This window comes from Dicentrarchus labrax, unplaced genomic scaffold (genome assembly GCF_905237075.1).
Source record: "Dicentrarchus labrax unplaced genomic scaffold, dlabrax2021, whole genome shotgun sequence".
In the NCBI taxonomy this organism is placed as follows: Eukaryota; Metazoa; Chordata; class Actinopteri; family Moronidae; genus Dicentrarchus; species Dicentrarchus labrax.
In genome coordinates, this window is record NW_026136713.1 from 17195612 (window position 1) to 17319033 (window position 123422).

General features: G+C 41.4%; 3 protein-coding genes and 2 long non-coding RNA genes across 8 annotated transcripts in view; 3 read left to right on the forward strand and 2 right to left on the reverse strand.

Moving 5' to 3' along the window:
* The window catches only part of phf6 (PHD finger protein 6), an 8132-nt gene extending 7675 nt beyond the window's left edge, over positions 1-457 (reverse strand). Inside the window, exon 1 of one of the 2 annotated variants that reach the window (XM_051420895.1) lies at positions 285-457. The gene's annotated coding sequence lies outside the window, so the exon portion shown is untranslated. Of the gene's footprint in view, positions 119-284 lie in introns of those variants that run through there. The other variant, XM_051420896.1, reaches the window with a different exon arrangement.
* Positions 458-2637: 2180 nt separating this feature from the next.
* cab39l1 (calcium binding protein 39, like 1) lies at positions 2638-9690 on the forward strand. 2 transcript variants are annotated; one of them, XM_051420898.1, is made up of 9 exons: positions 2638-2991; positions 3574-3724; positions 3818-3982; positions 4266-4384; positions 5341-5509; positions 5598-5657; positions 5740-5805; positions 5935-6078; positions 6250-9690. In XM_051420898.1, the coding sequence occupies exons 2-9, from the start codon at positions 3608-3610 to the stop codon at positions 6439-6441; spliced, it is 1032 nt and encodes a 343-aa protein (XP_051276858.1). In that variant the 5' UTR covers positions 2638-2991; positions 3574-3607; the 3' UTR covers positions 6442-9690. The 2 variants fall into 2 exon arrangements, with proteins under 2 accessions (XP_051276858.1, XP_051276857.1); XM_051420897.1 differs by having other exon boundaries at positions 2639-2991; positions 3571-3724.
* Positions 9691-14368: 4678 nt separating this feature from the next.
* gpc3 (glypican 3) lies at positions 14369-118243 on the forward strand. 2 transcript variants are annotated; one of them, XM_051419242.1, is made up of 8 exons: positions 14372-14958; positions 24745-24906; positions 71820-72505; positions 82620-82762; positions 83301-83426; positions 87810-87921; positions 102739-102925; positions 116115-118243. In XM_051419242.1, exons 1-8 carry the CDS (start codon positions 14802-14804, stop codon positions 116288-116290), a joined length of 1749 nt encoding a protein of 582 aa, XP_051275202.1. In that variant the 5' UTR covers positions 14372-14801; the 3' UTR covers positions 116291-118243. The 2 variants fall into 2 exon arrangements, with proteins under 2 accessions (XP_051275203.1, XP_051275202.1); XM_051419243.1 differs by lacking the exons at positions 102739-102925; positions 116115-118243 and adding an exon at positions 88094-88267 and having other exon boundaries at positions 14369-14958.
* On the reverse strand, positions 36486-40745 carry LOC127374185 (uncharacterized). The gene is made up of 3 exons (XR_007887006.1): positions 40604-40745; positions 39276-39412; positions 36486-36697 (listed from the first exon to the last, which is right to left on the reverse strand). It is a non-coding gene; the product is annotated as an uncharacterized LOC127374185 (long non-coding RNA).
* LOC127374184 (uncharacterized) lies at positions 47671-53479 on the forward strand. The gene is made up of 2 exons (XR_007887005.1): positions 47671-47848; positions 50682-53479. It is a non-coding gene; the product is annotated as an uncharacterized LOC127374184 (long non-coding RNA).
* Positions 118244-123422: the final 5179 nt, after the last annotated feature.

Genomic DNA, 123422 nt, shown 5'->3' on the forward strand with positions numbered 1-123422 from the left:
TTTGGTGAAAAGGTTTTTTTTGGTGCTCGAACCAGAAACAAAAAAAAACAGCGAATATTTCCCTTTAAATGACTGGGAGGGGGGGAAATTAACATGACAGGCGCGGGTCTTCGCAAACCGTTTCGAAGTAAAGAGCGCCATACGTGATGTCTTGTTGCCCTGGCGGGGGAAAAGAGCGAGCAACCTCGGCTTGTACGCCAACTAACACGGCCCCCCCCCATCGGAGCGGCTACAGGCCGTAAAACACCGAGCACCCGGCCGCTGACACACAGCTAACATCTTACCTGCTAATATAATCTTATCGCGCCAGAGACGGTTCACAAAGATGGAGGGGGGGAAAGTGGTCCGAGCAGTGACTGTGTTTTCTTTCCGTCCTTCAGAAGTGATCGTGAGCTTTTCTCTCTCTCTCTCTCTCTCTCTCTCATCCCCTCCTTTCGTTTCCCTCGCTTAGCATCGAGCTAGCGGGACTTCCGGGTGCGGTTTTCAAAATAAAGGTCGTTGTTGACGAACGCGTGTTGGGGAGGTTTCACACGTGGAGAGATCCAGGAAGGTCAAGAGTGTGAAGGAAACTAAAGTGCTTTACCACAAAAAAGTACTTGGAAATTACTTTGATTTTTTAAGTATAAGTGTTTCTCACAAACGCAGATGTTGCCTGTGTTTTCAATCCAAAATAGATTTGACAAATACTAGCATGTGAGAGTATTTTTAATTAAAAATGGAATTATAAAACTAATTCGAGGTCTGTTTGTCACAAACGCAGAAGTATTAAGTGCTCTCCCATGTCAGCTGCAGTTTCAGTGTGTGGCAAGTAGTTTGGGGTAATTTCTTTAACTGCAGATTTGTTATATAATGTTACAAATGTGTTATATAATGTTACAAATGCACCACTTTTGTACAATATCAGCCAGTGCAGGCCTAGATACCTAATGTTGAGACCCTGTCTCTGAGGGGCCCTTATTATTTTTGTTTTTAGCATCTCAAAATATAATATAATACATTAAGAAAAAAGTTTCTCAATATTTTTAATTAGTTTCTCAATATTTTAATAAAAATTAATGAATTAAATGAATATTATAGTTATTATTGAGTTACTAAGTCAAAATATTGAGAATGTTTCTCATTATATTGAGATATTAAGTAATTATTTTGAGATGCTAAGTCATAATTTTGAGATGCTTAATCAATATTTTGAGAGTTTCTCATTATAATGACTTACAGAATATTTATATTATATATAATATATATATTTTTCCAACATATTGGTGGAAATGCTGTGTGGTGCATATTCATAAAATGAATGGGGTGTATAATTGAGCCTCAATGTATAGTCTTCTGTGTGATCTGTATCTTGGAAGGTACAAAGGCACAATAGACATTGCAGCACTAAGTTGGAAAATAAATATAATTTTATTATGGTATTTTGTATATATAGTAATTACCAGGGGGGCTAAGATTGATCCCTGTGGAACACCTAATATATTATATATAATATATGAATAATTTTGGACTTGAGTTGAAGCAACAACAGTTTACTACCAGAAATATATGATTTGAACCAGGAGTGAAAAGATTGATTATAATTAATGAAAAACATCTACAACAACTACTTTAACAGTGTTGTGATTTTACTCTGTCTGCAGCACAATGTTGCTTTTTATCAAGTGAGTCAACAATAACGTCCACAATGTCGGTGACAGCTGTTATTGTTCTGTAAGGAGGTCTAAAGCTTCACTGCTTTATTGCTGAAGGACATTATTATCCTTTAGAGTTGATCAGAAAGTCTCAGATAGACAGACAGGACATTCAGAGCAGGAGAGCCATCGCCTTTGTGTATATTCCTCCATGGAAACACCACAAACCACATCTGATACAGTTTCAATCAAACTGGTTAAATGAGCTAAAAATAACACAGAGCATTTATTAGCCAAGTCTCCATTCAGAAACCTTTTGTATAAATAACAATCGAGAGATATGCTTAATGTGATGTAACAAGTACACACCTGCTGATTTTCTCATCAAGACTTTTCTCAGAATTATGAGACAATAACACAATAATTCTGGAAAATATAGCAGATTAAATGTAATAAAAACTTACAATACAGCTTCAATCAAACTTGAAATGAACTAAAAAATAACACAGAGCATTTTAATAGCAAGGTTTCCATTCAGAAACCTTTTGTATAAATAACAATCGAGAGATATGCTTAATGTGAAGTAACAAGTACACACCTGCTGATTTTCTCATCAAAGTTTATCTCACAATTATGAGACCATAACTCAATAACTCATAAAGAAACAGAGCAGATTGTATTGAATAAATAACTGAGTAAGTCAGAACAGTTTCCAGGTGAAAGCAGCAGCCTGTGTTTCCAGAGAAAGGGGCTGTCTCACACACAAACAGTCTCACACCTCAAACTTGTTCGCCTTATCTTTTTCTCTAGAAGTCAGCTGCACTCGATTACAACCACAGGGGCGGTCCGGCGGCGCAGGCTTCCCGCGGAGTCAACACCGCGCCAGCCCCCGCACGACCTTAGCGACAACCTAAAAACACGCGCACCCGCAGCCGAGCGAGGGCGGTGCGGGGGGGCGAAAAACGATTGGCCACCACCGCTGGCAGTCATTTTGTAAAAGCAAAACATATCCGCCCAGGGATGCGGAGAGGACGGGAGGTGCAACAGAAGCGAACAGGGAAATGAAGTTGTCAGACGGGCCGGGCCAGCGACTCTCTCCCCACAACTAGACAGCTAGCAGGAGACACTTACATGAACCACAACCGCGATGAAGGTCGTCCGTTTGACTAACCTGTAGCTACATAACGTTAGACATTTTGTTTTGTTTCCCCCTTCCCCTTTCTTTTTTTTTTTCTCCCAAAAGTTAGCGAGAGAGAGAGAGAGAGAGAGAAAGAGAGAGAGAGAGGGGAGGAAAAAGAAGACAACTTGCTAGCCTGCTAACCTTTTAGCCTCCTTCAGCTTCAAAACTCGAGTTCACCCGGTGAGTCTTGACAACCTGAGCTTAATATTTCAGTCTATATATACACACGTGTGTGTGTTAATGTGTTGTTTTTCGCGGTACTCGGTTGTTTGTTTGTTGTTTTTTTTTGTTGTTTTTTCTTGCTATCTTGCAGCTAACTAGGTCACAGGCTAGCTCAACTTTTGTCGGCGCGATAGTTTAACACCTTCCCTCCCTCCGTTCAGGGGGCAGAGGGAGTCTTTTAGGGTTTGTATTCGTGTTAAGATGAAGAGAAACTAAATAATCCCGAGCAGAAGGTGAAAGTGTCCCCCCCCCCACGCATTGTCTGTGGAAACTGATTAAATGTAAGGTTAGCAGCGTTAGCTCGCTGTTCGTGCTGTTTGTGGCCTTTATAAAGTCAGTCAGTGTAACTCAATAGTCTAGTTTTCAGTGTCGACAGTGTAACTAACTTGGTGTCCTTGCTGTCTTCAGGTGAGAGCTTTTTCAGCCGTTTCCTGATGCAAGCAGGGTTTGCAGGAAGTCGAGTAGCTTTTTTTTTTTTTTAAATGCAACTCATTATCGTTATTGTTTTGCAAAGCAGTGTTTTTGTTTTTATTTCAGCAGAGACCCGAGGGCTTTGGATTAACAGTCTTCAGCCATGCCTTTTCCTTTTGGGAAGTCTCAGAAGAGTCCAGCTGAAATAGTGAGGAGCCTGAAGGAGAATGTGGCATACATGGAAAAGCTGGATGCTGGAGACAGCAAAAAGTGCGAAAAGGTCAGCGATTATTTCTTCTTCGGTCTGATCTGTGGCTCTTATTCTTAACTCCAACTTAAGGTCTTAAACGTTTATTGTTTTTCCACCATTAAGGTTGCAGAGGAGGCGTCCAAAAACCTGGCTACGCTGAAGGAGATACTGAGTGGAACGGGCGACAAGGAGCCTCAAACTGAAGCGGTGGCTCAGCTTGCACAAGAGCTGTACAACACCAACCTTCTCATTTCTCTCATTGCAAACCTGCAGAGGATTGATTTTGAGGTGTGTGTGTGTGTGTGTGTGTGTGTGTGTGTGTGTGTGTGTGTGTGTGTGTGTAAGGGGGAGGAAATGCACTTATTCCTGCAATGAATTGCGTGTGTAAAAAAAAAAAAAAAAAGTATTGATCACTTTGTGCAGACACCAAATTGTCAGTGGGGAGTGTCTGTGTATGCATGATTTGAACCATCTATGCCCAAAGCAAAAAAATGTCTCTGCATATCATCAGCACCCAGTCAGCCGTGCATCTGTCTGAGTGCTTTTTTTTTTTTTTTTTTTAAACACACAGGGGAAGAAGGATGTGGTTCATTTGTTCAGCAATATTGTGAGACGTCAGATTGGCACCCGTACGCCCACAGTAGAATACATCTCTACACACCCAGAGATCCTCTTCATGCTTCTGAAAGGGTAAGTTCATCTTTTCGTGCAGGAACTCAGTGTTTGAAACATGTTTTGATATGAGGGTAATAGGTAAAGTTACATAAAGGCGATTCAATCCTCTTAAACTGTAGCCACATTAACTTATTGTTGTCACATTTAAAAAAATAAATAAATAAAAAGGTTGGTGAAATCACCCTCCTCCATCTTGCCCCGTGATTTTCTACATTACCAAGTATGTGTTTCAACAACTCCCAGAGGAACGAGCGTGAACTTGTTGCATTTACCTGTGGCGCTACACATGTAGAGAGCGATTATAGATAATAGACCAGATTTTTAAGTTCTAAAAAAAAAAAAACTGAGTCATCCTGTGTATTCAAATAGCAACATGTCTTACGGCTGTTCTTCATCATGGTCGATTGAGGCTGCTGTTTTTTATCTTTCCACTTCTAGGATTGGATTTGTCCTGCTATGTTTTTGAACTTTGTTTCTAAATGTCATGCCTGTAAAGAGGAGGTTCAGTTTGTGCAGAGACAGACGTCAAAACCTGACATTTAACGTCGACGTGTTAAATGAATCTCGTAGCTGCGTGGCGAATTGTCTACACTTGGGCAGCTATCTTCAGGCACAGCAAAAAAAAAGAAAAAGATACTTCATCGTGGAATATAAGGCCTTGAAATGTAATGTTCCTCAGTATAAATACAAATTAAAGTAAAGTTTAAGTTATCCTTTATTGATCCCCGTAGAGAAATTCTCTGCATGTGACCCCTCCAAAGTATTAGGAGCAGTAGGCAGCCACTGTGTGGTGCAGATTAACAGTATTTGGAATGTATTCTCCTTTTTAAATCACTTTATTTGCTGTTTTTTGTTTGTGTTACATCCACAGTGTGTCTGTAATAAACAAATTTCCCCCCGGGCATCAATAAAAAAATTTCTGATTCTGATTATAATAGGCTATAAATGACCTGCTGTGTTAACCTGTACAGATATGAGAGTATAGAAGTGGCTCTGAACTGTGGGATGATGCTGAGAGAGTGCCTGCGTCACGAGCCTTTAGCACGGACGGTGCTCTTCTCTGAGGACTTCTACAGCTTCTTCCGTTACGTGGAGCTCTCAACCTTTGACATCGCCTCAGACGCTTTCGCCTCATTCAAGGTACACTGCCATATTTTTCGTTCTATTTCCAGCATCTTCCTGCTAACACTTCTTATCTAATATCTTGGTCTCTTCGGTTCCCTCTCAGGATCTTCTCACAAGACACAAGATTATGTGTGCAGATTTCCTGGAGAACAATTACGACAGGGTGAGCTTTCTCGTGTCGATTTTAATCTGTAATTGTAAGAATGTGCATGCTGTGCCTAACATGCTTTTAAAATGTCTATCAGGTGTTTACAGAATACGAGAAGCTCCTGCATTCTGACAACTACGTCACCAAACGCCAGTCTTTGAAGGTAATAGCTCCGCTGCGCTCAAAATTACTGTTAGACTTTTCTTTGAGCAACAGCTTCAAGTGTAACATTCATCCTCACTTACTTCAGTTGATTGTGCTTTCATTCATTTAATTATACACTATTTTTCAGCTCCTTGGAGAACTTCTCCTGGATAGACACAACTTCACTGTCATGACAAAATACATCAGTCGGGCAGAGAACCTGAAGCTGATGATGAACATGCTAAGAGACAACAGCCGAAACATCCAGTTTGAAGCCTTCCATGTCTTCAAGGTGTGCACATAAATCATCAGTGCAACAATTTACTGTTCAGTAATTCTAGCTGTACTGTGAATTGCTACGTGTCTTGTAGAAAGTGGTCTTTTTAAGAAGTCCGGGGTGATGTATCCATCTGTTTTCAGGATAAATTCTCAGTTCACATAATCTCTCTTTTTTTAAAAAAAGGTATTCGTTGCAAACCCCAACAAGACTCAGCCCGTGCTGGACATACTGCTGAAGAACCAGGCCAAACTCGTGGAGTTCCTGAGCCACTTCCAGACCGACAGATCAGAGGATGAGCAGTTCTGCGATGAGAAGAACTATCTGGTTAAGCAGATCCGGGACCTGAAGAGGCCCACTGCGCCGGAGGAAGCTTAAGGCGGTTGCTCCATCAGGTGGTAGATGTGTGGCTGGAGCTGCACAGGGCTAAGAGAGAGTCTAAAAGACATGCTTCATTAAGACTTAATATTAACTTCAAAATATAGGAAAAAAAGTAAAGATTACTTCCTTCACTTTCTGTTTTTTAGTGTGGATGTGGAGGTGATTTCCATCCAGCAACCTGAGTGGGCCAAGAACTGTTATTTAAACCATAGTGCTTCTTCTTTAGTGATGATGAAATGCATTTAGTCCGTTCTTGTAATGTTGGACCTTAAACTGTTACCCTTCCGCATACTTTGTTGCTAGCAGAGAACCGTAGAATGACAGAAACGTCACCCCAATCACAGCCAACCTGAGCTCTGAGGTGTTCTTGAAAGTCTGTCTCAGAAACATGTCTATATTTTAGAGATTGAAAAGCTGAGGAGAAGTAAATATATTATTTTTCTAATGTATCTTCATGGTAAACAGTTTAAAGCATACAGTAACTCTTCTCTCTGGACATTGTTTAGTCTAACTAATTGCATAGCTTTGGTTTTTTGCCTTATTGTAAGCTGTTGTGTTGTACAGGGACTTAAATGAACTTTAGAAATACGGCTTGGGCTGAGTGACGTGTGTATCGGCCAGGTCAGCACATAGTAATTTTTTTGGTGATTTAATGTGTAGGTATTAGGCCTTTTGGTTGCATGTGTGGGGTTACAGAGGTCAGAAATGATCCTGCAGTGCTGTACTTGCCAATGCATTAGCTGGCACAGGAAGAGAAAATCAAAACCATAGAGGAATCAATTAATTGTGCTGTGATTTTGAGGCTGCGCTCAGCGAGGCTTACATGACTGAAATAGAAACAAGGCATCAGATAATGCTGCAGGGTACCAGCCATCCATTCACCGCTAACATAGACAGCCCGGATATACCAATTGATCTCACTAGGAGCACTCCCATTTCATCCTCACATACTGAGCACAGATAGCAATGACTCATTTAAAACAACGATTTAACTAATAATTAATTCATGAGGGTTTTAAACTACTTGATGTATGCCGTCTTAGGCATTTCTCCTTTACAGCATACGCACTGCATAACACAAGAAATAATATTGCAGTTTACATGAGGGGTGTTGCCCATAAAGATGCATCACAAGTATTTCACACTGTAAATCTATTAAATATAAGAGCATGATGTGTTTCAAATTGGTTGACTTGTGGAAGAGACTTGAACTATAATTAGGGATTGATTTTTTTTTTTTTTTCTTGAATCATTTTCCTCATTTAGTTTACTTCATTTGACACATATTGAACATCTGCTCCTCTGGATCAGAGACTCGGGCAGTTTTTATTTGACTGGAATATTTAGCTACAGCTAACGGGATCACCTTTAAGCTCATGTAAACAACAACCCATCCATACAGTTAAAAATAAAACGGGGTGACAGATGCCAAAACACACACTCTCTTTTAAATGCCGTTGTTTCTTTCTGAGAAACTGATATGATTGTAATAACACACTTTAATAGAATACACTGTAACATGCCTGTGATGCGTCTGAAGCACATCCCAACAGATAATAACCACATGCACTGTTAAAACAAGAATGACTTTAGTTTTTAGCACTGAATTTATTGAATTCCTCACATGCATCACTTGATCAGTTATACTTCTTCAAAATATTTGCCTTACTTCTGCCATTTTCACTAAAATGGCATATATGGGGTTTTCCAAAAATATGTTGTCTGTTCGCACAGTCTTCTAGTATATACCTCATGGGATTTGAGTTTGCAAATGCTGTGTTCTCTTTCCTTTTCCTTCCTAGACAAGATATTTTATTTGACAGTTTAAAATACACAACAGTGGTTTGTATGCATGCCTAAACTATATATATATATATATATATATATATATGTTCAAACTTGAACAGGGACTGCATCCTGGTTTTCACAATGGAAAACTAGATTTTTAAACTGAAATATTTCATTGGGTGGTGCCACACAAACGTTAATTCATAATGAATTGCAGTGTGGTACCTTGTAATGAACGTTGCCTTATTTAAAGACATTTAATGGATTGTAATGATTATGTGGAGAAAAAAAAAATAATTCCAGACCTCTTTAATTTGTTTTTAAACCAAAGTCAATATGAAAAGGTTCAAAAATGTACATTTCAAGTCCCAGATGCATTACTAGTTAATTTCTCATACCCAGATCTAGTGTATTGTAGGTTTTATCACCAACTGCATTATGCTCCAATGTGATCCTGTGAGTGTAAATATATTTTAATAGAGATCAATAGACTACATTCAGAGTAGTTTTTCAGTTGTGGTTAATTGGCTTTTCTTTTTTCTTTTTTTGTTTAATGACTATTTGGTACTCTCCACCAGATAGCCACAAGGTCAAAATCAGGCCTTTATGTATCCATAGAATAATAATGGGGGAAATCTGCTGTGAATGTGGTTAAATTATGCATTAATAGACTGAAGTCCTGCACACAGGGCACTGTCATGTACTCCAGTTTATGAAAGGAAGTTTGTCTGAAAGTGTGTTTGAGTTTCTTCAAAAAATCCTGATGGTAATCAAGTTTTCAACTCCTTTTTGTTATTATTTACTGTGAAACATAATTTTCCAAAACTATAGGAATGCATTGGACTTAAATCACATGGATAGTGGTCATTATTAATATCTCCATGAGCACAAACTGAGGTTTCTTAATAGACTGTGCTCGGTAATAATATCCAACGTTATAGTACTGTTGTGTAACAACATGACACACATTTTTAAAAAAGAAATGGTCCAAAAAGATTCTTAACATTTGGTGTCTTAGATGTGCATTCAAGCTTTTCTTGAAATTTGAGTCCATGACGTGCACTTTGGGAAGGACATGCTTTACACAGTCATCCCATCAGAGGGAGCTGTTGGCAACAATTGGCACCTTGTATTAGTTGTACAAACAAAGCATTTCATGTTTCTATAACCCTACCTCTAATTATGACTATATGAATCACTGGCAATATTATGTAGACATCAACACAAATTCCTTAAGATCAATATATTTCATGATTTAGAGATTTATGTTTAAATATTTGTTGTGCTTTACTTTCTTTTTTTTTTTTTTTTTTTTTTTACTCTGTTGCCTTTTTTCCCTTCTCTTTCCACTCTCTGGATATTTTCTTTATTTTCCATGGGGGCAAATTATGTGTACATAACTTTATAAAGGATAAAAGTGTGAAAGCATTCATGAAAATAAAACTTTATGGCAATTTATTTTTGTGTGGCTTCAACAGTTGTTAGTTTTGTTGCGTCTGCTGGGGAAAGACAACCTAATCGTTCTAATTGATGACATTTAATTGCCAGCTGATGATGGTTACTCAGAGGATTTGCTGCTGTTTTATATGCTTGCAATCTGAATATTGTTGAGCACTGAAGGTCATTCTTGACCTTTGGGAACAGTACATGTAACAGAATCTAAGTTTACTTCTGGGTTAGTTGGATACAGAACAATTTGAATATAGCACCTTAGGATTCGGCTAATTCTGTTGGGCATTTTTTGTAGTGTTTCTGACCTTTTTATAATCAAAATAATAATCGAAAGATAAACTTAGTAAGTTGCTGCTGTACTTTGGGCTGTAGTTTCTCTGCAAAATGTTGAGTATTCAATAAACCATTGAAATAGCCCTGCAGTCAGTAATATAGTGTATATAGTCCTTTTTTTCCCCTGATGATAAACAACTTATAACCAAGGCTCAAATATAATAAATATATGGTGATTGTAATGCAATACATTGAAATGTTGTTTTATCTCCAGAACATCATTCTGGACAAGGTCAGTCACTGCTTACATCTTGTCAAACTCATTTATCCAGTGGCGCAGATGAGTATTGCTAAAAATAACCCCCTCCTCCCAGTAGTAACTGAGTGTGGAGCAGCAGTGTCAGCTCAGTTCAAAACACTAGGACACATTCCACCCTACCAGGAGGTATCCAACAAGAGGCCTGTTCAATAGACTGGCAGGCCTATTGTCTGTGTGGAGGTCAATTATAATGCCTGCAAAATTACTAAAACCCCCCAAAAAAACCATCATTATGACTCCACCAGACCCAGCTTTTTTTAATTTAACAACTGAATTCATAATGCAAAATGATCTTCCACCCATGAACTAACCCGTTCTCTTTAAATGAGCTCAAAATGTCCCCTGACCATAATTAACCCTCTTCCTCTATCGCTGGCAGGCTTCACGAGACCAAACATATTGAAGGACGTGAAAGAATAAAGCCAAAAAAAAAAAGAGCGAGGGGTTCAGCTGCAATTTTCTTTCCCCTTAAACTCCACCAATCGCAGCCTATAGAAGCGGTATGGGAAAGTAGGTTAAAGTTCAATCGGGGAAGAAGGCATGTAAGGCAACGCTGCAGCCCGTTCCCACAGTGGAGGAAGTGCCACCATGCTCTGGAAAGCCTCTGCGCCTCTCAGCCTCGCTGGTTAGGCTCTGCGCAAACTTCACTGGTGCACAAAAAACAATGTTACTGAGTGATATTTGTCCGCATATGAGGCGTGGAGGGACGTGGTCCTGTAGACAGAGCAGAAGACAATGTGGGGGCAGGGTTTACACGGGTTAAAGGTCACAAGCCTCCTGCGTTTCTTTGACCAGCAAAAAGCGCTGGATGGATGAGCGAGGTGGGTTAATAAAGCTATCCGCACTGCACTGTGCACATTTGCAGAGTTTGCAGGAGGTTTTTAAGGTGAGGAGGGATGCCACAGAAGAAGAAAAGTCCCCATTTGATGCCCAAAGAAAAACCTCCGAGGAATCCCATGTTTGTGAGAGGATTTCAAGGACGACATCCGCAAAAGATTGCCTCGCCTGCGCCCCTCTCCCCACCCCCACAAAGAGAAAAACAACAAAAAAGATGCTCTCACAATTTCATGCATGACAGAACTTTTTGTTTGTGCAAAGGGGTGGCAAAGGGGGCTGCAGAGGGGACAACATCTGCGGGCTAAGGTACGTATAGCGATATTGGGAGTTTGTTTTCTGCATGATGGGTAGCAAATCGTTCAGTTGAACAAACCTCAACACAAACCAAAGGTAGGCTTGTCTGCAGCTCTCCCCTCTTTATTCAATGGCAGATTAACGCATGTGGTCATTATAGTGCTTAAGGAGTGTTTGTTTCTGTTTCTAAAAGTTTGAATTATGTGAAGAAATGTTGTTGTTTTGGGGTTATTTCGCTTTATCGTAGCGCGGAGGAGTTAAAGGAGAACAGGGCGCATGTGCAACACGTCTTGTGCGCTAATCTTAATGCATATTCTGCAGTTTTTTCTTTTTAATTTGTAATAGTTAAACTAAATGTCGACCTAATCTGTACCCTTAAGAGTTGCAATAGCTTAAATTGTTTGTTTACTTATATTAGATTTATTCAGGTCTTTGTTGGGTGTATTGGCACATTGCGCTCATCCAGGATCTATTTTAATAATCCGCAAAGAGTGGCAAACTCACCCACCCACTGTTGACCAGCTGCCACGGTTTGTATTAGTTACGTAATTGAATAAACGCGGATGTGATTACCATTGAGATCCATTATTTAATTGACGGGAGTTGACACGCGCATCGTCACATCACAAGACTCCGTTGGCGCCACTTTATTAAAGCTGCACACGAGCTCTTTATAACTCAGTAAATACGGCCTCCACTTACAGATAGAAGCTTATAGACAACAATATAAAACTATTTGTAATGTTGTAACTTTGTGTTGGTGTTTTTGAAGATGGAGCCTCGAAGTTAAAACTCGGACCTCGTGTGTGCTTTGCGTGGACAACCAGTGAAACCTGTGGAGAATGAACGAAGCACAATTAGTCATTTATTAGTACAGTCAGGTTCTTGTACTTAACTATTTAACAGTTTATGTTACTTTATACTTTTATTTCAGTGGGAATATTGTACTTTTAACTCCACTACATGTATCTGAAAATAATAATGCTCAGTTATAACTCTCCTTTTTATGTTTTAGATACATTTTGCCAACAATAAAATGTACTTTTACTTAAGTACCAATGTGACTGCAGGAGTTTTTTTAAAGAATATTTCTACATTGTGGTATTACTACTTAAGAAAGGGTTTGTCTTCCATCACTGTCAGCTTTAAGTTGAATATAGGTCAATTTGTGTACTGCACGTCTGCATGGTCCTACAAAAGTCAATTTCTATTTTTTTTGGAACATTTTTGAAGACTTTGTTGGTCTATGATCATTGCATCTTTTCAAATGATTTTTTAATGTTTGTCATGTATGTGTAAGTAGAAGTTTGGTTTATCTTGGAGTAGCTACATCCCTGATTGTAACACAGCTGCAGCTTGGAAAGCATCTATTCATTCTCCAGTAATGAAGTATAGAATGAGTTTAAATGTTTCTCTTTATTTCTCCCAATTTTGTTCTGTTTCAGATGGTGCGGACCAGAAGTGTCCTGCCCGGAGGAGTTGGAAGTACTTGGTCGGTCTCCTCTAACATCCCCGGCCTCTCTTATGGTCCTCCAGCTAAGGTGCATCTAGTGTAGTTAGTGAAGTAGTTCATATCTACTGCCCTAGTTGCTCCTTCTGGCTGGAGGGCTTGTTCTTCATCAGGGTCGCAAATATTTTTCACAACGTTTGCCCCAAAAACGACTTTATCTCTGTGATGAAATACCTCATGTCTTTCTTAGAATACTAATATGGTTTAGTTATGTAAGTTACGCTTGTATATTCATCATTTGAATATCTTGTTACATAATCAGGAAGGTGAATAAATTGCCATCCAGCATTTATCAGCTTGTTTGTGCACAGATCTTTTCCTCCATACATCTTCAGTGACTCATGACTTTCTGACTCTCAAGCCGAATGTGTTGTCGACTTTGCAGTTCCAAAGTGCTCACAGTGCAGGTAGTGCAGGCTGATCTACTGCAGTTTGTGCACTTCAGGTACTGCTGGTCACCTTACCTCATTCATCAGCCTGTTTACACTTGAAGGTGGAGCTCTGGTGGGTTTTACAGCGAGTTTTGTTGGTTTGCTCTCAGCTTCTGCCAGTCTCTGCTGTGCAAATCCATGCAAAGCTCTCTGTTTCTCAGACATGCAGCCAAAGGAAGAGATATGGGTTTTGCTTTCTGTTGTTCCAAGCTTTGAAAGCTTTCTAAAACACAAAAAATTGTATTTACCGCAGGCACAAGAGAGCAGATGCTGTTTTTTTCCCCCCTCTCTGTTGCAGTCATGTTAAGGTATCTCAACAGTAAGTTTATTTGACGTTGCGGTTTGTCTCGCTGTTTTCAGATGGATGACTTCACAATTTCAATACTTGACAAAATAAAAAGAAATTGCACAGTATCCATCTGCAATCCGCCAGATGTTGTGAGCAGCTACACACTTGATTAGATTGCACTAATCTGTGTGGAAACATAGTAGACACATCGTTTTGATGTATGTGCTTTTGCGTGACTTTGTTCAGCCTGCAGAGAGGATGACTTATAAATGTTGCCCTCTCTGGTGTCTGACATGCACACTGAACACTAGGTGGCACCATTTCAACTTTATTGCCTCTTTGGAGCTGAATGCAAGAGAAATAAATGTCCACTCAAGATAAGAAGAAGATGAAATAAGCATTGTAAAATAAAATGCCGTTATGTTTTTGAATTAGATCTATGTAATTATTGAAGAATGTTAACTTTTGTTGTGTTTTTAGTGATTTCTGAGTGTTTCACTTGCTCTCTGTACAGTTTCCTCTATATGGTTGAATAATAAAAGCTAGTTTTCACATTCGTTGCCTATGGGTCATTTAAATTGTAATATATGTGCATCTCCTGGCCACATTACGCGCCTCTGTTGTGCGAATACTAAACTACACAGGTACTGTGCCCTAATTGCATCCCATAACATATAGCGCCATTCATCTAACACGACAACAGCTCGTGCCCTGCATTAATCCCCTCCTTATATCTCCACTCCTGCAGCCGCACAGAGCCAGTGTATCAGCTCACATCACTGTACTATAACACGAGCGGGGAGAGGATCTTTTTACGCGCAGGTTCACGCCGTGGCGCGCTTTTGTTGGGGAGCGCGCGCATGTATCTGGGGCTCGTTCGTCTGTGCAGAGAGCTGAGAGTCAGTGCCGCAAGTGGAGAGGGACTCATAAGTTATCAGCAACGGAGTAGCTTCACCAAGAGGCTTAACCGAGCAGCTTTCCAGGCGGGCGGAGTGTTGTTGAGCGAGCAGGAGGAGGGGTGGAAGCGGAAGGATGCTGATCCGAGCTGAGCCGGGAGCTGCAGCTTCACTTCATCAGCGCAAACACGGGATCCTCCTGTAACTTTGAATGTGTTGAAGTTTATCTTTTATTCTCTCCGGTTTGGCTCAGTGCTGCTCGCCTGCCATGGTCGGTCCATCAGTCCACAGTGCGCTCTTTCTGTGCGCCTTCCTCCAGCTGTTCTCCCTGCTCGGCGGACAGGTGCCAAACTGCCAGGAGGTGCGCACAGTGTTTCACTCTCTGCATCCGGGATCCAAGTGGGTCCCCGAAAACCCGGTGTCAGGTAAACTGTCATTAACTTGTACATTTAGCTCCACGTTTTACCCACAATATGTCTGGTAGCTGCATCCTTAGATTGTCTGCACTTCTGCAGGATAGAATAGATTTGTACCATTTCACCTTTGACTGCAAGCTCTCAGATTCAGTTTCAGAAAGCATTGTGGTTACAACAGTTCTCTAACGCCATCAAGCCTTTTTCCTCCCTATTTCAAGGCTGCTGACTCCTTCAGTATGAGCAGCGAGAGCCAACCCACACACACTCTCCATCCCTCTGGCTGAGCACTTACTAACCTGCCCTGAAAAAAAAAAGAAAGAAAAATCGATTGGCCACGTTAAGCATATCGTTAAATATGCAGGTTGAATGATATAAACCATCAGTTAACTGGTAAATAACAAGCTTACTGAATTGATTTGCTCCACTATTGATCCAAACACGGAGTAACCTTTCCTGAATAACTTTAATTTGGTTAGTGAAAGCAGATATGAGCATCTTTCTGCAGGTGTTTGTGTATGTGGGTTTGAATCTTCTGTTGAGTTTTGTTCTGTAAATGAAGATGGACTGCACACAACTTAATAGATCAGCACTCTTCCTTTATGAGATTGATAGTCGCATTCAGGCTGGTCTCTTGGCAGCTTTTCCTTAACCACATTGTCACAGAATATAGATCAGTGGTGTGATATGAATTGTGACTGCACTGAAAGCATATTTGTAAAAGATGCAATTATCCAAACAGGATAATTATTGTTCCCCGGAGCCCAAATGTCACCGACACTGCCAGGGATGAGGAAGCAACGTGTCTTAAGAAAAGTGCCTTTTAGAGACGTGAGGAAAAACACCCTGAGCCAATGGTGAAATAGTTCAGGTCTCTGTGGGATAGAGGAACAACCAGAATCCACCATCCTATTTTGCAGAACACAGCATGTTGTTGTACCGCTGGAGCCTGTTGCATGCATTCTGATTCAGTATGTAAATGTAGATCCCTCTCATGTGGCTGAATCACAGCCAGCTGCAAATGTTAATTGGGTGTTTTAGTGTCATGTCAGCACCCGCAAGTGCTCCAGGTTAACAGTTTTCTCTCTCCATTCTCAGCATGCAATTCTCACACACCTCACTCCCGCCTGATTCAAAGCGGTTTACCAAATAATACTAAATGTTCTGCGAACATGAAAGAGCGTTACAAATCACAAAATGCTTCAAATCAAACAGCAGGAGAGATCTGCGATGCACTTTGAAGCATATTTTGTCAAGCTTCCTCTGTGGGTGCACGCAGCTCCAACCACTGAGTCCTATATATCCCTATGCATCCATCTTTAATCACACACCCTCCACCTAGGCCATCAAACATTTTATCTGCACACCAAAGGGGGGATCATGGTAGCAGGCCAAGAGAAATATTCAACCTCCCCCTGAATCTGAGGCAGAGCAGCCCAGCTGTCTGTGCACCTTCGCTGAGGAATCAGTCTGAGCTGGACACTCTGCACACCAGGCAGCTCAGAACCATTACACTGGAAATCAATTCACCAGTCAGCCAAAGGACAATTCATTCTGGCCAGTTAAGAGGTAGTTTGGTTTACACATGAGGCCCATGGCTACTCTGTAGCAGATTTATTTGCTGGTTTTATTAAGTGATGGTTGTTCAGTAAGTGACTGATGATAAAGCACCAGATTCATGCATTTACCCTGAATACTCGTCCTCTTAAACAGTTCACAAAACACCCAATCATTGTTTTATCATTCGGATGATAATTGCTAATTTTATGGGCTTATAAACATGATTTAGAAATTACGTCTGCTAAATAAAACGATGCACTATTTCTGTTTTGGGTCTCAGAGACCCCAGATGTAAAATCTAGTTAGAAACACTTCATTTTCATATTATATAGATATAGATTGGTGTTCACTCACAAATTAGTCCATTTGGATTTCTGTTTTATTAAGGTTTTCTAAAAGCTTTCCATCTGAAGTCTAACAGGGAATTACATCTCTCTGGGTTTTAATTGACTCTAAACATTTCCTTCAGGAGTTACACTGTATGTGGATAAACTGCCTACAGATTATTACCTGAGATTCAACAATCGTTTTTTGATTTTACAAGACTGTGGTTAAGGTTTGGTGAAGTTTAGGCTCAAATAACATCTTGGTTAGGGTATGTTCATGAGGTTGGGACCCCCACTAGGGGTCACCAAAGCTTCACAGGGGGTGGCGAGGCCATCTTAACAGCTGATAAACAGCTATTTTTACTTTAATTTAGTTTTAGTTTTAAGTTTAGATTACTATTTAAGATCTAAACTTTGAAGAATAAGCTGAATTAATAGAGCCTTCACTGTCAACTATACAACCTTGGCCTGCACTAGAGTTACACAGTTAAAACAATCAAAAAACTGACTGAACAATGAGAACAAAAGATGCCTATTTGATTTTTTTTTTTAAATAAAAAAAATAACACAGATAGAGAATTTAATAAAAAGTTCCTAAAAATATCAGGAAAACTCATCTCTGATAGAATATTTACAGGAAATAATCTGTTCAAAATTCATCCAAATTCAGCTTGTTTTACACAAAATTAACTATTTGAATGTAATACACTGAATGAACATTACACTGAATGTAATATGAAATATCAATAAAATACAAAACATAGTCAGTGGTCATCAGTTTACTCAATGACAATGATTCCCTTAAGAATAAAAAGGTTGGGAACCATCGTGCTAGACAGCTTCATACATCGCACATAACATATAAAAAAGATTAACTATTTTCCTTACTCGGTGTAATGAAAAGTTGCCTGTTCATTTCAGTCTTTTCTTCATCAAATTAGTTTGTATCAAAGAGGAAGGTTATCACTTTTATTTTCTACATACTGGGTTTTAATGAGAAAAAATATTTTCAAGGAAAAACCAACCATTGAACCATTGTTAGTTTTATTACACATACAGTCGCGCAACGGTGAGGAAGAAAAGCCAATGTCAACGAAACACATGGGTTAAATATAAAGCAGTGTTCCTCAACCTGTGGTCTGGAGACCCCCAGGGGTCCTTTAAGGGGTTCAAGTGGATCCCCGGAGAAATGTGGAATATTTAAATTTGACCATTATTTAATTAAGTGATATAGTGTGTGATAATGACTATTTTATTCATAGGTTTCACACTTTTCACTGTTAAACTGCCCGTCTAGACAGTTATGGATTAACTAAATCTTATCATACAGGGATCCCTGAGACTACATCTGATCAAAGATGGGTCTGAGGCCTAATGTGTATCAATTTATGGGTCCTTAATGCCCAAAAAAGTTCAAAACCACTGATAAGATTCCCAATGTAACAACAAATTTTATTAGGTTTCAACACTTGTGCCTTTGAGCCACATGTGAGGAAGAGTTTTGTAGTTAGATATAAATCAGTCCCTGCAGGATTTCACAGGCTTTTTTTGGATTGTTAAAATTCTGATGCATGTTGTAATGTTTTTTGCAGGAGAAAGTGAAAATTGCAACACTAGTTCCAACTTGTTTGAGTGAGAATAAAATCACACTGAAACAATACAGTGAGTTTGGTGACTTATGGCTCAGCGGGTTTTTGCACAGGAAACTACAATGATTGGACAACATTGCACGGTTGCGCAGAATTTGCAGGGATTGGTTGAATTTGTGTTAATTGTTGCTATCACAACATCACATAAAGGATCAGTGTGGCGGTGAAACCTGCTACTGTAGAAATATGGTGGACTATATGGAAGGCGTCCCACTGAGTCTGTAGATAAAAAAACAGCTCATTCTAACAGTTCCTATATTCAACTGATTATACACTAATGAAAACATATCTATGAATATTATATTACATTTCTGCCAACAGATCCTCCTAAATGTTACACACTTAAACACACCTTTAAACCTTGGAGAAAGAAATGCTCTTTACATTCCTAACATGTGTTAACTGCAGATTTCTAAACAATTAAACAGTCCTGATTTTCTGCAGACTTTCTGCAGACTTTCCAAAGACCCCACTTTAGGAACAACTGTAGCAAAATATAATGTGATTTCAGGAGTCACAGCCAAAACAAAGTGAGTGAGAAATGGCTTGCAACAGATTAAATTGAAAAATATTTCTATCGTGTTTAGATTTGCGAAGGAAAAGACTTTTTTTTTAAAAACATATCCCCAAATCACTTGAATTAATTTAGCAAGGCCTGCAGCGAGGATGTCACATGGCCTTGGCTGTTCCACAGGAAGTCTTTCATACAGTAAATTAGAGAAGTCTCTTCACATTAGCGCCAACATTTAACGATTAACGATAAGGCACGAATCCAGAGAGAAGTGATGTTAACCTTGTAAAATTCATTTTAGCAGTTCCCAACCTTTTTGGCTCGTAGCTCCATTAAACAAAGAGCCGTCTACTCGTGGTTGCATATTCCTACTGGTTGTAACCAAAGAGTGTTAAATGGATCATTTTCAAGGGTAAAATTAAACAGTAATTCACAGGAAAATAAGCACAAATTAGAGGAAAGTCTGAGAAAATAAACACAGTTTAATGGAGCGTAAGTGTGCATTTTCTGCTTTCTCTTGTGTCTGTGTGTGAGGGTCCCGAACCACCGGAATAATCTAATATGATTTACTGTTTTGCATAAATAGTTACCAAATATTACATCATCAACAATGATCACATTCACTGCTTTCACTCATTCTTATACACAATAATATATGCAGGTTTTGTGGAGGATTTCTGTGTAGATCCACATACAGAAAATATTTCATTATTTTCAAAAGCCTTTAAAATCTCATTCTATTGCTAAATAAATAATATTTTTCTTTCACTGGAAAAATGTGCTTTCTTTTACAAAAGAAGGTGACATTAAATTTCCAGGCATGTTATCCAGTGTTGACATTGACATGCCTATCATCATTCTGGACAATATTTAAGCAATACATCAAACTTTCAAAAGTAATATCCAGGATGAGACAGAGTTATGGCCCAAGGCTTGTACTTTAGGTAGGATCTCCATAAATCCTAGCTCTTCCACGTTTGTCTTAATGAGCTGACTTTTTTCAAAAGCATGAAATATGCAGCCACTTCTCATATATTTATTACATTTTTGGTCCTATCCTTTTTTTTTCTTGTCATGCCTCATCCATTATACATCCTTGTCGTTAATTTATACAGAATAAGTTGAAGGTTTTCAGTCACAGTTACATCTTCTGTAATTATTCTGAACTTTGCTTGCTCAAAAAATTTGGCGAATACATGCAAAACAGCGGGCTTGTTGTGTAACACAAGTTCTTCATTGAGGCATACAGCAAATGAAAGATTGATGAAATTAAATGTTGAGGGTGGCTTAGCTGTGAATTGACGGGGAAGTATCACTTTCTTTGTGTGTGATGGGGAGACGTGAAGTAGCCTGTATTGATACTGTGTGGGGGAGGCTGCTGATTCAGAGAGATGTCCGCAGGAAGGCAGAGCAGAATTCTAATAATGCTGCATGTGGTGCCAGGGGGCAAAACACCAAAAAAACTAAAGTTTTTCTTTCCACCAACATGATTCAAAAAGGAGTGAGTGCAGAGAAACAACATTAAAAAACAAAAAATTGTGCTGTAGGAGTACCACTCTTGTCTTTGTTGTGGCTGTTGCTGTGGGTGGTTGTAGTGTCTGAAGGTGAAATGGAGGCTTGGTGTCAGTCCACTCCATCGTTTCGTATGTGCAGGAGGCGCATGAGCAGCGCTGAGCACTTACCCCGGGACATGAGTGTGAAAGCTGCTCGATCAGTGTCAGCGGTGGTTGTGAGCGGAGGATGTGGTGGTGGATCTCTGACGGCAGCGGCTGACCTGATTCATGAGCGGAGCATCAGATTCTCACTAAGTGGAAGAGTAATACTAGTTTGCTGGAGGCAGGGTTGACAGCTGCCACTTATTTCAACAGGAACCACAGCAACAGTGGTCCAGCAAAGGAAGAGTTGTTTTTTCTCTCTGAGCTGAAACAATTATAATTTCATGTTGTTTAGCAGGATGCAAAAAAAAAAAAAAAAAAAATCCAGGAGACTTCCCAGTAATTAGCTGTCGGGACAGGTCATCAGGGCTTGTTGTTTATCATGAAAATCTGAGCAACAGAGAACAAACGCTGTTGCTGTTTAAATGCCAGCAGACAGCGGCTAATAGGTGGGATCAACTTAACCTGAAGCGAGAGGTCTTTGTGTCTTACTAAGCACTGTTTTGTGTTTTGTTTATTCTGTTCTTTAATGAAGGGCACTCGTGTTTGCTACCTCATTGTTTTGTGTGAAAAAAAGGCTCTTTCACATTCATGCTTCCAGCTTTCAAATTATTGCTTCATCAAACGATTTAAAGTAGAGCAGTGAGCAAAGCACTAAAAATACTTAAAACAATTGTCATCCCCAGTAGCTAATGATATTATTATTCCTTAGGTTGGTTGTAAATCTTTATTTCATTTATTGTCTCTACAAAGTGACACTGGCTTATTTTGCCCTGGAGAGGAAGCCAAGGAGTCCCACATGCTTTGACTCAACTCTGGTAGTTGATGTATAATTTATGCTCATAATGAACAGCTTTTAACATATTCTATATCTTAATACAACTTGTTTTTCCCCCATGGTCTCCATCATTAAACTTGCATAGTGATAGCTTTCTAATTGGTACTGGGAAAGTAAGAGAAACGTACTGTATTTGTGGCTGTCCCCGTTCCCTCGGCTTGGAGTCCCCGAGCTTGTTAAAGAAGAGAGAGGAGGGGGACACCTCTCGTCTTTGTGTACACAGGACTGTTTGAGCCCCTGCTGGAGTTTTCACCCTTGGCATTTCAACAGAAACTTTCTGTCATGAGAGAATCAGCGAAGGACTGTCACATAAAGCTGAAGGGCGATCAATGTGTTTCTAAAAAGGCATTCAAAGACCTTGACGCTCTTGAAAACAGCAGCTGTTCTGCATGTCGAATTGTCTGGCCCACCAATTCAAAGTATTGATTGAAAGTACGTAATAATTTAAAGGCGTCACCTTGGACTGAGATTGTATGTTGGGGAAATTTACATCTAAATTGCTCCTAGCCCACCACCTTGTCTTTCTTCATTTTCTTTGAGAGAATTGGCCATCAGGACACAAAATCGACTAATTAACCAATAATAGACTGATAGAAAGGTGCTCTCTGTGCCCGATAGCTATTAAGCTCAAGGTAGGTGAAGTGAAACAAGCTCAGAACAAAACTGTGCAGGGATGACAAGGAATAAAAAAACGATGGGGGAGGAGAAAGAGAGCTGAGCCTAAAGCAAAGAGGAGACTCAGGAAGCTTATTCCCAAGTGATCTGTCAGTCAGAAAGAAGGCTTTATTTAGACGGTGTGATTTTATTATTTGTGAAACTCTACGGGGAATCATTTTCTTGCCGAAGCCTTCACTTATTCCGCACCGCTGTGGAACTTCTGTAATGAAACGCATTTATCATCTGCAAAACGACAAACGTGCAGATGAAAGTGTCTGTTTTGGCAGAGATAATTGCTAAATCCTCGTCTCTTTTCTGCACCGGCCGCGCTCACCTCACCTATGGTGCTATTGACAGCTTAATAATTTTGCCCCTGCAGTCTGAAATTAACTTGATCTTATCTGTCAGGAGTCCTTTGTCGGTATTGATTTAAGATATTAAGCCTGTCAGTATGCATACAAAAGGTGCGGCGTGACAGTTTTATTGCCTGTTTCACTCATTAGACTTAAACCGCCATGGGAGTCAGAAGGGAGTTAGCCGAAGCTGTTCTCCGTTTGACTCCTCACTACTTATTAATTATCAAGACTGTCACTCTGCTGCATCTCCTACTAGTTTAACTTCCCTCCATGCCTGCTGTTTTCATTGTTACAGTCTGAGCTCTGTTTCTGAAGATCGATTGTTTGAAGATCTCAAAGAGACAAAGACTCAAACCAATAGAGATATTCACATTTCATATTAAGATAAAGCCTTCGCCTCGACAAAAGCCTTTCCTCTGTCTTCTGACACACTTTTTATCAAGACTTTTCTAAAATATAAATATATATATATATGTATATTCACACTCGGCACCCTCCCTCCAAATTAATCTCTATGCTTCCGCCTCCTTATCCTCGCTCCCCAAACAATGGCAGCTAAAGCTGGCAGACTCCCCTGACATTTGTTTACCACACCATCAATCAGGCCCTTGTCACTGACGCCTCTCAGGCAGCAGATCCTGCAGACAACTCCTCGACGCAGCTTGGCACGTTACAACTGCAGCCTTGGCTGAAGCTTTCAACAGCCACATGGGACAGAGAGAGAGGGGGAAGCACTAAGGAGAGGAAACTCCTCTTTGTATTTAAACATCAGATGGTTGTGCCCTATTTATGTCTGTGTGATGTCTTGCGTGTGCATCGTTTTAGAGCAATGATTTGGGAATATGCTTGTTTATAGAAAGCGTTTATTCCACTGGACCTTTCTTTTTCATTAGAGGTGTTTTGACACTGAATGGTGATAACTGCAACATAAATGTGTGTGCTTCCCTTTTTAATTAAAAACCCCATTAGTTTTAACTGCAGTATAGTGCTTGGCAGTATACCATATTTACCGGTATACTGGTTTTAATTTCCCCATATGATGTGAATTTTCCATATACCGCCATACTGGTAGGTGCACTGGTAACTCACTTAGTAGTGCTGGAGTCCGTGTATCAAGGCTAAGTTCTTGCTGCAGCGGTCATGGGTTTGAGTCTAACCTGTGGTCCTTTTCTGCTTGTCGTCCCCTCTCTCTTTCTCCCCCCCTTTTCTGTCCCCAACAAAACAAAATGTGACAATACAAATAGTGTATACAAAGTCATACTGCAGATCACTACTTCAATATACTCTCTTTTTTAAACTTTTATAATGTTTTTTTTCTTTACTTTTTGCAGCATTTATGTGATATTGTGAGAAAATACATGTTCACATAACAAACAAGGAAGAAAGGCTCTTTGTCAAAGATGTCCTTCAGAGTATCTTCACACAAAGCTGCGGTACATTCACCATCACTGTTTCAGCAGCCGAGGCACCTTTGCTATCCTTGATCTGACTGAATTCCAACTTCATAGTCGTTATCTCACTCTTTTCTGGGATTCTTTCCAATGGAAATAACTTCTTCTGGGCGTTTGTTCTTTGATCCAGTGTGTATAGCTACATGGCCCCAATGACACATTCGCGTAACCTTAATTTCGCTTTTGCAAAGCTTACATCTACACCTTTCAAAAGAGCTCTGGGAATCCAATTAATTGTGTAAACAACTTGTAGTGTCAGTGGCCAGATGCAGAAATGTTATTTCATCACCTTCGATCCTTCTCATGGCTGTTTTTTTAATTTCATATATAGTGAAAGCATGCTGAAACCTGGGTATGTTTGTCTGCACGCTGAACTGCTCCTGGCTCTCATGTTTGCGCCAAGAAAATACTTTTTTTGATCCTCTGTGTGAAAAGTGTAGCCTGGAGTGGTGGGAAAGTTTCTGTTGACCAAATTGATCTCTGAGGAGAACAACATAGCCTTGGTGTACTGCTTGAATGTGCATCAAAATGACTCATTTTTAGGCGCAATTTATTTTTGACTTCAGCCCTGCTAAATAACGCAGCCTCTACATAATGATCACATGCTCATTAAGGCTGCAGAATCTGCTATAGATAGTGTTTCCCTGTGTTTAGCATGCAGATGATACAGCTGAATCTTTTTTTGTGTGTTAAGGAAGAGGCATCTGTTCTATGAAAGTGAAACAAAAGTAGCTTTGCGGCTCCTTCCCTCTGCTCATCCAGACTCTTGTCCTGTCTCTGTTGATTTCCTGCCAGGTGCGGATCTGCAGGTTTGCCAACCCAAAGGCCCGACCTGCTGTTCCAAGAAGATGGAGGAGCGGTATCAGGTAGCTGCACGCAGCAACATGGAGTCTGGTCTGCAGGTTGTCAGTGCTCAACTCAAACGTCTTATCATCCAGAATGCTGCCATATTCCAAGGTAAGCAGTGGGCACAGTTTGCCCAATCTTACACAGACAAGATGTTTTTTTTTTTTTAAACTAGCACAAAGAAAAACATCATAATCACAGTTTTAAACTGATAATTGATGTCCTAAAATCAAGACAGTCAGTTTCCACTTTCTTGGCTACACATCCCTGTTCACGTCAGCAGCTCACTCCTCCAGACGGTGAGTCACATATAAATAAAGAAGAAGCATAATGCGTGCAGACAAGGATGAGACGCTCAGCTGCTGCTCAACTAAATGTTAGAATGGCAGAGATGTGTTGTTAAAGTGACTTTAGATGTTGTGCGGCTGTCGGTGCCAGACATGTTGTTCCAGAAAGTGACAGCCTCCGGAGATTTTGGCGCACTGCAGTCAGCGATGGCTTATATTCACAGAGAGGAAAACGCCAGTCAGCAGTGGTCCTGGAAAGCACTCACAGATGAGAGAGGTCAGAGGAGACTGAGTGGTTCTGGCTAACGGACGTCTTCAAAATAACAGTGAAACTGTGAGAAATGTTCATATAGTCAAAGCTGGAGACACTGAGGTTCAACTGCTGTCAGCTGAGAGGAGGAGGATGAAGGTACACGAGGCAGGTGACTGCCTAAAGTGAATGACTGAACAGTGAAATGACACCTGCTCTCACGGTGGAAGCAGATATATTATAAAAGTCAGCAGGAACTATGTGACGCTGTCAAATCAGCATTTCCCTGCTGAATTGTTGCTTTAAAGAACTGAGGCTGCACTGGAGGCAAAATACAATCCCTGCTGATACTGAAGGTGAACGTAATGGAGCAAGTGCATATTTGCTTCAATTTACTTCTAGATAATTCTGTTAAAGGAATAGTTCGACATCACAGGAACTACAACTTCTTAATCTTCTTGTTAGAGTTAGATGAGAGATGAGATGAGAGATGAGAGAGTTGATACCAGTGGTGGAAGACCATCTACTCAGTTACTGTACTTCTGTACAATTTAGAGATACTTGTACTTTACTTGAATATTTCCAGTTTATGCTACTTGTTCATTCTTGTCCACTACATTACTACTCTACTACACTTACAATACTACTTTACAGCTATAGTTAAGAGTTACTTTTCATATTATGAATTTACTTGAAAAACAAACCAAATGATAAAATACAATGTACTGTCAAAGATCAAACCAGTGGTTGCCTTTTTGGCGTGTGCCCTCTTCCAAAAAACTGCGTGGTTATGTTTCAGATGATTATGGTTTGTTCGGATCAAAGAGACATTTTAACCGTTTGATGCCCAGAGAGGTCAAATCATCCAGTATTTCACAAAGAACAGCAAAGATAAAAGAAAAGTTTGTTATTTATTTATTTGCTATTTATTTATCATTTTTCCAAAGCTCATGGTATAAACCCCTCCACGGGTACTTCAAGCTCACAGTCTGGGTACAGTCACCCAATGTTTGACGTTGTTTTTGTTTCTCTCGTGTCACAACTTGTGCAATACAGCAAAAGTTAAAAATGTTTACACTCAAACTTACTTAAACATTCTTTAACTTTAACATAAATTGGAAGTGACAGTTGTAAACTTTAAGAACTGGTTTCGAGTAAACTCCTGGACAACAAAGAGGTAGGCAACAACTTTTCCTTCACAGTGAAACCATATTAGTAACAGTTGTTTTGATATATCCCTTTCACATTTAATGTTGAGCTTTTGTTATCACTCTGCACAGGCCTTTTCAATCCTGCGCAGCCGCTCTGTTTACTGTCTCGGGGTTTCCACTTGAAGTGGGCTGTGCAGACTCACAGGGCCAACTTTTTCAGAGCGCACACTCATTGGTTGTGAAACGCAGCACCATCCTGACATGCCAATTAAAACTTGGGTTTAATGGGGACCGTGGGGTTTGCTTGACTTGGTTGTTACACACTAACTATGTTAGAGACTTCTGCTGTGGTTTGGCTGCACTTTCCTAGAAGGGGTTCAATACTAATTGCTTTAGCATAGGGCTTGAGAGAACTCCCCAAACGGCATGGACTGAAATCCTTTTAACATCCTGGTCTTATCTGTTTCCCTCTACTTCATTTTCATCCTCTCTTTCTTCTCCTCTTTTCTTCTCTCTCTCTCTCTCTCTCTGACCCTGTCATTCTCTCTCCTTCTCTGTCTCGCTCAATCTGCTTGACTTTTCTTTCTCCTTCTGTCTCCCTCCCTCTGTCTGTCTCTTCCTCTCGCGCTTGTGCTACTATTGGGAATTGTGTGCATGCCTTGTTTGCAGTCTTCTTTGCTGCTCTCTGTGTCTTTTCTTCAGCACTCACTTCTGCCAGAGATCAAAGGGCTTCCCCTCTCCACTCCTCCATCTCCCATCTCTGAGCGCTCTCTCTATCCCTGCATCCCTTCCAGCTCCACCTGCCTTGCTCCGGTTTCCCAAGCCTCAGACAACACCAGAGGTTTTCACCCTTTTGAAGTCAACTTCTCAAAACAATAGAAAAAGTAATGGCTCTGTCTATCTTTGTCTTTTAAGCAGTAAGATGACAGGCTGCTTTAGCATTAGGCTTCTTCAAGATCAATACCAGGAAATAGGTAAGGCATTAGGAATTTCTAATGATGCATGCCTCTTGTGCAGAATGTCTCATATGCCATTTGACAATCTAATGAGCCTTGGCTGATCTCTTTATAGTATACTAGGGGAAAACTACGTAATGGATAAACTGCAGCATCCACTCTGATATGTGACAGACTCTTGGATTTCATTTTGATTCACATTAGCGAGATCATAACACCATCTTCCCCTCGTGTGCTCTGATTGCTTCGCGCTCAATGGCCTGATGTTGTCAATTTAGTTCAAAACGAGAATCCGTAAACCTGTGCAGGATGCTCATCTTTAAATCTAATCTTTTAAAATGAGAAGCCGATCGTGTGCATGCCGAGAATTTAATTTAGAAAATAAATTACGGAGTTCAATATTTCTGAGGAGTGTATTAGTATGTGATTCTGCACATCATTGAGCAGCCTGGAGATAACTTGATACGTGAAATTTATTGCAGAGTTTTGAGCGCTGAGGGGAGAGGACTGTGGTAAGGGTGACATAAGAGTACTTAAAGCGCCGCTACACTGAGTTTACACATCAAGTTCACTTCGATTAGTACCAGTGTTACAATTTACTCATTACTTTATTGAAAATGTTTACTAATTACTCATCAGCAAAAATGGCTACATTACTGACATAAGCCTATTTTCTGTGACTCTCTCATGTCTAAAATCATCCACACCCATACTTTTATACATATACTATATAAAATGTATAGAAATAGAATAAAACATTGTGGTTTAACAAGAATCCAGCCTCCACATTAGAGGTATAAAGCAATATAAGTAGCTTAGCTTCAGTAAAGACACACAAAGTCTGGGGAACAAAGAACAAGTCAAATCTTTACATCTTGGGCTATAAAGTTTAAACGGGTGGTCTACTAACATGAAGGATCTACCAAAGAAACTACTGAGTTGCATTATGGGAAGGATCAGTGTCTATAGGATCTAGGTTTTGGGGGTTTTACCCATTCTAGAGACTTCACGGATTATGCTTCTTTGATTTTGATTATTTTTTCAATCTGTCTGTATCCCTTTTTCTGCAACAAATAATCAGACAATAATGAAAACATACCTATGAATATTATATCCACTTTCTGCCAATACATCCTCCTAAATGTTACCCGCTGGATCTTTAATGCAGACAGTGTTGAGAAATAGTGAAAATGCATATCACAAAGGTCTCCTTAAAATTATGTACTACTAATTTGTTTGGTGTTTGGCTTTCAAAGGAAAGGTAATTGCTGCCTGCCGTGTTCACCAGCAACATGTTTTCCAGAGAAGGAAATGCTACATTTTCTATCGGCCACAATTTATGCAGAGGTGGTTGAAGTGGATGGTGGGTGTGCAAAGCCCTTTCCCTAACCTTAAGCAGGTGCTATTAGTGCCTAAATTTAACCATTAAACTGTTGAACAGTGGTGTAGAAGCGATGTGGGGATATTGTATTGAAATTAAAAAACTAATGAAATACATTGTCGGTGTCAGTGAACCTTCTGCCAATATGTCCACTATCTACATTTTACAACTTAGCTTTAAAAAATGTCCTCATTATGTTGGTAACAGATGCCTTTTATCTAATGTTTCAAAATGTATTCACTTTACAATAATATGAAACAGAACAAATGTTAATAAAGGACTTAAAGGTCCAGTGTGTAACATTTAGGAGGATCTATTGGCAGAAACTAAATATAATATGGTATATATTATATAGGTATGTTTTTAGGTATGTTTTCATTAGTGTATAATCACCTGAAAATAAGCATTGTTGTGTTTTTGTTACCTTAGAATAAGCTGTTTTTATCTACAGAGGGACATTTACTACAGAGTCCACCATTTTGAACAGCAATGTTTCTACAGTAGCCCAGAGTGGACAAACCAAACACTGGCCTTTTACGAGTTTTTTGGCCACCGTGAATTCTCCTACATGCACGGAACGGAAAAAACACTTTAAACAAGCAATCAACTATCAAACGTTTGTCAATTAAATACCTGACTAATCACTTTATTAATTGTTTGTGCACTACAGTACTTTAACAGACTGTTTTCAGTGAGTTCCCACCTAGTACACTAATTAGATGTGTGGAGATCTGAGGTAAACTCATCCAATTTTACCTTGAGGCTGAAACTCAATTCCAAAAACAGTCTTTACGCTGCGGCTCAGCTCACGCAAGCACAGATTTGTGATGTGATTATACTGCACATCTCATGATCTCTGCTCTCCCTCACCCACCGTCTCTATCTGTACCCCCTTTATAACTGCCCGACCAAGCAGAAACTCATCCAAAACCATCTTCTGGCATTTTGGGTGATTGGCAGCTCTAATTGTTGTTATTTCCCCAGCGATGTGTCCTTCAGAGAAGCGCTGCTGTATCTGTTGTTGTGATTCTCAGCCTGAGCCGGCAGATTAGAAATTAGATTATCCTCTTTTGTTAATGAGACAAGCTTTTATTTAACTTTTTAAAAAATGATTTGTTGAGTTTATTATTGTGTAAGAGCTGAATGCCGCTGCGGCTGAGTGGCAGCCTAGGTAGGATCTGGGTGCTTTTTCATTGATGGGTGCTTGTGTAAAATCACACATCATAAAATGAGCCTCTCCTGACTGCAGTGCTGGTGGGGGAGAACAAGAACACACGGCTATCTACTTAGTTTCATCGCAGCTCGATGCTCCTCTGCAGCCCGAGGAACAGTCTTCACCCAGAGGGGAGTCACACTCTAGTCCAAAGAGCAAACCCAATTAGTAAACATGAGAGGACAGGATTGGCCCGATTGCTTATAAAGTCAAATATGTGGGGAGGAAAGTTGAGCAGTGTGAGTGTGTGTGCAGATATCAGAGAGTCTGTGTGATATTTGCAGAAAAAAGTGGGACAGCCAGCCTGGTGCTCCTGAAATGACTCAATGAGTCCATAGAAGGCTGGCACAGTGGGGTGTTCAAAAACAGGTCTGACTTGGACTACTTTCAGGCAGCATGAGGTCGATCTGTATGTGGCTTCACTCGTTGCTGCGAGGTAGGGGAGCTCTCTCCACTTTACTCTGAACTCACAGGGGCGATGCTGGGTAAATGATCGGGAGTTTGGAAGGAGCTTGAAAGGATGCTCATATCTTTTTTATCAAACATATAGACACTGGACAACCTGTGGTGTGCACTGCTCAACAAGCTTGCTGAATATCTTGTTAGGACACACACGCACCATAACTGAAAAAGTTGACCGAACAGAAGTGTGAATAAATCTTCTTTTGTGTCCTTGAGTTCCTCATACCTCATTCCTAGCGGGCCAACAAATTAGCATCTCATTAGCAGTCTCAAAAAATTCTATCGACTTCCCCTGCTTCTTCTGGATGGGTTTTAATTACTCTAAGTGTATAAGGAATTAGAATGGCAGACCCCCTGTGGCCCCTGTGGAGGTGGTTGTTGACCTTGAGAGGAGTTTGCCCTCATTTGTCTCGGATAGTGCTGAATGGACATTTGCTGTGGCAGTAACCCAAACGAGATGTGGCAGGAGGCGGATGATGCAGAACCTGGCAGGCCCGAGCTGCCTCTCCATCCAGCAGCCAATAATCAAAATCAGATCTCGCTGCCCTCTGCATCCATTCCCTGTCTCCTGCTCGTTAGCCATCCGCTCGATTCAAAGTGCTCCAGGAGTCTGGCCTGAGCAGGCCTTTCCTCTGTTCTTCCCATCATCTGCTTTCCAATAATCATCCCCTGCCTCACGCTCTCCATGGAGTCATTTTGTCTTCTGGAGAAGTTTCCCGGAATAATCCAATAACATTGAGGACTGGTGGGATATATGCCTGCTGCGAGATGTCTGAAGTTGTTTACTCGCTGCCCCAGGCTAATCTAATAACTTAATGATGGGGAGAGGCAGTTTTGCTATGTCCAATGGGCTCCTTCGAGCATCGTTTACCAGACACGATGGGGTATTCCAGCCATTACCACATCTTCTTCTATCAACTTGTAATTTGATTTTAACTTAATTGCTGTGTTTTATCATTATGCGTCACTTCTTAGTTTGCTTGTAATGAGATTTTTCGGGACTTTTTGAGCACTCTGCTGGGCTGGCAAACTGTTGTACAGATTGATATTTAATAAAGCAGCAATTGAGTTCTGAGGTGTCTCTCGGTGCTCAGGAGCCACAAAGGATCAAGGCTCAGGGTCTCTTTACAGTGCACAGCCTCAGAGTACATTTTAATGTTTGTGAGCCCGAGGAAGAATATAGACTTAAGCACCAAAACATCCAGATACAGCAAATGCACTAGTGATGCAGCCCTTCTTAGTATTTCCTCTCATTTTTCAGTCTGCAGTCTAATATCAAACAATGAATCACCAGAGGCAAATACAAAATAGATGCAGTTTGCCATTGAATTAAGTTTTCATAGTCTGCAAGTGAATCTAATGTGTGTTTTTGTGTCACATTTTCCCCATGTGTGTTAGGCTGGAGCCTCTGTGTATGAATCCTGCTGCTTCAAGTTTTTTTTACATTAAACCAGAAACAGATAAAGTGAATGTGTTCAAAAAACAGCTTTATTGTGAGACATACTGCATACGTACACAATTATTGTAAAAAAGAGATGTGTTTGCAGCCACACAAAAGCAACTGCAAGAGGATAGGGTGTATTTTTATACCAACAGTTATTTGAATTCTTGGCTTGGTGGACTTCTCTCGTTAAGATTGACGCTTTAGTATTTGTTAGTATTCTCCTGAATTGCTATTCAGGCAGCATTTTCAGTCAATATCAGTCTCTTTTTTTTTTTTACCTCTTTGTAAGAAACATTTTCATTGTACAAAGTAAGTGACTCAGAGAAAACATTGGTCGTGACAGAGCTGGAGTGCTTTATGGATTAGTTGTCAGCTATTCATTTTATGCCAACTATTTTTATAATCGATCAATCATTTTGAGTCATTTTTTAAGAAAAATGTAAAAATTCTCAGTTTTCAAATGTGAATATTTTCTGTAATTTTATTACAGTAAACTAAATATTTGAGCTATGGACAAAACAAGACATTTGAGGATGTCCCCTTGTGGTTTGGGAAACAGTGATTGACACATTAATCGAAAAGTTAGCTACAGCCTTTGCCACGTCCTCTGCCACACCCTAGTCTTCGTCAGGCTACTGCTTTCCTCTTTTTGGCACTGAATCTCGGTTTAATGTGTAAAATGGAAGCTGTCAGGCAGGATAAAGTCACAAATGTTGTTGCCACAGATACTCAGTGACTCTATCTGAATGGGCTTCATGTTTTTCACGGCCACTTTCACTGGACCTGTACACCACTCTTCAGTTCAATAGTAACTCTCTTTAAAAATGGTCTTTTCTGTTTATTTGCAGTGCCTATTCTACCTCACTTAAGTGACAAGCTAACATGAAAAACTGATGTTACTGTAGTGCAGTTGCATTTTACAGAAAACTAACAGCCTTACCTGTATCCAAGGTTTTGTCTGTGGTGTTAAAGCCAAAGTGCTTCCACACATTACTTCTCAGGTGGTTTGCTTCCAGCATGACAAACAAGACAACAATCTCCTGAAAGTGCAACAGAGCCAGCAGTGGGTGATGTTTCAAGAATGCCCCACGGGCTGGACTGCAGTATAAGGTATGACATGGCGCCTTTATACACTAAGAACTGTGAATTAAAACAGTTTATTACAGATCAAATATTCAGCAAATTTCAAAGAAAACGTGGTAGCCCTAATGGTATAATTCTGTGTTTGAGCTCAATGACTGGTTTCATGTTAGTGACTGGTGTCACAGATCCTTCATCAAAGACAAATGACAGAGTTTGAGTGAAACCACAGCTGTCTGTTGTATGAATAATAAATTAGTCGATGATAACTGATTACAAAACCATGATAATTTTGCTGTGAGAGGCTTTCGTGTTATTGTCCAAACAAGGCTTTATAGAGCAAGTCTGCATAGAGCGATTCAAATATATAAAACCATTATAAATATTGTAAACCTATTTTTATTAGAAATACATTGAATACATTTCAGTATGTCAGTTTTAGAGATCTTCCTAGAATGAATGTCAAGGTATACCATTCTGTATGTGGTGCCGACCCAGAGGTTTAGACACTCTCTCCTAAAACAAGGGGCTTGGGTGCAGAGCTCCCCTGGGGAAAACGAGTAAAAGAGGTGAGTAATAATCACTCTTTCTTTTGCCCAAAGACCAGTTAGAGAGGCTGTTGAAATCAACTGAACCTGAAATCACCTCTTCCTGGGAATCATTTCACTTTTTCTTCACACAGATAAACCTTTGTTTTCGTTTTTAACATGCTTTCATTTTTCCATTGTTTGGCTTTCCAAACTGTCTGTCTTATCTCTCTGGGCTTTATGTAGGTTGCCAGGCGCTCCTGTCTCCACAGGAGGCCTCAGCATCCTATCCCCAACAGGGCTGGCATCCTGTTTAAAGTGCTCCTGTTGTCTCACGTGCTTCACAAAAACACCTTTTCTAATCGTGCCTCCGTCTTTTGATTTGACCGCACTCAAACCCAAAAACGCAACGCCTGTCTCTCTGCTGATAATATGTCAGCCAGTCTGCACCCCATGGGGTGGATATTTGCATATTATTTCAGCTGTGGCTCTGGAAATCTTCAATTGCAGAATTATCACCCCGGAAAGAAAAGAGCCAACTCTTTCAGACTCACACTTTGGGCTGTTCATATTAGTGCATTTCCAGCATTATTCCGAAACAAAGGCTGATTTCTCCACTGAGATTAGGAGTTGGTAAATTATGTTCACATTCATTCTGGAAAGACCTGTGGAGAGGAGGATTAGTTAGCTTTGCTTTTAAGCTTGTTTTAGAAATGAAGAAAAAAAAACACAAAATATCAAATAACCTTAAAAATGTGTGCATGCATTTTTTTTTTTTGTTATTCTATGTTGTGTCCTTGATTTTTTTTCTTATGAACAACATCTTAGTCGATGAAGAAATCCCTTCATGGAGTTTTTTTCAAGCAGTTGCATCTCCAAACATCCTCACCCTGTTATTTTCTTAAGCTTGAAGGCAGGAATGTGTGCTTTACTCTTCATAGACCACAAACAACACTTTGCTCCGACAGAGCTGCCTCATTAGATTCATTTATTCTCATTCAGTCTTTATAGAAAGACCCAAGTTTTGCTCCAGCTTTGGTGTCACCTCAGTGGAGTGTAATCAGCAGGGAGAAAGCTTGATTTCGGTTTGTCCCTACAATTCCTTCGCCTCCTACCCTGTCGTGTTCTTTACGCTGATGTGTCAAAAAAATTGTCATGAGTGGTTTCTAGGCACGGCATTGCTTTTCGTGTTTGAGCCACATTTTAATGATGTGCCCTGTTGCACGCCTCTCGAGCTATATTTCATCATAGAGGAAAAACAAACAGTGTGGAGTGAGGATCAAAGTGTCATTTGAAATGCTATCATCAAACGGAGCTGAGGGGACTGACAGCTCCTCCCAGCTCCAGCTGAGAGAAGGAGCCTTTGTTTCTTTCTACCGTCAAATGACTGGTGCATCAGCCGGGATGGAGAGGAGGGGAGAAGAGGAGAGAAAGGGCAAGGGAAGGAGAGGTAGGAGAGGAAACGAGATGGAAAAGGAAAGGAAAGAAGAGGAGAAGGAAAGGGTGAAGAGTGAAAGCAGCATATTGACATGAACACATCTCATACTGAGCAAATGAGCTCCTTTAAATGAATCACCCAGCATCTCCATACATCATTTCAGACTTTCCACCACTTAATGGATGATACAAATCTGCTTTTCAGAAATGCCCACAGTTCTATTTAATCAAGGCTGTTTCTGTGAGCTTAATCAATGCAAACGCAGGATCTCATTTGAAAAGCCACATCTATTAACAAGACGTGTTTTGTTAGTTCATATTAGCTCAAATGGAGGCTGTTCTTAGACGTCACTTTGTTTATATTTATCCTCACTTCAGGGCAGCCACATTCAGTATAAATCTAAAGCCTTTACAGCTGATGTGTTTTGGCTGCTAAAGTTCTCTCTCCCTTTTTACTCAAAGCTATCACTCCCTCAATCTGAAGTTATTTGAGTTCAGCTCTGTGGGGGCAACCCCAGCAAGACCTGAACATGTTTGCTTGTCAATCTTTTTCTTTGTGCACAACGTTTGGCAGGTTGTGGCATGGGACACCTGCTCCAGAATTAATCTTCAAGGTCTCGTTGTTTATGAAAAGCATCCCCCGCTTTGGCAAAGTGCACTCTGCAGTCGGTTCACTCACAGGTCTAAGTTGTTTGAACCTAATTCAGGTTGCAGTCTCATAATATCAGTGCAGAGTTTCCCTGAATAGGAAGATTATAAGACTGTCACAGCTCTGAGAAGCGACCCATTTATTTCTGCTCATCCTCTACACTTTCATAGTTCTTTTCACCTTGCGACCCCTCCAGCTTGCCCTCTTCCTCCTACTCCAACCAGGCACTTATAGTTCAAAGAGATGTATTTTTCATTTCATCCTATAAAATATTGAGGCGCTTATGCAACATGTGCTCAGCCATGCAGACATAACAACCTGTCAGGGCAGGGTGGAGCAGGGCAGAGGCGCTGATCTTACATCTTTCGGATCTCATGGCTTATTTACAACAATATAAATATGTAACAACAATTAACCAAATTTAACTTCCTCTGAAACAGGGCCACTGTCCTTGTTTGAAAAATAACCATATTAATTAATTTCACAGCTAAAATTTTTATGTTTACCCTTTTCTGACCTCAAAGTCACCTCTCGCTGTTATGAGAGTCTCTAAGTAGCAACGGTGGAAGTAGTGTGATGTTGTTGTAACATTGCAAAATGTGTGGCAGGAGACTGTAGTTCAACACTGGTTTCCTTTAACTTACAGTACGTTTTAATAACTTACACCAAACAGCCTTAGTTGCTCGAACTGACCTTGAACAGAAAACTGGAGTGAACCAGAATCTCCTGGTTCAAATTACTTCAAGAGTCTGCAACCATGCTAGCGGCTCAGTGAGGCTGTGCATTCTCACAATGACATGCTGACATGTGCAGCAGGTGAAGTTCTCCATGTTCCTGACAGTTGCTAATTAAGTACAGCTGAGACTAAAGACGACAGGAAGACGCACTTGATGAAAAGTTAAGGGATCCTTAAGCTGACTGTATTATTATAAATGGACGTAGTCTCTGTGACACATGCATAGGTTTCTGAAGAGCCGTTGTGAAGATCACTGCTCTGCCTGTCGCCATCTTGGTAGTCCTGACTCCGCCGGCTCTCGTCTAATTCAAAATGGAGCATGGGTGGAGCTGAGGAGGGTTAAATGAAGCCTGGTTAGAAAACAGCCACGTGATGGCACCCACCTGTCACTCAAAGCAGCCACACTCGTAATTATGCAGCTTTAAGCATTAATATAATTTGAACAGGTGAGTTGTATAAAAATGTACAGTTGTCATGAACTTGGAAATGAGCTATACAGACCAAAACCAATTTTTATAGGCCTATAACTCACCTGTTTGAATTATATCAAGGTTTAAAGTTAAACACTCATGACTCATTTTGGAAGATATATGGATATATATAAAAGATTATAATTTATCTTTATGCATGCTATTAAGTCATAGTGACACAAAATAACTAGATTAGACCTCAACTACCTTCTTTGCAAAGTTTTTCCCAACTAGGATCCAAACTTCTACAACCCACGAGCGGTCATGGGCAATTTTATGAATGGCATCAACCCAACTCATATTTGATTGGATAAGAATATGTATATGCCTTGTGTGTCATCTAAAATATTTGTTCAGGTTTGTTTCATTAACCCAGAGACACAGGGTTAAAACTTGTTTTTTTTTATTTTACTGTCTTCAAGGTTTGATGCTGATGTCATACTACTTACTATCCATTATTACATACTTTGATCTCACAGTAATTGTCAGGTTTTTACACCCACTTCTTAAAACAATGCCGCTGCCACTGCTCAGGCTGCAGCCGGAGGAGTAGTCTTTATTGAGGTGATTGACTCTAGGAATTATTGATGAAGCAGGACACCTTGTTCGCCCAGCTGGAGTGTGTGAGTAGGGCACTGTAGCCCAAGGGTGATCCAGGACTAACAGCCTAACGAAGGAAAGACACAGACGTGATGGAGGGAGCTGCTCCACGCTTCTCTGCCCGCGTGGCGTGACTGATGTGAGGAGAAATGTTTGGGTGGTGAGGAGTCTGCTCCGAGTCCCGGTGGAGCCTCATCAGTCGTGCACCTCTCTAACCCCTCCTCCCCATACATCCCTACATCTCCAACCACCCCGGCTGGACGGGAGGCTAAGTGGTGTGAAGCAGGGAGCTCTCCGACAAGCTCCATTACTCCTCCTCAGAAAATTCCCCTGGTCTGCCTGTCAGTGGAGAGGTGATGGGTTGGATGTTGGGGAGTGGTGGGTCGATCAAAGGAGGTAGAATAGAGTCTCGTTAGAGCTCCCTAATCAGAAATATACACGTTTTTTTTTCGCAACTTCATAATGGTGGTCGTAAAAGTAGTTAATTCTGCCTTGTTAGCTTGACTTTTTAGCATTCAGCTGGAGATCGGTTTGTCATTTTATATCCCCTGAGAGTGGTGGGAAGATGGGAGGTAAAAACACAGAGGAAGAACCATCATGGCTTACTCAGACGTTGTTAGTATCGATCCTCTCAGATTGAGCACCCTTTCATTTATAATTCATCTCTGTCTGATGGGCACAGATGGAGGTTGGAGAGGGTGGGGATCAACTGTGTTTTAGTATGTTTTCCTCGGCAATCTGAAATGTTTTCTTGTGATGGCACAGATATTAATGAGCCACAAGGGGGTTGTGTGTCAGCCTACAGGGAGGGCCTCTCTGTGGCCGGGTGTCCCTTGGTTGATCCCTGCCCTGTCAGGTCTGATGGGTGCTATAGGCAGCTCTGGCGGCCTCCACTGCGCTACAAGATGCCACTACGTCGGCTCCCTTCTGCAGCGTTGCAGCCCACTTCAGGGATTGTCAGTTTGAACAAGGCGAGTGGAGGGGATCGCTCCCTATTAATATTTGAGGAGCTCTCGTCGCTGCAGCTGTTTACTTAACAGAACACGCTCCGGGGCTCCCCTGAAGAGCGCGCCACAGAGGAGCTGACAGCACCACCCTGTCACTCACTCCTCTTGCCCTAAACCCAACCAACCCTCCCCCCACCGGTCTCTCATGGGTGCTGTAGTGCTACCTGTCTCTTTCCCCCAAGCTCTATCTCCCCCCTCATCCATCATAATCCCGTTGTGTTGCTTCCTAACTGTCAACCTCTGTAGCGACTGTCATTATTTTTCATTTGTACGGCCGTGTTAGCTGAGGTAAGTGCACACACTCCCACAGTGAATGATTTTGTTGTTTTGCCGTCTGCGTCTCCCTTTCAATTTGTAAACATATCTGTATCTGTGATCTGCTCCGTCAAGATCTCGCCGATGTGTCACAGCACTGGTTGTTTGTCACCTCAGAGCAGTCCAAGTGGATTAATGGCTGTTATGACCAAACTCTGTGCTACTCCTCCACTATTCTAAAAATGGTGACAAGCATTCACCCATGCAGGCCATTCCACTCCCAGCCTCATTTGCCCGATGTGTGTATCACTGCTCTGAAGTCAGACAGAGTTCAGGAGTTCATGCAGCTTTAATAAGTGAGAGCCCCCCCCCCTTTAATTTCTCACTGTCCTGTTTCTGCAGATATGGCAGTTCAATATTTAAGGAAATTCAAGCTTATTCATATTTTTTACTGAGAGTTCAAAGAGAAGATTGATACTACTCTCATTTGGGAACGGTAAATATTAAGCTACAGTTAGTTTCAGACCCAAATGCAAAAGGAGGAGTCAGGAAAATGGTTAAGGATGTATACTAACAACAATGGCAGAATCTGAAGTCTATGCTGGGGTTTCTCTGGAGCCAGCAGACGAGTGGGGCTGGTCGTGAATCTTGTAATCCAAACCAACGAGACAAAGGCTGAGCTGGACGTGGCGGGTTAGTTGTGTGGTGAAACCTAAGGCACAGGCAGAGCACGGAGTTGTAAATACAAAGCAAGGCAAAGCACAAAAAAACAACTGGCACACTGTCTGTGGTCTGGATGAACAAGCCGGGTTTAAATTCTGTACAGGTCTGAGGCATTGATTAGATGATCAGCTGCAGGTGAAAAGAGAGATTAATCAGACAGCCACGCCCAGCACAGACACACACGCAACACAGAGTGACAGACTGCGGACAGACGTGACACAAAAGGAGGGGGAAACAACGAGAAAACATAGGGAAGAGGGAGAGGCACGACGAACCGTGACAAGCTTAACATAAGGACTGGAACTGAAAGAACAGCTACCTGTACCAGCTCTGTCCAACGGTAATAAAATCCTCCTACCCGCACCTCTTAAGCTCACTAAAGCTTGGGACAAACCTGAAGATTAGCTGAAACCACACATACAGATTGTTTCCACCAACTTTAGACAGGAAAAGTCTGGCAGTCAGGAAAGAGCATAAACCTTACAACTGAGTAAATGTACTAGACAAGACACTGAACTACTGGTCAGTAGACGACCCAGCGAGAACGCCTGAACTGTTGCACGAAAACAAATGGCAACCAGCAGCTCGCACTGTTTAATGCAGTTTAATTCTGGCCAAAAGAGGAGGAAAAAACACAGTTTGGGTGAGATCCTGGATGGAGAGGCATGTAGGACTGTAGAGCTGGGAAGTCTTTATCAGTCCAACTGGCAACAACTGAATATGAAGACTTAAGATTGGTATCTTTTACGTATCACACACTATATGGTCTTGTCTGATAACTGTTAACAGTCTGGAACAGATCCTACAAGTCCCATCAGTTTTCACGCCACAAATCAGATTCATAATCAGCTCAGCAGTCGTAATGTGTGTCCCCACCTTCTTGTTTGTTTAATCCATAGAAAACCCTGAGTTGTATAAACCAGGCTTGGTTTTACTGTTAGTTATGTCCTTCTATACTATTTCTTGGTAGGGCCAGGCTAGCTGTTTCCCTGTCTCCAGTCTTTGTGCTACGTTAAGCTAAAAGGTTGCTATGTAGCTTCATATTTAACGTACAGATAAAGGAGTGGTATCCTCTCTTTGAATTCAAGCACATTTCAAAAAATGTTAATCCATTCCTTTAAGCAAAGGTCGCTGAGGATACGCACATGAATAAATAGAACTGAAAAAGACGAGATCGTACTTTTAGGTCAAGCGTTCTTTTTGTGTGTCCCTCCTTTTTTTATTCTTCTGCTACACATGCCCGCTATCCAGAGGCTTTCTGTTTCTCTCAGTTGAGCAGGATTTGTCACAGGTGTTAGCAGGAAGCTCCCGTTCCTATTATACTGCAGTCTTTCCTGTCCTGCTTTGAACCCCGCTTCATTTTGGCTTTCTCAGTATCGGGATGAGGCTTGATACACGTGAATAGATTGCATAATCCTAATGGTCGAAAACGTATCAGGTTGAGAGTTAAGACCTGTGTGTGTGTGTGTGTGTGTGTGTGTGTGTGTGTGTGTCTGTGTGTGTGAAACGCCCCATTAATTGAAAGAACAAGAGCTGCAGTTTTCCTGAGCCGGTGCAGATTTCCTCTCATGTTGAGCTTTGTTTTATGCAGCTTAATTTGCACACCTTATAACACGCTGGTAGCTCTTAGGTTGTGTTTTTGTTTGATGCCAAGCTTTTTTCTAAGTGGGCTTATTTGTTGTGCAAAACTGCACAGTCAAATGCACCAGGGAAAGTTTAGAGGCTGGTCACGTGTCTGTCTGTGTGCAGCTTCTGTAGGTCGTGTACAGGTCTGTTTGGTTTTCTGATGTTTTTCTACCTTTTTCTTCTTATTATTCAACGACAGGCACATGTGTATGTATGACACATTTTGGCACATAAAGCATTCATTTGCACCGGGGTAGGTAAAGGTTTGATGTTGGAAGACCAGAGCAAATTGGAAGCTAAAAGGGAAAGTGTTTTGTAAGCAAAGGTTGAGAAATGTGTGCTTTTAAAATGTGAAAAGTGAAATGAAGGACCTTGTAAGCTCTTTAAAATACTCGGTTATTATTAATTTTGTTAAAGGTGGAAGGACATTACCTTTTTCGGATGAATGAAGTCATTTATTTTCTGCTTATTTTTCTTTTCAGTTTTGGCTTGTAAAAGGTTTTTATAAGACTGACCACTTTGAACACGATAAAATATCTTCATAGTTTGAGCAAGGTATGCTTTTACATCTCGGACATTTAAAGGGGTAGACGCAGTGTTCGCGCAGGTTAAAAGGTAGAACGCACAACTTTGCTGTAACGACAAAATGGCAGCACTCTTATTCATGCATTTTTCAGAAGGGCATAGAGTTTTTTTTGTGAGCAGTTAGTAAAAATGAAACACACACACACACACACACTAGGAACTGTCCGAACCCTGATAAAAAACCCCAGGAGAGGTGTTGGGTTTAACCACGACATTTCAGAGCAAACTGTAGACAAGACCCAAGGGTGTGGTGGTGACTGGATCTCCTTACAACACTCAGTACAAGTACAGATGCCCTCATGAGGTTAAAAGGGTAAAAATTAGAGGAGTGTCTGTGCGGGCTAATGACCGACTCAAGGGAAAACGCGCTCGGTAGCAGATGCAGAGAGGAAAGTCAGGCAGGCTGGTGCTGAGATAGCTGGTTGAAAATGTACGAGGTAATGAACATGTGTTTTTCTGTCTTACAGTCTAAACTTTAAAGCTGGACTCAGCAATATTTTTGTTTTCAACAGTCAGTCAAATGAATGCATGCAATGTAAGCGGTGCCACTTTGTAGTACTGCCATCAAGCCTTTAGGTTGACTATAAAGACAAAAATGCAACCCCAAAGAATTTAAACTTTTAAAATTTCTTACGGGATAGCGTCTCTGGTCTGATTAACAAGACACAGTAATAATCTTTATTTAGTAATAATCTTTATTTATAGAGCACTTTTAAATCCAACATTACAAATTGCAAAAAATAAAATAAAACACGTTATAAAAACATAAATTTAAAGAGATTTTAAACCAGATAAAACCAGAAAAACATTTAGGAAATAAAAGATACTTCCGAAAACTAAAATTCAAGTAAAATCAGGAAAGATTCTCGGACAAAAGTCTGGTTTTAAGAAGGGACTTAAAAGTAATCACTGACTCAGCCAACCTGATTTTCTCAGACAGATTGACCAGTGTGTAGGATTTAGTGGCATTTAGTGGTGAAGGTTCAGATTGTGAATAACTATACCACTGGAGAAACTACGGCCAGTGTTTGGTTTGTCCGTTCCAGGTTACTGTAGCAACATGGTGGCTCAACATGGTGGACTCCATGGACGGCAACCTGCAGCATCTGTAGATAAAAACGGCTCATTTTACATTTATATTAACGAAAACATAATTCCTATATTCAGGTGATTATACACTAATGAAAAGATAGGTATGAATATTATATTCCATTTCTGCAAATTAATCCTCCTAAATGTTACACACTGGACCTTTTAAAGTGAAGGGAGTTGAGTTAGGAATTTAAATGTTTCTCCATGGCGCATTATGGTAATTTACTAAGAGAAGATAGCCAGTTTCAGTCCAGAAGTACGAAGTTAAACTAAAGCAGTTACAGAGACGTGTTTCGAACATTTATGTTGCTATTTATTCAGATCAAATGTCGATGTTAAACTGTAGTTTAATTTCAACAAACAAAAATGTTCATAGCCAAAGAACCTTGTGTTCTTTGCTGCGGGAAACGAGGATCTTTGTGTGACTGATTGTAGATATTGGCTCTGGCCAGCTATTCTTCTGTTCTTCTGTATTTCTTTGGTTCATCATGGTAGAAAGCTCCACTGTTCTTTGAAAAAATAATAGGCAGCCTTGGGAATGTACTGAAATAAAAGGAACAAGACAAGGCATGTCAGGAAATTACTTTCACTCTAAATTATTTTTTTTTAAAGAATTCACTTCTCTAAAGCAATGTCTGCTATTGACCGCTTCCCTTTGGGCCTTTTTCTTGAGTCTCCATGTCTGATGTAAAAAAAGAAAACACACAAACCAAATGAAATTCGAATGAATTGACTTTCCTTGTAAAGAAAGCACAATCAATAGCTGTGGCTGTCATTTGCGCGGCAGGAGAGTCTTTGACTGTCAATGTCATTTGAAAGTCTGCGCAGTTTGAATGACAGTGGGGACGCAGCTGCTTTGAGGCTCTCAGTGAGACACTGAAGTGAAGAACAGAGAAATTAAATCCACGGCACAGAGCTGCAGTCTGACTGACGATAGCTGTCACTTCGCCAGTGTGACGCTGAACGGAAAGTTTATCTGGATTACTGGTGAATATATGTTTGTATTGTAACATTATAGGTATTATGGGAGCATGATGGGAAATGAATGCTTGTTAATATGCATGTATGACAGCCCAGTGTGTTTCTTGCTCTTGTGGTTGTGGGTCTAATTATCAGGCCTCAGACAGAGCCAGAGGCCAACAGGTGTCTAGAAGAGGCTGCTCTGGATCAAAGCCAGTGAAAATAATTACACAACCCAACTCTCCCCTCTCTTAGATAAGACTAACTGCCTGCCGCTTCGCACTCGGACACGCTCCAACCGCAGACCACATATCCGCAGCCCTTTAACTTGGAGGCAAAATAGCACAATCAGTTACATTTATGCTGTGCGGTGCGAGGACGGCGTGCAGGCAGGCAGGCAGACGGATGGACACCCTTGTGCTTTGTGTTTGTGTGCACATATGTCTGGGCACACGCAGAGCGCTCAGGGGTGAGCGCAGGCAGACAGATGCAGAGTAACGCCACTCAGTTGAATATTTTATCTGTTCATCATTAACACGCAGTCAGGAAGCCAAGAGCAAACTTTAAAGGACAGACGCACACTCCACCAGTGCTCTGGCATTTTCATGGCCTCATTTCAAAGAGCCTCTTTGAAGTCTCTTAACTAACTACACCCGCCACATTTATCTTAAAACTACTGAATGACGATAAAACTGATCAGTTCATCAAAAAAGGAGCTTGATTTGATTTGATTCAACTCTACTGGACTCGGCCCACTGTAACGTGACTAACCTTGACTCTGTGTGATTAGATTTTTAGTCAAAAAGAGATATGCATGTTAAAAGATTTCTAACTGTGACCAGAAAATAGCACAAGTTCTGGAAAAGACAATTAATAAAATACCAGGTTATAATGTGAATGTATTCTAAGCTGAAGCTAATAAAACTTTGCTCTGGTAATAAATATAAGTACATCCATCAAAGATTGTGGAAAATAAAGACGGTAGGTTAATAAATCTGAGCTAAACCATCTATTCATTCAAAATAAAACCATTTAACCAACCTTTATGCACCACAATGCATTAACTGTTGCTAAAAAAAAAGCTTTCATCAATTCAATTTTTTTATCAATTAGCTATTAAGCACACATTTATTCATATGAAAGTGTTACAGGTTAACACTTCAGCTCAGCATAATAGTGCTTGAGTGATATTTTATATGTGGGCCCCACAGTTCCACACTGGGATACATGGCCTCTGGCAAGATGCAGAGTGGATGTGATGAATATGTAAACGGTGACATTTCTGCCTTTACATTATGATACTGGGATTCTGACTTTGGCTGCTGTCCTTGCAGAACAAAAATCCCCCACACTATGTCTGACTCTCTCCTCAATTTCCCGATAAGTATACAGTTAATCCTGGTTCACAAAAAGTAGATATGGAAAGCAGTTGTTGCCATTAACCTGGAGAATCAAAAGGGTGCAGGGGGTTACCAGGGCACTTAGAGGGTGTCAAGAAAAGCCCAGTATCCACACACAGTTTATTCCAGAGGCTGACCGATATGGGAGTTTTCCAGTCACTGAAACACCTGGAGATTGATTGACCAAATATCCTGGAGATAATCTATGTTGTCCTGAAATGTTTGTATTTGAGCCCATCACTCAGATTGCCTACAGACACCTATGGGTACGTATTTTGTTTGAAACTCGACCCGAGTTGGTAGCTGCGCAGTATGACACCTTAAAATGGGTTAACTCGACGTGAACCGGAACGGAAAACGTTTTAAACGCCCCCTAGACTTACAGCGATCTTTTCGGTGTCGTAATGAACGCGAGACACTTCACGTCATTAAAAAAGAAGCATAAAGGAGTTAAGTCAGTGCTAGGCCTACTGGTAAATTATATGACCGGAAGCAAGTGCTGTCCTGAATTGTCAAGCCAAAATCCTGTAAAATGTCCTGGAAAGCTCCTGGAAAATGATTTCTTAAAACGAGTGGGAACCCTGGTGATTATGCAAAAGAAGGCTCCTTTCTTAAACAAATACAGTTATGAACAAATACAGTTATTAAATAATTAAATCATTTAACATATAGGCTATATTGTCAACCAATTCTAGAAATTAACACTGAAAAAATAGATAAAATTGAAATAAGTAGCTAAACATCAGTGCTGTAAATCATTCAGTTTTCATATCAGTTAACACAAGACGCCAAAACCAATATGATACCGATATATCTGCAATAGGCCAGTATTGGCTCTGATATATTGGCTCTGTGTGTCTACACAGGACCTCCATCAGTCAGAGTATGCAACCAGACAAGTTCTGGTGTAGCTGTTAATTAAAAACAAAAGAACGGATTTCTTGGTCAACCTAACAGCTCGTTGCTGTCGTCATCGGTCCTAACAGGTAGTGGCACATTATCAAGGACAGATTATCTGTTGTTGTGAGCTTTCTAAATAATGTTACAATGGACATTTCTATGAAAAGAGAGAGAGAAAAGATTTCCTTAAACCTTAAGTTTGTATACAAAGTAGATTCAGGTGTTGAGAATAAATATGTTAAGTTTTTTTTTTTTTGTAACAAAAATCTAACTACTACTTTGTTCATCATTTGAAATGTTGCAAAGGATTTTTTGTAGCTTGGTTAATGCAGTTTTTTGTGTATCCAACGGCACATGATATATGAAAGGAATAGTTGCAGTATATAAAGCTCTGCTTCTGCAGTGAGGGCCTTTTGGACACCTTCATCTTTGGCAACAAAATGGATTGTTGTGAATGAAGCCTTGTGGTTCTCCCCTCCTCCTCTTTCTCTCCTTGTGGAGTTGTTTTGATGTTGGGAGTGGGTTGTTGGCCTGCTTGTGGCATCGCATAAAGTTAATCAAACTTGGTTATCACGAATTTGCTGTTAAATCTGGAGTGCTGAGGGGATAAGATAGGATAACTTTATTGATCCAACGCTGGAGATATTGGCTTGTTACAGCAGCTCAACATACAACACAACATACAACACAATAGATTAAAAATATAATAGAAATAGAAAATAAAGAGTTATATGTAAAGTATATACACCTTTTTACATACATATATGACTGATAGCACATTGCAGGTGCATAATTGTACAGATTATTGAAAATATATATATACAAAATTCTTAAAAGATCTAAAAATGTCCACAAAGATTACAGCAGGAGGTAGTGGCAGTAATAGTCCACTAAAGTAATCCTGTAAAGCCCCTTTGAGGGTAAAATTTGCGTAAAATAGGACAAAAAATTGTCTTTCTAACCTGAGTTCTGAGTACAGGTAGATTCCTCTGAACTTGTTGTCCTGCCGTTGAGTCACTGACTTAAATGTCTGGTTTGGATATGATAGGCAATTATAACTCCTGGTACTGGGTAGGATTTATGTGTCTGTAGGAGGTTGAGGGTTGGGTGGATAAGACTACATATGTCTTAACTTCTTCCATGTTCTGTAATAACTCTGTCTTTACACATTATCCTCTGAAGCCACTATGTGCTGTGTGACTATCTCAGATCCTTGTATTTTATATTGTTTAATATTAGTACTTTATGTATTTTGAATCAAAAATTGCTTATTAATAATGCACTTCTCCTCACATTGTAAGTGGCTTATTGACTGCACGGTTGGATGTTATTGTTTCAGCTTCCCTGAGTTAGCGCTGACCTGAGAAAGACAGATTTTACATTTTGTGCTCCACATACCTGGAACAAATTGGAGCATATGCTGAGCCTGATGTTGTGGGTGCAGTGGAAGAATTCAGAAATCTGATGAAAACCTGATGAACTCTGAACGTGAAGGTTTTAATCATTTGTAATGGATGTTTGAATCGACGCTAGAATATTTTGTTTCTGTCTTTTCCTCTTTAGGATTTAAACCCAAATCACTGTGTGTGTTTCTAAGTATTAGGTGTGTGTGCTCAGTCAGTTCCAGTGGCTTAAACTGGAACAGTGCAGCTCTCACCTCACATCTCTGATTTTACAGAGGGGCGGGGCTGTGTCATGGCGAGATCAGGCATCACTGGAGGCTCCCTGATCCGCTCGCGAGCCAGATTTCCTCCCTGGGGTCTGACTGCCAGGCTCAGCGCAGACTGTGTGACAGACAAACTGCCGTCTATGGCAGCCCACAGTGGACCACAGCAATAGGAAGAACAAAGCCCAATGGCAGGGTGTGTGTGTGTCCTCTCACATGTGTGTGTGTGTGTGTGTGTGTGTGTGTGTGTGTCTATATGCATATAGTCCAGACTCTGCTTGAGCTACTTAATACAGGCAGAAATGTGACGGGACCCCCCAGTGAGACCTGAACTTTCAGCCCTCGTGGCTCAGGCCCAGAGGCTGTCAGGGGCTACTCTTAAGTCTCTCTGCTCTGTGATCATATGATCACAGCTGGAAGAAGTTCTATCCCGTTTCTCCTCATGTGGAAGTATGCAGTTACCGTTATGAAATTTTATTCAAACGGATTTAAAAATACTGATTATTTTAAAATTCCACGTGTTCAAACTGAGCAGAGTGAAGTTGGTTCTTTTCTCGCTTAGATTACTGTAACTCGCTGTACACTTGCATCCCTCAGTGCTCTTTAACCCGCCTTCAGCTAGTGCAGAATGCGGCTGTTAGCTAACACACTGGGAGTCAGTCACACACCAGAACCAGTTCCTGTTATTCATTGGCTTCCAATAAAACACAGAATCAATTTCGCATGGCTCCCACATATATAACAGAGTTGTTGACCCCCTATTCCTGCTCCCGGCCGCTCCAATCTTCCAACCAAATCCATCATCAGATGTGATGATTGCATGATTTCTTTTAAGGGATTACTAAAAACTCCCTTTTATTGGTGAGCCTTCTTATAATTGCTCTGTTTGCTTTGATCCTTGTATTTACATGTGTGTTTGTAGCACTCTAACCTTGTTTTAAAAGACTAAAAAAATAAAAGCTATTATTATTATTAGTGACCAGGTCAGTAACAGGACCAGAGTCGAACCATGTCATACTATTTACTGCAAATGTCCCCCACTTTCCACATTATGCCTCTGAACTGCATTTTATTCCAACAGTATTTAATAGAATAAAATACCTACTTTAGTAAAAGTAAAATAGATTTCACTTAGAAATTACTAGAGTATAAAACATTACTGAGTTACAGCAACACCCCTGAATATGTAATACATAATACAAGTAATACAAAGTACCAATGCATGAATGTGAACATACTCCATTATAAGCAAAAGTCCTGTAGTCTTATCAGCAAAAAATACCAAAAGTAAAAGTACCGGCTCCCTAGACAAATTAATTGTTTTATGTTATTGTTGGATTATTAATACTAATGTAACAATGTGTTAGCAGCATTTTACTGTTACTGGTCAAAGTGGAGCTAGTTTTAACTAAAGATAAATCCTTTGGGTCGCAAGATGATTAATGGAAGATGAAAGAATGAAAAACAAAGTTCTGCTACATGAATCATTCTTGGTACTTTGCTTTAATCTTTGATTTTTTTTGTGAAATATTGGATAATTGTATTTTTTTTGGGTCTCAAACATAAATGAATCCATCTGAGACGTTTGGAAGGGAAATGTCTCTTTGATAGAAAAATCAAAAAATCATTTAACAAGGAAGGGAACATAATATTAGATTTTAAAAAAGCATCTTATAGGCTTCTTTGGAATATTACAGACCCAGGCTTATGCGTAACACAACATATAAGTTAACAGGAAGTGAAGGACATGTCAGTATAGAGCTTCAGAAAAATTCTCTGAAAGAAAAGAATGTGATGTTCACAGCTCAGCTATATAACATACTTCCAATAGAGATGTTAAGTTATGCTTCAATCCAATCACCAACTCAAATCCTGTTTTAATTAGACAAAAACACTATTTTAATGCAAAAATGTCTTCTTTTTTATGGATGTTTGGATTTTTACTTACTTTGATGACAGTAAACTACAAACACTGTGTGTCTTTGCACGTAAGTGTCCAGCTGATATATTTACTTCATGCATTATTTGGCATGTCTACTTGATTAAGTTTAGAATGACAACACAGAGCCGATGAGAGGCTCCTCATCCTCCCACAGCATCGCATCCTGTCTGTCAAAACACCGGGGGGCGACTGTGACACAGGAGACTGTCATTTTTTTTTTTAAAGAGCATATTGAGCAATATGTGAAGATATCATTTTTATGTCTTCCTTAATTTTTGACCTTCTGTAACTAACCCCTAAAAAAAATAGAGCTCCACCCAGAAAAAACACAGTGTGGTACTTTAATATAATCTTCTCATTGCAAAGCAAAACAAAATAAATGTAGGACATCAGAGGCTTCAGAATAGATGATCACAAATAACAGGATAATACATTGTTAACGACAAACACTATTATATAACACGAGAAAGCGACAGATGTAAATTATAACTTTCATATTCGTCTCATTGTTAAGTCGGTGTGAACGAATGCAACAGCTCAACCAGGCTGCCATGTGCAAATGATGGATGTGACTGTGTGTTAAGCTCAGCACATTTCTTGGCGCTCTCTGTGCGCCCTGGTGGTGCCGTTTCCTTTGATGATTCCTTAAAAAGTCAATCGACTGCCGTGTGAGACGAAGCCACGTATCAGAGAGAGGAGCAGTAAAAGTGCACATGGAGCTTTCCACTGTACACTTAGTGGACCGAATCTGCTGTGGCTGTTTCTTTAATGAATAGTTAATGTTAATGATTATTGCCTCTTTTACACTCTGATAGCGATGCTGATTTTGGCTTAGTCACAAAACTTTGCTCAGTCGCATAAAGTCATCAGAGGTGGGAAGTAACAAAGTGCAAATACTTACTGTTACTGTATTTGAGCAGTTTTTTTAGGTATCTGACTTCAATAAAACTCTTTATTTTACCCCCTACATTTTCACACATAAATGTCTGTACTGTCTACTCCATACAGTTTAAAATAAAAGCTTGTTACTTTAGTTTTAATGCATTTGGGGGGAATTATTGATTTTTTTTGTGTCTTCTTTTTGCAGCATTTGCACGCCTTCCCACCATGGACGTCATTTGGGGGGGGGACACAGGGGACATGTCCCCTGCACTTTTTCAAAAGGCCGTTTTTTTCCCCTGCATTTTTTACCGTCACGTCAAGCATTAGGACCAAGCAGAAAACGGCTGCTGAAGCTGAAGCCTGTTTCCCTTAGTTTAGACCCACCCACAAGCTCCTCGATTGGCTCTGCCGTTTCTTGTGTGATTGGCTGTCACTCCATCTTGCTTGCACACCGGTCTGCTAGTTGCCCAGGAGTCCTTATTAGTCTGCCACTGTAAATTGGGCGTTTGTTCTGCCTGGGTCACGTCAGCTAGAAGGATTGCAATATCAGAGGTTTCATTTACATTAACGTTTGAATCGGTGTCCATGTGCGTGCGTGCGTGCGTGTGTGTGTTACTACTTACACTGAATTATGGACATTTTATTAAATTTCTCCCCACCTGTGATATTCCTGCCAGTTTGACCTGCCCACCACTGGGTGGTGCTATGTAAATGAGGTCTGTTTACCATATATTCCAAAAATAAGTGTAAAATTGGTGGTACTGAGTTGGAGTGAAGTTGACTAACAAGGTGAAACACAGCTTTACAACCAGTCAAACCAAAAAGGGAACAGTAAACTTAAAAGTAGCAATAGAAAACTAGAAGAATTGCTAGAAAACACAGTGAACTGAAAGAGTTAGAGTTTTATTAAAAATACTTGTGTGTACGTGTCCCCCCCACCTCTGAAATCAAAATTCCGTCCTTGCTTCTCACAGTCAAGATCAGTGCATTTCACGCATTACAGACATAACAAGACAAAAATTAGTCAAAAGCTGTAACAAGACGAAACAAACAAGAGTGGGAGATTCAACCCTATTTGAAGTTTCAGATTTGTCCTTCAGAGAAAATAGAGAACCTTTTTACTTTTATACTTTTAGTATATTTCAGAGCCTGTACTTTTCACTTTTACTTGAATAAATAAGTTGATTCAGTACTTCTACTTTTACCAGAGTATCTGTACTTCTACTTGAGAAAAGAGTGTGTATAGTTTTGCCACTTCTAACACCTAAGTGCAAATTTAAAGGGCTAGTTTGGGTTTTTTGAATCAGGGTTGTATGAGGAAACCTGCAGTAGACAGAAGTCAGAGCGCCCCCAGTTTGGAGAAGCAGACTGGAGTCCTGGCAGGGAAGCAGAGCAATGCACTGCTGAATATTTTCCACCTTAAAATAATCTACGTCAGTTTTGCGAGACACTATATTAAGAACATTTTCACCTCTTTACCTCGCCTTGCTTATAGGAATACAGCAGTTATAGGTTGAGACAACGTAGCGTTTACAATGAGACGTATAAAAATACGTTTGGTATTCTGTCTGTTTTTTTTTACCCATTCAAAACAATCACCACAGTTTTACGCATACAAACATTTCAATCACCCTGCTGCCTTCAGTCACGACTGCTGACACATACTACAATACCTGTCAGAAGTGACATGTTTTTCAGCGTGTACCTGTATATTTATCTCTTTAGTATTCTACTGTAGAAGTGATATGTTTACAGTTTTATATTGTTTAACTTATAGCTTGCGAGGTGGAAGAAACTGACATAAACCATCCATAATCACAATTTATTATTATAAGATTATCCTTATTGCTTGTAAACTTATTTTATTTTTTATGTAAGTGACGCTATTCACTCACAGTAAGCACTAACTACCAGACCATCTTGTATTCCTTCTTCCCTGTTGTTGCAGTGAGATTTGTTAATGTGGAACATCTTAACGATCAGTGTTACGGGCGTAAATGTCCAAATATGTCATCCAATCATGAAACCATACAAGTCTCAGTCGTCTAATTCCTGTTTGGCTGTTTCTGTTCAGCCTGTTTATGTATTTGTTTGGATGATTGAATGCAGCCGTGATGTTTCTTTTGCACCGTCACATTTCATTTTCATTAATTCCTCCGTCTGTGTTCTGCTTCTTTGTCTGCCTCACTTTCATTTTTCCAATTCATTTTGTTTCTGTCTCGGTCTGTCACTCTCTATCTTCTTTTCTCACATCACTTCAGACACATATTTCAGAGAAAGCACTAAAACAGAATGCACAAATATTTCTCTCGTAATCTCAGACTCTTACAATCACTCTTTGTGAACTAGAACAGCTCATTTTCAGAACCACAAAGCGGACAATCAAAGATCTAACGCTGCTGATTTTGTAGATACAAAAACCCACAAAAAACTCCTCTCTTGCTAATCAGAGTTTCTGTAACTATAGGCAGATTCAATAGTTCTTTGTCAGTACGTGTGTCTTTTTGAAGGGCTTTATTTCTTGCTTTATTATGTCAGAGAGAGAAGAGACATCTGAAGAACACATATGCAATTGTCTGAATATAATGTGTTCATTCATACAGTATCAAACTTTAGCTTCATTTCTAGCAAGCAAGTCAGCATGTGATGCATCTTTACTTTGATCTCTATTTTCTCTATATTCTTAACTCCTGCCCCTTTTTGCTCTGTGCACCAATAACAGTTGAGCAAACCTAAGTCGACTTTCTTCTTTCCTGTAGATGTGCTATGTGCTAGCCTCGTCTATGTTGAAAAGACAGATTTTAAGTAGGTTAAAAGATGTTGCTGTAAAAGCGTAAAAGTCTTTACTGACACATTACATATAGTCACATGTGGCTAGTGGTAACAAAATGCTAGATAAATGGCTAGCTAACTTAATAGCTACATCAAGAGGAATTCACCTGATGTCAGATTGTCAATGTTAGCCTTATTACTGTGGTAACATTAAAGAGATTTGCTCTTGTTAATCCCTTGTGTGTTGATATCTGAATCAAGTACTGGAATGTCGGACTCCGCCACTAAAAGCTGGTATAAAGCGAGATAACTACAGAATGTAAATGCATTGAACAGTATCAAAAATGGGGTTTGAGTTCATGAAATGTCAAGGAATATAACTTTAAAGAGAAACTTGTATTAATACTTGTTTCACCTCTGGTCACAGTCAGAAATGTGCTCTGTCTTACTCTTAACCACATCCAACAGTGATCCCACAGGGTCCTGGAGTACACCTGTATACATCACTGCAGAAAGAAGTTACTGGAGCAAAAAACAAGAAATTTCAAGTGTTCAGTTCAGTTCAGTTTCTCTTCAAGTCAAGTATTGACACAGAAACTCACATCTTGTGTTGACACTGCTATTAAAACATTTACCCAGCCCAAGTCTTGAGCTCAGCTACCTGAACAGATTTGTTTCACAAATTAAGCCTTTACCATCCAAGATCCTTCAAGCTAAACGACATATATAAATCACCTTTAAGGCTGGATTTGTCCTGTAATTCTGCCCGACTGTCTTTTTTCTTCTAATCAATTATTTGTCTGCTTTTCATCCTCAAACTCTGTGTAATTCACTCACCTCTCACTTACTTCCTTTCACACCTTTGTGATTTCTTGTCCTCTGACTCGTCGAGCCCTTTCACCACCATCATATACATCCTCCTCTCTCTCTCTCTCTCTCTCTCTCTCTCTCTTCCTGTCTGGTGTCTTTTCATCTCTCTCCCTCCTTTCAGTCTTTTAATGTCAAAGACATTAAAGAGCTTTCCTGGAATGATAAATGTTTTATTAGGCCTCACTCTATTTTTTTGAAGGGTAAATACAAAGAGGAAGTGAAGGAAAAGTTCGTATCTCTGTCTCCCTCTTGACTTCATTTCCATATCTGTCAGGCTGCTCTCCCCTCCGCTGTGACCTCTCATCTCCACTCATCCCTCCTTGCCTCTCCTCTTTCATCCACTCTTTCCATTTCCCTCCCTGATCTTGCCATACTGGGAACCAGCAGCTACACTCTTGCTTCATAAAAGTCTGGTAATCTCCCCCGTAAAAATGAAAAAAAAGACTCCCATGATGGGGAAAATCCGTGGAGAAAACACCATTTCTCTCTTTTCACAGTTATAATACCGTTCACTGCAACAACAATTGTCCTCAATAGGTGGACAAGTATCTTTGATCAAATCTTCAAGCATCACCAACACATTTATGAGCCAGTGGGGGTTGCTGATTGGACTTAAAAAGAACCTAACTCCGCTATTGCTGAATCTTACATTTAGCCTCTAGGCTCGTAGATGATTGTATTTCCTGTGCTGTAATAGCTGTCTGTCCTCTGGGACTGTGTGTGTGCTCCCTGTCTCTGGAACCCCTCGGCTGTGCTGCTGATTGCTCCTCCTTTCTGAAAAAATGGGTCACGTTATGTGGGCTGCAGCACGACACCTACTTCTACCTGTATCCAGGGCAGCCGACTCGTAACGCTTGATGAAACCCGTCGCTGACTAAGAGTAACGGAGGAAAACACGGCGAGGGTTTTTAGCCATGCTAGCTGCGTGGCTCTGGGGATGGTAATGTCGGGCTGTTGATGGATCCACCACTTTGGTCCTGACTGAAATATCCAAACAACTACTATATTTATTGCCGTAACATTTTGTACCACTGATAGTATACAAGCTGCCTCTGGTGGTATGCGGAGGATTCTCTGAAAATATTTTGATTTAAAAACGTAAATTAGAATACTACAACGAATGAAAATTCTTGTTTGTTCTTAAAATGTGATGGCAAGATAGTAAGCGGAGGTAAAATTAAAAAAAACTGCAATTGTGGCTCCAAATGGGAACTATTAGGAAGAGAAGTGTAGATCAGGAGTAATCCTTTTCCACCAAATTACCTCTGGTTCTTGGACCTGTCATAGTCAGGATTTAACAACAGTCAACAATAAATAAACATTTTTGGGGGGGCTTTATTGCCTTTAGTTGATAGTGATAGCTGAAAGGTGAAAGCAAAGGGTCACAGGTCGGAGTCAAACCCATGGCCACTGCAGCAAGGACTCCTCTAGCTCTACCAGGTCTTTTTATTATGCAATTAACCTAGCTCCTCTGTATTTTATCATCGGTCATAATAGTGGTACTTTGAGAACCTAATATTTTCCAAGGTGGTACATGGTGTCAAAAGTTAGAGAAGAGAGACTACCTTTACACTCAGGTGTTGCACCTTTCATGCACTGATCTGCTGCCTGCTGTGTACCAGAAACAAGATGAAAGCTTGACACGAAGCATCCGAGCACAATTTCCTCTCTTCACAAGACCTGCGCTTTTCAGTGCCCCTCCTGCTCTGTGTGCACTCACACATTCTCCACATGTTTTTCATGTTTGCTGCAAAATCCAATATTTCCCAACCATGTTCCATTCAATCCCGGAAGGTTGACACATTTCCTTTCTAGCTTCATTTGTGCCATAATTCCTCAAGCCTTGTCCATTAATACACGCACACAAAAACCCGGGAGACCGCACAGAGCAGCTCTACAGCATCGAAGCCATTTCCTCCATTTCCCGTCAGTTTCCCTATTAGGCTACAGGGACATGTGATTGGTATGCTGGCTAGGCCAGGACTAATGATGCATGGAGCTGTAGCCCCTGGTTAGACGTCACGGACCAGAGGAAACCAGCCAGGCGCTTGTGTACGGCGCTCCATGTTGCACTAATCGGTCATCCCCCGAAACATTAAGCACGTCAAAGTGGGTAATGGATTGGGCCAATTAACATAGAGCTTTGATGGAGAACACACCTGTTTATACATCCAACTCCTTCACATCTTTCATTTACCTCGTAGTTGTCTGGGAGACTCTCTTATCAAGGTGAGTGCAATTTAATTTAGAAGCTGAGTCCTCCCTACCGGCCGCGGACAATTAGAGTTTACTGATTATTCTGAGTATCGGTACCGACAATGGATTTACTCAAACAAAGGAGCTGAAATAATGACTCACACCCCTTCACAATTTTAAAAAGCCTCGTTCTTCATCCTTGCAGATGTTAGAATTTATTGTGTGTTTATTATATGTGTGTGTGTGTGTGTGTGTGTGTGTGTGTGGCTGTAATAGTGTGTTTGACCCTGGAGTTCAAGGACAGCCTTGTATGTGCTGCCTCTGGCTGCTCCTGTCTGTACCCAAGTGGTGTTTATTTAAGGAGCTCATCTACCCACTCTCTCTCTCTCACACACACACACACACACACACACACACACACACACGCACACTAGCCTAACCTTGTGCTCTGAACCCCCAGTTATACGTAGATAAAAAAAACTGTCTGGTGTTTCTATCCTCTGTTTCCAATAATGTGCTCCAACACACACACACACACACACAGACAGACAGACACACACACATACACACACATACAAACACTCTCCTGAAGCTCACAGTATGTCCTGCAACCCTGCCTCCCATCCTACTGGATTAATTACTCTCCTCCCTGCCTGTGATCCCCGAGAGCGTCTGAGCCGCGTTAGCCGGCCTCTGCCTCTTGCTGGTGGGCACGGAGATGGCAGCGCTCACCCATTCATCACCGTGACTTTGGGAAGGGAGGCACGAGGGATGGGGTGCGTGGGCGAGTTCGAGTAAAAGAGAGAGGGAGAGGGTAGAAGTGAAGGTGAGAGAAAGGTGGCGGGAGAAGGCGAGCGGAAAAAGCCAGGTCCCCTCTGACTGAGGCCCTGATTAAAAATTAAAAGTGTTGCCGTTTCGCTAGTTCCAGAGGTCCAGATTGTAATGTATGGATTTCTGAGGTGACTCTCAGGGGAGGAAGAGGAGGAGAAGGAGGGAGTGAGGTGGCTGAAGAGGAGCACTGGGGCTGTGGGAGTGTAGGATTAGCAAAGGTGGAAGGAAAAGTAGGGGATGAGACACTTCTTTACCTGGAGATAAATAACCTAACGGAGCGCTGCGCTGGGACTCTCCCCATTGTTTCTCCCCCCACCCCCCCCAAAAAAGAAAAACGTTGTCACATTCATTTTTTATTCTGCTGGAGATGTCTTTTTCACAGTAGATGGATGAAGCCTGGGGTGTTGGGGACGAGAAGGGGGAGGGAGGGGAGGGCAGCACCAAAGGTTAGACCAGCTCTAATTAATGGAGACAAAAAGGAAACGTGAAGACCGATAGAGGAGAGAAACTGTGCAGCATGGATGTGTGCGTCGGCCTTCAAACTGGGAACTTGTCAGGCTGTTTGTGAGTTTCTGTGAGCCCTGTTTGTGCCTCTGTGTTCTGGTGACTGAGGCGTACACCGTGCAAAACTGGCATCAACCTTAACAAGTGTGTGTGTGTGTGTGTGTGTGTGTGAGAAAGAGAGGGGTGGGGTTAGGGGGGCAAACAAGGGAGTCCTGTTCAGCTCGTGGGATGAGAGAGATGCAAGAAAGGAGGCAGTGAAGAAGAGAAAGAGGATGGGGGGAGAGGAGGAGGAGGTGAGGAGAGAGGGTGAGGTGTGTCTCAGCCATTCAGGCAGCGTAGGCGTTTGTCTTTCATCTCCTCTCTCACACAAACAACAAAGAGGCTCTGAGAGGGTTTTTTCCCCCTCCATCATGTACAATACCCTTTCTTAACTCTCACCTATTTATAGTAGCGCAGGTTGAGGAGTGCCATACACTTTGCAGCATTGTTTAATTAGGTGCTTGTTTACCAATAACGTCAGTGAAGTAAAGGAGACACAGAAGCTCAAACAACAGACTCAACTGCATTGTTGTGATCAGGAGGAGAAGAAGTGGCGTAGTCACAGGCCAGGAAGTTTGTTTATCTAGCTGTGAAAGAGTAGGAGAAGATCATTATTGCAGTTACCGGGATTACTGTTTCGTACACGCACGTCTCATATTACAAAGAAAACAAAGGCAGACGAACCAGGAATAATCGGGCGCTGCTCGGTGCAGAGTCATACAATTGTGGAAGGAAGTGGTAGATGCTTATTTACATAATGCTTGCTAACAATCATGTCAACAGTGCACAGCAGCAACAGCAGCAGAGCAGCAGTGATGATGTAACCCCTGAACAAGACTCCCTCAGCCTCCTGAAAGCAAACGTTCTGATGAGGCAAACATCCCACTGTTTCACTTTTACTCGCTGGTAACTGCGAGGGGGCTTTTGTGTTTTGATCTAAAGGAGCAGTATTTTGTGACATTTGAGTCAGATGAAAAGGTACCGCTCCCGTGTCTGTGTGTTAAGTAGACAGACAGCTGGGATGTGATTAGCCTATAGCTTAGCATAAAGACTGGAAGACAGCTCGGCTCTGTTCAAAGTTCTGCCAGCACGTCTAAAGCTCATCAATTAACATGTTGTGTCTTTTTTGAATCGTACACAAGCAGAAATGGAAATAAACGTCAGTTTGTGGCTTCAGAAGGAGTTACGAGAAACAACAGTTTAATCCATCTGTCTAGATTATCTGGTTGCCTGGCAACGTCACAGTGATGACAAGTCACTGCAACATAAAACTGCCCATAAAACCACAAATTGTATTTTCTTTTATTTATGTTGAACGGCAGCATTTGACAGCAAATTAATTCTATTCAGTCACTTGATTTGTTTGAGGAGGGGAATCAAATCCGAGCAAATTGTTGCGTTAAGTTGAACTTTTGTAAACTTTGACATTCAAATTCCAATAGCAAGCCACATTTGAATAACCTCGCGAGGCAGCTGGACTCACAAGATCACAAAATCATGAGATCACGTGAGAATCAGTCTGTGAGTTTGTGGCCCAGCTACAGTGGTACCGGACCAATCAGCGTTACAGGCATAGGTTAGAGTACAATCAGCGAGAAACAATGGCGAGTCCCATAGAGGTTAGTGTAGATGCTGCTAGGATCAGTTATATTATTTTCCCAACTGGCTTCAGCAAGAGTTTGTCTACTTTATATGGTTTGGTTGAAGTTTGACGGTTACAGATAGTTCGTGCAATTACCTGACAAATACGTTTTGAAAGTGCCCTTTTCCAAACAGTTTCCAATGACAACTTCCCAGGTGGTTCTGTGTAACAAACCATCCTAACAGCCCTAACATTTCATTAGAATGAATGGAGAGCACAAAATTGAGGACGCAATTGTAATTTGTCTTGTTTGCAGACAGTTGTGAGACAGTCGATGGCCCAATTATGTCTTTTATTGTTTTGTTAAGCTTGTTAACTGACAGTTAAGTTAGCAAGCAAACCAGCTCTGAGAGCTTTATTCCCTTTTCAGTAACTTTCTTATTGAATGAAAAAATGTACAATCCTCAGAACAAAATGTCAAAAAGGGAGTAAATGGAAAATACAGAGATGCAATTGCGACTAAAATGTTCCCGACTTGCTTGTGTATTTTAGCCACTAGCTCACCAGTATGGAAAGAAAAAGTTTATTAATATTAGCAGTAGTAGTAGTAGTCAGTGTTGATATTGCTTCCAGGTTTTAACCACCACTATGTTTCAGACTCAACTTCTAGTTTACGTCTCACTGTTGCCGCTGTTGTTGTCTGAGGTTTACTTTTGTTTTCTAATCCTTATCCTCTCTGCTGCCCATATTTGTACAATAACGTTTTTCCCCCTGATGTCTCTCCAAATGAATTCCTTCATCACCTTGTTGAATTTAAAAGGGAGATTATTCTACACGGCGTAATGACAATTTTCAGGGGATGCAATGTTGCGGTAAATTACAGCAGTGAAACACATTTGAATGTCCTGTAAAAAAGCTTTAGCCAGATTTTGATGTTTGTTACTCGAAAGGATGTTTATGCACAGTGGTACTAAGCCAAATGCATTTTTTCAGATGTCAGAACAACAACATGGGGATCTCTGCTCCGTTGTTTTGCTGATTGAATTCGGTGCCAATCATGGTTGTGTGTGTTAAAAACACAGAGATGCTTTTACTTCCTTCATCAATGTAAATTTGCTGGTTCATTATAATTTGCCAACCACTGTGCCATCATGCTTAAGGAAATATTTGCATCCAGATTAAAGGGGCTTTGGGGCAGGAAGTGATTTCTTTCTAAACTGTCTTTTCTGTCTGAGATCCAAATTCCTCCTCCTCTTCTTTGGTTGAGAGATTAATTGTTTCTTTTCTTTTGTTTTATAAATGGACATAATCCCCAAAATCTCAGGACATCTGCTGTGCTTGTAGGAGGAGACTCCAGTGGGCGTTGATTAGCTCATTTACAAGAGATGGTGCCATATCAATATTTTATCAAATACTTTGTTGGATCATGTCTGACAACATGTCACTGGCAACTGAAGCCACTTTTAAGGTGATATTGGCCAACAGTGTTTGGAGCTCTTTCATTCAGCTGCTGGTCAGATGACTCAGATTAACCACAATTTCACATTTAGTTTTTAAAGCTCTAAAACAGTTGTTTGTGTTTTTATAATTATCTTGAGTGTGTAATATAAACAATATTACTGTAGTTAAATTAAAGCAGCAAGAATGAATTTTTATTTGTTGTTAATTCTGACGACCCCTGTGGACAAAAGTGTTTCCACCACCTTGTTTCATTGATTTCAAGGGGAACCAATCGAATACAACCTGGTTGCAGGCGTTAAGAATAACTATATAGAAATAGCCAATCTTCTTGCTGTTGGTCTGGTCTACTTATGTTGGTCATATAGCGGCATCAGTATTAAACTGACACTCTTTCCCTAACCCTAACCAGTTAAACACTTTTTATAGTGAGTTTAAATACAAATTCAATGTGTAAAATACCCAAAACAAAATCAGTTTACGTGTTATCATGAAGTTATATTTGCATATTTGTGATCTGTGAGATTGTCCTGCCACATTTACAATCATGGTCTCTCTACATGCCAATTTATTTATTTATTTATTTTTTAACTAATTGAAGAACATGATCCCTCACCTGCTTCCCACCCCACTGATGACCGTGTTTTGATTGAAAAATGTACAACTGCAGGGAATTTAAGTGGAAATTGAACCATGGGTCCTTCCCCTTGCATAACTTTGCATAATAAGTGAAGCTGCATGAAGTGATTTTTGACCACTAGAATGGAAAGAGTGAAAACTGTATTCCTGATTATCTGGCCACCTACATATCGGCCTTTGAAATGAGCTAATTTGAGACCGCAGTGTTTATTGTTTAATTAAGGATCCCAATTAGAAAAGTTGCACCGTTACGATTGATTTACCACAACTTCAACCAATCCCTGTGAATTCTGTGCCACCTCACATTTTTGTCCATCTTTTCCACAAATCTGACCAATGATTATTTTCCCACGAGTTTCATCAATCATAACCGCCCCCCGGGCATAACACACGGATGTGCCTCTATGCTCTTCCTCTGTCATTTCACCTTAATTAGTATCAGTATGGTTGCTTTGAAGAGAAATATATACAGTACCTATAGTGTATTATGGCTTAGCCTTGCCTGAATCTCAGTTAAAGCAGTGTGTCGAAGGTTACAGAGAAATCTGCTCACTCCTGAAACTCACAGGCGTAAACAATAAACACAATACGAGAGGCTCTGTAGGGGAAGGCACTAATGTTCTCTAACATAAAAATAAAAAAGGTCAAAGTCGGGATTAGAATGCAAGGGAAAGTTATGGTTGGCAGATTTTCCATCTCTCTTTTGCAGCTCTTCTGCAGCAACTAAACAGAAGCCTGACTTCTTGCTTCTGAGCTGCATGTGTGGGATGTTTGAACAAGCCTGGAGAACACTTGTTGCAGGTTGTGCTCAGATTTTTGTCCTTTTCAGAGAACCTGTTCTATTTTCACTTTCTGTTGGTCACTGACAAGTTTCCAGCAAACCTAGCTGAACAGTATCTTTCTCAGTAAGTACATCTGATTTATAGTTTAGTAAGTAAGGTGAGTAATTATCACCCAGGATGAATAAATTATCACTTCAGAACTTCGCTTAAACCATGTGACTGTTGGTGGCCTCTGTTCCGGTGATGCCGTGAGTACAGCAGTACCCCTGAGAAACACCATTTAGTCAAGTTGGATTTAGTTATTTAACACATTCACTCGCAGTTTGGGATTTTTTCATGTGATAGCGCAGCAAAGTGTAATTTTTTTTTTTTAGAACAGTTTGCCACATTTTGTATTTCTATATTTCACACTAAACTTTATTGTTGCATCACCATTTCTAAATGCTGGAAAAGTCCTGATATAAAGAGTTAAGAGATACAAGATTCCAGCAGGTAAAATGAAGAAGTACAAAGATGAAAGAAGGCAGCGACAGGTTGATGGGCTGTCAGCTACAACAGAAGAGGTTTATATGTGCAGATAGACTGCCAAAACATGTGTTCCCTCTGTCTAGATTGTATGTTCACTTAACACCTCTCCATGAAGAGGATTGCGTGACGAATGATTTTATAAATTTTAAATGAGCCTCGCAAAACGCTGTCTTAGCTCATTCTTCTTGGTTTCTTTCTTTGTGGTCGTCAGTGCGATCAGGGATTCTTCCAGTTTACACTTTAAACAGCAGTATACTGATTCATTCTCTGTCATCTTCTGAAGTCTGGCTTTGTGAGCTGTCTTCTGCTTCGTACTCGCTCTTTAACTTGTTGCCGTTTTCTCAACATTTCTTTTGTTTCTCAGACAGCTGCCTCCTTTGCCTTCAGACTCCAAACCTCTCTGATCTGTATCTTCACTCTGATAACTTTCCCAGTTTTACTGAGTGTTTCTCAGTCGATCTGTCTAACACTGTTGTTAAATAAGCATAAATCAATTCTTTCTCCCTCTTTTTAGCAGCCTCTGGCTATTGTAGTTATATCCCGCTGATCTCTTTCCTCTGCAGCCGCCTGGCCTCTGTGCCTTCCTGAACGTACATTTTAGTCCTGATACCTTACTCCTCAGTGACAGCTACAATAACCTTTGAGCTGCAGTTCGGAGCCTGTTGCTTTTATTATTTTAAAACATGTTACGGTTACTTTCCACCAGCCACAAAAAGCTCAGCAAGAGCTTTTCTTCTTCCACCATTTCTTTTTAACTGCTCCTGGTAAAAAGCTCCACATTTTCATGTTCCACATCAAAGTCTGTTGGCATGTTATTTCCCCCCCGAGGCCATCCCTCCTTTCACAAAGTTAAGACTAACATTGAAATATCCCTGCTGAAAATAGTTTGTTAATTTGGAGACCTTTTTTCTAAGTTGCAAAACTTTGTCCCGTTGCATACGACACGCACCGATTCAGTGTTTTGAGCCCACATTGTCACGAGAAAGAGATACAGTAAACACCATAGCCCTTACACTGCACTTTCCAGCTCTGTAATGAAACTGTCATCGATGTCCTTCAGCCCTCATGGGTTCAGGCAGTCAATTACAAACACAATCACACACTAACACACACACACTCACAGTCCATTTGATCTCATGACAGGGTTGAGTCAACTTCAAGTAATCTTGCAGTACAAGTATTTAGCATTATATCACAGAACTGTGTATCATTATAAAAGAAAAGAGCCAATATAACTCACAATTAATTATTAAAACAGTGAGGCGCTGGCCTTTCTAGTCTTTTATTAAATTCAGCTTGTATTAATTAAAAAGGAAGGTAGGATTTGTTCTCATCTTAACCACACACACTCACAAAACATCAAGGGGGTAGAGAGTAACTTAATGAGTGCAATGTATCTTATGTTTTAATATTAACCTCTAATAATCTGAGGTCACATTGACAAGAGCAACATCATAAAGCACCAGAGCCTCTAGCTGCAGGTCCCACACTGGGGACAAAAATCTGACATCCGCTGAAAGTTCTTTGTCTTGTAATGACTCTGCAGCTCCACATTCACAATTAAAGGCAGCAGCCTCAGTCATCCCTCCTGCGCCCTCACTGTTTCACTCCATCTCTTTCTCTCCATCTCTCACACTCCTTGTTTCTCTCTCTAGCTCACACTGTGCACCCATCTGTTTCAAGAACTTCAAAAACACTCAGTATCCCCTCGCTGCTTTTCTTTATAAGTTCACTTCAGTTCAGTCCGCTGCTCTTTTATGTCTTAAAAAGCCCGACTTCAAAAAGGAAAGAATCTCATTTTTCGTTAAGCACTTTATGAAATGGCAACGCAAATATTTCTTCTATAACATTTGTTTCTCCCTGAAAGCGAGCTGTGCAGAATTAAACTGATGCATGGGCGTGATGCGTTGCAAGCATGACAGATGACTGAGGGTGAATGAGTAGGAGTGTATTCATCTTAAACCACAGGATCTACTTAGAGATGCATATTGAATTAATAGAGCTCGGAGGCTGAGTACTCAAGCTGTGTTTGTCGTGACCTCTCTCATCTCTGCTCAACCTGTCTCCACTCTGGATGGGCTGCCTGCTTTTTATCCACGTCCTCAAATCAACAACAACCCTGGAGAGCAACAAGAGCTGTAGGTGTGTTTGTGTGTGTGTGTGTGTGTGTGTGTGTGTGTTTGTGTGTCCTGTTTCTCTGTGTCGGCCTGTGTGCTGGGAATGAATCCATTATTGGAATAGCCTTTCACTTCTGAGTGGTAGGATTCCTCCGAGTCCGAAGATGTATCTACTGTATGTGTATTTTGTCTGCGAGGCGAGCATTTGATTGGGGTGTCAGGTCTCTCTCACCCGTGGCTGAGTTTTGGCGAGAGGTGTGCGATGTGTCTCACAGCTCTGGCACTGCTTGACTCCAGCTGCCTTTGAATGCAGCTTCAAAGCCTGCCTCGCTGAATGTTTCTCTCCACACGTTTTGGCACTATTCACTCACCCCCCTCCTCCTCCTCGTCCTCTTCCCCTCCAGCTCTCTGCTGTGTTTTTCCAGTTCACTTTTGCCCTTACGTCCTTGCCACCTCACTGTGTCCTCTATTCTGCTGCACACCATGTCCTCTGGCAGCGCCTATTTGCCGGCCTGAGATAGAGAGCGGGTCAACTTTGACCTCGACAAAGACCGCAGCACCAGAGATCAATGGAGTCAATGGCGAAAGACAGAAATATGGAGGCAGAGGAAACCGTCTGGCATGTTCTGTATCAGCAGTATTGGTCTGTGTGCATGTCCAGTGCTTCCTGTCTTTTATTAATATATAGAAAGGAGGAATTTTGGATGTGGGTTATTGTTCCTGGGCCATTTTTACAATCGCTCAAAAAATGAGGTGATGAGAATATGTGGATATTAATGTGATTATTTAGATCACAAGGCGCCGGTGATTGTGGAGCATGAATAAATCAGCTGATGGTAATCAGTGAATGTAAGCACGTCCTCAGTGCTCTGCCTGACTAATGCTAGTCAAGTTTATTTATACATAGCACATTTCATACAGCAGGCGTACACTCAATGTGCTTCAAAATAAAATAAAAAATAGGCAAAGATCAAACATGACAAGGGAATAAGATAAAAAAGTATTATTATTAAAAGGGAATAATAATAATACTGATTCTAAAATAAAAATGTTACCCTTGAGACATACACTTTAAAAAAGTAAAAAAAATAAAAAAAGACGTGTTTAGTCTGCTTTTGAAAGAAGACAATGTTGTAGCAGATCTTACTTCATGTGGGAATTATAATGACTGAAGGCACCATAAGCTTTAGAATTTATTCTAGGCATAGTGAGGAGACCTTTACAGGATGATCTAAGGGATCTGTCTGGTGTATATTGAGTGAACATGTCAACGTAGGAAGGATGTAGGAAGGAGTTGAGACCTTCACAGATTTAAAAACAGTAAGAAGTATTTTAAAATAAATTTCTTTGTTTTACTGGGAAAACTAGGAGGAACGCTATGCTCAGTTCAGTAAAGATTTTCTTACTGACAATACCAAAAGTTAGTTGGATGTTTGTGGCTTTTATTCTAGAATAGATTTTTGTTTTGTAATTTTTGTTAGTAGTAATAATTATAGTTAATTGCTGTGATCAAAGAACATGGCTTCCATTTTAAACATCCAGTACAGTTCACAGACAGACTCCCAGGTACAACTTTGCCCTGCTGTCCTTTTGATAGTTGCATGATTTCCTGTGTAATAAGGGATTATTATTAACATTATTGGTCCCCTCACCTTCCCTTTTACCTCACAAAACAGTGGTTTAGATGATCCGGATAAACCTTTTGGCTTGGTTACAACTTGTCTGATTGTCAGACTGCTCATGAGTAACAATGTTGTCAAGATTTTATCAGTGCCTGACACAATAAGCCCATCTTCAGTTAATCTGCAGACTACAGGTAGTAAGACCAAGGAATGAATGCATATTGCTTCTTATTTTGTCTTGCTGCGGGGAAACATTTTCCAGAAGCTCATGGGGAGTCAGATAAATGAATGAAAAGGAAAATCTGCTAGTGTGTGTGTGTGTGTGTGTGTGTGTGTGTGTGTGTGACCTATAGTCCTTACACCTGACTCACACCTTGCCCTCCCACTATGATTTGCCAAATGTTCGCCCACACTGTCACCACCTGGCCACTGCTGTGCACTGTGTGATTGCATTGTGTACGTCTGTGTGCATGTGTGTGTTTGTGTGTGAGAGGAGGTGCTCTCTAACAGATGGAGTAACCTAATACATGTCTCATTTCTGCCCCGCTGTCCATTGGCCCTCATGGTCTGCTGGTGATGCTATCTGGGCCTTACCAGCATCCTGTCTGCTTTGTTCCTGGAATCAGCCCACTCTGCCCCGCCCCGCCCTGCCTTGCTGCCGCCGCCATCCCATAAGCCCAGGGCACCCGGACTCAGATACACACTGCTCCCGCAAGAGCAGCTCGTCAGGTGGAGCTGCTCTCGGGTTACCTGGGACAGGTCACTCTGTGGGAGTGAGATGTGTGTGGAAAAACAACATATTGTTTACAGTCAATGAACAGATGCTGCTTTTGTTGTAGACAGGCTTATAAAATCATGACTGAATGCAAAGCCTGCTGGGAGGTTTATGCATGTGTCAGCCTGTGCACATATCTGTATGCTCAATACACTCATTTAAAAACATGCAGGGTTCTACTGCAGACACATGAGAAGACATTTGGATTGTCATTGACTTTATAAAGCCCTGTCAAAAAGTCTAAACTGCACAATCAACAAGCAAAATAAAAATCCTGTTTTTCTTTTTTGCATTAAAATTGACACTTGGGTTGCAGGTTTTCCACCTGACACACAGAGTGCTGGCATGTGTCTTTATGAATGACTCTCCAGTCCTCCTGCCAGTCCTCTCTCTGCATCCTGGACAGGTACTGTTTTGTCACCAGGACCAGGTGGCAGCAGCTTCTCAATCCGTCTCCGTGGCGGCTAGAGGTGACACTCCATCAGCCAAATGGATTAGTCTCATTGGCTGGGTAATTTATTGATGTTTTCCTCTCCTGGGGATAATAGGTGTATGGGTCGTTGATTGATGAGGCCGCATGGCGCATGTCTGCCTTCGCAGCGTGTCATCCACAGTCAGCGGTCAGTCAGTCAGTCTGGTGTGTTATGAACCGCAGAGCTGACTTATGTAACACCCAGACTGATGGCTTCGTGAACATCAAATATGTTCATTTGACAGGCCATTCATAGATTATGTGAGAAGCCTGTTTAATGTCAGAGCTGGAGTCACTTAGAGCTTTTAGATGTCAGAAATAAGTGACCTCTCTGTGACACAGATTTATTAGATTTCTTTTAAACTTTAGACTACCTGAAATCACTTGATCACACTTTAATTGGGGGCTTTGATTAATGACATGATATGCAAAGAAGGTAGATATTACATTAAAGCATTCACAGTACAGATTTATAGTATCCTCAGTGACAGAGCTGTTGAATATTGGACATGAGTTAGTGGATATCCATATTTTCATGCCCAAGAAAGCTGAGACGCCTCAAATCCTTAGCGTAAACATTATCTGGCTGGTGAAATCGGTGGACAGAGGTAAAAGAGGATAGGCAGAGACATCTCCCTCTGCCCTGTATCGCTGATCTCTCTGTAAAAAGCCTTCAGTCTCAGAGGAGAGACAGTTTTCCAGCAGCCAGCCTTCTGCCTCCATCTGTGAAACAGACAAAATAAATGCTACTGCACATTTTAAGTGTGACCCAATATGTATCTGCGGGATCCTGCTCTGCTAATGTGTGCTCTTGACCTCCTACAGTTGTATCCAGAATGTCACAGGTCCCTGACATACAGCCCCTCTCCCCTCCATTAGAGGATACCTGATCCCGCACAGGCTTTCACTGATGAAAAAGAGCGAGCAGAATGCACAGGAAATGGGCTCGCAATGGTTCTTACCATGAGCCCGGCTACTTAGAGCCATTGAATTGCATTTATGAAGAGCCCTCTAGTCTTTCTCTTGCCATTACAAAGTGGCTCTCCTCTTTGTGGTGTAAGAGATACTACAGGTAGCAGCTAAATTACAGGGTTTGATTTAAGAGGCTTTCATAGAAACCGAGAAAAGGAGAAGCAGATATCTTTGAGGTTAATGTGCATTTTCTCACTGCATTCAGTTTTAAATCATTAACCAAATATAAGACGCTCCTGCTTTCCTTTTACCAGGAATAGAAGACTTCTATGTACATCTGTGTGTGTGTGTGTGTGTGTGTGTGTGTGTGTGTGTGTGTGTGTGTGTGTGTGTGTGTGTGTGTGTGTGTGTGTTTTTGTGTGGGCGTGTCTTACCTCCTTGCAGTCTGTCTCCTTGTCTTGGCTGGCAATCTGCACATCTGTCTGCTCATTGATCACAGAGGGAAGTGCTCCGCCGACGCAGCGGGACAGCCGTAGCCTAAAAATCTAAACAGATGTGTGCTGCTCCCGAACATCCTCTCACACTCACCCAAATATCCTCAAATGTTTTTCTTAACCTTTATTCACCCAACAATTGTATCACTGAGCACGCATGCTGCTTTACACCCTGTTTAATTTTCACACACACATATTTAAATTTACAACCACAGCCTGCTACTGTTTATCACAGAGGTAGTTCTGGGATAAATGGCTTTAAGAGGGAAGTTCTGCTGAACAGCGGCCACTGTGGTCACATGTGGCAATTACAGGATATTAGTGTATTTCCCTTCATTTTCCAGGATCCTCTTGAGCCAGTTAAATAAAGACATTTAAAATCAATATCAACAGCATTTTAGCTTGAAGATGCATTCAAACCCCGACACACAGTGTATTTTTTTTTACGTGATGTTGCCTTTTGTTTTGGAGGAGTACCAGGAAACATCATTGAATTTCCACAGATGTTTTTCATCTGCAGGGCAACATTATTTGATTTCCTCTGGAAAACAGCAAACAACTATTGCTGCCATGAGCACTTTACACTGGGACCAGATTCAGTTGACACTATACTGTGGCATTAGTAATTCAAAAAACGCCTTTGCACGACCCAAACGACGACGTCAACTGTTGCTAGCTAGGAATGTGCGCACCGACTGTGTATGTACAGTGTGTACCGTGCCTGTGTTGTGTTTGTGTGACAGCTCAGTCTTTGACTGATCAAATATTACCAGAAAATCAATTTTCCATTATTTTCCTCTCCAATTATTAAAATATTTCTGCAAGTTAATGAATTGGGCCATAAAGCCTCAAAATAAGCACAGTTTTCACTCAAGTTAAAACATTTTCAAATATCTTGACCTCATTTCACACCACCCAGAATTAATTAGCATTTTACAAATGCACTTGCATCTATGTATTGACTTTATTCGGCATTGCGATACCTCTAAAATGTGTTGTGTGTTGTCTGAATACAGCCTTAGACATTAATGAGAAAGGGACCACTATCAGAGAGGTCTCCTGGTGTTCACTTATTCAATGTCTCCTGGAAATACTGAAAAACATGGACAGACTAGTTTTCCAGTCATAGAAACACCTGGAAATTGATTAAAATGACCAAAAATCATGAAAATATTTCATGTTGTTCTGGCAAATTTGTATTGTATTTTACCCCCTCACTCGCCTACATTAACCTGGGTGTGTATTTTGTTTGAAACTCGACTGTTGGTAGGATAAGTGAAAACTGGAAATACTCTTGGTATTGGTAAATTGTATGGCCTTTTGTGTGCAAGTGCTGTCCTGTATCGTCAAGAAATACTCAGCAGCAAAAAGCCCCATTGTACTGAAATGACCAAAGTTTGGTTTCTTATGAACTCAACTTTTAATTTGAGAAATGCAGTATAAGGAAGATGGTGTTTATTCCTCTTTCAAAAGTTACATCATTGAAATGCACACCAGCAGCAGTCAGTCAGAGAGAGGGAGTGATGTTCATTTCCTTTGCTCAGATGTTGTCATATTCTCATATGGACCTCCTTGTGTGCCTGAAATTGCACACAAAAAAACACATTATACGTTAGACACAAAAGAGACAGAGCTGTCACGTCATTTCTCAGTGCTACCCAAGGACCCAGAGCTCTGCATATAGGCTCATTTGACCTCAGAGAAGCATGAAGAGAAAGAAATTAAACTATCCAAGCAAGAAAAATCAAATAACAAAGATAAAATGGCAAGCTTTTGTAGCACAAAAACTAATAACTTCCTCTAATGTCCCCTAAACCAGTGCCTCCCCCGCATCCCCACCCTCACAAAGCAGTTGTGGCTATCACTCTCAACAAAGTGATGTAGCGGACTTGCTGCGGTATAAATGGGATTTCGGCATCCCTAGCTATTCTCCTGTCCAAAGCTTCATTTCACTGACTCTCAGCTCCCCTGCTAAGTTCAGTAATGGAGCTTTAAATCCCCTGTGTTGTTGAGTCCTCACTCATTTTGCTACCGGGTCGATGATAGAGCTCTTGCTTCTTGTGCCACCTTGTTGATAAGACTTCACTTTGTGCCTCGAAACGCCAATGATTATTTTCCCTCCTCGCATCGGCCACGCACCCCTCCCTCCTGCATGCTCTGTATGCTTTTCTCCCTGCAGACATCCTCGTGGTCATGCCTCTCCCGGCTGACTAATGTTTTGAGATTAATACTTTAATCTTAAAGGGAACTTTTTTAAGAATCTCTTTTCTAGTTGGCTCTTTAGTTGTATTGAAAGGTCAAACCAAAATCTTGCTTTTTATCTGTTCCGCTTTGCTCTCTTTGTATTCCAAGTCCTCGTCTATTACTGCAGTACTGTGTGTGTGTGTGTGTGTGTGTGTGTGTGTGTGTGTGTGTGTGTGTGTGTGTGTGTGTGTGTTTGTCTTGTGTACGTGTGAATAGTCCCATTAGAGAAAACAACAGATTGAGAAAAACTGGGAAAAGTGAAAGAGAGGCTGTGCGTGGGAAGTTTTCTCTGACTGCGATCGTTAAGGATGGGATGGATGTTTGGGGAGAATTGCATCTATTTGACTGTTTCATGTTTTTCAGCTAAATTGCTGCCTAGTTTTTGACAGCTTGGCGTGGTTGTTGTGATTACTGAGGCATATCATCACCTGCTGAATGCAACAGCTTGTCGCCTAACTTTCACCTCATCTGACTCTTTTCCCTGTTATTCTCTTGCTTTGCTGCAGAGGCCTTTGACCTGGTGCTACGTCACGGGCGTAACTCCACCCTGGCCATGCTGAAGTCCGAGTTCCCAGGTCTCGGAGGTGGAGCCCAGAGCTCCGTGGGGCAGCTCTTCCTGGATATGTCGCTCTACATCCTGGGCTCAGACTCCACAGTGGACCACATGGTGGCGGTGCTCTATGGTCGGCTCTTCCCCCTGGCATACCGTCGCCTGCTGGGGGGCAGCGTGTCCTCTGTGTCTGAGGAGTGTGTAAGAGGAGCCTGGAAGGACTCAGGAGCATTTGGCCCTTATCCCAAAGTGATGATGACCCGTCTGTCTCGCTCCCTCCTGGCCACACGTGTCTTCCTGCAGGCACTGAACCTGGGCATCGAGGTTGTCAACACCACAGACCACCTGCGGCCCGGCCGGGACTGTAGCCGGGCCCTGCTGAGGCTGTGGTACTGCCCGCACTGCCAGGGCATGCTGGGTCCACCAGCCTGCAGAGGCTTCTGTCAGGCGGTGATGCACGGCTGCCTGGGGGGAGCGGCTGAGGTGCAGCCTCACTGGAGGACCTACGTAGACGGACTGGGGAAGCTGGCCGGTGCCATGAGGGGAGAGCAGGACATGGAGGCTGTTGTTATTAGGCTGCCTTCAATGATCAAACTGGCTCTCAAGCATGCTGTGAATGCCCGCACTCGCCTCACTGCCTTGGTGAGTCTAGTACACAAACACACCTTCACACTTGGTAAGTGGGTGTCAGACTGCAAATAGCAATACAAATACAAGGTGCTGCATTGGTGTGGGTGTGTTCCAGAAGATGAGACAATTAAATAATCACCTTCACAAAGTGTAAGATAAATAGTATAATGATATAACATTTTCTCTTTCTCTCATTCACTTTAATTGAGGCCCTGCAACTGATGAATTCAAGCATTTCCTGTTTTCCAAACTCATTTCAGTTTAATTCAAATTACTTTATATTCTGTGAGGAACGTCCTATGTGCAGTGGATTATGACAAGAACAATGTGGCTGTGATTGGATAATCATCAGGATAAGCAAAACACAAACCTAATTCACATACAAATTAAGATACAAAAAAGAGTTAGAAGAGTAAGTAAGAAAACATCGAATAAAAGCTTATTTTAATAAGTTAATAATTAGTAATTTATAAATTAATGTCCGTGTGAGGAGTGGTGTTTGGCGGGTCAAGAGTTCAATAGTCAGATGGAAGTGGGATGTGACCCTTCTGGTTCTGACTACAGCCTCCCTACAGAGCATGAGCATTACATTTCCTCTCTGGCGGAGCCAACTGACTTCCTGCTGACATCCCGCACGTTTTTAAAAATTAATATTATTAATCCTTTACTAAACCAGGGAAGTCCCATTGAGATTACAAAATCTCTTTTTCCAAGAGAGCCCTGGCCAAGATGGCAGCAATACAATGTTTCAAACAACACACACGCAAACATTAAAAACACACTGTATGAACTCACAGAATCAAAGGGCCTCAGTAAACTACCAGGAATGTGCGGTTATACATATTTGATTGACCAAAGCAATCTGTTGCCAGATGATATTGCATTGCATTAAAGTTGAGCCAACACCATCGCTGTGCCAGCTCATTGAAATGAATGAGGAAGCTGAATGCAATGATGTAGTAGTGCTGATGGCTAATGGTTGAGCCCTGTAGAAAAACACACAGGACGTGAAGAAATGAAAGAAATGTCACATTCTTACACAGTTGATTTCAGGTCGGAAGACTTTTATTGAGTGAGGGATGCTGCATTTGTTCACTCCAACATCACCTTGTAGCAAGAAGTCATAAACACTTAAGTAGACACAGCTACAGCTGACCTACAGCATATTCTTTCCTCCACATATACAAAGCAAGAATGCACCTTGGACTGAACTGAATCAAGAGGGAGAAATAAAGGGAGTCAGGGAGAACAAGCATGTATTTTTCCGGGCAGCCAGACAAATTCTCCCAGCATGTCTCGCTGAAGCTCGTCTCTCACTCCTCAACAGCGGTGACCTGTTATGTGTGGTTTCAGCTGCAATAAAACCGTCAAGTTTGTTCGTAGCCCACATGTGAAGTGAGGGAGAAGTGCTCATGAAATATGAATTCCTTTTTCTGCCGGAGTTACAGAGCTGGATGTGCTTTAGCTTCTGTATATCTGCTGAACTTTTCACTCTCACACCCCGAATCCCTGCAGTGACCAGGTTTCCACTCAGAACCCATCATTTATTAACACACAGGTTGACCTCACTTACTCTACAGCGCGAAGGCGTGGCTGCATCCATGAATCGCTGACTTAGGGGAAATCGTTGTGCTTGTGTGTGTGAGATCCTTATCCAAAATTAAATAAGGCCTGTGTGGGTTTATTTAAGACTGCAGTTCCAGTCACTGCAGATGACTTTACACTGTGTTTATGGCTCTGACTCTGGTTCAAATATATGGGATTAAAGCTGCTATAGTGGTGTATGGTTCAGCACTGTGACAAGGTCGTGTGAGTGTGAGTGTTTGAATGTAATCTCGCTGAGACACCATTTGCTCTGTGGTGTCATTGAAGGGACAGAAGCATTGTTTCCCTAAAGGCTAATTTTGTTTCACAGTGGAGTCATAGGAGATCAAACAAAATTAGACAACACCTCAAATAACCTCAAACAGTAATTTTGTCTGAATGAACTTGGGGATTAAAGGACCATTGCAGGGGTTTTTCATGTTAGCCAATTAATTAATTCATTGTCATTATCATACACCGGTGTCACCAAGGCTAATAGAACAATGGCTGAGTGTCAGGGAGAAGAAAATACTGAAGTATTTATGATTCTTTAAAATAATACAGACATTATTATATAAAAAAGTTCCTAAATAATCAGGAAAACTCCCTATTCATGAAAAAAATTATCTAAATCGCGCATTTCACACAAATTTCTTGTACAGTTTACCAGTTGTTCTGTGCTGTTATTGTTATGCATTGAATATAATATGAAATATCCACAAAATATGTGAGTCAGGGGTCGTCAGTTTACTCAGTGATAGAAAAGGGGTGCCTGAGTTCATTTAGTTTATTTTTGTCAGTTATTGTGCCACTGTAATGTGGTATTGAGCAGGAAAAATGTGAAATATAATAATATGAAGAGCACATTAAACAGATTTTCCTGGATTTTACCCTAAATCGTTGATGTGAGTTGTTGTGCGGGAACAACGCAGGAAGAGACATCTTCTCACCACACCACCCAAGTAATAAAAATCTGTCTGTATTCTTTTTTGGTGTTTTGCTTTTCGCCTGCATAAAATCAAAAATGAAAATGAATTGGAACCAATATATATAGTGTAGTGATTTCATGTGATTATGGAAGCTATTAAATTATTCAGATGGAAAGTGGTTTTGTTTTCAGAAAAATGAGACAGTCCCACTGAAGATCGGTGCAGTCCATGTGTCGCTTGCAGCCCATTTGTCTTATACCCCATTGAGACAGACAGTGACGTAGGTTATCGGTGGTCTGTCTGAATGAGTCAATGTGCATCAGCCGATTATCTTTCATGATCCTCCTCCAGGCACTGGTCAAATGTCAGGTCAGTGCTCGACTTTAGTGACCAGGCATCGAGGTATATAAATATTTACATTGACAGTTAAACGTTATATCATCGACTCTGTGACGAGAAAGAGTTACGGAGAGAAGGAGGAGGAAATACAAAGCACGTGCATGAGCGAGAGAAAGCAAATGTATGGACAGAAGGAGAGAGGTTTAGTTTTATTTGGAAATTACTGTTTGTATTTGAACTTTGTGTAACTACACTGCAGACTAGAGTTTGTGCAAACAGTGAAAACCAGATATTAATCTGTGACAGAAGTCTCATATGAGTCATTCCAACATATATTCAGGTCATACAGTCTACAGTACGAAACAGGAATCAGTGTCAAAGTCTCTCTTTTGATATCTCCACTAGGGGGCTGCCAATGTCAGAGATGTTCAAATCATACACACACAGTGGCTTTGAAATACATTTTTTTTTCTTCTTAATTTTGAATGACTAATTAATGAATAAAAACCTAATGTAATCATCTTGAGTGAGAAATTGGATTTTGGAGCATCCTTGAGGGCAATGATAATAACAATAATTTTTAAATTATTGCATGCCCAAATATCACCCCAGGTGTGATTCCGCCAAGTCAATGCCATTTTTTTTCACAGCTTTGTACTTTTGCCAAAATCAAGCTGCTATATATCCTCATGTCTATACTACTGCAACTCCCTGTATGCTGGGATCAGTCAGCCTGGCTCCTGACAAGTACCCAGAAGAGGGACCATATTACCCCAATTCTGGCTTCTCTCAACGGGCTGCCAGGCCGGTTCAGAATTAATTTTAAAGTTCTGGGCTAGCCCCTCAGCTGACTTACGGCTCCTGGCTGTCCCCGATCTAAACTTAAGCTCAGGGGTGGTAGCACATTTGCTGTTGCATCCTCCTAGATTGTAGAACAGCATTCGCCTCCCACTCACATCTCCCCCCTCCAGGCTCAGAACATACTTTTACTATCTAGCGTTTTAATCCTCTTGATGTGCCTGATTTATTTGTTTGATGACTGTGAGTTCTGTATCTGTGCCTATGAGCTGCGTGCATTGATTTTAATGTCGGTGTTTCTTTTTGTTTGTGTTTCTTTTTGTTTGTGTTTCTTTTAATAGTGATGTTCGCCGCCTGCTCTTTGGTCAACAAGGGTTGTTTTTAAATGTGCTTTAAATATATTTAACTTGACTTAACATAATTCAGGCGAAAAATGTTTACGTGTACGATTTAATGGCATCTCGCACTGTAGTTGCAGATTACAACTCCCCGCGTCACCCTCCACTTCCAAGTGCAAAGGAGAAACTAAGGTGGTCCGCAAAACGTGCAAATGATCAGCCTTATTTAATAAAGATTCTTATTTTCAGGTTATTATACACTAATAAAAACATACCTATAAACATTATATTCCATTTCTGGCGATATAACCGGCTATAATGTTACACATTGGACCTTTAAGTGACCAAACAAATGTATATTGTCCACTTTATCTAGTTTGAAGCTGGTGCTGATTGTTTATACACTCCATTGATTTCAATGTTATTATGTTTAAAATAGTATTGTTTGGTAAATGCTATATAATGTAAAGTACATTGCGGGATATGTGGCTGTTCAGTGGAAACTCGAAGTAATCTTTCAGGGATACTTAATGGATCTATGGAGTACTGTCTCTTATTTTGTGGTCTCTGTGATTGTGAGGGCTGCAGCTGTGGTCTCTCACTTTACCTCCCCTCCATTGAAAGTGCAGACCCCTGTTACTGAAGGTGAGAAACGGGTCGAGTCTATCTGAGAGAAAGAGTCCTCGAGGTGTGAGAGAGACATCTCGTCTTTTCTCTGTGGACTTAAAACATGTTACTCAGCTGGGAGGATGACCACTCATCGTCCGCCAGCCCGCTCCTCGGCATGTTAACATTCATTTCCTCCATCCGGTGCAACTCCAGCGTGAATCAGCCAATGTTCAGAGAGACAGAGAGGGCAGCCAAGAGCCCTGCAGCTCCAATCTATTCCCCTGTCAACTTCCCACCCCTCTCCTGGAGTTGATGTCATCCACCTCCATCTCTACATCTCATCCTCAACATCCTTCTCTCTCTTTCACCCCCTCCCCTCCCATTTATTTCTTTTCCTCTCGTACTTACGCACTGCTGTGAGAGAAGATGCATGATTTATGAAGCTCTATTTTTACCAGTTACTGAGGAGAAAGAGAGGAGAGAAGCAGCGACAAAGAGAGGGAGAGAAAAAAAGGGGGGAAGAATAGAGGGGAGAGTGTGAAGAGCGAGCCCAAGGGGAAGGAGGAGAGGAGAGTGTGAAGGAGACATCCATCACCCGGCGACCCCTCGGCTTAAAATGAAGACGGGAAGTAGGTTGAGACAGAAATATGATGGATCTGACCAAGATTAGAGGAGATATTCTGCAGAGTACACGAGTTGTGGGTTGTTACACACTCGACACAGTTTGGCGATTAGTTATGAGTCTGTTACCTCTTTGTGTGTCATTTTTCATCAATAACACACTTTTCATCAGCTCTCTTTTCTGTTGTCTTCCACTTTGTGCACAAAAATAGCTCGAGCAGATCAAATCACACCCAAACTGTTGCTTTACTGAGAAAACAAAAGCACTAATTAAATGTCTGCTGCATTTTTATGACTTAATAATCCATTCAAACATGTAAGCTACTGTAGATACAAGAATCAGACTCCGTTTTAAAGCCGCTTGAGCTTTCAAACATGTAATAAATCACAATTATAGAAGGTAATAGATGGCGTTTAAAGGCCCAATATTCCCTGTTTGACCATGTAAATTACAGATGTATTTGCATGTATAAAAGTTAAACTTATTAATGAAAAATAAGAATTTTTTTCTTTTAGTTGATCATAATTTAATTTCTTTTTGAATGTGAAAACCTCAATTTCAGACTGAATTGTTTTAAAAATATTAAACACTAACACTAAAATATGACATTGCTGCACACTGCATCCTCAGATATAACCAGTTTGTTTGAGGCTAATACAAAACTAGTTGAATACTTTAGAAAATCTGATTATTCATTGCCAATATGTAGATGAGACATTTGATACCTCTTTGTATAGTAAATACATACTGTAGCTGGAGCCAGCAGTCGGTTAGCTTAGCTTAGCATAAAGACCAAAAACAATTGAAACTGCAAGCCTAGCTCTGTCCAAATATACCAAAATCTACCAAAACTACTAAAGCTGACTAATTTTACACGTTCTATGTGGCTTATTTAATTCATACAACATGTAAAAATTACAATTATCTGTATACCTGACTATTTTTTGTCCAGCTAAACTCTAGGCTCTAACGTCATATTAACATACAAACAACACAGAGTTATCGATCTTCTTATGTATTTAGACAAGAGAGAGAATAGGTATATTAACCAAAATGTCACACAATATTTGTAATGTTTTTACTTTATTCATCATTTTTATGCTGTATAATTATTGATCCTTTGGTTGCACATCTCAGTTACACATTTTTCACATCCTTTGAACTAAAGAGCCATTTTATCAAGTCTCCATTGGTCTCCCAGTACAACTGCACCTGATTGCACCTTCTTAGGGAATCTATCACATTCCTTAGGCCCATTTTCCATCCTACTTAAACATCATACCTCCTCCAGACTCACACATCCGACTATTTCATCTGCCTCAGAACAGTGTCTATAAAATCAAAAAGACATCAAGCTTTAATAGCTTTTCACAGCTCTGAATGCATCAGGAATTGCAGAACTCTGACTGAGAAGTGTGAAATAAATTTTTATTGCTTGCATCTCTTTAACCTTGATGCACAAACAAGAAATGTCTCTTTTTAAATCAGACTCTGATCTGCAAAGATAACTCATCTTCCTGTGTTTTAGTACCGGCAGTTACCAGGAGGGAGAACGTTTGTAATCCAGCCTTTTTCTAAAAACAAATGATTATTTTCAAAATATTTGGGGATTTGTTGATCTCATTAATGTGAAGCCGAGATTCCTGAACCGGTGGATTTTCTAAATAAGCATACTGAGCCGGGCTGATTAGTGAGATTTAAAGATTAGACTGAACCAATCTGAGTTACCGGAAACTCTGTGTGAGTACATGTTTTATGTTTAGCCAGCTTTGATCAGTGCATTCAACGGTTCATATGCACATTATATGGCAAACACACACATAGTTAACCCTATGTAATGTCTATGTAGTGTAAAGATGGAGTAGGATTGTTATTTTTTTAAACAGCAAAGGGGGAAATTCATATTTTGTATTATGTTGCTCTTCTCTGTGTTTGCTAGTGCTTGTTTTACCCACTTGTCAAATTATGAGATGAATTACTGCTTTTGAGTCTTTGGAGTAAATTCACCAAACAACTCTTGCTGATACGAGAGTATCTAGCTCAGCTAATATGAACAAAAACATATATAACCTAAATAATATTACAATTATATTGCAAATCAGTCTAATGCTGAATTTATTGTCAAAATAACAACTGTTGCTAAGCTAACCCTTCCAGCAACACACCCTCCAACGAGTCAGTTTAAAACCTAAATGACACATGTTTAAATAGTTAAAAGTGATGGATAAATGGTGAGTTCAAACTAATGGGTTAACTACTGAACATCCATTCAAATTCAACTTTGGGCTGTATTTGAGTTTGTCTGTGGAGAGCAACTGCTATAGCTGCAGTTTAAATCTCAAAATAGTGTGGCTCAAAGGTCCAGTGTGTAACATTTCTATTGGAAGAAATGGAATAAAATATTCATAGGTATGTTTTCATTCGTGTATAATCACCTGAAAATAAGAACCTTTATGTTTTTGTTACCTTAGAATTAGTCGTTTTTATCTACAGACGCCTTCTATGGAGTCCACCATGTTCAACCACCTCGTTTGCGTTTTGCACGAATTTTGCAGCCAGTGCAGTTTCTCCTGTGCGGTTGGAAGGTGAAGGTGAAGGTGAAGCGAGGGAGTAACAATCTGTAATTACACCTCTAGATGCCACTAAATTCTACTCACTTGTCCATTACTAAAACGATAATTTGAATTTGCACCCCATTAAGAACCATTTGAAGATATAACTATGATAGCTATCTGGTGTTGCTTTACTTTTGTGTATGTACGTTAAGCCTATAATGTGCATTTCACCAGAAGTCAGTTTCTATGCTGGTGACAACAATGCAGGGAGGAGGAGGAGGAGAAGGTGGAGGATGAGGAGGGCTGAGTGCTGACTCAGTCTCTCCCCTGAGCCTGGACTCCTCTAGAACACAAACATTACTCACCAAATATTCTCCAATATGTTGTTACAGCTGTGCATGGCACCCTGCCACCTTTACAACACCGATTGTATCATCTTTCCTCCCGAAACTGCTTATTAGTAACTCCTAGTGATCAAGAATAATGCATAAGCCTTATTATACGTTATAGAGTGTCAGGGTCTGCGTGCATTGACATTGATTTGTTTGGAGTTTACCTTTACACCATGTTTGCACAAGCACAGTGCCACATGGAACCTGAGAGATGCAGGTGTGCAAGTGCATGGACATGTGGACTGTGTGTGTGTGTGTGTGTGTGTGTGTTGTATTACTGGCCGTCAGCACCTCTCTCTCTCTCTGTCAGTGAGGCTGGCTGCTCAGTGCAGATAAAAGTGTGCAGATATTTCTTAGCTCTCACGCTGAGGCTGGCTTTATCTGCAGACTCTCCTGTTGGTTGTGTTAGTCCAGCCCTGGGTGATATTAATACCCCACTAATGAGCCCCTTCCTTGAAGAATCCGGAAACAATCGGCGGGTGGTGGGGGGGAGTAGGGGGCGGCGGAGGGGCCCGTGCGCTGAATCAGTCTTTCCCTTGTGCCACAACTCCCCTACGGCTTCCCGGGAACGCACAAACAAAAAGAGGAACGCAGCTCCAATCACATTAATCATGGCCTGTGGGAGTACTGGCACTCGCTCCAGGCGCAGGAGAACGAGAGAATTACACTAGAGGAAGATGTGGAGGGAGAGAATGGGGTGGCAAAGACAATGGGCTGAAAGTGTGTGTGTGTGTGTGTGTGTGTGTGTGTGTGTGTGTGTGTGTGTGTGTGTGTGTGTGTGTGTGTGTACACACGGTAGGGGAGTATTAGTGGAGATGGCTAGTCAGGGATGCTGGGTATTAGTGAATGCCTGGTGCAGGAGAACCCAACCATCTGTGACTATTAGGATTGTGTGTGTGTGTGTGTGTGTGTGTGTGTAGGTTCGGGTGTCTGCGCTGTGGCTATCGCTGTATCCTTGGATGACAAGGCCGCATTGATTAACCCTGATGATTCTGTCTTGCGCCTGATCAGCATTTCTTTGTGTCAGCACACATGCAATAAACAACTGTGTGTGTGTGTGTGTGTGCGTGTGTGTGTGTGTGTGTGTGTGTTTATGTGTTTGTCATGACTATATTATGTAGGAGTGCATGTTTATCATGTTAATAGGCTTAGGTGCATTGTGTTCAAATGAGTAATTGCATGAAATGATTCATTTTTGTTTATGTGGGGGGAATCTGTGTGTGTTTGTAGAAGTGTGTGTGTGTTTATGTGGCCACGGTTGCCACAAGATAAAGATGTCCAGCGCTGCTCTATCTGGTCACATCAGTATTCAGCAGCAGTGGTGCCAGCCTATTCACTTAAAGGGGAGCTGGGCACAATTAGCTGTTAACATTACATGGCAGAATTAAGCCTCGGCCGGTATCCCCGGGGGAAATTAAACCACCGGCAAATCATTAAACCACAAGCTAAACATTAACAGCCATTTGCATTTTTATTGCACCTGAAAAGAATGTGCCAGGTCCATTATCTCTGAGAGACAGAGAGGGACTTCTTATTTATTATTGTTATGTTGTCCCATGTGGAAACACAATGGCATTTATATGGGGAAAGAAGAAGCAAACGAGAGGCCTTATTTTCACACTCGCGTTTTTTGGAGTGTTATGATTACAAATTCGAACAAGGCAGAAACGACTGGCAGAGGATACAATGACTTGTTTGTTATGCAAATCCCCCCCGCTTTCATCCCTCCCAAAAATAAACAAACCCAAACAGATGACAATTTGCGGAGGGGCTCAGCTGAGTAAGGCCGGCAGTTTGGCTGTTGACAGGTTCTTACTGTCTGCAGTGTCATTCCAGTTTGAATAAACAGGCGCACAGCCAGGAAGCTGGAGCCATGAAACACAAGTGAGGTGAAGAGGTATAAGGAACTGAATTCATTCTTTCAGTTCCAGTATCTCATTTTCTCCTGTCTCCTCTGCAGGTGAGCGGGATGTGTGGACACACTCCTCAGCGGGCCTCTCGCTCAGTCGGATCCCCTCCTCCCCAGCCTCCCGCTGCCTCTGCAGCCCGCAACACGCAGCCCTCATCCTCAGACTCTGATGAGACTTTGGCTGGCCTCCGCAGGTGAGGAAATCAGGAGCCGTAATCCAGACTGAGACCCTTCCAGCTGATAAGGCAGCACTCACTCTCCAGACCACTATGGGGGCAATATATGTCTGACAGACAAATATTGTCCCTGATACTGTGGACAGGTTTCTCCACTGTTTCCTTGTGACACTCATTCTTTCTCCACTTGAGTGTTTTTAACACCCCTGATGCAATAACAGGCTTGTAATAATGCCCAGCGGGGCTGCTGGCCTCAGCAGCACAATGGCTAGATTAATGTCAATTAGGAATAGAGACACTGCTTATTCTTCCCTCTTTTACTCTCTCTTTCTCAAGGGGGATCTCATCGACCTGCTTTCATTCTTATCAAGCTAAATTCCCCTCTCGTATTCTACCTCTGCCTCTTCTTCTTTGTGTTGCTTTCTTTGTTTCTTCTCACTGTCGGACAATTTATATTTCTGCTCTTCTCCCTGCTGATGTGTCATATTCACATTACCTGAAGTTTTATTCTTTGTCCCTCTCCATGTTGAACATTTCCTTTCTCTGCCTACTCCAGGGAGTTCATATCCAACCTGAAGGGCTTCAGCTCCTTCTACAGTGGTCTTGGGGAGGCCCTGTGCAGCCGTGAGCCCGTTCCAGCAAACCACTCCCTCTGCTGGAATGGGCAGGAGATGACAGACAGGTAAATCAGTGTCTTGTTTTCCTGTATTAACAGCTCTAAAAACACACTGCACGCCTTGCATGCACCTGCAAACCGATCCACCCTCTAGCACACCCTACAGCCTGCGGGATGGTCCATGTCAGGTTTATTGGCTTTCTAAATGATCGGTAATACAAATAGTCTGCTCTGATTCTTGAATTCCCAATACTCCAGCAGCACATCTAGGAGTGTGTAGGTGAGTTGAAGGGTAAGTTTGCCGAGAGCTGATGAGCTTCACACGAGGGCCCCCCTCTCCCACTGAGTGTGTGTGTAAATCTTGACTTTGGCTCTATGGGATGTTATTAATGTCAGGCTTGCTGTCACCTTCTTCTCGCTTAGTTAATTGCTGTTTCGATCGTTCTCTCCTCCTTCATCCACCATCTCCTGTGCACCCTGCAGAACCTCATTTGGTTTTCGCAATATTTCACTTCACCCCTGTCCATTGGCTCCACACATCATAACTTTTTCCTTTCCGCCTTGCACCGTCAGCCGGCCCCAATTTCAATTTGGCTTAGATAGTTATAGATATCATTCTTTTTTTTCCTTTCCTGCTTTGTAAATTATGTGTAGAATTTAATCAATGCAGAGGAACACATTTCAGATGAGAAGCGCTGCAGGTTAATGTTTTACCTCTTGTTCCCGTGGAGGGCTGAGAATAAATTCTGAGCTTTCTCAAACTGCTGAACGAGAGTCTGTCACATAGAGAGAAAAGAAACTCAATCTGAGGAGGAGACATCAGGTTGGCATCAGGGCAAAGCTGTCCTGAGGGGATGATTACAAGCTGGACCAAACAGTGCGATAGGAAAGTACAGGGAGGCAGGAAAGGAGACGAAATGATGGAGAGATTACAATATCTTGCGGCAAGCAATTCCCTGTGTCATCTGCGAGGGCATATGCCTGCAAATTCACTCCGGGTACATTTTCACTCTACGATTTGCTTTGGATCATCTTCCATTATCCTCCCAGATAGGACCTTCTCCAGAGCCAAACGTGGCATTCATCCTCATATTGTCTATGCAGATAAATTTAGATTGGGTAGGGGTGGGAGGGGTAAGCACTGGAGGGGTCGGGTACTGAATGTCTCCGATACTTGAGGAGTGATCTTTGGAGCTAAATGTGGCGCTTTTTATCAGGCGTGTTTACCAACCCACCTGGAGCCAAGATCAGAGGAGCAACACTTTTCACCACATCAAAGAGCGTCACACTGATAACTGTTGACGCTGTGTCAACTAAAAACATTAAATTTCCATTCCTCTTTTGGATCTAATGACAGTGTAAACTCGTGTGTGTGTGATAAGTGATAAAAGATAAGATGCTGTGTCAACTGTGAACATTTAATTTAGGGACTGTATAAAAATATATAGTGGGGAGAGGAAGACAGAAAAGTGGAAGGTATTGTTATTTTCTTTAGACTTCTTTAGAGAATGAAGGGTAATATAACTTTTCTTTTTATTGTCCTAAACTGATATTTTATTTCAGCCTTCTTTAGGAAAATAATTAATAATTACATAAAGTTACAACAAAAATACAACTTTCACATGTACCATGGCTCATAAAGATGCACTTTATGCAAAGAACAACAGTTCTGTCTCTGTATCAGGGATTTATTAATGTGTATTTTTCAGAACAACGCACAATGATAAACATCACTACAAATGTGTCAAAAAGCTACTTTTCAAGTGTCCCCTGGCCAAATGTTCAATTAGCCATTAAAACAGATTGTTAGGCCTATATCTAAGACTCATATTGACGCTCTGTAAGCTTTAGCTAAATTCTAATTTTCAGCGTGCAAACACAATGACATTGCTAGCGTGTTGATGTGGAGCAGAAGTAACCATGTTAACTATCTCAGTTTAGCATGGAATCATTCTACTTTATAAGCACTAAACACAAAGTATTGCTGAGGCTGATGGGAAGGTATTTGATCAAAACCCAAAGTGCACAAATTATAATTTTGATCTTATGGTGTAGTTATAGGAGCACGTAGGAGATACGGTGGCTGCGAAAACGCCAATTTCTGCCAATAGATCCTCCAAAATGTTACACACTTGACATTTAAGGAATCAAAGAGATTAGAATTCATCCTGAAGGGGAACAGGAATGTCTTTAGTAAATTTCAGGGCAATTCATCCAACAGTTATTGAGACATTTCACTAAAAAACACAAATATGAGCCCTGTGGTGACGTTAGAGGAAATATCAGGTCATCACGATTAAGTCGATAGAATACATCATGGATATCTGCTCTTCCATGGCAATCCATCCGATTGTTGAGATATTTCAGGCTGGACCAAAGTATTGGACAGATGGATCAAAATCGCCCTGCCTAGAGCCACGCCTGCTAACATGGCTATAAACAAACATTTTCACATGTTGTGGGGAAGGTGTTTTATTTGTCAGGTCAAGATAAGGGTTCAAAGAAATACAATAAAACACAATACAGTCCCTTACAGCTCTTTTTATGATATCATCTGAATCTGATTCTGTTTTTGCTCAACATGACATTCAGCCAGAAGAAGTAGTGTATCAACAGTAACAAAACCACTCTGTTTACACACACCATGGGAGTGGAAGTGTGATCAGGTGGTGTGAAAAGCGCCAGACTCCATTAAGAATTCCTTCAACACCTGGACTCCCGCATCCCTTCTCCTTTTGTTGTTTATTCGGACATGAGAAGCCGCTTATTCAGACTGGACCTAATGGCGTGGTAAATTGGTGTTAGATTAGATTAGGTTATCACTGGAGTTAACTGATCTGATCAGCTCAGCTAGCAGCAAACAATAACACAGAAAGGATCAGATAACAAGCTGAGAGCTGACAACTGAGACTTATCAGTGGTGAAAAAACAGTTTAACAGGGAAACGCGCTAAATTATAATATGTGTCTGTAAAAATTATCTGACTGGCATCTATCATGTGAAACACTAACCTGCCTCGGCTCCTTATCTCCACTCAAAATCTCCCTCCCCTAATCCTCCTTCCTCGACCCATATTTCCTCCTTTCCTCTCCTTAATGGATCACACATCTCTCTCCATTATTAATGTGATAATTAGCAGCTGAGAGGGGGTGAGATCATGGCTAATAAGAAGAATAAATAACTGGGGAAATGTAATTTGAGTTTAATGAAAAGTCTGACTTCAGGGAGAGCAGAAGACTGATGAGTGGAGATGACAGGTGAAAGGTGTGTGTGTGTGTGTGTGTGTGTGTGTGTGTGTGTGTGTGTGTGTGTGTGTGTGTGTGTGTGCTCAGGGCTGTTTCATAGAGATGAGAACAGAGTATGACCTCATGCTTTACACACACACGATGCCTCTCACACACATTTTTTTTTTCCAAGGCCCTTTTCTCTTTTTACTAACCTTTTCTCTGGAAATCAGTTTTCCCCACTCTGGCCCATTTGTCCTTCATCTTTCCAACATTTGCAGCAATAAAGCAGATGACATTTACGCTGAGAAATGACCTCTGCCCTCACCACCACTCAAATCAGCCTGGGGGAAAGATATGTTGTCACTCCTGACTCTAGTTCATCTAAACACGCCTGTCTCATGCGTGCAGGAGTGAGTTAGCACAGCTGTGATGTTGTGTCGGGAAGGGGTTAATTCCTGGCACTGCCAAGACTGAAGAAACACCTGCGGGAAAGTTTGAGACTCACCAACTCCTCCTCTTGATAACATACACAGGTGTCAACAGAACCGTGTTTCCTCAGTTACACAGAGAGACATGTAAGCGCCTGCCTGTAGGCTGGTTGTGCCTAAATATACCCTCGCCGCTGGAGCAGGACAAAAGTATATTTCTGCTAATGTCCTCTCATTAACACCAGATATGATTAAAAGCCACTAATTGGCCATTTTAATGTGCATGAAATTAATTACCCAGACTTTGTATAATGGTTAAACTCCTTTGAGGATGGTTTTACCTCACGGTGTCTACGAGTTAAATTTTAATAAAGCCTAGTGCTTAAGCATTTTGAACATAAATAGTTTCTTTCTGCAGTCTCCACAGCTTTTATTAAAAGTATAAAAAATATCTTTAAACATTAAAAATGTGATTCGGTGTTTAACTTTATAGACATAATGTCTTCAGTGAGGGAAAAGTTAGTCCTTTGGTTAGGGTTGAGTTACAAATGAACTTTCCAGCTTTGAAGATTGGCCCCTAAGCTAAAAAACAGAGGCACTGTCATTCATCTTATCAACACTAGATGGTGATAAACACCTTGTTTGGGGTGATGGAGAAATGATCAGTTAATTATGACCTCCACTTGTGAAACTTACTTTTCTAAATTAGGGTTTCTAAATTCAGTAAAAGTCCCAATTAGAAACAATCAAACTGAAAAAAAAACTGAATCAATGTTTTCTTCCTCTCTTGTCAGGTTTCCTGGACCTGGCCTGAAGCGATCGCACCCGGGCTCAGAGTCCCGAAGCAACAAGCCCCCTGAGCCGATCATCAGCCAGATCATAGACAAACTGAAACACATCAACCAGGTGAGCTGCGTGCATGCTGCCCGTGTTTTGTGTATGTACCACTTCGTCTGTTACAGTAAGTTAAAAAACTTTCTCTGTGCACATGTGCTGCCCTTTTCTGTGGAGGTGCAAGGATTTTCCTTACCATTAGTTCTGCCTCTTAGTTCAGAATTGGACATTGATTTCCAGGCAGGTCTCACTCTGCAGCTCCTGTGGGGGTCAGCACAGGACAAGTGAAGCGCTGTAACTCACCTTTCTCACCCACTTTTGAGAGAAACTCCTCCTCCTACACCACCTACAGGCTGTGTTCAAGGTGATGTCAAAACCTTGCTATTTTAAAACACAATAAAATACCCTTGAAAGGAAACTTGTGAACAGACCCTTTAATTTGTGTCTCATCTGCACTTCTCAAAAGATGAAAGAAAACTCTTTTTAGACACAAATGTACCAAAGTGGCGACCAGACGAGGACTAATTTTCTACGGGCGATGGGGGTTGTTGTGACGAACAGGAATTATGTCCTCAATCCACAGTAAACCCCAGCTGTCAAGGCCGAAGCCCCCTTTTTTTGCTGAGTCGCCATGGAAACCACTTTTTGGAGTGGGCTGACTGAGTGCAGAGATGCTTCCATGTAGGCTCAGAGTCAGCCTCTGTAGGTAGATGTATCAGCCCACAGATCTGTCTGTATTTCCTGGTTCTTGGTGGTTGCACTTGTAGCTGTCAACACGTCGGGTTGCTGCCGACCCCCGCACACACACACGCACCATCTTCCAGCTGAAAAGTGTGCTTGCATGTGTGCGTTTTTGTCTGCTATGTGTGTGTTTGAGCCTCTGAGTGCTACAGGCCTGTCATGGTGGATTACAATCCTTCTCTCCTGTTTAAACAACATGGGAGATCCAAGGAGCAACTGTGGACCTTCCTCCACTCCCCCTCTGACAACCAGAGACCCTCAAGAAAAATACAGAGGGTTGTGGTTGGAGACGCTGTAATTCTTTCAATTACTTTTGCTTTATTACCTCATACACGCTTAGTCCCGCTGTAAGCAAGAGGAGCAGCGCTTGAACAGGAATGATAGGTGTGTCCTTACCCCTTACCCTCTTCAAAATCCCCTGTATGATTGATCCAAGATCTCAGTCTAAATGTTTTATGGAGGTTTAAAAGATAATTCCAGTTTATAAAAACTTGGGTTTTGGTTTTATAGTTTTGGCAATCTTTTCTCCTCTTTATGAAAACATGTTTTTTCCAAAGAAATTGCTGACATCAGGGAACACAGAAACTTGGCTAAAATAAAGTCTGATAGTAATAAGGGGAACAGTTTTTACTTATAATAATATTTTTACTGCATACCTTTATTTTCTCTTCCAAATAAATGTGGCTAACCTGGAAGTTTGCTTAATATCTGTCTGATCATCTGACGCGTTCTCCTTCTGACTTCTTTTTAGCGACTTTGCAGCATTCCCAGATCTCAGACTTGTTGAGTATGATGTTATAATACCAATGGCCAAAACTGCAAAAATAAAACCCAAGTTGTAATAAACCGGAATCATCCTTTAATCTTAAAAACACAGGATGTGTACACACTCGCACTCTAATGTAATAAGCCTTTCAAAACTTCCTGCCCTGACAGGGACAAACATTTGTACCCATATGATTACAAGCCGAGCTGCTGCAGTGCAGACTGTTTACCATGTGGATCAGGTTCCTGATAGGCTTTTGATGAGATTTTGCAAGTAAATGCAGTTTGGTGAAATGACTGAGCTCATTGTGTTACAGACATTCAGACAATCCCTTAGAAACATGGACGCAGTGAAACTGCGTGTGTGATCAGATGCTCTCAGTAACCTAATACTCAATTCTCATTTGCCCCCGTGTTGTACTGATGACGTGGTATACATGTGGACATTTATGGGGATTTGATTCTGTTTACATAAACACCTGACATTTATGCAGATTAACTATTCACATGGGAGCTTTTAATCCCATATCTGATGACCATACAGCAGAGTTAAGCACATTTCTGCCTGAACTCCAACTTCCCTTTAGATCTCAACATCAATGGGCTGGATTAACATCTGACAAAGCGACTGACTGCGCTTGATTGCATATTTCATGTGCAGTAAAACTGTTTATGACTCAAAGCCATTTGTGAAGAAATCAGATTACACAAATATTTTTTATTACAAATCATCACTATACTAGGGTTCACAGTATAATAGGAACTCCTCAGAATATGATGCAATATAATACAATAGTCCTGCAATAAATACTCCCTTTGTGAAGTTTACAATATCAGTTATCTTGTGCCTGAGAGAGCTCACTCAAGTTCATGGTAACTTTTGAGGTTTCAGTTTGTTGTGTTTATGTATCATTTTTCATTATATTGTAAGCTGTTCCTGTTATTTTGTCTAATCATTTGTATATCCATTCTAGATATCTGCAAACATGATAGAAACAAATGTTTTGTTCACAGCTGAAGAAAGAACAAGACAAAGAGTCTACAGCCTTGCCAGCGGCTCTGTGAGAGGCTATTTTTATGCAAGGCCGAGCTTTGAGCTAAACGCTCAAGTCAGCATGCTAACATGCTCACAGTGATAACATGCTGATGTTTAGCAGTTTTAATGTCTGCCTTATTCGCCATCTTAATTTAGCTGAGGCTGATGTTGATGCAATATCAAAAGTTAATGGATGACCAAAGTTATTACAATTCATCCTGAGGGATGAATTAAATAATTATTATATGTTATATATTATACAGTGATGTTTCACTAACAAACTAAAAAGTCAACCTAATGTTGGTGCGAGAAGAAAAGTCACCAAGTTTAGTTGGAATCAACCTCTGGGGATCACGAATGATTGATTGAATATTTCATGGAAATCCAGCCAGTAGTTGTCGAGACATTCACCTCATGATGGTGGTAGATGAAAATTATATACAAAATTTTGTGTCATTCCATATAGCAAATGAAGTTTGACCTGCTGTCAGACAGTCAGCAAATCATCAGTATTCATCCTCAGGGCACCATTAATTACTTAAAAAAATGAATCCAACAGTTGTTGAGGCGATGGGCCGATTGACTGACATCCGTAGAGCCATGATGCTAGCGTGGATAAAGAAAAACATATCTGCCAATAGAGTCGACCGATGTCATGCAGAACTTTTAACTTGCTTTATAATGGCTAAATGTTTATTGACTACACACTGTATTTCATGGTCCTCGCTGCTCCGAGCCGGGATGTTGTAAACAACCTCTGAAGGCACTAGAGAAAGTGATGTTGTTTAGTTAAAAGCAGTTTTACAAGGTCTCCGCCTCCCCGCCAGTTGAAAGACCACCAGCTCTGGATGTTGAAGGGCTAAAAGCAAATGGACTAATTAACCATCTGATATGAGAGAGCAGGCCACAGCTCACAGATAATTACTTTCATCTGCCCTGTTTATACGCGGAGTGTATGAGAACAGGCCAACAATGAGATAGTATGCGTAATGTTCCTGGAAGTCAACCAGGAGAGTGCCATGCTGATTAAAAACGGCAGTATTTCAGTCTTGTGTTGTCGTCAAGTGTTTGAGCATCGTGTAATATGTTCAGAGCTGCAGAATGTGTACATTATTGTCTTTATATGCATTCAGCTTCACATTCAGGACACGGGTCACTCGCATACGGGTCTTTACAAGTCCTACGAGGCTCTTTTATCCTGCACACGTTTTCCATTTGAATGAACATTATTCTCCTTTTGGCTCAAACATCGAACACAATCAATGGTTCTTCCAGCTCATACTGACCCACTTTCTAACCACGAATCAGTCCCAGCCCACAGTATGCGAGTCTATGTCATAAAATATAGGGGCTACACTCTCCAACAGTGGGGGGGACATGGGACCCCTCCAAAAAATCCACTTCCTTCCAACTTTAATCCCCCTGATGTTTCATTCCTCCACTCCTAAGTGCTCTGTGACCATGGCCCTGTGAAATGCAGCTATGCAATGGAAATGTGTCATTTCTCACGTTGTCAGTGTTGATCAGAGTATCAGCAGATACAGAGACAGTCTGGCAGGGAGACCCTTGCCTTTGTGCCTCTGTGAAGCTAAACTAAACACCAAAAGAAAAAAAATCTCAGAACCAGTCGCCTTAGCTTATAAAACAACGTTTTCTCACGCCTAAAGCAGCTGATGTCATGACTGAGCCGTAGCCAGGTTTAAAGTGAACTGTGCACTATAAATGGATGAAGAGAAATGGCTTTCTCCTTTGGTTATTGCTTCTTGACTTGGAATCTTTAAACAGTGCAGGACTGTGAGGAGCCATGGACATTTTTTGTGCGTGCTAACACTGTGTAACAAATTCCTGTGTGAGATCCCGTCCATGTGTTGTTCCCTGTATACGCAGTATGTCAAAGCAGATAAAGACGAGTGTCGACATGCTTTCCTCAGGCTTGACATCAAGTTGACGATATTCTCCAAGAAGTCTTGCTGTGTTCTTAATGAGAACCTCACTTTAGCTGTGACACTACATTAATACTTTTATTGTGTAAAAACTGGCCCGGGTGAGTTCCCTTGTGGAGAGACATATCTGGAGTCAGCGCTCCTTAAATTAGAACATATTTTGGTGATGTGTTCTTGTTCTGAGGAGATGAGTTTGTTTTTCAGAACATCTGTTTAACTTCCCAGAGTATTGGGTTTCTCCTCTGAACAACTAATCTCACAGGAGATGGTTGAGCTAGTGGCAAAATAGAGCAATTATGTGATTGGTCTTTGATTACAGAGCGTTTCCCACTCATTTGTCAGATGAGTGTGCCATTTGGAGGGTCAGGCCTCCTGGGATTATTCTGACAGCCTCTTCTTGGCTATATGACACGCTTTGGAGACGATACATTTGTAATATCACGGATATGAAAGACATCTTTGTTGAAGATTTTCATGAATCCCTTTTTGGCAAAACACAATTATTTCATCTTGCACTGTTAAAATTGCTCTGTCATTTTAAGAATAACAAACATTTTCACATTGCGTGCCAAAGCGCCTTATTCAAATGTTTTAGCTTTTACTTCCATCATTCTCTATCTCTCCGTTTGTTGCCTTTCTTTCCATCTCTCCAGCTGTGCTGAGTTGTGTGTGACAGACTCCAGCTCTGTCGCCCTGCCCACCTCCAGCCCCCTTCTTTCTCCCCCTCTCCTAAACCCCCAGATCCCCCTCCTCTCCTCCCAGCTTCCCAGTCTAATTGAAGCCAGAACCTGGGAAAATCCTGCAGGTAGGACAGGAATCCAGGGTGGAAAATAAACCAGATCCCGAGCGCCACAAATTCCATCACGCAGTCTCACTTCCTCCGAGCCACCAGAGCCTGGGCAGCGTGTGCTCGACACCTTGTGCATGCTTGTACAGAATACACCCTTTAATATATAACTCACATACACAGTTAAACTAGGACAGTTTTTACTGTGCACGCTTGTAGCAGTTAATCTTGCACACGCGTAGTTTGGAATATAACTACAGCAGATACATTTCCAGCTCATATATAGCAGTGACATGCAAGCATACATGTGGCTATAAAACAAAGACAAACTTCAAATATTCTTTGAAGAGTGTGAATAAATAGATGCCGATGTGTATTATGATTACAGTAGAGATAAAATGGAAGCTGTTTCATGACAAGGCCAGCATGCAGTGGCCTTTTCCTACAGGGTGTGCTTACAATCAGACTAATAGACACCATGGGTGTCAGACTAGGCCTGCTGTTTTGTAAACTTACACTTGCTAACCTGGCCATTATGCTCGCTCCAGTCAAAGAGGCTGACTTCTGTTTGATGTTATTTACTGAGGGTTTTTGAAGCGTTATTTAATATACCCCCTCAGGGCTTTTGTCCTCTCGCCTTCCTAGTTTTTATGTGTGTGAAGAACGACTGCTCTGGAAGCGGAGGAGGAAGGAGGGCTGTTATGCCGCTATATTTGTGAGTCGGGATAAGCCATGAGGGTTCTTTAAATGAAGTGTGACACCTGGTGTAAACCTCTGTGGAGCTTGAGGGCATTTGTGGAGGTAGAGTTGGTATCCCTGTTAGGGCACCACACATGCATGTTATCCTTTAGCTTTCCGGAGACTCCTGACTTCATGGTAAGTTAAGGATTTGAGGAGTTATGGGAGTTATGGTTCCTTAACTTTAGGAATCCAACTATCACACAACCCTCCCCCACCCCCACACTCACACACCCCGCCCCGGCTTTCTCCCCTGCTGGCTGGGAGGTCAGACAGAGCATGTGAGGGCCCTTTCCCTCCCAATTAGTCTGCCTGCTAATGAGGCCCAACCATCCCTTCTACCACTGCCACCCATTCCTCCTTACCTCCATACCTCCACCTCTTCCTCCCTCCCTGTCCCCTCCTTCTCTACCCCCCCCTTCCCCTCCCACCATCAGCCCTGAGGCCCAAGCCAGGGTCGCCTCCCTCTACCCACTGAGCCCCTTTGCTCCCACACCACTACCACCCCACTGGGTATAATTATCACGCAGCCGGCTTATAAAAATCCTGCTGCTCAAGCCAAGCAGCCGGTAACCAGGAACCACAGCACACACTGTTTCTACCTGTGAGTGTGTGTGCTGTGGGCTTTTCATCCTCTCCGTAATATTTCTTTGAGCTGTCAGGGAGCAGAGACGTGAACAGCTGAGTCTTCCTGCTGCAGTCTCTGATCTGATCCACACATCCTGCACTTGTTGTCACTGGGCACAGTCACGTGTTGCTGTGTAACAGGACCCCCCTGCCCCCCAAAAGAGGTCAGGGGTCACACTTCCTGTTTCCTGTCTCTGCTAGGTCATCAGAGGGTCTCCCTGTGAGGGTCAGGGACCTCCTCTGTTCCTCCTCTGCCTTTTGTTTGGGGCGGCAGTGCTCTGGGGAGCACAGCAGAGTTGAGGCTCCTCTCTGGACCTGTCAAAGTGTTAGCGCTCCCTAACTTTATCATTCCCTCTCCTGCTTGAATGCCTTTTCATCTTGCTGGAAAGCCATGCCTTGTCAGTATGTGGTAGTTATTTTTCTCTGTCTCCCTTTTTTCTAATACATCTCCCTCTTTGCCATTTTCTCTGGGTTTCTGTTTGCTACAAGCCAGCCTAGCCGGCAGCAGAACAGCTGGTTGAAGCCCCTCGGCCCACTGAAGCTTGTGCAAGCACATGCCACTCCACCCTCTATTTTCCGCTTACCCACTCGAGTGTCTGCCGGCTCCTGCTAGGTGTGATCATGGGATAGGCAGTGACAGTCTGCTGATGTTGAAATGAAGGGTTTCTTAGCAACACATGACTCTGGGAACCACGGCGATAACGTGTAAAGCAGACGGGCAGCAGACAAAAAGACATTGTCTGAGAGGGCGAAATCTAATTTAGCCACCAGCGGCCTGTGCAGGAATGAGACTTTTTAAACTATTAAACCCCATGCAGACAATCAGGCACATTCACAGACATAAGTCAAGATTTTCATTTGGTTAGCCTAAAAATTTGAAATTGTTGTCATACCAGATATATTTAATGCTGGGGGGGACTTAACTCTGTGTGTTCATGCCCTGCCTTGATGAGAGCATGTGGTTTATTCTTCCAGGAGATGAACTGGCAACAATTTATTGAACAAAGTCAAATGTTTCATTAGCTTCCAAAGATTATCCACCAGAACAAAGTCTAAACATTCATTCAGGTTTCAGTCCAGTCTAGAGAAATCTGGAAATAACCTTATGGGCTTAGTCAGAAAGGTGGAGTGGACACACGCCCAGTTTAACGTGGGACTTGAGAGCTCCTTTTTTTTCTCCTGTGTTTTCTGTTCCAACTGGAATTAACATCAGGAAATTAATCTTGTCTGCATTAACTGTCTGAGGCTGGGCTCCTGTTGCGTGAGATACTCGTCCGCGGACAGATAGAGGGGAAGGAGGGAAAAAAACAGAAAAAAGAATGAGGGAACATAGGTCCCACTACCCTTTACATTTCAGATTTAATAAAAGTTGAGTAATGAGTCTCAGAGAGCGGGTGGGACTGTAGGACAGGCTGCGTGGTCCGAAACTCTGTCAGAGTGCTGAGGAGCTTTCCATGACTCACTCTGTGGAAAGTGCCTCCTGTCATTCCTCTGTCTGTCTGTCCATCGTTCTCCCATGGTGTCCCTCATTCATTCCCCCCCCGGGCTCTCTCCTCCAAATAGCACGTCTGCAAACATGGTTACAAGCGTAGCAGCTCAGTGTACATGAGGGGATTAGGTGTAAGGAAAGTCCATTTCCTTTATTTATCATGAAAAATAGTCTGTGCTGAAAAGTCACGTATTTGATTGTTTTAGTGACCCGGGCAAAAATATGCAATCTGCTGTTAGTATGTTTCTGGTTTTACAGGAGCTCTGAGATAAAAAGAAGACTATTAGAGCCACAGTGTAAAATGCAGAGTTTATTATTTTTTTAACCAGAGCTCTGAATCCCTGAAGTATTCTCTCATATGAGAACCAGTTATCTTTGTCACTATAAAGATTTCAGTGGTCAGTTTATTACAATTTGGGTCTCATTTTCTTAATCCTTCGCCACATTGCCTATTGGGAATACTAATATTTCACTGACCAAATCAATGATCAAGATCTGGGAATAGAGACATAAACAAACAAAGAAACAAAGGTGAACAGTAAAGTAATTATTTATCAAACTGCATGTTGTAAACATCTGTACATAGACTTCCTGGTGAACTCTGACATGGTTCACTTGCTATAGTCGTGTTTGACTATACTTTCTAAACACTAGTTCTACTTTGTTGTAGAAATAGATTAGCGTTGGAAGAATGAGTCCTACACCCTGGAAGTGATGTAGCATTTTTGTTTTCCCATGTCCCTCATCTTGAGGCCAACACATTTTTTTATGGGTTTTTAATAGATGCCTGAAATAAGGTGATTTTGACATTTTTTTCTACAACATACATCAGTAAATACTTGAAGCTTCTGCATGTCTTAAAGGTCCAGTGTTTAGGATTCAGTGGTGTCTAGTGGTGTAGTTGCACATTGCAACTCTCTCATTTCACTCTCCCTTTCCAAGCACGAAGGAGAAACTACGGTGGCTGCAAATTGTGCGAAAAGCCAGTGTTTGTCCCTTCAGGGCTACTGTAGAAATATGGTGGGCTTCCTGAAAGGCGACCCGTGGCGTCTATAGATAAAAACAGCTCATTCTAAGGTAACAAAAACATGACAATTATTCTATTCAGGTGACTATACACTAATAAAAACATTGTTATGTATATTATATTCCATGGACAACAGATCCTCCTAAATGTTACACACTGGACCTTTAAAAAAAGTGGTTGTCTCCACTTTGTCTATGTGGTCTTTGGTGCTGAACAGATAGCACACAACTAATTTTTAGAGCTTTTTTCTGAAAACACCTGCCTTTTGTGGCTGAATCATAGACTGACTAACTCAAAAATGAGCACAGACGTGCAGCGTGGGTGAAGCCTGGATGCTGAAACCAGCCACCTGTGACGGCACCCACCTGTCAAAGCAGCCATGCCCTTTTGTGCATAACTTGAAACCTTGATATCATTTAAATGGGTGAGTTATATAAAAATTCACCCCTGTACATGGAAATTTTTCTTTAGAGACCAAACCCATTGTTTGTACTAGGTTGTAAAATTTGTTATTTCTGCTGCAAGGTTTGGTATTTTATTGTTGGCCCTTACGGAGAATTACTCACTTCCATAGCCAGCTTCAAGTTTTTGGCACTTCCATATTGGCTTCATTCGCGGTCAGCCAGGGATGTTTCTGCCTTGCCTGAATATAAGATTGATGAGAGTGGTGAGAGTGAACCAAAACAGTAAAGTTAAGGGAAATAGAACCAAAACAATGACCTGAGTGATGCTAAAAACTTCAACTTCAGAGTTCTAATCATTTTCTGTGGTTTTGTCATTAAATATTTTACATTACACATGGTCATCAGACCAATTTTAATATAGAAATATTGATTGATTAAAGCAGCTTTAAGCCAGTACACTGAATGAGTATAAACCCCCAAATCAGGTCAGCAGTTTTCATCACTATGTTATACTAAAAACAGTTCATGTTGATTTTGTGAATTTCAAGCCTTCAACGCAGAGCAATTATAGAAACCATCAACATAAGACGGTGAAACCATTGCTTTTGTTATGAGTGTATGGTAAGCAGTAGTCTGTTTGGGAGCCTAAGCCTTAAGTTCTGTAGATTAGATTTGTAGACTAGATGTGTTGAGGCATTGATAGAAACATTCAGGGCAGCAGATTCCGTCTGGGCCGAGTCATGAGCAGCTTGTCCAGACAAGTCCTGTGCGTGGAGAGGAGGACATAACACAGAGCCTGATCCCAATCACACACACTGACAAGAAGCCCTTTTTTTTTTTTTCCTATACGCTTTCTGTCTTCATTACTCATCCCCTCCCGGTTTTACTCCAAACATTACTCATTCACTTCCTGCATTTATACCGAGATATTTATTATCTTACCTTCAGATTTCGTTCGACCTTCCTTTTTTCTGTGATTCATGGTCAAATGTGAACCGGGATCTCGGAGCCAGCTTGTGTAAAAGACCACAGCTGATGATCAGCGAGCGCAGGTTGATTTCCATCAGTGCACATCAAGCAGCGGCTGAGCTCTGGGACTCTGTTGCAGCTGTCGTGTCGAACAGTGACCCTGTGTGGAGTTCATGTCATGTGTGGGAGGCAGTGACAGACTTGCGGTTTCTGTGTCTCTGTCTGGGCTGGCCTGCACTGAGCAAACGGCCACATGTTTGGGCTTTGTGTGCAGCCTTTGAGCCGGTGTTTCCTTGGTGTGACTTGCGCTTTTGTGTTAAGGGGAGGTGAACCCTGTGGCCTGCGGGATGCCTATAGCCACCCTGATTACATGTTCTGTGTGTCCAGCTGTTTGTCCAAGCCAGCTCCCGATGCAACTCTCGAAACACAGATGAGAGAGCAGGGAAGAGTGAGAGTGCCAGATTTCCTCTCTTAATGGAAAACATACTGAGCATTTCTCCAAAAAAATTTCTCTTTTATTTGTTTCCTCCCTGCTTCCTTTTGCTTTGGGTTTTTTTTTTTATTTAATTGCAGTAGATTCCAGCCCAGAGCGACTTGAGGTTTCTTCCTCTTGTGGTAAATCTGGAGGCTCTTACCGGATCACGCTGTGGCTCAGCCATGCCAAAAGCGCAGCGTCACTTTCGACACAAACATACATCCCACCCCTCCCCGCTACCACAGCCGTGGCACGGGCAGTCAGCCAGTGGGCAGAAGCCACAGCTCCCTGCCACAGAGGTACTGCCCTGCCACCCCGCCTGTGAAGAAGGGCAACGCTCACTGCTATGGCTCATTTAGACAACTGCTATAATTATGCAGCCAGTTTCTTTTTTTAATTTCCAAAAGCCAATTTTTTATTTTTTCATCTGCTGTTCATCTGCTGCTATTTATGGCTTGTATGTTCTTGATCCTACTTCCTTCACATGTGTGTCTGAAACTGGGTTATGATTCCAAAATGTAAAACTCTCAGATGCTGTTGTATTTTTAGTCATGCTCGCAGCAATGTTGGCCTGTTGGTCGGTCACCACTTTGGTTCAGACTGAAATACCTTACCATATGGACATTCAGGGTCCCCAGAGAATTAATCCCAGCTACTTCAAGCATCACCATGAGGCTGACATTATTGGGTTTTACTGAAAAGTCTCGACAGTGATCAGATGGATTGCCATGAAAATTGATACAAATATCCACAATCCCCTGAGGATGAATCCTAATGACCTTGGTGATTGTTTGATTTTTTTATCTAGCTCCACCAGTAGGTCATATTATTCACTTTTCATGTGAAATATTTCTACATCTACTTGGTGAATTAAACATTTTGCACAAGCACTTATTATTTCCCAAATAGTATATCACAATGCCTTTGGTGATCCTTTGAATTTTCCTCTTGCTGACACTTTTGGTTTTGAGGGAAATGCCTTGACAAATATTGGTTCTGGTACAGACATTCATCTTCTTCAGAATTTATTGTGATCCTCTGACATTTTCATCAAAATATGAATTTGTCCAGTACTTTGGTTTATAACCAAATACCTGCAATATTCTCATCAGCTTCACCTGTACTTTATATTTAGAGCTAATTGGCAAATGTTAGCACACTCACTAAACTAAGAACATTGTAAACATTATACCTGCTACACATCAGCAAGTTCAGCCTCACAGAGCATGGCTTTTTTTTTTGTGATCCCATGTTTATTGCCATGTATGTAAGGCTTAAAACTAAAAGCACGGCTTTGTTTTGAAATTGACAACAACAATAAAAAGTTCAGATTGAGGAAAAAGAAAAAGAAGAACAGAAAAATAATAAACATACAAAATAAACATAATGCAAAATAAAGCACCATCCCTCCCTCCCAGGCACATTAACACACCCTCATATTAGGGAGATTTGCTGTTGGTTAAAAGCACTTCATCAATGCAATCAGAAGAAATATGCAACACACACACACAGATAAATATAAAGGAAATGAGAGGTTCTATCAAATAACTTGAGGAATGAGGGGAAGGAATCGTTTCTGGCTGTAGTCTTGTTTCCTCTACCATCAGTATACAGTGAATCAGAGGACGTCTGTTTATGTGATGGGGGGAGCTGGTGTGTATGGTGGCAGGTGGTGAGTTACACATGGCGGTGTTCACACAGACTGAGCTCTAAACAGGGGCACGACAGTTGCTGTCAGTGTTTTTCCCCTCGTTCCTCATACCTTTTTTTAGGTTTTGTTCTAAAATACCCTGAACCACATCTTTCTCTTCCTGCTTTACAAGTGTTTGTTTGCCTTTTAATTGGTTTGTGAGGCGCCCCTCCCCTCCCAAAGTCCAACTGAGTTGCCAGGATACAGACCATGAGAAGGAATTTCAGGACCTCAGTAAAACCTATGAAGGACTCTGACATTTGCAGGCAAATATAGTTCTGTCTTTAACAAAACAGTGCAGTACATTAAACGGCCATTCATCTTGCTGGGAGTTTGTTCCTGGGACATGTTTTAATGTGACACCTGAGGGCTCTGCTCTGTCAACAGGCGGCGCTTTGCTAGATGGCCTCAAACAGAAGTCCAAATATTCCTATGGATCGGCCATCCTGTCTGTGACTTACTGTTTGTCCATCCCTCGGTGAAGTGAACAGGCTTTTAGAAATGTTGTGGTCATCCTGCGTGTATAGCCTCAATGTTAGGAAATGAATGGAGGTTTGTTGGGCAGCCATGCTAGGAACAGGGTGATGTGTGTTTCCTTTCTAAACTTTAGAGTTTATGTCACTTGTAAAACCCAGATTGACTGGTTTGTATACGCAGACGGAGAGAACAGGGTTGTTTATCTTCTGACTGACGTAATTCTGTGATTAGCTCTGGGTTTTTATACCTCCGCTCTCTGTCTCGCACACACACAAACACAGTCTGATCCCAGGCAGACGTTGCAGCTGACCTGAGACAAGGCCCATATGAACTCAATTTTCTCCCACAGACAGCCAAAACAACCAAAAACAACAACAAAAAATGCATGCTGACGTATGCAGATAGGAAGGAAATCAATAAAAAAACAAAGAAGGAGGCAGAGCGGTGAGATGAAAGGAGGCTTGCAGGGCAGGCGGCTGGAATTTAGCACATCTGTTACCTTGGCAGGGCTCTCAATCATGTGCGATGTTGTGGAGGCTGAAAGATGGTCGGAGAGCAGCCGTGTAGGTTGTCTGCAAGCTCATTCACATGTTTGTCGCCCAGGAATACAAGACGATTTTTATTTTCTTATTTATTTCTTTAAAAATAAGTCACAATAACAAAAAACACATTTTTGAAAGTTGACATTTTCCTCTCAATTTTAGTAATTGGAGGTTTAAACTTTGCTATTTTCCCTCCTTTTTACATTTGGTCAAGAGGAATTCAGAGATTTTTAATGAAATTGTTTTACAGCTCTTTGACATTTTTGTATTATTTATGAGTTGATTAGTTTACCGCAGTTCTCAATAAACACTTCTGGTATGTGTTGCACAACACATTATGAGCTTCTGTAAATCACACGGGAAAGTATCCGAGTTGAAAAACAACTGTTTTTAAAGCCCAGAAGCCAAACTGAATAAGATTCTGTTGCAAATAATATCATCTTTCAGTACAACTTATTATTCTCTTCTCTTTTTCTACCTCTGCTTGTTTTAGAGCTTGTGTTGCATGTTGATTAACCATCTTCATATTATTATCTGTTGGAGAGTTGTTATATCTGTTTTAATTTTGTCTGCATTCTTTATGCCAGGTCACCTTTGCAAAAGAGGTTTCCATCTTATATAACTGGTTCAATAAAATAAAAATAAAAGTCTCAATATTACAAGAAATTAATAAACATTTTTCTTTGTCTGTCATCCTTCTTCTTATTTTAGATCTTGAGGCCTTGATGTGCACTTGGACAGAGTGTGTTATGTGGTGTTATTGTATCCCTGTTGCCCTGAGACAACCACTCAAGACAATGAAGTTTGCCAGTAACAACACAATCGCACCAGTCTGCTTGCCCCACTGTTTCTTTTTCATCCAGTAAATTACATGGAGCGACAGCCGCAGCCCTTTGAAAGAATCACGTTTGGACAAAAATAACAAAACTGGCATCAATAATAAAACTGTTTCCCTGCCTGGCGATTATAATTAGAGTTTGGTAAATACTAGCGCGTTTAGATCTCAACGAGATTTTGTCTGGAATTCCCCTCATACTGTTATAATCATACAGTGCACGCTCAGATGAAGAGACACCTCTTATTTATTTTCACAGCTTTGTTAAACCATTAATACACAGGCACATTCATGAAGAGCAGTATAACCTCATTACCTTTGACCTCCTCCTGTTTGTCCCACAGTTGCTGCGCATGGTGACAGTATCTGAGAAGCGCTGGAGAGCCCGGTCGCGTGGAAGTGGAGTGGACGGGTGGAGCGACGAGGGGGAAGAGGGGTTCGAGAGTGGTGACTGTGACGATGAAGATGAGTGCGCTGGAGTGTCAGGGCTGGGGCCGCCACCGAGACGCAAACGATTACGCATCTTTGCAGGTTAGACACGTTTGCTCAAACTGGATCTCAAAATTAAATTTAACTGCAACTTGTGTGGTTTAGAATGAGGTGCTGCATCCACACTCATAACTAAAAAATGACCTAAAATTGCATTCATGAGGTGGGCTGTGAAAACATTTTGGGCACATGCTATTAAGTTGTTTATGTTTAAGCCTGCTGCCCAAATTGGAGCTATTTACTTTAAAACTGGTAAGTACATGAATAGGCTTGGCTGCTTCTGCAGTGAGTCAGAGCAATCACAGTCCAAACACAGGGGCTGTGGGCACAGCAGAGAGGTGTTTACATGACTACTGTACATGTTGACACCATTGTGACACTATGCAGCAGGAGACATGAGACTTCCTCAGGTAGCCGCCTCACCTCGACCTCTTGACCTCCCCGCCGTCAATCCCTTGGAAACGTCAGACGTGCTCTCCGAAAGCCAAACAAAGAACAAATGAAGCTACAAACTGTTAGAAGAAAAGAAACCAAACAGAAAAAGAGGGAGAAAACAGCCAGAGAGCAAGAACAAGGGGGTTCGATATACCGACACAAAGCCAGTGCAGCTGAGCAAACACGGCAGTGGGAGTAGTCCTCCTGTCGGGGATGTTGTGGCAGAGATTTGGGTTCGTCGGGCAGGGAGCGAGAGCAGGAACCAGGGGTTAACACAGGAATCCTGCAGGGCCATCACTTCCAGCAGGCTGGGCCGTGAGAGTCTGATGCCCTCTCTTGCACGCTCCCGTTGGCCTGACTCTACAGTTCTGCTTCGATACACAGAGTCATTATACTGTCTCCTCTGGCTCACAAGCTGCTGAAGTTGACACAGCGGGAAATTAAAGCACCCTTTATAGCCTGACCTCCATCTCAGCCTCAATATCCCCTTAATTTTCCCTTATCTGTCCTATAAAAGAGCAGATTAGATGTGTATTTAGTGTGTGTGCTCCTCGTGAGTGTGTGTGAGTGAGTCTGCAGGCACATAAACGCTTGTTTGCGCCTGTTTGTACATAAGCCAGTAATGTTTGCAGACCTTGGAGAGGCCCTTCTCATTGGCAAATACACAGATAGCTGCTGATAGCCTGTGATGACCCAGCAAAATGCTGACCTTGCAGGGCCACTCAGCCCATTTTGGTCAAACAGGGGACTGGGGTTCAAAGGTCAACCTACAGAGCATGAGTCCTAATGGGCTGCCTGTCTGTGCTCTGCTGCTCTGAGATGGACGAGGCAGATCTGGTTTCACAAAGCCTGGAGCGGAGAGAGAGACAGTATAGCACATAGCCGGGGAAAGGTGACAGAAGCCACAACAACAAGGTGCAGACAGGAGAGAGGGAGGTCTGAGACCCCCGCACAGCATGGCTGTCAGCCTGCTGAACACGTAGAGGATGTTCCCAAACGTACTTAATGATTGAGCTGTCCTCGCTCATTCTCGACAAAGATTCCATAACCTTCTGATCACTAATGCTACACACACTTCCCCTCCCGACCATTCAAACCCTACGTCGCACATTCCCCAGAGCATTCCAGGCCAGGGGAGCTATTCCAGGACAAGGACCCCCCACACACACACACACACCACCACCACCACCACACCAACCCTACCCCTCCAAAGCCAGACATACAGCCAGGCACTGGGTTGGTTACAGCTCACACGCCACACTTAATTATACTATTTTATCTATTGTTTTCTTTTACATGAACAGCTTTAATTTCCAAGTCATTTGAGGCTGCAACTGTTTTATTTTGAGTGGTGGGAGATCTTTAGAGATTAAGACACTGAGGATGGTCAGATGATTCAATGATTAGTCTTCAGTCACTTATATGTACTGTAATGTGTTCTTAAAGCAAGCCTATGTTACTTTTTCTGATCATAGGCTGTGACTACAAGTGTCAGTTATGACATAATGTTATATGGTAAAATGTAGGGTGACAGTAACACAAGTAGGGAAGAATCATAAAGTCAGCTAACTGACTCAGCAATGTTATTTACCCAGCAATATCTACCTAAAGCTAACACTAGCCACCAAAAGCTACTGGTATCACCTTTATGCTGCTAAGACTAATGCTGTGTTTACACCAACTGTGAAGCAAATTTTGACCTTGCATAAGTTTGACCACACGCTCATTTGTTTAAACAAAACCTGCAAATATTGACTTTTAATCTGGCTTACTACAGCGGTATAAACCCAAAATAAACAGATTTTTCTATTATGCAATTGCAATAAATGTATCATAAGGATGCTGAAATATTTTACATCATGATGCCCATTTGTAAAAAATCTAAATTCATACAAGCAAACAACTTGAAATGGTTGTTTTCTGAATGGAGTTTGGATCGATCAGGGCAATGCTATGCTAACGTAGTTAACAGAAAAGTACAACTGACAGCTGCAATCAAGTAACAAGACAAGACACTTTTTTGTCTGGTCTTTATATAAATATCAAGTAGTATCATAGAGCTCTGGGTTCCCACAGATGGGATCATTTCTCACCCTTTTCTGATTCAACGTCAGTGACATCAGGAGAATCTCAACACTGATAGGCTTTCGTGAAGCAGTGTCACGCAAATTTTGCATCAATTGCTGCAAAATTAGCTTCATGTTTGGTGTGAACACGTGTTACTCGTGTTATTTATTCTTTCAGAAATCACATCACAATCGTCTCCCTTTTATTGTTTTAAACTTTGCCTCTGGATGTGTGAATGTAGGTCTTTAGAACACAATAAAAACTATAGATTATGTAGTTTAAATTACATACCAGAAATACGAGTTGCATTCAGACAGAGAAAATCATAAGCACAAAGGATAATTGTTTTATATAATTGTGTATAATCCCAAAATGTGTAGGTGAATACACTTACAGTAATGTGTAGGTTTGTCTGTGTGTGTAGTTTTTTCAATCCTGTAATCTGTAATACCATATTACTGTCTTTCCCTCATGATGAGGGCTCACCTGTGTGTCTATGCTTTCATGCACACCTGGTCTCTGTCTGTACAGCCTCTGTGGGAAACAAAGAACCTGCCACCATCTCCATAAACTCTGCTCTAAGCCTCCCTTCATTCCCTCATCCTCACTTCATTTTTTTCTCCCACTGTCACTTCAAATATGTACTGCAATGTTTTCAGAATACAGCTTCACAAAAGCTCAGACAGAGTAACTGCTGAGTAACTGACTGAATGAAAATGTTTCTATCTGTGTAAAAGTGAAGCCTGCCAGTGAGGTAAATCGTTTGTTTCCAGCTGAGTTTCAGATCTTGGAGTTTTGTAAAAAAAAATAAGTGGAACCACAGGAAAATCATTCTCACTAGTCTCAAGGTAATGTTCTTGACTCAAATTAGTGCTTGAAACAAAATGACTCACTGAGAAAATGTGGAAATAATCCACGGAACTGTCTTTTTTTATAACACAAGTTGACCACTCAATTTTAACCCACTTATAAAGATGTCTATTTAAGAGTCTAACGCTAACTGCTAGACTAAATAACTTGTTAAAATGGGTTTTTGATGCAGTTTGGAAACATTCAATAGTCTGAAAGCCAACAGTCGGAGGGCTCTGCCACGGCCCAGCAGCCCAGAGCCATTCCTTGTGTGTTTTCTTGCTGAGCTGGACGGGCCTTTGCTGTGTGCTGTACCTCACCATGCTCAGCAGGAGCCGCGTGAATAGGCCTCTTGTTATGTTCCTGCACTCAGACGTTCGGTCACTGTAAGCACCCTGAAGGAAAGCTGTTCTTTTGGAAGCTCTTGAGCATTTTATCAGCGCCGGGGGTTAGCAAAATACAAAGTGGAAATATTCCTGTAATGTGAAACATGCGGCTTACGATGAGAGGCTGGGCTCACCTTTCAGGTCTGCTACAAATTTTGTGGCTGGAACAAAGGAGCAAGAAAAAGAAAGAAGAAGGTGATGAAAGAATGCGGGGAAAGAACAGAAAGAGACAAAAACACCTTTGATAACTCTAAGGGTTGATACACTGGGAAACTTAAACATTCTTTACTCTTTATGTGGGTCGAATTGACAGCCGTGCGCGCTGCCAATACGAGAGCCTGGTATGTTAATTAACTGCAGCTGCGACCCCTGACCCACAGCACCTGATAGGTGAGTCGCACGGCTCCGGTCCCTCACAGTAGTGTTTGCCACATGTCTTCATCAAAAAAGCCGTAGTCCAGACACTGTTGACGTGAGCTCTGGCAGCTCTGGGTGCATCCACCATGTAAACTGTTTCCTTCTCCTTTAAGCTCCATATACTTTCATAAAGCTGAATATCTGAGGTACCGCTCTCATGAATGCGCTTCCTGTCAAAGAGTCATCCACATGTGGTAGAGGGCCCGCGTGCCACAGGTTAGCGTGAGACAGAAGGAAACCGCCTCGGACGATGCAGATGTGCGAGGAGGAGTGCAGGTGTTTGGGTGGAGGAGGAATCTGGGTACCCACATGGCCTGAGTCCTCTATGGTTTTTCATCAGCCAGCAGAGCCAGATGATACAAAAACATGCAGACTTAATCAGAGTTTTGCTATTTGATGCCTGCCTCATTCATCCACCAAGATATATAAAGTAAAAGGGAACAGGTGAGAGTGTTGAGTTCATTTTTCCTCTAAAATGCTGACAGATCGACTAAGTTTCTGTCAGAGGTGTAGAGCTGAGTCACATGACGTGGACTCAAGACTTGACTTAAAATGTTTCAGACATTTTTTTGTGTTTCTATGCTTTCATTCACGCCTGGACCGCCTTGAAAAGGAGGGGTTTATCTGTCCACCACTTTGGTCCAGACTAAAATATCTCAGCAGATATCGACATTCATGATCCCCAGATGATGACTTGAACTGACTATGGTGATACCTCAAGGGCCGACTGTGGCTCAGAAGGGAGAGCTAATCGTCCACTAATCAAAAGGTTGGTGGTTCAATCTGAAGATACTGAACCACAAAATGCTCCTGTGCCATCCTGTGCCATTGGCGTGTGAACAAAGAATCATGATGGAGCGCTTAAGATTGGAAGCGTTGTATCGCTACTGATAAGCAGGTTGGCACCTTGTATGGCAGCCCCTGCCATCAGAGTGTTTGTGTGAAAGGGTAGATGTTGGCATGTGTTGTAAACCGATGTGAGTGGTCGGTGGACTAGGAAGGCGCCACATAAATGCAGTCTATTTACCCTTGAACCTTTCATACAGTCCCTTCATCATTAGGCAATGCTTGCAAACATGCTGAACTAAGATAGTAAACATGGTCAACATAATTTGTTAGTATTGTATATGTGAGAATGTAGCATGCTGACATTAGCATTTAGCTCAAACTTTGTGTAAGTACAGAGATGCTAGTGTAGTTTTAGACTCGTGTTATTATATGCCAATCTGAAATCACCAACCAGAAACATAAATTATCAATCACAACTCTTTTAAATACCTCCAACACTGAAATGCTTTGGATTTGATAACACAGATTTTTTACCAAATTATGTTTCTGTAACTAGTGTTGCTATGAAACTGCATAATTATGATTTATTTTTTTCTAGAGAAATCAAAGAACAGATGTTTTTGCTCAGTTTAAGGCGATCTACAACACTGCAAATCAAAATTTCATTCCAAAAAGATTTGGAAGAAATGCTTACAGCTCTCATCCTTGGCTGACAAAAAGCTCATTCTTAAGCCAACTGAAATCTGTTTATTTTTTAGATGATTAATGATGAACTTAAAGAAATTACGGTTATCCAAAAATGGATATAAAATAATTCTGGAGAAGTCTTTAAATTGATGAAAACCTAAAAACCGTGGGTTAGAGGAGGTGCTGAAAGGTTTAAGGGTGGTGTTGTTGGAGAGACTTACACACTGGAAGTGTTCTGACCCAATGTTCTCTACCGCGTCCCGCCTTGAGCTTATAAACAACCTCTGTAAATTCAGCCAATCCTCCTCCTTCCCCACCTCCTACCCGCCCCTCACAAAAATAATGAAGCTTGCCACCATCTGTGTAAACAGGCTTGGCCAGTAGGAGCTGCAGTCTTTCGCTCTCGTTCTTACCGGAGCCAGCCAAAAGGCCCTGTGTGTCCCCAGTTATGGGGCTGAGTGTGGTGGCAGTGGAGGGGAAGATGGGAAAGGAGAGGGGAAAAAAGGGAGGAGAGGAACACGGGGATGAAGTTACCCTCTTATTGGACCCTTGTTGGTCTTCCGCCATGGAGCTTTCTCAAATCAATCCAGGGATAAAACCCTTAAGATTAGCCAGAAGGCAGGAAGAAGAGCCCTGGTTTTAATTTCTGTGGATACAAGCGCACAGAGCCGACTGGGTTCTCATCATCTACATGAGGGGGGCCCACCAGCGTTTGATTCATTTTGTAGGCCTATGCATTTTTCTGTGTTTGTGTGTGCCTCTAGGAAAAGCGTTTGTTTGCTCAAGAGCTTTATTTACATTCACAGGCACTTTTTGGACGCACTAAATTGATTCCAGGCCCGTTCCTGGGTCATGTCCATCAGCTCAGCCACAGTCCACAAACACTCTGCACACAGCGGGACCATTCTCGAGGCCCGCTGCTCAGTGCTCACCGCCCCAGTGACACACAGCAGCCATTTTGTGGGAATGTCTTGAAAGCCCGGTTGAAGGTTTGGGTGGTTTGCATTTTATATGTTAACCCTCTACTTTCACCTGCGTCTCCTAACTTCTCCCTCTATCCATCTGATTCTCCCTGCCTGCTACCACTCTGTTTTTTCCAGCCCATTCTTGAAAGTAACTCAACAGTGCAGTGAACATTGCAGGAGTCCTGCTGTCGATAGACTGTGAGCTGCTGGAGGAAACCACAGGCTAACCACTAAAAAGGGCTCGGATAGATAGTGAATCTGCTCAACGGGAGCTCTCTGTGTACAGTCAAACCAGCCAAATTGTCACTCTTGGCTATGTTTTTGGTCTGCCTTGACAGGAATGTAGGAAGAATTCTGCATGTTTGTTGGCAGGGACATTTGCACAACAAACACACATCTCAATCTGCCTGCTAGATTTCCTTCTCGGACTGACTGCTGGACTCAGGAGTAGAATGTAAACAGATCTGTGTGGGATGTCAGCTTCCCTCATTATTAAAAGATAAAGATAGTATCCAAAGAATGTGTTCCTTAGAGGCTCCCTGACCAGGACGTCCCCCTGGACAAACTCGAAACGCTGACCTACCGGTCACCAGCTCGGCTCCATGCACAACCACTCCTGCCTCTCTCTCTCTTTCTCTCTGTTAGTCTCTATCTCTCTTTCCCTCACTGATAAGAACCACCATTGTTCCATCTCTCCTGAAACACCCCTAACCGGCGCTCCCTGTCAACCTCTGACCCTCCGTCAGCACCGACCTCAGAGCTGCCGGGGGTTACAGGCCTTCTCTGTACGCAGCAGAGCTCCCCACCCTGAACGAGCCCCTTGCCCTCAGCACAGAATCAACTCTTTGTATGTTTGATTTGTTATGGTTTTTAGCTCTCTCACTCGCGCACACACTTTCCACGCTCGCAGAGCCGGCGCTACGAGGAATTCTGTTCAAATTTATGTCTCTGTTTCAAGCTTTTATTTCTCTTCAAGCTCCTTCTCTTTCTCCGTTCTACGATTATATTAGCTGTTACTGGAATTGGAGACTATAAATACATCGGAGTAAATCTAATTTGGACGGCGTACGGAGAGGCCAATGGGTGCAACATGCTGGTCATCCCCTCACTGACACCACCTCCCTTCACTGACCATGTTAATTAATAGGTGTTGACTTGCGTTTGTCCCACAAAGACACAATTTAGAAAGTGTCTGGGAGGGTTGGTTTCCCCCTTTTGACAGCTGGGTTAAAAGGCCTTACTTTCTTATCAGCGCAAACCCACACATGCAGTAGTACAGTTTGGAGTTTGAGTTTTTTTAGATTTAGACTCACCACATTTGTTTCCTTTCTGTTTCCTTGTTTTGTCAAACTTCCTTTAGCCTCCTAACCACAATAATCACTTCTAATTTCACCCTCCTTTAAAACTTTTCAGAACTCCTCAGAACTGTCTGCGTCCTGAGTCCTTGTTGGCATCACGTCTCCCTGTCTTACTCTCTTGCCCTATGTGTGGGAGGATCCCTCAGCCTAGAATAACAGTGAGTGTTGAGGAGGTTGGGAGGCCAGAGCAGCTCAGAGAGCGGTGCTGTTGCAAAGGCCTGGGGCAGGGCCTCCTCTGGGCGTCCCGTTTGTCTTGGCCCGACATTCCCAGCCTCTCCGAGCGCCCCTGTGGTCGGCCTGTGGGTGTGGAGGCAGACGGTCACATTCCCGCCAGCCCATGGACAGAAGCATCCTGCACCGCTCCCTCAGTTTCTTTCCAGCTCCCAATCAGCAATGTCCCGGCAAAAGCAGTCCTGGCCAAATCACAGAAGTTACAGAATGTGACCAACAAGCCAATAATCACAGTTCAACTCCATATCTGTTACCCACTGCAAGATAAGACCCAATCAATCCAGCAGTTCCTATCATGTTTTTACAGAGTCACTGTCTTCTCTGCAGCTGTAAGGGCAGCAAAAGACTACACACACACACACACACACACACGCACACCAGCCCCTCAATTTCTAAATTTGCTGAGTGCAATATTTAAGTGAATAGTTTGCTCTGCAGAGATGCGATGAGAGATAAAATATTTGCTTTACCTTGGAAACCACAATATCTTTTAAGCTGTTGAATCTTAAACCTAGATCAAATTTGACCAGCTTAGGTGTGTTATGTGCACACACCGTCTGCCAATGTAGCAGCAATCTAAACCATCTCTCCCGTTTCATAAGAAGCACCTGTGTTTGGAGACTTAACATTCCACATACTTATCTGACCAAAAAAAGGCCTTTTGTGCATAGCACACATGTACTGAATAAACTGTACTGGACCATGAAGGTACACATTCGCCAGAGGGGTTATAATAATGTGTCAACTGGCCATTGATGTGCACCTACTCCTAGAAGCAATTCAACTGCATGTAAGAAAACATGTTTACTGAAAATGCGAGACAGCACAAATGAACCGCTTCGTGTGATTTTCTGTATCATGTAATCATCACCTGTAGTTGCGGTGTGCTGGAAAATGTGGCTTTCCACTCACTGTTGCAATTTTTCTACATAGTTTGCTTGTTGTGACAACTGCAAACTCTAAACGACGAGCCTCAGGCATCGAGGACTGCTGGAAACACAACTCCAGACTCTCTCCCCCTCCCTCTTTTCCCCGTCTTCCTCTGCACAGACAGACAGAAACACCATATATACACACACCCACATATACATGCATGCACGCACTCCAGTCACTGTTTGACCTGTTAGGGGGATTCAAACAAACATCCGCTGCCCCTTAAAACCACAGTCTGGATTTATTTGTCTGTTCTCCTGAGGAATGGTCGCTTAAGAAAACATAAAGTTAAGGCCTGTTAAGGCGTCCCCGGCTGTTGACTTGCATGTGACTGAACCTACCTGCTCATTCTTAGTCCGGACCCTTAGCGCAACTAATCAATGGGTGGACTGTTGACCTCTCCCCTGAGTCGTAACTCGAGCTCAAGAGGCCACAATAAAGCTAGCAGGGGAACGCTAGCAAGGTGGTGTCCTTTGAGGAGTGATAGTCTCAAAATGGAAGGTTTGAATGGAAGAGCAGGAGGAGGGCTCGGCTTTACTGAAAGCCACAAGGGCCCACGTTGGTCACATTAATCACAGCTGGGATTGTGGCTCTATTTTTAGCCGGGAGTCATCCATCTATTTGTCTAATTGTCCCTGCCTGCCTGTCCACTGTCCTGGCTTCTCCCTCAAAGGCCCCAAAAGGAAAAGAGAAAAAGAAAAAGACGCTGAAATCTGGATGACTTCTGTCTGTGTTTTCTTCCTTCACTCTCACTCTGTCTATACTTTGCAACACAGGCACAGGTGTTCATCACTAATGATACCAGGATATTATTAGTCCCAGCCCTGTGTAGGAGTGTAGGGGATCTAAGTTTGCATAGTGTTCAGTCCCTGTTGGGTTGTTTTTAAAGCCTGCAGAACAAGGCCCCTCTGTGGTGCTGCTCATGTCCAAGTGTTTAAACTTGCAAGAAAGACCCCTTCTCCCCCCCGTATTCAGGGATTTTTTTCACAGCCTGAGACTTTTTTTTCACTCACATTATTGCCGCTGTAAAGCACACCAACACAATGCTCTCCCACTTAGTCTCCCGCTTTTTCACAAACACACACAGGGACGAGCGCACACACACCCCACTCAATCATCCGCACACAAACACACAAATGCAGACGCGCATGCCCCCCGCCCTCCCTCTCATCCACAGTGTATATAAAAGCTGTATCGAATTGCACCTTGAGCTTAATTGGCTCGGCAGTACAGTGCGCTGCTGTCGACAGTGACAAATCGTTCTTTCAGAGCCCCAAATAATGTCTGCCCACTGCCATGTCAGAGGACACAGGAGGAGAAAAAAAGTTAATTGTCCCCTGGCCTCTGTTCAAAAGATGTCGTAACTGCAAAGAAATTCATAGGAGATGCCGTTTGGAGCTTTGGAGGTTTATTTATTTGCCTCCTTCTTCTGTTTAAGATGGTGCCTGGCAGCATAGAGCCCTGTGGGCACTAGGGACTTGAAAGGAAGGGCCCCGTTCTCTGTGTTTCTACTCAGGGAGAGCGAGCTAAAGCTTTAGTCGGACTCCTGACTGCTCCCTCTGATCACACAGTGGTTCAGATCATCCACTTCCTCCCACTGGATCACTCCCACTAGGGAGAACAGTACACAGATCAGATGAGACAGCTAATTCAGTTTGGAGCTATCTGTTATTTTAGGAGCTCATATGCGACAGTGTGCGTGTGTGTGTGTGTGTGTGTGTGTGTGTGTGTGTGTGTGTGTGATGTGTGTGTGTGTGAGAGAGAAAGTGAGTGTATATGTACACGGCCACCAAGACTGTATGTGGGAGAGGTATGTCAGAAATGCACCAATGTGTGTGTGTGTGTATGTGTGTGTTTGTGTCTGGAGAGGTGCTCTGCATCTGGCTTGACAGGGGACAGCTCAGCTCATAGTTGGCGTTCCTAACCATAGAGCTGCTTTATTACTGATATCCTCCTGCCCTCTCTCATAACTCAGCCTTCTTATTTCAGTCTCCCTCACAGCTTTCTGCCAGACAAAGCAGCACCGAATATGTCACACACACACACACACACACACACACACACACACACACACACACACGTACACTCACACAGGGAGGAAGAGCTCTGCTCAGCGTCAGTAGGAGAACAGCTGTGGATGCAGAGAAGTAAGACAGCAGTAAGTGAGAGCAGAGCAGCAGGTGACCATAAAGTCACTGCAGCGAACAGAACAGATGGAGGAGAAGGGAGGAAAACAGTCAGTGACTGAGGAGTAATGTAGGATTCACATGGAAAACTAAACTTTTATTTATCTAACCAATGCTTTCTGTGCTCTTATTCAGCAAACCCTCTGCCACATTGTGAAAAACACTGAGGACGCCTGGGAGTTTCCCAGTCAAAACCACAGTCTACTGTTAAATGAACAGCGTCATTGGAGCAAATGAGTTAAGTGCCTTGCTTGAGGGCATCTTTACTGTAGTTGTGGTGGCAGAGGTGAAAGTTAAGGATGATAGGCTGCTCGCTGTGGACAGTATCACCGGTGGTGAGGAGCCCACACCGGTGTAATTTTCTCCACACTGTCCCTGAAGTAATTTAACTATTTTCTCAAAGTCCCAGAGAACCTCACCGGAGACATTCAACACCACGTATGATTAATGACACAGTGGAAACAAAAGTGTTATCCACAACAATAAATAATAGCTGCATGTATGAGGCATTGAATTCAATGTCTCCTGACAGTACTGCAGCAGGACTTTGGAGTCGGTATTAAGCCAACTTCTCTGTAAACATCAAGTTTTTGTTTTATGTATAAAGGACATTTGTAAGGGTTATATTAAATCAACAGAGTATAGACTCAGACGTTGAACCATTTAATCAGATCTAATTTATATATTATAGGTAGAGCTTTAGTTTTATTTTCTACATAGAACAGTACAACAAATTTAGTTTGCTGTTTGGTATAAAGAACAAAAAGCTGGGTTGTTTTCCAAATACTATAATAAAATATACATATAAAAAAGAAATGCAGTAGCTAAATGCTCAACCAGTTTTACAAGCAGAAACTTTAAGGTTCTCTTAAAGAGAAAAAAATAGAAAAAACAAGAATAAAGGAAAAAAATGTGAATTACTGCAAAGACCTTTATTTAGAAAGGTTTGTTAATGCTTCACTGTTTTGGAAAAATACACTTATTTGCTTTTTTGCTAAGAGTTAGATGAGAAGATTTACACTTTCATGTCTGTAAGCTCACTATGGAGCCAGTCAGTATTCTCCTCCAGCACTATTTCTTTAAAATGCGAAACATTTAAAACCCTCACAAGGTTTTCATCAGAGCAAAAATAATAAAAAGAAAATATATAACCTAGCTTGTCACATTTGGAATCACAGTGCCTGTCGCTGCTATTTTGGACTCATGATCCTGGTCATATTTGTCCCTGGAGTATCCCTACTCAAGACTATAAATCCCTCCCTCCCTCCCTCCCTGGTGCCTAACATGTACTATAGCTAGAATGATCCATCAAGTCAAAAGAAAAAATGTCCCTTTCCCCACTTTGAATTTAAAAACGGATTCAGGGATTCAAACTGGCAACATCCTGTCACAAGCTGCGAATATGTACAAATCTAACTACTGTACATTATGTGGAATTTTATCTATTTTGGGACTAATTTAATAAAACAAGTTTCCTTTTTCAAACAATGAAGTATATATTCTACCAAGAGAAGACACACATCTGTCCAAATGGTTGTGTTTCAGATTTGGAGACATAACCTCATACAGCCCTCTGTGGTTTTTATTTTTTGTTTTTTTTGCTTTCAGCATCTCACCACTTAACTCCACATTTCAACACTCACTCTCAGTAAAATATGTGTCTGTGTCATTCAGCATGTGTCTACAACAATAACATGCGACATCTGGTTATATGTGGAACTTGCCTTTCTCGTTCTCCCAACGTAACATTGTTTTTACAGCTGTGTAAGACATCATACAGAACGAGGACAGACATACCACACATGTTTTTCAGCTTTTGTGACAGTGTTTGTTCTAATTGCCTCCATCCTTCTTCCTGCCTCTCCCATATTTTTCATTCTTTACCTCCTTTTGCTATCTCCCGCCGTCTCCGCCTGTCTCCCTCTCAGACCTGGCTGATAACCTGGCAATGGACGACTTCACCTTCCAGGAGCAGCTGCTGACCCCTCGCTTGGCCACAGCTGGGGTCGGAGGCGTCTCCTCACCTGCGGCTCCACTGTGGAGGAGCTACCTGGTGCCGACGCTTCCTGTGACGCTTGTTCTGCTCCTGCTTTGCCGCCACTGACCAGTGCAATCACACACTCCCATCACTTCTTTCCCCTAGGATTCAATACAAACTCTGTGGAACGGGACAAACTTTTTTTAAAGTTCTGGTTCCTAATGTAAAGTTCAAAGGAAGCATGAACAACAAAAATGCTACATTTCTCTTTGTATGTCTCAGAATGAAGCTGTTTTATTTTAGTCAAAATCACTGGATGTTCTCAACAAACATTAAAGCACACCAGATAAACCCATGGCATTGTGTAAATAAGAAACTGCCCTCGTTGTTCACTCCCACTATGGTTATTACAACTTTTTGTGCCCTCTTGCCTGACCTCCTCTCTGCTCTCATACTGACTTCTGTATAATAACAAAGTGACTGGGGCCCTCATCACTAGACAACTTTGTCATGGACCTGCAAGTGAGGAACGACACGGAGAACAGAAACACAACAGACCTTTTTAAAATGCTCCCAGTCTGCAAAACGTTATTGCCCTGCAGAAACAAGCTGGAATGCAGAAGAAAACTTTTACTACTCTCCTCCATGGCATTGAATGATCTCCTGCCAGGACTGGACTTCAGCTGGCAAGTTGTTGTGAACTCCTTATCGCCGGAGGCTGAGGTTAAACCCTTATTTAAAGATGCACTGTACCTTAAATGCTCTGATTCTACTTCAATCTTCCTCTCTCTCTTTCTCTCTCTCTCTCTCTCTCTCTCTCTCTCTCTCTCTCTCTCTCTCTCTCTCTCTCATTGTTTGTGTCCTAGTAATAGCTAAATTATTTCTGACTGATTCACACCCGCACTGTCAGTGTTTCCTTTATTTTGTAACGCTGATGATTTTTTTAACAGTAACAGCCCTACGATAAAAGAAAAAGATTCAAGGGCTATCATGAGTCTCCAAATCAGCCTGATGACTGTACAGATGTATGTTTCTCTGTGTCGGTGCCATGTTTACAAAAATATGTTTATTTGAAATATTGGCATATTTCACAAGAAAATGTGGTTATTGGCTGGACTGTGAAGAATTGCTGCAAGCTCTGTGGGTAAAGCGAAGAGTAACGTGAGATATAAATATGTATAAAAATGTGTGTAAATTAATTTTGTAATGTTGGTTTGCATTGGGGTCACACATTCTTGAAGTCTTAAAGTCTTCGTATTTAATTTGTTCTTCTAGGTTTTGTTTAAACCAGAAGTCAGATTCTCAATTGTTGTTTGATTTTGTTTGGTTTTTAAAAAGAAATGTGGTGAAAACTGGTTTCCATCTTCTTTGTTTAGACGGGAGGTCGTGTGATGGATGTTTGGAAACGGCACTAATTAAAAGTTGAAAGTGTATCTACTGCTGCCACCCAGCTGACTTCACAGCTGTGAGCCAGACTATCCATCCATCCATTCACCATTAGATATACCGGATTATACTTGAGGGTCACGGGACGTTGGAGCCAATCCCAGCTGACACTGGGTGAGAGGCGAGGTACACAGAGACAGACAACCATTGCATTCACACCTACGGGCAATTTAGAGTCACTAATTAAGCAAAGCTGCATGTCTTTGGACTACTGGAGGATACCAGAGCATCCAAAGAAAACCCAAACCAGGCATGGGGAAAACATTAAGACTCCACACACAAAGTCCCCAGTTGACCAACAGGTACTAGACTGTCCACACAGGTGTAACTAATAACAATAATGATGGCTCTGTTCCATTTAGGTGTGCCAATGAGTAATGTAAGGGAGCCAGCATGCAGAGCACTAGGAGCCTGACACTGCAACACCTAAACATAATGCAGCCCTAATAAACGTTATTAGTTGGACCAGCGTTTGTCATGATAAACATCTGTTGTGACCCCTCAAACAGCCAGTGTCAGACCTGGGATTAGATGTTTATAAAAATGAGTGCACTGTAATATGTTAATTTATTTCATTTTTCAGTTAAATGTTGATGAGGAAAGTACAATGTATAATAAACGGAACATGTTTTACTGTTTTGAGTTTTTTTGATGTGTGAATATCAACATATGAAATGTCCTTATTGTTTTGTAACAGTCATAAAACTTATGATTGGAAACCTTTTTCTGATATAAGTTTATATTCAAAATTCATTCCACTGGATGTTGCACAGGCATCTTAGACAAAAATAATGAGAAAGAAATAAAACAGAACTCACCAAAACTGACTTTGTTAGTCTTTCCACAGTCTTTCCAACAATAACCAATGCTGGTTTAGTCTAAATAAACCCATGATTCACCAAGTCAGATGCAAAAATGTTCGTAAAGAGCTGTAATGGCCATAAACTAACGTAAATCCTCAGGGACAAAAGCACCCGTCAAAGTACATCCTCTAAAAGTGCTTGTTATGGCCACCGACAGGCTCAGATTTTTATTCTAAGTGTTTGGAAACATTAAAGAAAGGATCCCCACAGAGATAGATCTTTTGTTTAACCATGAAACAGCTGTAGACACCAGACTTCATAGAAAAAATGGTAATTTTACCTCACATATCATTGTAATATCATAACTTTCTTCAAAGTCGACAGAAACCGATTCAAATTCACCAAAACAGTATTTGTTAGTCATCCAACTGTTCCAGCAATCACAAACTCTGCTTTGGTTGAAATAAATCCTTAATTCACTGACATAGAGGAGAAAAACAGCAGGTTTCAGTCGATCTACTCAGCTGCACACGGAGCAGACCGACTATGCAGACAAACCACAGAGAGGCTGCGATAGCAACACAGGCAAATGTTGTTTGCTGCTATATTAATGTTCAAATCTCATATATAACCTTTAGATTTATATTGACTACCACTCAAGCTCTGCATTAAAACCCCTGAAAACCTGGTTTCAAATCTTAATATCTTAAAATGAATCTTAATATTAAAGACAGTCAATACTATATTATCCATGACTAAATAAGCAACAATCAGAGGTTAGAAGAGACGACACAAAAACCCTGTTAATCTGCAGAACTGTGCAGAAGTCAATAGTGTGACAAAATACCTTTTTCACAACAGCTAATTTGACATAAACTAGTAGGGTAAACATAGGTGTTAGTATATCAATTCAGGCTCCATTCAATTCAGATCAAACAGAGTCAGGGTGTTGCTATCCTCCATGTAGGGTCACTGGAAGTGTCATTGTTAACCAGAACTGTTGGTTATGGTTGCTAACTTTGGCCAACATATGTGTCTTGATGACCTAGAGAGAAGAAACTGACTGAAGAAATATGTTTTCAGGACCTTTAAAGAAAAGATTCACCTCCAACCATCTTACCAGTTAATCTATTATACCAATAGGTCGTAGGTTCAAGTCTGTTCTTCACACCTGACTACACTGACAATTACACAAGGGTGTGGTCAGGTGTGGTCTGCTGTTCTGTGATCACACCCAACCTTGATGTCGCATTGCACACTGTATTGATGCTAAATGGCAGCACAGGCGGGATTTTCAGCCTGAGCCTGACAAAGTAACTTGCAGTGCCTTCTGGACTCCTTTCAGTTGTTTGTTTTTCTCTTGCATAACAGGACAAATACGTAAGATGTTAGGTCATATCAAAAACATTTTTCCATTGCAGCAACACAGAGATATCAGAAACAACTTTAATCATCTAACACATCACCAGGAAATGTCAGGTTTTGGTGTCAGTTCCTCAGAATCAAAGACCGGTGGATTCTTCCTAGACTTTGCACAGCTTTCAACAATCAGGGAGTTATCCATTGCACAAACAACAGATGCCAGTGTGTACACCAACAGCAGCCACAGTAGACCAAACTGAAATGCAGCATGTTTTGGGTAAGGGGAACGACTTCTGCTTCTTCTCAAGTGGAAAAAATACTCTCATTTTATTATGCTGTCTCTTCTCTCTCCTCATACATATAACCCACAGTTACAGTAACTCCCATTAAGTTTCGGTTCCACCAGTTTTCACTTCTCAGTGTGTTTTTCGGTATTCAGTTGTCAGTTTCTCTTGTCTTTTTTTTCTCTGGGGGTTTCTGGCTGAATTCTGTGATAACAGGACAGTAAAATTTGAACACCCCATAAATTTAAACAAGATAAAAACAACAATTATTGCAACTACAGTTCCCATGAGTCTTCCCCATAGGCATGCTATCAATAATTCATGGGAAGTGTCGTTGCTAACAAAATATTTATCTCTGTTTCAGTAAAATAGAAATTCCTGCTCAAGAACATCCCCATTAAAGTATGCAGTTTTTATGTGATTATCAAATATTTCAAATTATTTATGACAAGTGCTGTAGGGATGATATATTTGTGTAGGCCAACAAGGAACTTCACATTTTTCCACTGGATTTCTGATTAGTGCAGGAAATACACTGTGGTGAACAAAGGTTTATGATACTTACATATTTTGTTCATCCAGATAATACACAAATAAACAGCACTTTTATGATACTTGAAGCGTAAGTGTGATCGCTAGAAATACAAATGTTTACAGCCTTAAACGCTAAATGCTAACGTTTAAGGCGACGAAACCCTACGACCAACCAATGAACTATACCATGATTACATGACTTCAGTGTCACCATCACTAATCTACCTTGTAATTAAAATCTACACGTTGGAAAGTTTGAGCTGAGTACAAACACAACGAGGCTGTTAAGGCGAACTACTGAATAGATATGTCTCTGTGTTTGACGTTTAATGTCCTCTGGTCTCATTTAGCTGCTTGTTAGCAACTGGCTTTTTAAAGACATATAAAAGGTTCAAGATTCACAGATGGGTATTTTATGTTGTAGAAGAAAATTTGAAAATCTCTTAAGCTTGTGTTAACTACAGACCTTATTTCAGGCAAAAACCCATAAAAAAACAAAAACAAAACTGACTTTGAGACAAGGGAACTGGAAGTGCTAAAACAACTTTTGTATCTTCTTTTAATGTCCCGTGACCCTAGAGGATAATTTGGTATAGCTAATGGTGAATGGATGCATGGATAGTGTGGTTCACAGCTGTGAAGTCAGCTGGGTGGCAGCAGCAGATACATTTTCAGGTTTTAATGAGTTTCTTTGCAGTCTAAACAAAGGAGATGGAAACCAATAACTGCTAAATAACTAACTCAGTTCCACGTTTTAAGGCTTATTCCTGCAGCACTCTGTTGGCTTTAGTTTGTAGACTAATGAGACAACCCACCCCCACCCCGTGAAAATTCATGCGGTCTATGTGATGCCTTTAGCCTATTCATTGTCTATCCGGTTTAACAATTCAGATAGGTCTGATGCTGTGCCCATTGACTGCTGCTTCAACCACTTAGAGAAACAATTGACCAATCAGAGTTTAGATGTTTGCTCCATTCATGCAAAATGGCGAAGTGTGGATGAGATTGATACAACTGTACACGCACACTTTTTGCACTACATTCCCCCATCCTGCTGTGTCAACTTTAAGAAATAAGAACTTTTAAGTGGACATATTTTTGATTAGTGTGAAAAATGTTTAATTAAATGCTCCCAGCGACCTCCTCCGAAGCTGAAAACGACGTTAGCAGGATGGATACATCACTTGCTACTGACTGGGGCAAAACTAAACAAAATAGCCCCCATCCTAACATATAATTGGGTAACACGAATGACAGTGTGTTCGTCTTACCCAGTTTCTTGTTGAGATTGGGGTTGAATGAATTCATTTTTATTTTTTTTTATTTTCAGGCTAGTTTAACATGAGAGTACAGACAGAAAACAGCAGTATTGTGTTTAAGCTTAGCTAGACCATATTTTAGAAAATACTTTAAAATGATTGGAATAGAAACTAGCTTATAAGCCAGCTTTGACTACATTATGCAGCAAGTCCTCTGGGGTCGAAAGTCATTGTAGGAAATGTATGAGGTTATTAACTGAGGTAACAGTGGATAAGGGAGGTTGTTAGGAAAAGCAGATAAACTGAAAACATAAAGTGAGAGATCACAAAATAACTAAAACATCTCGAACGTCACATTTTTAGGTATTCAGGGGAAGAATTTTCCTTTACATACAAGGAAAAATAAGAGAGAGAAAATGGATGGCATGCTGCAGAGGTTACGAATAGGACACACAATGTTACAAGTATATATGTTACTTTATGTGCGTTTCACCCTCTGATCCACTTCAAAGCCCTTCATGAATCATATAATTTATGTTTCTCTGGACTGTGCCGGCTGCTCGCTGAGTCCTCAAAGCAGCATGTGAATCATGTGTGTTTTTCTTTGGATCTGTTTTTCTCACTCCCAGCAGATGATGAACCATTCTGGGCATAAGATCTCCTCTCTGCCCGTCTCTGTGGGGCTTCTCTCCATTGAACCCCATTAGTTTTCTCCTTGGAGCCACCTTATCCAGGTAACAGACGCTCATCCACAGCTCAACAATGAAACAAGGTTCATTAGTCCTAATTGTTTGTGTTTTGTCTCCATTTTTAAAGCCTGTCTACTTTCTTAACAAGGCCAATCACTCACAGCTCCACACATAACACGCCTGACACTACAAACACACTTCAAAATCCTGTCTCTGTGTCCCGGCGCTCTGCTGTAACTTTTCACACCCACGCACCCTCTGCTTCCCAGATCCAGATAAAAACGCCATTGTTATCCAGCTGTGCTTTTCTCTCCTGAACTGGATTGCAGCTTTTAAGATGGAAAAGAGAGGCTGATTATTAGGAGATGAGCAAACGCTGGCTGTAGAGAGAGCAGCAACTCACCCAGGGTGGGGTGTGGAGGGGGGGGTTATACTCTGAATGCTAATGCGGGGCTGGAGAAAGGGCAAACAGGCCTATTGAGATGCAGAGTTCACGTGTTTTCTTAGGGTAATATTGGGGCAATGTTGAAACAGCACGCATTATGAGAGTGAAAGGTCAATTTGATGTTAGTCAGCAGGAACAGTGAGAATAGCTGACTATCAGGAATTGTTGCATTTTCTGCCTGAGTGATTGACTCCCTATGAATATGTATTTCAGCACTGTTTTCATGGCCACACAAAGATGTTGGGTCTTGGGTACCTTTGCGAGCCCGAGGGGTCATCAAACTGAGCATATGAATTAAAATAACAATACAATTCAGGTGCTTGAGTGTGTATGGACTCCCCAAGTCCAGTCCAATTTTTACCAAGCTGGATGTTGAAATTCCTCTGCCAGAGAGAAAAGCCTGAGACATGTCACGTCGTTCAAAGCTCATTCATGT

Bases quoted from the DNA above. Each gene is read 5' to 3' on its own strand.
- cab39l1 (XM_051420898.1), top strand. From the start codon at position 3,608: ATGCCTTTTCCTTTTGGGAAGTCTCAGAAGAGTCCAGCTGAAATAGTG. The intron at 3,725-3,817 runs GTCAGCGATTAT...TCCACCATTAAG, and splicing joins ACAGCAAAAAGTGCGAAAAG to GTTGCAGAGGAGGCGTCCAA. The intron at 6,079-6,249 runs GTGTGCACATAA...TTTTAAAAAAAG, and splicing joins AAGCCTTCCATGTCTTCAAG to GTATTCGTTGCAAACCCCAA.
- gpc3 (XM_051419242.1), top strand. From the start codon at position 14,802: ATGGTCGGTCCATCAGTCCACAGTGCGCTCTTTCTGTGCGCCTTCCTC. The intron at 24,907-71,819 runs GTAAGCAGTGGG...GCTTTGCTGCAG, and splicing joins GAATGCTGCCATATTCCAAG to AGGCCTTTGACCTGGTGCTA. The intron at 82,763-83,300 runs GTGAGGAAATCA...TGCCTACTCCAG, and splicing joins ACTTTGGCTGGCCTCCGCAG to GGAGTTCATATCCAACCTGA.